The 144179-nt window shown below is 32.6% G+C and overlaps 2 protein-coding genes across 9 annotated transcripts in view; one reads left to right on the top strand and one right to left on the bottom strand.

The window, feature by feature from the left end:
• The window catches only part of LOC145296942 (brefeldin A-inhibited guanine nucleotide-exchange protein 1-like), a 259000-nt gene extending 201475 nt beyond the window's left edge, over positions 1 to 57525 (top strand). For 4 of the 7 annotated variants that reach the window (XM_080143154.1, XM_080143149.1, XM_080143148.1 and 1 more), the window contains 26 exons: positions 4152 to 4263; positions 10844 to 10878; positions 12187 to 12357; positions 15347 to 15594; positions 17602 to 17756; positions 19753 to 19881; positions 21607 to 21765; positions 24358 to 24532; positions 24931 to 25071; positions 26955 to 27124; positions 29769 to 29920; positions 32597 to 32635; positions 35676 to 35848; positions 37011 to 37171; positions 38978 to 39108; positions 39398 to 39527; positions 40281 to 40416; positions 41874 to 42012; positions 42461 to 42551; positions 43051 to 43192; positions 43510 to 43652; positions 44854 to 44877; positions 52021 to 52207; positions 54248 to 54386; positions 55150 to 55267; positions 56749 to 57525. In XM_080143154.1, coding sequence (XP_079999280.1) covers positions 4152 to 4263; positions 10844 to 10878; positions 12187 to 12357; positions 15347 to 15594; positions 17602 to 17756; positions 19753 to 19881; positions 21607 to 21765; positions 24358 to 24532; positions 24931 to 25071; positions 26955 to 27124; positions 29769 to 29920; positions 32597 to 32635; positions 35676 to 35848; positions 37011 to 37171; positions 38978 to 39108; positions 39398 to 39527; positions 40281 to 40416; positions 41874 to 42012; positions 42461 to 42551; positions 43051 to 43192; positions 43510 to 43652; positions 44854 to 44877; positions 52021 to 52207; positions 54248 to 54386; positions 55150 to 55267; positions 56749 to 56886 — 3538 coding nt within the window. In that variant the 3' untranslated portion in view covers positions 56887 to 57525. The remainder of the gene's footprint in view (positions 1 to 4151; positions 4264 to 10843; positions 10879 to 12186; positions 12358 to 15346; positions 15595 to 17601; positions 17757 to 19752; positions 19882 to 21606; positions 21766 to 24357; positions 24533 to 24930; positions 25072 to 26954; positions 27125 to 29768; positions 29921 to 32596; positions 32636 to 35675; positions 35849 to 37010; positions 37172 to 38977; positions 39109 to 39397; positions 39528 to 40280; positions 40417 to 41873; positions 42013 to 42460; positions 42552 to 43050; positions 43193 to 43509; positions 43653 to 44853; positions 44878 to 52020; positions 52208 to 54247; positions 54387 to 55149; positions 55268 to 56748) is intronic. The other 3 variants (XM_080143151.1, XM_080143150.1, XM_080143152.1) reach the window with 3 other exon arrangements.
• A 7674-nt stretch (positions 57526 to 65199) lies between these two features.
• Positions 65200 to 138665, bottom strand: LOC145296943 (eukaryotic translation initiation factor 2A-like). 2 transcript variants are annotated; one of them, XM_080143155.1, is made up of 18 exons: positions 138579 to 138665; positions 131498 to 131567; positions 126440 to 126514; positions 109170 to 109285; positions 107502 to 107601; positions 102801 to 102883; positions 98826 to 98917; positions 97786 to 97897; positions 95639 to 95749; positions 89480 to 89548; positions 89067 to 89168; positions 79838 to 80012; positions 78648 to 78805; positions 72159 to 72272; positions 69867 to 69928; positions 68603 to 68701; positions 67602 to 67667; positions 65200 to 65567 (listed from the first exon to the last, which is right to left on the bottom strand). In XM_080143155.1, the coding sequence occupies exons 1-18, from the start codon at positions 138604 to 138606 to the stop codon at positions 65505 to 65507; spliced, it is 1695 nt and encodes a 564-aa protein (XP_079999281.1). In that variant the 5' UTR covers positions 138607 to 138665; the 3' UTR covers positions 65200 to 65504. The 2 variants fall into 2 exon arrangements, with proteins under 2 accessions (XP_079999281.1, XP_079999282.1); XM_080143156.1 differs by having other exon boundaries at positions 138369 to 138615.
• Between the last annotated feature and the right edge of the window lie 5514 nt (positions 138666 to 144179).

Here is a 144179-nt window from a genome sequence, read left to right as displayed (position 1 = left end):
GAAACAAATGAAATGGCAGAAAGTTGAACTGGCCTTCAGCCAATGTTCATTTCTGCGCCTGCATGAACTCATTCACTTAGCAAGTCAACGTTTTGATTGACATTGATAAATTTGAATGCTTTTCACTCTCTCTCGCCTCATAGCATAGTGGTAAGATCTCAGCTCTGACCACAAACTTTTTTTCCCGCCTTAGCGTCATGGGTTTGAGCCTGCCTACTAACACTTTTTTTTTCCAAACAACTGGGCAATGCCGGGCACCCCCGCTAGTCTATTATATTAATCTCACTTGTCTGTTTATATATATGTATGTATGTTTGCCTAAAACTTTCGACAGAGGGCATGGATTTTCACAAGATCAATATCGTTTTGAAGCTCAAACCTTCGAACAATAAATATTGAAAAATTGACTAAAAACATTAATTCCTGCACCCTCAACTGGGCAGTTTTTTACAAGGAGGGGGGGGGGGGTCACTGTTTCTGCTGATACTGATATTTTTGAAAGTCATCCTCTCGTTTCAATTGACTAGCCTTAATTTAAACCTTTGCCACTTCTGGTTTGGGGATGAACGTAACGGCAAAGACGTCACGTTTTTAAAATTTTTTTTACGTTCTTTTCCGCCTTCTTGGTACAGGTTCAAGCCTGCCTACTATCACTTTTTTTATTTTTTTTGCTCAACACACACCTCCAAACACCCGGGCTAGTAGTATCATATAAGGTAATTTCGAATCCTCTGTCATTACTAATATGTCTCATGAAAGTGATATATATCGCTTGAAGTAGCCGAGTTGTCGTTGTTGGTACAATTTGGATTACTAATCTCACTTTACTGAACAAATGTTTGCGGTCAGAGCTGGTATTGCTTAGCGTGAGGCTTTCGGCGTAACTTGCGACATCTTCCCCAGGCGGTTCTACCAGTCAATATTTATGCCTTAATCAGCCAATCATATTCTTGTTAGAAGAAAAAACCCAGACAAACTCATTACATCAATTTGAAAAAGACTTGTTTAATGTTTTGATGAAGGATCGCAAGAATTTAACATAAATATGAATTTTCTATTCGTATTATTTGAATTCTCTGGATTACTGGTCTCATCTTGACTGTTATTTGCACAACATTTCGGTTGCCGTAACCTACACCCTTCTTCAGGTGTATCTTGTCGAATTCTAAAATCTTTTTGGTGAACTCGAATCCATATAGAATTTTGAACAGAACCCTTTGTTTAATCTACGGGGGTAGCATGCTCTCATTCTGTCAACTATCTGAGTAGAAGTCCTCAATAATTCGCAATTATATTTTGATTGTCACCCGCACTGAGGATTGAATTTTTAACCTCCAGGAATGTATATTTTTTTGTACAGCTGAATTTCACCAAGTACTCGATCTAATGTACTCGGGAAGTTACATCGATTTGAAACGTTGTGCAAATAATGGGCAAGTCCGAAGTATCAAAATAATACGAATAATCAATCCTCGTCTCCAAACTTCATAACCGAAATTTGAATTCTTTTAAAGTTTTTTTTTTTTCCTAAACCGTGTTAGCTAAATTGTTTCCCTTTGAAACCCTACTTTATTAACTGACAGTTATTTAAAAAAAAAAAAAATTTTGTAAAATGATACCCTCCCCCCATCTTCCCTTTCATTAACTTATCAAGAAATGAAAGTGGCTGCAGGGAGTTTTATTGCATAGTTAAAGGGTGAGCAAGTGCAAATGTGTTTATGCTTTGATGCTATTCTACTCTGATGATAAATGTGATGATTTCTGATTCTTGAGTCGTGGTGTGGATGCAAGTCAGCAAGAACGAAAGCCTTCAAGAGGCAACAGAAGTCTTGAAATGAAAAATAGTGAACCATGATTGTTTGAAAGTATCAATTTTCAACCTTAACGCGACCGACAAAGCGGGCGTGCCTTCCACTGGTTTAGATACTGAGTATTGCCGACACATTCATCCCAAGCAAAACCCAGCTAAAAAGCATCCCACGAGAGCAGCAGAAGCGAACTCCCTCATTACTCTTCTGACTCTGGTGCCCCCCTCCCCATCCCCCATGAGGAGGGGGAGATAATTCATCTCTTCTCAATTATAATCCGTGGTAGCGGCAGAGGAAACCACCCATTGTATCACAAGGGTTTCTATTTTTTGTTAAACGAACGTGAAAACTGATATGTCATTTAAATATTAAACTTGTCTTTTTTGAAAAGTTTTTTTTTTAATTCACCTTCACCCCCAAACAAGGCATATTGCTACTTGGACGTAAGGGGGCTACTAATTGGGACGATACCTAAGAAAAGTTAACAAGATGTTAGTTTACATTACATTTGAACTTCTGCGTGTCAGTACGGTAAAGGAAGCAGATAGCAGGAAGGGAATCTAAAGTCTAGTTGTTCAAGGGAAGAAACTATTAGAGTAGAAAGCTTTCTGGCATTTAGGGACCTCAACAATGAAGGGGTGAGATTTTGTTGCTAAGCGGATTTGTCGAGGATATTAACATCGAGGGGGCACAAGTGGAATGAGTTCATCAGAGCACATTCCATTAAAATAATTGTAAAACAGGCACAGGGATACAACATTGCAGTGATGGGACAGGGATTGGAGCTTAGTTGACAAAGTGAGGCCTATTAGGTTGGAGGCCCTTTTTTGGACCCTATTCAAGAGGGAGAGACTAGTGGTAGATGCACCTGCCCAGATGTGGCAACAATACTCTATGCATGGGCGAATGATGGCGTTGTAGAGGTACAGAATACTCTCAGGGGTGAGTAGTTTTCTAGCATGATAGAGAGAGCCCACTTTCCTAGCATCAGCCTGTTATATCTAAAAGTTTAGTAACTATTCTTATTGAATATTTTGTGTTAGCAAATGTAGTACTAGAATATCATGTCTGAGAAATGCACAAGATTCTAGGAATGTTACTAGTATTTTTTATATGACTTATGCATTTTGTATTTTTTATATGACTTATGCATTTTGTATTTTTTATGACTTATGCATTTTGTATTTTTTATGACTTATGACTTTTGTATTTTTTATGACTTATGCATTTTGTATTTTTTATATGACTTATGCATTTTGTATTTTTTATGACTTATGACTTATGCATTTTGTATTTTTTATGACTTATGACTTATGCATTTTGTATTTTTTATGACTTATGACTTATGCATTTTGTATTTTTTATGACTTATGACTTATGCATTTTGTATTTTTTATGACTTATGACTTATGCATTTTGTATTTTTTATGACTTATGATTTATGCATTTTGTATTTTTTATGACTTATGACTTATGCATTTTGTATTTTTTATGACTTATGACTTATGCATTTTGTATTTTTTATGACTTATGACTTATGCATTTTGTATTTTTTATGACTTATGACTTATGCATTTTGTATTTTTTATGACTTATGCATTTTGTATTTTTTATGACTTATGCATTTTGTATTTTTTATGACTTATGCATTTTGTATTTTTTATGACTTATGCATTTTGTATTTTTTATGACTTATGCATTTTGTATTTTTTATGACTTATGACTTATGTATTTTGTGGATTAGGGATTTAATTGCTTCTCTCTGCAACATAGTGATACACGGCCAGAGGGTGGGAAATCCCCAGACCCTAGTACTTTGATCAGATATAGAAGTGACTAAAGGTAAACAATCAACAGAACAGTTTTTTTTACATACATGCGCAGTTGCTAGTCTTTCATTCTTTTTATCGTCGCTCTTCTATGTGTATACCATAATCCTCTTGTTGTTGATTTTCTGTTTAAGGCAAATCTGTTCATGCATGGAAAACAAATTTGACGGCCCAGAAACTCTGTTTTGTATTCATATTAACTATCTTATAAAATCTGTTCTATGTAATTTCTTTCAGTCCATGCTGGAGAATTCAATATAGCAATGAACGTAACTGATTATCGCTTGGAATGTTGTATTCTTTTGTTTATTAATTTTTCAAAGAATAAATTTTAATTTTTTAGAAAATCAATATTGAAAATTAAAGTCTGAATCTCAGTTCTAAGTTAATTTTTTTTTTTAATTTATTTTAAAATTAATTTTTAAAAGAAATCTTCCATAATTCATGAATGTTTGCATTATTTTGTGTTTGATTGAAATACATGGTTTAAAATTTTGCTTTTTTTTTTTTAAAGGTTCCACAAGAAACCCAAGAAAGGTATTCACTATTTACAAGAACAGGGCATGTTAGGAACGACTCCTGAAGACATTGCAATATTTTTTCATACTGAAGAAAGACTAGATAAAGTAAGTGATAACATGTTATGCAACTAACATAAATATTGAGAAATCAATCAACAGCATTTAGGCATTTTTTTTTTTTTCAAATTTGGGAGAAAATAAAAAATTGCACTAAATTTGTTTGGATAAAATTTTCCTTTTAAAAACCTTGTGTGTACTATCTGCTCTGGCTTTGGTCAGTGCAATAAGATTTTTCTACACTGAGGTAATTTATATTTTTATCCCAATTCAGAGTGCCCCCTTTTGGTAGCCTGGTGCTACCAGATCAGGCTGTCTATTGGTTTCCTGAGACAAAATGCACCTCCATCGATTTTCTGTTTTTGTTTTCTATTCTCTTTTGTAAAACTTAATTATGTTCTGCAAAAACAAAAACAACAACCCCCTTCCCCCTCTCCTTTCCTTTTCCTTCCCTACTTACCAACCCCGCCCCCCCTTTTTTTTTTTTGCCCTGTTGGTAGGGCACTAGAATAAGCTGACTGCCCCCCCTGCAGAGAGTAAAAATCCCTCAATGGGGCAACCAGTTAGCCATGGGTTGCTACCCGTAATGCCTTAGGATGTGATCCTGGTGATTGAGCTAACCTAGACCTGGGTGCATAAAAGTCTAGGCACTGCAACACATTACTTCGGCCCTTACTTTGGCTAGACGGGCGGTCGGAGAGGTCCGATCCGACCAATCGGCCAGTCACGCCAAGCCCTAGCACTTACACCGAAAGTACCAACTACCACAACAAAGAACGAAACTTAAAGGTACTCCCATCTTTTTTTTTCTTCCCCCACTACGAAAAATAGGCAAAGCAAGTAAGTGCTAGAAGGCGGTGGCAAGGGTCAATCAATTGGAAAGACCAGAACTCAACACTCCATCTGAGCAAATGTATTTTTGAGGACATATTGAACAGAAAATATAGTGCTTGAGAACTCCTTGCCAAAAGAGTATATCCTCCACGTAGCCCCGACATGGTCAAGGCGAATGGGTTTCCCCCTTACTATTCCCCATTTTTGGACTCCGAGGTGGGTAGGAAGCGTGGTTGATGCAAAATAAATCCCAAAATCCATGGCTAATAAAAACAAATGCATCCCCCTCAAAACCCTTAAAAGAAACCATTCCTCTGACTCTGACCTCTCAAGCTCAGATGAAGAACAAAAATTCAAAACTAGAAAAACCGTTCCAACTATAGACGAAGGAAAGTTCCCATGATTCTTGGTTATTGAATTAATTGAAAATAAAAAAATTGGAAATTTATCACCTTTCTTAATAGAAAAAACATTATCAAGAAAAAGTAAACCAAAAATGATCAAAAAAACAAAAGATGGAAATCTACTAGTTGAGATAACCAATCTTAGAGATGCTCAATCTCTACTCAAAATGAAGAACTTTCATGAGTACAAATGCAAAGTTTTTCCCCATAAAACACTAAACACTTCGAAAGGAGTAATTCGAAGTTATGAACTATTGCTGGCAACTGAAGAAGAAATAAAAACCGAATTAGAAAAACAAGGAGTAATCAACCGCATAAACATAAAAAGAAACAATAAAATAATAACCACCAACACATATATATTAACATTTAACAAACCAACAATACCTGAGGAAATAAAAATTGGCTATTTAAATGTAAAAGTAGACCAATATATCCCAGCCCCATTAAGATGTTTCCATTGCCAAAAATATGGATATCATATCAAGAAGTCTGTAAAGGAATAAAAATATGTGGAAAATGCGGCAACAAAGAAAAATGCATAAATGAGGTGAAATGCACTAACTGCAAAGAAGATCACTCGGTCTTCTCTAAAATATGCAAAACATAAAAAAGAAAGAGAAATTATAGAAGTAAAGTACAAAAAAAACACAACCTTTCCAGAAACCAGAAAAATAGTTGAGACGTACATGAAAGACAACACATTTGCTGAGACAACAAAAAAGGCAACTAAACCATACCAACATAATGAAATACATGATCAATATAGGGAAATGATAAACAAACTGATTACATTAAATATTAAAGAATGGCCAGAATTTCAAAATAGTCTAAAAGAAAAATACTCAAATCTGGGAAACAAAATAGAAATAACAAATCCAAACAAAGAAAATAATATTCCATCCACAACAGAACCATTAAAAAAATTATCACAGAAACCAAGAAAACAACCACCAGAAATTAATAAAAACATAAGCAATGATAAAACAGCAAATAAAGAACGTTCCAGAAAAGAAGAAAACCAAACAATAGACACTCAAAATAGATTCCAAATTCTAGAAAAAATGGAAACTGAAAACACCCTTGATCCAAACACAAAAAAAGAAAAACCCCACGAAAACACTTCACCAAAGACACAAACTCCGACAAAAGATAAACCCTCTACTTCTTTAGATGGAAATAGAGGAAAACTAAACAACCTCATGGATAGAAATAAAACACAACAAATTATCCAATGGAATTGTCGTGGAATAAGATCTAATTATAATGAACTTCTTATACTTATCTCACTCTTCAACCCAGCCATTGTTTGCTTACAAGAAACCTTTCTACAAAACAATCACCATTTCAAAACACCAAACTATGAACAATACAACTATTTCCATAACACAGGCCTTCTTGCTAATGGAGGCATCTCAATTCTTGTAGGGAATAACATACCTCAAAGCAATTTCTCTGTCAAAACAAATCTCCAAGCAATTACAACTCAAGTCACATTACAAAAAACAATCACAATTTGCTCAATATACCTCCCTCCTCATGAACCAATAAATGAAAATGAACTAGAAAATTTAATAAAACAACTACCTTCACCATTCATTCTTCTAGGAGACTTTCACTGCCACAGTACGTTATGGGGATGCGAAGTCACAAACTCAAAAGGAAACAAAATTGAACAATTAATTAATAAAAATAACTTGCGCCTTCTCAATCAAAAAAATCCCACATACTTAAATCCAACAAACGGATCAACTACTGCCATTGATCTTACCATGCATGATCCATCAAGCTTCTTGGATTATACATGGAGCACTTACGAAGAACCCTGTGGAAGTGATCACTTCCCTATTATAATCAATTACAGTAACTCCATCCAAAACCACATACCCAGGTGGAACACAAACAAAGCCAACTGGGCCGAATTTAAAGAACTTTGTTCACTAAAATTAACAGAACATCAAATCCAAACAATAGAAGAATTCACGGAAGTACTCATAACAATAGCCAAAAAATGCATACCCAAAAATTCTCCTCCTGGAAAAAAAAAACAAACTCTGGTTTAATCCAGAATGTAAAATGGCCATTAGACAGAGAAAGGCAGCCTTAAGAAAATTTAAAAAACAACCTACAACAGACAATTTAATAAAATACAAACACCAAAGAGCTAAAACTCAAAAAACAATTAAAGAATGCAAAAGATCCTGCTGGCAACAATTCATCAACAAAATGAACATCACCACTAAATCCAAAACCGTCTGGTAAATGATTAGGAAAATAACTGGAAAATATAATCCGAATCCAATCAAACACCTTCTCACAAATAAACAAAAAGTAACTGATAAAAAAGTTATTGCTAACACACTAGCTAAAACCTTTGCTGGAAACTCATCATCAAAACACTACAATAGACAATTCCAAATACTTAAGAAACATGAAGAAAAGTACAAAATAAACTTTAATTCCAAAAACCAAGAGCCTTACAATGAAATCTTCTCAATGAACTAGAAACTGCCATAGAAAAATCCCATAACTCATCTGTAGGATCAGATGAAGTACACTACAGCTTCCTGAAAGAAATTCCACCAGAATCATTAAAACTCCTTCTCAAAATTTATAATAAAATATGGGAAACAAAAGATTTCCCAACTTCATGGAAAAATGCAACAATAATACTAATACCCAAACTGGGAAAAGATACATCAAACCCAGAAAACTACAGACCAATAGCTCTCACAAGCTGCCTATGCAAAACGTTCGAAAGAATGATTAACTACCGTCTTATATGGTATCTAGATGACAACAAAATAATTTCTGAAGTCCAGTGTGGATACCAAAAAAATCGAGGATGTATAGACCACATCACTAACCTCGAAAATTATATCAGAGAAGGTTTTATCAATAAGGAACACGTAACATCTGTTTTTTTCGATCTTGAGAAAGCATATGAAACTACCTGGAAACACGGTATCATAAAAGATCTCCACAACATCGGACTAAGAGGCAGATTACCTGAATTCATAAAAAAACTTCCTAACAGACAGATCTTTCCAAGTTCGCATAGACTCAACTTTATCAGACCCACAAAATCAAGGAGGAGTGCCCCAAGGCAGCATATTATCAACAGCTATCTTTAACATAAAAATCAATAACATAAAAGAACTCTCTCCTGATATACATAGCTCCTTATATGTAGATGACTGCTCAATCAGCTACAGATCTAAATACACTCACACTATTGAAGGAAAACTACAACATAACATAAATAAATTAATAAATGGGCAACTAAAAATGGTTTCAAATTCTCAAAAACTAAAACAAAATGTATCCATTTCTGTAACTAACGCAAACTCCACCCTGACCCAACCTTACAGATTGAAGGCGAAAAAATTCCATTCATAAACGAACACAAGCACCTGGGATCATTTTTGACAAAAAACTAAATTTCATTCCACACATCAATCACATCAAAACCAAATGTAATAAAGCATTACAACTCCTACAAGTCATTGCCCATACAGATTGGGGAGCTGACAAAAACACACTACTCAAACTATATAGAGCATTAATTAGATCCAAAATAGATTATGGTAGCTTCATATATTAATCCACCAGAAAGTCACATCTAAAAACCCTCAACACAATATTCCACTCCGGACTAAGACTAGCACTAGGAGCATTTCCAACCTCCCCTGCAGAAAGCCTGTATGCAGAAGCACATGAAACTCCTCCAATGCTCAGAAATCAAAACCTTGGTCTAAAATACTACACAAAACTTACAGCCAACCCCACAAACCCAGCACACAATAGGACTTTAAAACCAAACCGTAAACACCTTTTTGACCAAAAAGAAAATGCAATCAAAACCTTTGGACTTAGAATAAAATCGATTTCCAAAGAAGCAAGTCTACCCATAACTAAAATTCACGAAACTGTCCTACTCAAAACCCCTCCCTGGAAAATCGTATCCCCTAACATCGACCTAAATTTAAGTAAATATGAAAAGAAACATACTCATCCAATAACTTATGATGATCTTGATAAAATCAAAGAAAAGTATCCAGACCACACACGCATCTATACAGATGGGTCTAAACAAAATAACGCAACAGCCAGTGCAGCAATATTCAATAAATCAATCAAAAAAACAATCAAACCTCCCAAAAGAAACCTCAATCTTCAGTGCTGAAATACATGCTTTAATCCTAGCTCTCAAACTCGCCTCCAATAACAAAAAAAACAAATTTATAATCCTTTCAGACTTCCAATCTACTCTAAAAGCGATTAAAAATAAAAAGATGGACAACACCCTAATCGCAAAATTACTCCAAAAATTAACTGAACTAAATAGTAAAAAAGAAATCATTTTCTGCTGGATACCGAGCCTTTCCGGTATTAAAGGTAATGAATTAGCAAATTCTGCAGCAAAAAACGCCTTAAATCTTCCAATCGATGCAAATTGTAAAATTCCATACATAGATCTAAAAAAACATATCGACGCATATACAATAGAGAAATGGCAAATCTACTGGAATGAACACCCTAACAACAAACTTCACGAAATCATGCCAAAAATCAAAAAACAAGAACAAAATACGAAACTAAACAGAAAAGAAGTCAAACTAACAAAATAAAAATAAGCCATACTCGCTTAACCCACTCATATCTCCTAAAAAAAGAAAGCCAACCCATCTGTATACCTTGTCAAACACCACTCACAATCAAACACACATTAATTGAATGTACTGATTTTTTAACAGTAAAAAATCGATTCTACAAAGAAAACAATATTAAAGAGTTATTTGATAAAAACAATCCCCACACCATACTCTCATATCTTAAAAAAATTGGCCTTTATAAAAAATTTTAAAAAGAACCCTTTATACAACGGTCCTAGATATGACCTAAAACTATATCCGATGGTGAGGCCCCACCTTGCGGGCCTTGGGGAGTGTGGAGCCACCCTTTAATTGCCATTACTCCCAGGTCCACTCTGACCCGGAGTGGTAGTACCTGTTAGGGTCCCAACTATGGGTTAAATAGAATCCGACTTAAAAAACAAATATACTCCATTAAAAATCGTTCCTCAAAATAACTAGATTCGGCATTAAATAACCTGAAAAAGGTTGGTTATGCCGTAAAACAAAAACAACCAACCAACCTTTTGGTAGCTGGATGTGTCTCCACATTAAAACCCTTGTATTTAACACTGCCATTATAAGGAAGTAAATAGTACTTGCATATGAGTGCAAATGAAATAAATTATTTCCTAAAAACTACATTAATTAAATAAGATATTCCTCAAAAGACACCCTAAATACATTCATAATCATAGATTATCAATTTCAAAAAAGCTTGTTTAGTTAATACATTTTGTATTCCTCATTTTTCAGACGGCAATTGGAGATTTCCTTGGAGAAAATGAAAAGTAAATATCAAGTTATTTTTTTTTTAACGATACATTTTTTTTAACGATACATTTTTTTTTAACGATACATTTTTTTTAACGATACATTTTTTTTAACAATACATTTTTTTTAACGATACATTTTTTTGACGATACATTTTTTTGACGATACATTTTTTTAAGAAAACATTTTTTTTAAGAAAACATTTTTTTTAAACGATACATTTTTTTTAACGATACATTTTTTTTTAACGATGCATTTTTTTTTAACGATGCATTTTTTTTTAACGATACATTTTTTTTAACGATACATTTTTTTTAACGATACATTTTTTTTTAACGATACATTTTTTTTTAACGATACATTTTTTTTTAACGATACATTTTTTTTTAAACGATACATTTTTTTTAACGATACATTTTTTTTTAACGATACATTTTTTTTTTTTACGATACATTTTTTTTTAACGATACATTTTTTTTTTAACGATACATTTTTTTTTTAACGATACATTTTTTTTAACGATACATTTTTTTTTTAGCGATACATTTTTTTTTTTAGCGATACATTTTTTTTTTTAGCGATACATTTTTTTTTTTAGCGATACATTTTTTTTTTTAACGATACATTTTGTTTTTAACGATACATTATTTTTTAACTATATATTGTTTTTAACCAAATTATTTAACAACAAAAAATTTTAAAAGTAAAAATTAATGATGACAGTACTACTTCGTTTAGTCATTAAATTATTGATTGAACCAAATTGTTATGAAAACTATAATTAAATTTGTTAAGGTATTGTTTTAATTTCTTTTTTATAAAATTATTGGATTAAGTAGTTTCTGAAATTTCTGATCTTTTAATAAAATTAGGATTTGCTGAGAATTATAATTATATAATATTAAATAGTTATTTAAGTTATGTATTAATAGTTCAGCAGTCAGATCGTAAATTGCAATTACAAACTAAGATGTGCTCATTAATTCTGATTTTATTTATGTATTTAAAAAAAAAATTTTCCTTTTTTTTCTGCAATTTTCTCAAATATAAAATTCTCTTTATACATGACACAATTATTCTTTAGACAATAAAACTTGTATTTTTTTTAATCAGTTTTAATTTTATTTTTTAATCAGGTTTAATTTTATTTTTTAATTGGGTTTTAATTTTATTTTTTAATCAGTTTTAATTTTATTTTTTAATCAGTTTTAATTTTATTTTTTAATCAGGTTTTAATTTTATTTTTTAATCAGGTTTTAATTTTATTTTTTAATCAGGTTTTAATTTTATTTTTTAATCAGGTTTTAATTTTATTTTTTAATCAGGTTTAATAAAGAAGTGATGTACGCTTATGTTGATCAAATTGCCTTTCATTCGTTGGATATGGTTTCCGGATTACGCAAGTTTTTAGAAGGTTTCCGACTTCCAGGAGAAGCCCAGAAAATTGATCGTCTGATGGAGAAATTTGCTGCACGATTTTGTGAATGCAATGCTAGGTAAAAATATATTTCTTATATACTCAGTTTGTCTAGATGGACAACCATCTTTCTTTTCTTATGCTTGGTTCGCATTTTTTCAGGGGAAATAACGATGAATCAAAACCTATGGTTCAGATCTTTTTTTTTTTTTTTTCTTAATTCCTTCTAAGCTTAGGAAAAAAAAAAAAATGATGATGTGGGTCGGTATGTTTTTTGTCCACTGTTTTATATGCTTCGGGAACAAACATTTGTTACATTTTCTATGGCTGAAGTCAAACTCATTGCAGTGCATAGAAAAGTATAAAACAAAGTTCATGGTTCTACTCTAAAAATTCAACTACACAACAAACTTGAAATTCCATGATTATAAAAGATCTCTCATATTTCAATGTTTACTTGAAGTTTATTTTAATAAGTTTAAATTATAATTTCATAATGACATAATTTCTAACAGTCAAATTTAGGGAAGAAAATATTTAAAGTATTTAAAGGATGTCGGTTTAAATTTATTTCTGCGACAGTGTTATATACTGATGTGTATACATAATGATCTGCTGTATGGCCGCTATATGATGTGTGTTTATATGTGTCGGTTTGTATAACATCTATGTAACCATGTTTCTGTAAATGCGTCTCTTTTGATGTATATATGATTTCAAATGTATGTTATATACATGCATGTATATATATATATACATATATATATATATATATATATATATATACACACACACACACATGGCATAATCGCATTGACACACTGTGGTTCTTGTTAGATCACCGGTTAAGCAACATTGAGCTTGGTTGGTACCAGATGGGTAACCATTTTGGAATTCCATGCGCTGTATGTGCTCAGCATTTGTTTCCAGTCGTCCTGTACATACACTTCACTTGTCACTGGTATTTAACAATGTCGACTCAGGAGACGTGTGGTTGAAGATTGCGCACCTCCAACCACAAAAATTTCACATGGGTATCACCCCTTCGTGGACATCCATAGTCTGTCAAAGACTGAAAGAACCTGTTTATATATCCATGTATGTATGTTACCGGTGTGTATCATCTATCGCTTTTGTGTATGCGTTTGTATATACAGATTCAATTGGGCAGTTTGCAAAATAGGACAATAAATGTACTCGAGGCAATTCTTTTATTGACAAATAACATCTTTGTCTGCTTGGCACCAGACAAAAGGGGAAACCTACCTACTGGAATAGATCTTTTCTTCCTGGTGGTCATTTTTGATGTGAGTCCTGTAATTGAAATACATTTCCTCCAAAGAAAATGCCATAACACCAAGTTATAATTCATCCATCTTTATTTCTGTCTTTCCCATTGAGTTTTGCCGTATCCACTTTTTTTCTACATCTTCTTTAGTTGATCCAATAGATGCTTCCATGGACCGTAGAGACGAAATCTCTTTCAGGCCAACAATTTCAGTCTGAACTCAATCCCCATCCACTAGCCCACTTACTGGAAAACTCTTTGACTTGTTTGTTTTTTGCGAATATATGATAACTTGTTTCTTTTTTAAGTTACCAACCAGGTCACTCTTATTGTTTTGGTAAATTATTGTTTTTGTAACTAAAATTCCAAATCTATTGTATATATTAACTTATTTTATATATTAAATAAATATTTAACTGGCTTTACTAAATTCCAATCTTTTAATTGTAAATATTCAGTTTATTTATCTTCTAACACGTTCTTCTGCCATTGAAATAGTTCACATCTCAATAACAATATATCGCAATTCATCTTTTGTTTCTTTATTCCATTGGGTAATCTGGCACTACTCGGGGTCCACAGTATCCAACACCATGATTGCAAAATCAACACATTCTACGGATTCAATATCTTCTTGCAAATATCTTCCTATGCTAAGTTTTTCCTTTAAGCATAGGCTGCACCTTCACTTAAAATTTTTCGGTGTGTTGAACTTTCTTAAAAATGCACTTTTCAGCTCTTGAGCTGATATCAGTATATAGTATCTATTCTGTCCTCTGTCAGTAAAGGATAGATCCTTCTAGACTGAAGCAATTTAAATTTGTGTCCCAATTCATATTGTTCTTTTTTGAAAGCTGCATTTTTCTCCTCGTTTCGGAGTGGGTGGGTGAATAGATTGTCTCAGTTTTCTTCTGAATCTGCTTAGGACATGGTTTGTAATGTAATGAATAAGTTTGAAGCATGTCCAACTTTCAGTGGCTCTCGTCTTGGAGAGGCTCCATGTTTTGACAAGCTTCTGGGTTTGACCTTTACTCCTGCTCTGAAATGGAACACGTACATCAAATCTGTTGCCAGGGATGCTGGGAAAATGGTGGGATCCTTCTACCGCTCCAGAAGATCTCACTACTAATGCAATTCTCTATCTTTATAAAAGCCAAGTACGTCCAAGGATGGAGTACTGCTGCCACATCTGGGCAGGAGCTGCTAAAAACAGCCTATCCTACCTTGACAGAGTACAAAATAGACTTTGTGGTTTAGTGGAGGATGCCCTTTTCTCTTCCCTGCAACCTCTCTCCCACAGAAAAGACGTTGCGAGCCTGTCTTTGTTTTATCGTTATTTCCATGGCAGGTGCTTGTCTGAGCTCCAATCCCTTGTCCCGCCTCGCCAATCTTTCACGAGAAACACCCGTCTGGCTGAAACTACTGTCAATAATTTTCCCCACTCTTTATCTGTGCCTAAATCCAAATGTAGATTCCATGAGCAAAGCTTCTTTCTTAGAACTGCACGCCAGTAGAACTCTCTTTCTTTTCCGTTTGCCTATTTCCCACCTGACTACAACTTGGACGTCTTCAAGTCCAACATAAACAAACTCCTGACAAACCACCCCCTTAAGTAAGACACTCTATCAAAACCCCCAATACTAATGATTACTACAATACTATCTCATTGATTACTGTCCACGCAATAACCCTTATCCCTGAGTGGCCTTCGGGCCTTGATAAGTGGTGACCCCCCATGTAAAAAAAAAACCTGCCTAATTCATGTTTTGTCTTATTTCAGCTCTGAACTCTTTGCAAGTGCCGATACTGCCTACGTGTTAGCCTACTCTATCATTATGCTGACGACGGATCTGCACAGCTCTCAAGTCAAGCACAAAATAACAAAAGAACAATACATCAAAATGAATCGAGGAATTAACGACAGTAAAGACTTGCCGGAAGAATACCTATCATCAATCTACGATGAAATTGCTGGCAATGAAATTAAAATGAAAACTACCGGTTCGCACAAACCCGCTAAATCATCGAGTAAGTAAATTTTCTGCCATCCTTCAATATACAAGTCCGTTCTTTGCTCCCTTTTTTTCTTTTGTTGTTATTTATCTTCCAGCAAAATTTTCGGTCAATGCGTCTGCCAGCTTTTTTTCTGATGTTATTGCTTAGTCGTGTATGAACAGGATGATGTTTCCTTATATGCATATATCAGATGAAATAGCAAGATTGAAGACATTCAAATTAAATTTTTACCAAAATTGATCTTGTTTCTGTAATTTTGAGATGAGGCTGAAGAATTCATATTATTTGGATCATTTCAACTTATGGCATAACGGATAAAATACTTGGTAAAATTCAGTTGTCATTCACAATCTTCGGGATTGAAGGTCCAATCTTCAGTGTGGGTGTTAGTAAAAACAAATATGATTTAGGTGCCATCAGCTAGAATTGAAACCAAAACATTTAGCTTTCCAGCGTTATTTGCTACCATCTGAGCTGAGATATGTATATCAAAGCGTTACAAGTAACCCATGTAAATGCATATTTGCACATGCGTGGATCATACACTCGATTTGTTTGCCAAGTTCCAAATTTTCAATTTTGATCAGCTATTTTTCCTGTCTAAAAAAAACAAATCGAATTTGTTCCATAGGTCCAAATACCCCATATATCAAGTTTCAAATCTGTAGACTAAAAATTGACACTTTGGTAAAGACCATCTGCACATGCACAATCACTTACGTGTGTATGTATATATATATGTGTGCGTGTATATATATATATATATATATATATATATATATATATATATATAATGTGTGTATATATATATATATATATATATATATATAATGTGTGTATATATATATATATATATATATATATATATAATGTGTGTATATATATAATGTGTTTGTATATATATAATGTGTGTATATATATAATGTGTTTGTGTATATATATATATATATATATATTAATTTTATTTATACAAACATTTATGGCTACATATGTGCATACATGTTTCTGTAATCACCCACGTCGGGGGATTACGTCTTCAGGCCAAGAACCACCTTCAAAAGACTTTTGAAGGTGGTTCTTGGCCTGAAGACGTAATCCCCCGACGTGGGTGATTACAGAAGCATGTATGCACATATGTAGCCATAAATGTTTGTATAAATAAAATTAATATACCTGCTCTGTTCACTCATTGAGCACTATTTTGGTAGACACGTGTTGTTTCATTGGATTTACTTCTAGGAAACTAAACTCTACTGGCTATATATATATATATATATATATATAATGTGTGTATATATATAATGTGTTTGTGTATATATATATATATATATATATATATATATATATATATATATATATAATGTGTGTATATATATAATGTGTTTGTGTATATATATATATGTATGTGTGTGTGTATATATATATATATATAATGTGTGTGTATATATGTGTGTGTGTATATATATGTGTGTGTGTGTGTATATATATATATATGTGTGTGCATATATATGTGTGTGTGTGTATATATATGTGTATGTGTGTATATATATATGTGTGTGTGTGTGTGTGTAGATAGATAATACTTCTATCTAATAACAGTTATTAAAGTAGAGAGACTTGTTTTTAGTTATGCAAAAAAAATGTCTTAAAAGATATGTTACAGTTTATGAATTTTCAAATGAAATCCAATAAATATTGGCTGTGTTTGTGACTGGATGGAGTATGGGTATACATAGTATATTATACTTTTATAAAATAAAAAGTATAACTGGTCAATATACGGTTTTAGATACAAGAATCCAATAAACCCGTACTCCTTTACTGTATTCATTCCTAACAATACAGATAAACACTATCATTGTTGGTATTATTATTACTGTACAATATTGTTTGTATTATTATTACTGTACAATATTGTTTGTATTATTATTACTGTACAATATTGTTTGTATTATAAATACTATCATTGTTTGTATTATTATAAAATGTTGTCTAAGAAGAAATTGTTTCTTTTTGCAGAAGATTTAATCAGCGAGAAACAGCGACGTTTACTGTACAATATGGAGATGGAGACAATGGCCCAGACAGCGCGTGCTCTCATGGAGAGTGTCAGCCATGTACCATCCAGCTTTACCAGTGCTACCCACTTGGAACATGTTAGACCCATGTTTAAGGTACTTCTCCAAATCTCACCACGTTAGATGACGTCATCAATTTCAGATTCGACAGATGGTAGTTTTGTTATCTGTGCCTAATACTAAACGAAAATTCCATGAACAGAGCTGGTCTCCCAGTAGTGCATATCTGTGGAACACAATACTGTGGAGTTGCTTCTCAGCTGACTATAACATGGTTGTTTCCAAGTCTAACGTAAACAAGTTCTTGATGAGCCGTCCTCTAAAATAAATTAAGGCCTATCCAATTTCCACCATAACTGATTATCTCAGTGTTGTCTCATCCGACACCTATTAACCCATTAACCCTTATCCTTCAGTGGCTTCTGGGACTTGATAAATGGCAACTAACTAATAAAAAAAATGTTTTCATTTTTTTAATATTTTTTTTTTTAGTAATTTTATTTTTTTAATAATAAATCTCCACTTATCAAGGCCAAAAGCCACATGAGGATGTGGATTAATGAGATTATTGGATTGTCAGCTGAATGATTGATAAGATTCAAAATGATGAATAGAATTTGATTATTCATGTGAACGGTTTATGAAAAGTATTGGGTAATATTTGATGTTGTAGCCTGCGGAAAAGCAGTCTGATGGTAATACGTTCCAAAGATGGGAAGTTCTTAGAAAAAAACTTTGTTCATGGAAATTCCATTTGATGTTAGTCACATAGAGAAAGAAAATGTTCTTTGCAGTTGTGGTAGAAAGATGAGTTACTGCTATGAATGTCTTAGGAGGAACCAGAGATTTTGTCAAGTCCAGAAACTGTGCTTTGAGCAGCATCTCCCCAGATGTGGTAATAATTAGGTTATGTTAAGATATATACAAACATTATATAGGTAGAGGATTGCATCAGGAGTCGCATGCTTTCTGGAGTGATACAATTTAATAAATTTAAAAACAAAATTGAAGTTAAAACATATCAATTAATACTTTTAGTTTGAAAAAAAAAAAAACTGTTGTAGATGAAGATTCTTTTACTTTATAATAATAAAAAAAAATCTACTTTTTTTAGGTAATTACGTTTTCACACCCTGAAGAATTTGTTGGAAAAAACAATTTTTTAGAATTTAGAGATTTTAATTTCTCTTATGAATTTAACATTACATGAGCGCCCATTTTCACATTATTCTAGCATTTTAGGGAAGTTAATCAATTTATTTATTTTTTTTTTTTAATGAACTCTGTATTTTTGAAGGGGAGTCTACTTTTTTAGATGATTATATGTGGTTTTATGAGTTTTTTTTATTTGGAGGTGGGCTTGTCATTTTAACCCTCTAGGGCCTGAACATATTAATACTTATTAATGCATATTAATAAAAATTCTGAAATTTGAAATTATAGATTTTATTGGATCAAGAATCATGAATCTGAACAAAAAAGTGAATTTATTTAAAAACTTGAAAGTTATGAAATTTGCCATATCTCTCACCTTTGGCTCTAATCTTCCTGATTAGAATTGTGCCATATATATGGCACGGGCGGCCCTAGAGGGTTAACTCAACATTAGTAATAGCGTTAAGGGAGATTTTTTGAGGGGAAGTGTTTGCCACTCGAACTTAGGGTTATGGTTAAGGTAGGGTTAAGACGAGTATTTTTAAGGGGTTGACCACTTAGTGTAAATAAATAATTTTTGGTTTTTACTTTTCAATATGAAAACATCTCCCAGATAAAATTTTGCATGTAATTTATCTCCCATAGTTAAACAGTTTTTTGGCTAACTGTCCTAAAAAGCTAGAATGGCTCAAAAATAGGGGATCACGCTATATTAAATATCATGGTGGGAGGATGTTGGGCGGCTGATTGGTTAGATTGCGGAAAGGATTTTGAATTATATTAATGATTTCATAGGTGTCATTTTAGAAGAGTCAACTTTGTAATTATTAGCTCTGCTTTACTGTTTGTTTTTGTGTTTTTTATATTCTATGAATCAAATCTTTGTTTTTTACTTCCGTTTAGAACTGAATTTTGTTTCATCTGCTTGTTTTTGCAGATTGCTTGGACTCCATTTTTAGCTGCCTTCAGCGTTGGCCTTCAGGATTGTGATGATACTGAAGTTGCCTCCCTTTGTCTGGACGGCATTCGTTGTGCAATCAGAATCACATGCATATTCCACATGGAGGTTCGTCAAGATTTGCTTTTTTTTTCTTATTTTTACTGATTAATTACGCAAGTTTCTGTCTGTGTGTAAATTTGGCATCGTCCACTTTTTCAGTTTGGTTTTGTAATTTCCCCATTTCAGCAGATCACAAACTCTAACTCAAAACTCAACTTGTAAGTGCAGCTGGGTATCATATCCCAATACTGAAATATAAACATGAGTGCAATCCGATGGTGAACAATACATTAAAATGTTGTAAAACAAGCTAAAAACTATATGGTCCCCTGACTGATGCCTTGAATTTTAGGAGAAAAATAAAAATTAGGCCCAAATGGTGTTTTTTGCCCCTAAAACACCCTGTGGCTCAAGCCCCAGAGTTTTCCCAATATCAAATATTGTTTCCAGATGTATATCCATGTGGTCTTGTTTTTGGATAATTTTTAGCAAAATCTAATGGTTGGAAAAGATTCTGTGTCCTGAAAAGTGCTATTTTTAGACCTTTTGACTCCCTGGGGATGCAACCAGAATTTTCCCAGGGTCAAATATTACGTTTCCAGATGTATATCCATGTAATCTTGTTTTTGGATAATTTTCAGCAAAATCTAATGGTCGGAAAATATTCTATGTCCTGATAAGTGCTATTTTTGGCCATTTTGACAACTTTTGACCACCTTGTGACACAACCAGAATTTTTATCAAAAATCCAAGAATGTTACATTTCCTCCCTTGGGTAGTTGTAACTTCATGCAAAATTTCAGAAAAATGTAATGAGTTGTTATTAAGAATTTTGGGAAAAACGGACGAGGGTGAATTCTAAGGTCCAAATTTGACTAAATCGGTGGACCAATGAATGTTGAAATCCAAATGTCGAATCAGTTTAACTAAAATCAGATGACAACTTTGTAATTTGAAAATATGAAATATCTAATACAGCAACTGGACTATAACTATTGTGGTGCAGGCAACGAAAAGTGACCTTTGCATTTTGGTTAGAAACAAAGTGTAGTATCTGTTCTAATGCTACATTCAGCCTATTCTGTCTTCAATCAGTGAAGAAATCCTTCTAGACTGGAGCAATTTTAATTTTTGTTCCAATCCAGAGTGCATCTTTTAGAGAGCTAAATTTTACCCACATTAAAAAACTGACCTTGTGTCTAACTTTGCTCTCGTCGGGAAACAAGTAAATAAGCACAAATAAGCACTAAACAAAAAAAACATTTTGCTTGATCGACTGCATGACATTTTGTTGTGCTTGGATTTCTGCTCTAAATCTTGTTTATTGTCGTAATACAATAGCTGGAAAAGTTTTAATTTAACATGTGAAGGTCATTCCAAAAGTAAAGCCTACTTTTTTTATTTATTTTTTTTTCACTCAAAAAGTCGAAGGGCTACAAAGATAGGAGTGGTATCATTAAAACGAGCGACCTTGTGTGCTCAACAATTTATTTTTCTACATAGTTATAACCGTTCTCATTGCACTTTTGTAAGAAATTCGATGGTTCATCTCTGCTTCTGACACACATCCATGACATGGGTTGCTTTCTTAGAGTCTCACACTATCAATGTCTGCAACAGAGAGATGAAACTTTCAGGTTATGAATGCATAAGTTCAGTCATCATAACAATGCAATTTGCAATCCCTTTTTAATCCATTTGGGCAAAATAAAATAAATAGAAGGCATTACTTTTTGGACACCCGTCGTAAAATTGATTTAATTAAAATGTTTTGTGTTTTTATGTTTACAGTTGGAACGAGACGCTTACGTGCAAGCGTTAGCCCGTTTCACACTACTCACTGCTGCCTCTCCCATCACAGAAATGAAAACGAAAAATATTGACACCATCAAGACTCTCATCTCTGTGGCGCACACAGACGGTAATTATTTAGGAAAGTCTTGGTTGGAGGTAAGTCATCATCGGATCTTTTTGTATGTTTTTATGGCAATTTTTTTCAATGCTAAAACAATATTTTAATCTATTGCTTGTCAATCGAACACAATATGCATAGTTGGGTTATAGGGTTCATACCTTTCGTTTTATAAATGACCAAAATAGATCCAATAAGATTGATTCTATGATCATGATGATATATTCATTAGGTTGATAATGCATGCCCCTATTTTTCCTTGAAATAAAAGAATTTTTGTTTTAATGAGCAAAGATCAAATATAGAAATAATCTATGTATTAATAGCGTAGCACCTACTTTCCTACCTTTGTGCGTCATGGCGTTCCTTTCTAAATAAATAAGAGAATTTAAACATCAGCTGAGAACATCGCTTTTGTTACCTCTCTGTAATTAATTCATTTAAGCTTCACGTCAAAGCTGTTCCCTCTATGAACGATGGGTGTGTGACGTCGGACGTTGCATTTTAACAAAACGATAAGCCTTTCTTTTTCTCTTGTTTAAGCCAGATGGCAGAATGTTGAGAAATAAAATCCCTCCTCCCTCTCTCTTTCAGCATGAGTATTAGAAAGAGACTGAGAACTCCCTTTATATTATCGTTGTTAAATTCAATCGTCCGAATTTGCAGACGACAGTGTAAAAAAAAAAAAAAAATTTTTTTATTTTTTTCAATCAGTTATGGGTTGAAATTCGAAACCGAGACAAGAATGTTTTATTGATGAATAAAATAAGATATGATATTTTATTTAAAGAAGAAAATTTTCCACCCAAAAACTCTGAGAAAAAAAAAAAAAATGAAAAACAAACTTCTCATAAATAATAAATTTAAAAAAAAAAGCATCCACAGAATGCCAACATCAATATATTACATATTAAAGAGTCTGCTGTGGAATTTCTACAGGTCCCGCTGGTAAAAATAAATGTTTTGGAATTTCTTGAGATGGTTCGGACGACTATTCTCACTTTTGTTATGTTCATGTTTTGCCCATTTTAAATTCGAAGCCATTTAAGAAGCAATTTTTTTTTTTTTTTACTTTATGCACATTTCATTGAAGAGCAGAGACAACTCGTTTGTTTTTCTTACAATCCATTTTTTCTTTTGGACGGACTAATTTCTAAACATTCTGTTCAAGTGTAAAAATAAATTTGCCGTATTCACAAACGTTTTCAACCTCCATAAGTCGTTCTCAGGCAAGTGATGAAAAATATTATTTTTCATCACTCGCCTGAGACTTATGGAAGTTGAAAACGTTTGTGAATACGGCAAATTTCTTTCTACACTTGAACAGAATGTTTGGAAATTAGTTTGTCAAAAAGAAAAACTGGATTGTAAGAAAAACAAACAAGAGTTGTCTCCCCTCTTCAATGAAACATACATAAAAGGAGAAAATGCTGCCCAAATATAGTAAATTTTTTTTTTAACTTGGGGAAACTTTATCAAAGTTGTTTGTCAAATTCTTATCAGTAACATCATAACTCTTGTTTGGATTTTTTGAATAAAAAAAAAAATTGTATGAATATAAAATTTTTATGGAAAAAAAATGGAAACTTTCTTTGTGTTAACGTACAAATCTGTCTACAAAGAATTGTCCTTCAGATGACAAAAAGAATTTCTATTTAAAAAAAACAAAAAAACTAATGTATGTGCATCCTTGCTGATACTACTTCATTTGATTCGGTATTTATGGTGTTGCAAGTGTCTCTGACACAGGGGTGGACAATACCAGGCGTCTCACACTAGGTCTTTATGCAGCTCAGTGATAAGAGTTACCGTTAAGAACAAGTTTCTTCAACCAAGATATATACAAAGTATTGCTGCAAAATTCACAACTTGACAAAAAGTAAACAAAATACAAGGAAGTGCTGAAAAGCGTGGTGAAACCCTGGATGGATGAGATCGCCACCGAATGCTCATACATCTTCTAGCAGAATTCCGCTTCTGCAAATAAAGCCAAGCTCCTCACCACTGGTCCTTGCGCTTTTGGCCTCCTTCCTTACCCGACTGTAACTTCTTAACTATTTCTTTTGGGGCATGATAGGAGCCAGGATCAACAAGAATACTCACAACAGTTTCAACTGTTTGAAAGCTGTCATTGTGAAGGCATTTGCTGCTATAGATTAGGCTCTTGGTCATTAAAATGTATGACTTATTCCATGTGCCATCTAAAATGATCATATTTGCTGACATCAGTTACATTGAAAAATAATGTAGTATGTAACCGTTGCTAAATAAACTGTCAGTTTTTTGTATATACAACTTTTGTTTTTATTGTCGATTTTGTTCTGTTTTTTTTTTTTTGTCAAGTGTCATATTGTACTGGAATAATAGAAAGAAAGCTGATTTTAGCAGCATTATCTTTATTTTGCAGTAAAGAGATTATATATATGTTCAGTTTTTATAAAGTCAAAGATTCTAACCATTAGGTCATCAGTACAAACCACAACAAAAATAAATCTTAATGATTATATAAAAAATATCAGCAACTTTGATCCTGTCTTTTAATGCTATTAAATTTTTTTTTTTTTTAAATAGAATCTCCATTTATTTTTTTTTTCTTTTCCAAACTTATATTCCCTTCTTTTTTACCCTAGATTCTGCGGTGTATTTCTCAGTTGGAGTTAGCTCAGCTGATTGGAACTGGTGTGAAACCTCGGTATATTTCATCCGGGGAAAGCCGAGGCAGTGGCACCGGGGCTGGTGCTGGTGGGGCCAATGATAAGTCTCAGTATGGCAGTGGTCATCCGATTGATAACTTTGACCCCAACAGTAAGTACTTCTAAAACAAACCTTTTTTCTTTTTTTGTTATGGATCTGTAAGGGTCTGGGAGAAAGGTACAGTACCAGATGGGTAACAATTTAATAATAGAAAGTGCTGAATGTGGGAGAATGGAAAAACTTTCTTGCAAAAAAACTGAAGATTTCTTTAGCAAGTATTTCCGTACAACCTGCTCATCCAAATGTATTGACACGACAGAAACGATTCCTGGCGAGAAGTTATCTTCATATAGCCAACCTCTCATTTCATCTAATTTTTCTGGATTTTTTTTTGTTCAAACATTTGTTTTTATTTAAAACAAAAATACATATCTAATGCGTTATATCTCTTTTTTTTAAAAAGAATTGTTTTAAGCATTTTTTTCTCCGTCTTTTTTTGTTTCAAATAGGCATGATTTCTGGTGGTGCTCTTGACCAGAAGCGTCTGGCAAGTATCCAAGAAACAATGGGCGAGACAAGCTCTCAAAGTGTTGTGGTGGCAGTTGATAGAATATTCACGGGATCTGTCCGTCTGGATGGTGATGCGATTGGTATGACATTTTTTCTTGATAACAATCGTTTCAAAATGATTTTTAAAATTAAATAAGATGTAATCATTACTCTAATATATAAAGTCAGTCCCTTTCTCAATTTTCTTGAAATCAAGTTTTCTGGTTCATCTTTTCTTTTAGTGGATTGTTGCAATATGTTGTTAAAAAAAATGTAATTCGATTTAATTCATTCCAGAAAATACTTTGATTGGGTTGAATTATTTTCATAAAATAAATGTAATTCAATACGGAGTTATTTACTATTCTTTTGAAAAACAAGAATTTGTTATTATTAAGATTAAGTGATTGTTATTATTATTGAGTGATTGTTATTATTGAGTCATTGTTATTATTATTGAGTGATTGTTATTATTTTTGTTATTATTAAGTGATTGTTATTATTATTAAGTGATTGTTATTATTATTAAGTGATTGCTATTATTATTGAGTCATTGTTATTATTATTGAGTCATTGTTATTATTATTGAGTTATTGTTATTATTATTGAGTCATTGTTATTATTATTGAGTCATTGTTATTATTATTGAGTCATTGTTATTATTATTGAGTCATTGTTATTATTATTGAGTCATTGTTATTATTATTGAGTCATTGTTATTATTATTGAGTCATTGTTATTATTATTGAGTCATTGTTATTATTATTGAGTCATTGTTATTATTATTGAGTCATTGTTATTATTATTGAGTCATTGTTATTATTATTAAGTGATTGTTATTATTATTAAGTGATTGTTATTATTAAGTTATTTGTTATTATTATTAAGTTATTTACCTTTCTTTACAAAACAAGAATTTGCCATGATTTTTAAAAACCAAAACAAATTGGACTAGAATAAATCTAAGAGAGATAACTTGGAAAATTTTGACGCAATGACTATACATTTTGGTATTTACTAGTGTTGGGCCGATTAATCGGAATCGGGAATCGAAAAAATTGGAACTTTTTGTGGAATCTGTAAGAATATTGGAATCGTCCCATCCGTAGTATTTACTTTACTCAAAATAGATTAATAATTTTTTTTATTTGGTTTAGAAATCCTTTTGGTAAAATTTGTTTTCAAAATTATTATTTTTTCCCATACTATTATGTTGACACACTGAAAATATCTTGAAATTAAAGAATTATTTAAAAAAAATAATTAGTTAGTACTGTGTGTGTATAATGGTCGCTTGTTTAAATGGTACCACTCTCGTATTCGTAGTGCTTCAACTTTTTAAGTTAAAAAAATAGGAGGCCTCATTTTTTGAACGACTCTCAATATATATATATATATATATATATATATAAATAACAAGAACATGCTGCTAGTGGTGCACATGTTTGTACAATGTGTGCCAAGGAATGCCAGAGTTTAGCAGGGCTTAAAAGCCACATTTGTGCAGCCCATCACTGAATGTTTTTTTTGTTTCTACATACCTTTTTTTTATTTTTATTTTTTTTATTTTGCTATATCGAGTGATGGCAATGTTTAAAAGCGAATTTGCTTCCATCATATATAGGAATATAAAATTTCCTTGTGTTGCCAACATGAACATAGTTAGCATTGAGGTTAATGAAAGATATCTTTTTTTCTTTTTTTCATAAGGGTACTGTTGAAAAAATGCTTTTATTTTTCCTTGCTGGAAACATAAAAACAAAATTTGTTATACAAGAAAAAAAAAAAAATTCTAAACTTTACTAGTAGTGATATGTAAATACAGAAAATAAATAAAATCTAATTTTTATTTTTCTGTTGACAGCATGTGTGCAAAGACTAAAAATTTGCCAGTTTATATTTTTGTTTAATGATTGAATCTCACAAAACAATTGATTTCAAAACTGATCATAAAATATCGAATAAAATTGTTTTCTTTTTCCAGTTGAATTTGTGAAGGCCTTGTGTCAAGTGTCCCTTGATGAGCTGGCCAATCCCAGTCATCCACGAATGTTTAGTCTACAAAAGATTGTAGAGATCTCGTATTACAATATGGGGCGTATCAGATTGCAGTGGTCTCGAATATGGCAATATTTAGGTGACCATTTTAACAAAGTAAGTTTTTTTTTTAATATTTTTATCCCTCTCTCCTCTTTTGAAAATTTAGAAAATAATTGCTGGTCATGAATTACCACCGTTGACCGAGGGAAGAGTTTATCAGGCATGTGTATGCAGTGTGATGATGTTTAGAAGTGAAACTTTGCTAGTGAGGGTTGAGGACATGCATTGCATGAAAAGAAATGAAATAAGAGTGATACAATAGATACCTAATGTGATTCTTAAAGACAGGTTTAGATCTGATCCCAGATGAAATCTGGGCAGTATAGGGAGATGTGAAGAACAGTAGACTTTGATGGTATGGTCATGTTGAAAGAATAAAGAGTTTTTTGGGTTAGATGTAGAACAGTTGAAATAGCAGGTTCGGTTCACAGAGGAAAGTAAAAAAAAAAAGTGATAAAAATGGATTTGATGGAAAGAGGGATAAATAAAGACCTGGCAAGAGATGAGTTTCTTAGAAAGTTATCAGTCGGCATTATTGAATTAAAGTTTGTTTTACATGCTTGCATGTGTCGGACAGCTTTTTAAAAATTGACTTCCAAACTAATTTGGACATTGTTTTCATTTTATTTCTTATCTCATCCTCATCACTTCCTCCCTCCTCCTCATGTTTTCATTGGTGTTCGCCTGTCAACCGATTCTGCTACACAACTATTCTACATCTAATTCAAGAACTCTCATTCACTCTTTCAATGTGACCAAACCAGTGCAGCCTCCTGTTCTGCATGTGATCTTAAAATAAATTTGTGAATCTTTCATAATTAAACTATGAATTGAGTCTTATTAAAAACTAGCGGGGGTACCCGGCGATGCCCGGGTGTTTTGAGGTGTGTGTGATTTTGGGTAAATCAAACTAAACTAAAATAAAAATAAAAAGTTTTGGTAGGTGAGTATGAGGATCGAACCCGAACCCTTGAGGCAAAGTTGGAAATTAAAGTGTGAAAAAAAAAAGTGCTGCGCTAACCATTGGGCCATCGCGACATACAACGGAGACACGTTTGAATTTATTTAACTATTAAAAACAGGTATCCGCAATAAAAGTTAACTCTGCTGCTTCCATTTGACCTAATTAAGAAGGTCAAATAGAAGTCACGCAGTTAACTTTTGCTGCGAGGCGGGTGTTTGGGTTTATTTACCCAAATTTGACTGTTTTTTTTTTCCCCAACAGATTTTGGGGAGGGGGAAAGCAGCTCCCAATTGATCAAAGCTGATTGCTTCTGGATGTTTCCCGTAAGACAAACAAACGATGTTAAATGTAAAAATCGAAAAAAGCAAAAACAAAAAAGAAAACAGAAAAACGAACGTTAAAACCAAAAAAAAAAAACATGTGAAAAATGGCTTAAATAAGCCTGTTTTGATATTAAAATTTAAAAAATCGGTGGGTACCTGGGTGTTTTTGGGTGTGTGTGGTTGGTCGGGGGTGGGGGTGTTAATGAAAACCTAAGAAAAAAAACAGAAAAACGAACGTTACGTGAAAAATGGCTTAAATAACCCTGCTTCAATATTTAAATTTAAAAATTGAAAAAAAAGAAACAAGACATCTCACACCACGATTCGAACCCAAAACATTTAGATGATGACCCAACACTCTAACCAACTGAGCTAAGACGACGTACATGAAATTTAGTCAGTTTTTCAACTATTTAAACTAAATCAGGTCATCACGTCATCTGACGCATGCTTACGGTTTTTGTTGACCCCCCCCCCCCTCCCCTGTAGAAAATTGTTGATTTCAGGGTGAAAAAAGTGAACGTTTTTGGCCAATTTTTCGATATTTTTCGGGCGAAGGATGGAGCTTTAATATTATACCAAGTTTGTCAATTTTTGTTCTGTCTGTCGAAAGTTTTTAGCGGACACACAAACACACATGCATTTTCGCTTTTATATATATAGATAAGAAGTAAAAATATTTTGATGGCAAGATTTTATTGAGGATTATTTTATACATAACTAGCTGTCCTGACCACATGTTGCCCGGGAGTTTTTTTTCTGAATGTTTTTTTTATGATTTTGTATTTTTTTTTTTTTTTACAAGGTGATAACCACTTATCAAGGCCCGGAAGCCACTCGTGGATAAGGGTTTATTGCATGTACAGTATGTTAGTGTTGAGATTTGATAAAGCGTCTTACCTAAGGGGGCGTTTGGAAAGGCTGTTTGTTTTCTTGTATCAATTCTTTTAATGAATTTGAAAATTAAATTCAGTTATGGTATTGCTTATTTAATAAACTATTAATTGAATCAAATTGTTATAAAATTATTAATTTTATTAATAAATGTTCTAATCTCCATTTATAAAATGATTGGATGTAAACCTCCATAACTTTCAATCTTTTAATTAAATGAGGATTTGTCACTAAAAGTTTAAATGGCTTTTCTATTCAACATTTTAAATGCTTTGAAAGGTTGCAAAGTAATTCATTCTTTTTTTGTTCAACTATTAACAAAATATTGAAATGGCTGACTTGTTAATGAATAAACAGAAATGAATTTTTTTAATTTAATTTTGTGATTAAATTGTTTGAAATATGATTTTTAAAATTTTGTTTTATTCTATGCAGTTGCTTTTCTTTATTTAAATAAATAAGAGATTCTTAATGAAATATAATTTTTGTTTGATGAAATGTTTTTTCCTTCTCTCAGGTTGGTTGTAATCCAAATGAAGACATTTCATTTTTTGCTGTTGATTCCCTCCGGCAGTTGTCAATGAAATTCTTGGAAAAGGGAGAATTCTCCAATTTCCGATTTCAGAAAGACTTCCTGCGCCCATTTGAACATATCATGAAGAAAAATCGGTAAGTGGAATATTTTTGCACGCAAGAATAAATCTTCTAAATCAAAACATTTCTATCAAATTTTATTTCCTTTTTTTTTTTTTTTTTTTTTTTAAACAAAACTTCAACAGAAGTTTTAACTCCTTCCTTCATTCCCAATATTTAATTGCATGCTAGAAAAATTATTTTTTATGATGCATCGACCCTTTTGGGATTAAATATTTTTGCAAACAATACCTATTTGAAACACATCATTAGATATGATTTTTTGAACACTTTATGCATATAACTAGCCTTGCCTGGGCATTAAATACTCTTAAATATAATATTTTAATTTTTCCAGATTTTGTGTATTAATTTCAAAAGTAAAAAAAAAAAAAAGTATTATCATCTAGAATCCAAAACAAATTCAAAGCTGGTGACGTTACCACTGTACTAATGTGACACGCGTATAAACTGTTTAAAAATTAAAAATAAACTAAGATGAATGCTCAAAATGTTTAATGTTTTTTTTTTTTCAATTTTGACCCATTATTGAATGCTTAAAAACTATTTTCACCGGCTGAAGACCTATAAAAGAACGGCCCATAAAAAATCCAATCATTTGAGGCCCCTAGTGCCACTCTGCGACTTAGTTTCAGAGGAGATAGAGAAATATGAAAATATGGAGGCACTGATAGACCGACAGCCGTTTATATATTAGATTTGGTACACTTTTTATCTCAGATGAGTTGCTGTACAATTATGGAAGAAGGTTGATAAAGACAAAATTTTTACTTAATGCATCTAAACTGCTGTATCATTTAGACTTTATTTCCAGAAAAAAATTTTTTTTCATTTTAATGTTTTTTGAAAGTGTTTTAGATATTTTACTCCTGGAAGAGTTCGTGTTACATTGTGGGGTGGTGTTCATATAAATGTTGTCTGTGTCATGTTACTAAATGTCTGTTAGTGGCTTCTTCAATATCTGAACCCTAAGTTATCGTGTTACAATCTATTTATGTTCCATGATCATCTAAATCTGTTGCGTACACGTGTAGGTGTGTGTGTGTGAGATGTTTACATAAACACATACATGTATTTCGACATACCTCACCAATTTTCAACTGCATCCTTGGTCTTTTGGTCCACCTGGGAATTTCATCTGTTCTTAGATGGAAACTGGAACCTGTGGACGAATGCATTTCAACTCCAAGACGATGATTGATTCTATAGTTTTTTTTTTTTTATTACTTCCCAGGTGTCAATTGCAGAAAATTGGGAAGTGAATATCTTTGCTTGGGTGGTTGATTCTAGTCTCCATTCTGAGACATGTCAGCTCCCTCCTCGATGAGGTGTGACCTGTTAAACCGTCCGCTCTGTTTGACGTCCTTTTCCAACTCTATTTTCTCAGCTGACCAAAACACGTGACAGAAAGACGTGTACTTTCGATGCTGGTCAACTTTCTCCCTGTGTAACATGTCCAATTTACACCTCATCATGTTTTGACAACTTTTATCAAAACACAGCTTCACATCTCGTCTCTTGTTTACTTCCAATTAGATAGACAGATAAACAGATACAAAGCTATCTACAGGGTGGTCAAAAAGTCAGGTAACATGTTAAAGGTAGAAAAACAACGATGGATTGGTCGCCGTGGCCCAGTTGAATGGCCAGCCAGATCTCCAGATCTTACCCCTCCTGATTTCTGGCTTTGGGGCTATGTAAAGGATAGCATTTATGGCAAGAAGCCTGATACAATAGTGTCTTTAAAGTTATTTATTGAAGAGGAGATTGCGCGGATATCAGCTGACATGATTACACGTGTTACACAATCAGTGGTTAATCGCTTCCAGCGATTGATAGAGATAAATGGACGACAATTAACAAAATAAACATATTTCATGTTTGTTTCATTCTATATTTCAATGTATGGTACTTAAATATACGTGTATTGCTAATATCGTTTTTCTTTAAAATGTTACCTGACTTTTTGACCACCCTGTAGTTAGATGGATAACAGCTAATTTCTCTTCTGTTCCACAACAATATAACATTCTGCTCTTTTTTGATTCTGTGTAGGGTTTGCCCCTTGAAGATTTATTGAGGAATAAACAACACTGAGAGACTAAAATATGTTTTTCGGAATTATGATGAGGATTTGGATGCGATTTTCATAATATTTAGGCTGATATAACCTTTGTAAGGACCTGTGACATAATGGATGGTGCTAAATAATGAGTTCTAAGTGATAGTCTACTGGGGGTTGAAAATTTAATCCTCAGTCGGTGTTAAGAATACAATTTCACCGTATGATTGTATAATTATGATTTTTTTTTGTATGTATTACTATGTGACTAATACATTCTAATGTCCATGGTTTTTATTGATTGATTTATCATTTTTTATTGATTTGTTTTTTGTTTTTTTGATTGATTTGTTTTTCATTGCTTGATTTATGCCTTTTATTGATTGATTTACATTTTTTTATTGAGTTGTTTTTTGATTGATTTATAATTTTTTTATTGATTTATCATTTTTTATTGATTAATTTCTGTCAACTTGGTTGAAGCCATTGTTAACTGAAGATTAAAAATCTACAGGAAATGACTGTTGGCTTAGTACTATTCAACTATACGACATAGGAACGTGAGATTTCAGAGAAATTATTACATCTCTGTATTGCCGTAAGATTGTCATATTTATCTTTTTTTATAGATGTGGACAACACACTTCTCTAGCTGGTTATGTCCGTCGGTAGGTCCCACTCAAGCTTACTCTTAACATTGCCTTAAACTGTGACCTTGAAAATTGAGGAGATCAGTTAAGCTGCTGCTGCTTTTTGTTCTCTTAATTAACGAACTAGTAGGATATAATTTTAAAAACTTTTTTCTTCAGTTTAACCTTAACTCTAATCAAATTAATTTTTCTTTAACAAAAAATATTTTTTTATTGATCTTGAAGACTAAAAAAATATTTTACAGAGTTTAATTAAATTTAAACTTAATTTAACTAAATAAAATTAAATTAAACTAAATTTAATTTAAACTTAATTTTCTCAGTGAAATTACTGTCAAGTATTAATTTCAAGGTTTACTATTTTCATAAGATTTTTTTAATCCGATTTTTCAGCTTTTTAATTAGTCTGACTTTTTTGTTTAAAGGTGCCCCTGAGGGAACATATGTTACACACTTAAGGGGGTCATTTTCATATTGATCTCTATATGATGAATTTCTTATAAAATGCATTTACATCAATTATTTAATCGATTCAAGTTATAAAAAATACGTTTTCACTAGTCACATGTGATGCTATCCTGCCAGACTGGGGACGATTTGCTCAATTAGTTGAACACATGAAAAAAAAAAGTGGAATGATTTATTAAATTAGCTGCAATCTGCAAACTTTGTGGCATTCATATTCATGTTAATTTTTTTTTCAAATTGCATATTTTCTTTGTCATGTCATGTCTCTTAAATCTTTCTTTATGATGTCATGTCTCTTAAAATGATAAAATGTTTTTCTTTTTCAAACGCTGGTGCTACTAGTTCAGGTTGTCTGCAGATATCAGATTCCTGGCATAAATGCACCAAATATTGATGTTATTGTTTCTATCTTTTCCCTTTGCAAAACTCGATCATGTTATGCAAAGTTGAAAACAATTTTCGTCTACAAAACAACCAAACTAAACTCCATGAATAAATGTTTGGAGATATAAATAACTTGAAACATAACTTTTTTCTAAAAAATGACCTGAAAAATGACTGGATTCGGCATTGAATAATCTGAAAAGGGTTGATATACCATAAAATAAAACAATCGCAGTACTAAATGAATGTGTTGCAGGGTCTTCCTCTCACTCTGACAGTGGGAAAACTAATATTATGTATTATGATATCAAAAGCAATTTACGTAAAAATGAATCAAAGGAAATGTTAAAACCAAAACGAATGTGTGCTGTTGGTATTAACAACTTTTATAATCACTGTTACTGAAGAATAAGAGAACAACTGTGCAGATACAGCTGCTATGATGAAGAGAGAGAACCGCTATTAAGATGAGAGTAAAGCTGCTTACATGCGCAATCATATTGATTACATGATTAATCATGACCTGAATGAAACAGTTATCTTATTCCTTTGCTTAAAAGTGCTTTCATTTCAATTTTTTATATGCTTTATTTAAAAAAAAAAATAATACTTTTGCCACTCTTTCTCACATGAATAACATTAAAAGATGGTATAATCTTAATATTTCTTCTGTCTTTCCTCTTTTGTAAAATCCATTTCTAATTTCTGATTTAATTCTACGCCCACAATGTCTCTAAACTACATGGAATTGAAAGAAACAAAGAAAAAGTTGAATGGTTGGCTTGAATTGAAATAAACCCGTGTTTATATAAAATAAAATATGTATCAGGTGTGCTTGAAAGCCAAATTACGACGCAATATTACGAAAATAAATATTTTACTTGTTTAAAATTTATAATTTAGATATATTTCGGAAGCAAACTCCATCCTCAGTATTTTGTGTTTTTTTCTTCTCCTTTCTTGCCATGTTGACAAGTTGGAAAAAAAAAGTCAGTAGTAAAGATCCATGCCTTGTCTCTCAGCGGTTTTATTTTGAAATGTCGGGAACAGTGCGTTGGATACACGAGATTAACGTTAGGGGTGTGAGTTCCATTATAGAAGCATTGGTTTAATTTGAATAAAATAAAACACTTATCAGATGCACTTGAAAGCCAAATTACAACGCAATATTACAAAAATAAACAAGTAGTTTACTTGTTTGCCTGGCATTTCAAAATACAACTGCTGAGAGACAATGCTACTGACTTTTCTTTCTCCAAATTTACACCATGGCAAGAAAGGAGAAAAAAAAAAAAAGAAACAAACAATACTGAGGATGGAGTTTGCTTCCGAAATATTTTTAAATTATAAATTTCTAACAAGTAAAATATTTGTTTATTTTCATAATATTGCGTTGTGATTTGGCTTTCAACGCACCTCTTGCTATGATGATGTTAAACCAATGTTTATGTCTAACAGCGTGGTTGCCACTTGAATTTACCTCGGAAGCCATAATTGTTTGAAGTGATATAAGAAATAATTTCCAAATACATGGTAAACAAATTGATGGCGCTACACAGAGCCATCTGTTGAACAATGCTGTGATGAACTGCAAGCACTTGTGCCCCCACAACGTAAACACCCTCACAAACCCAACAGGCAGCTAAATCTCACCCCCACACAGTAGAGATCCTTAGATGTAAAAGATCTTTCTACTCCAGTAGTTTCTTCCCCAGAACCGCTAGACTCTGGAATTCCATTCAAGGTCTCTGCTTTCCCAACTGTACTGATGTCCAAAAGTTCAAGTGTAATGTGAACAGACATTTTGCTGCCCAAATCCCCACATGGTACCCCAGTAAATGTTACCCCTGATAGTAGCCCCCTACACCAAAATGGCAATGTGCCTTGTTTGGGGTGAAAATGTAATAAAAAATAAATAAAAAATCAGTAAAGTAGTCTGGTGGAATCAGAATTATCAAATTTCATCTCGTGCTTTACCTGCGGTAAAAGACATGTCAGACCATCAATTGCTAGAAAATTCGTGTCACACCTGTATAAAGTTTTGAGTAATTTTTTCATACTTCTCTATAGAAAGTCAGTTTAGCACAGTTCTCTTTCTTTATTTTTTTCCTTTTTTTTCTTTCCTCTTTTTCTTTCCTTTTTTATTAGAATATGATTTAATCTGACACCTGCTGACATTGTTATGGAACTTTTCTTTTTTGTGCAGGTCACCAACGATTCGTGACATGGTTGTCCGTTGTATTGCTCAGATGGTTAACTCACAAGCTGCCAATATCAAATCTGGTTGGAAAAATATTTTCAGCGTGTTCCATTTGGCTGCTTCTGACCATGATGAGGGCATTGTTGAGTTGGCATTTCAGACCACTGGCAAGATTATTAGTAAGTACTGCAAAACTGAGTAAAATTATCGACCAATTGTATAGTTGGCATCGCAATTGTTTCATAATGTGTTGATCTGATGCTGTCTCATATTTTATATTTGCTAAAAAAAAAATAACATCTATAGATATAAAAGTGAAAATGTGTGTATGTTATGTTTGTTTGTTTGCTAGTCTTTCTATTTAACAAAGTCAATTTTATTAAGTCACATTTTTTTTTTGCACAAAAATATTGAAGAGAAAAGTCTGAGAAATAATAGTTTTTATATAAAAAAACATTTTTCTCCCAAAATGAAAATTTGTTATTGTTGTATATGGAAATTGCCACAGACAAAGCATGAAGCCACTTGATGTAAGAAGCTAAAAAAAAAAATACTTCTATGTCAAAAACTAGCCAATGAAGTGTTAGATGGGATAGATTCACACCCAGAAAACAGCAATTCTTTCTCCTTTATCAGAAACATCACTCCTGGAATGTGGTGATTATGATTTGTGAATGAAAACTCTTGAATTGGAAGAAATGATTTTGGCGCTTCTACAGAATTGGAACAAAATTTTGTAGTTGATAAATGGAGTTTGCAGATCAAACAATGGTTTCAACTGATTTTTTTTTTCAATTCTAATAAGTTACAATGGTAGCTTCCAAATTATGCAGTCGAAATTACCCGAATATTACTGAATTATTAAACAAAAATTTAATTGTGTTAGCAGCTGAAAAATTGCTGCCATCTTGTTTAAATCAAAACAGAAAATTACCTCCCTTTTGAACTCTCCTGTGTCTTAAGATCACTTTCATTAAATTCTATTATTTTGTTTAAATAAATAGTTTCTATTTTATCGATTTTCGTAATTTTTTGGACATAATCATCTTAAAAATACGAGCAATATGTAAATACCATTGTTTTCATGTGAAATTCAGTTTTATATGATTTCCGAAATTTTGTTCCAATAGTATAGAAGAGTCATATTTTTTGCATGGAATTTGTTGGCCCTGAAATTGACCGTTGTGAGCCACATCTTTAGCTGACCACCATTCTTCGACGGATTCACATTTTTTGTTCATTAAAAAAGTTTTTACAATTTTTAATTAAAATGAATTTTCTGACACTGACAAAAAAAAAAAAAAAAGATTTATAAAATATTGATTGTGTATTTCTTTTCAGCCAGCATTTTTGAAAAACATTTTGCTGCAATCATCGATTCATTCCAAGACGCAGTGAAATGTCTCTCCGAGTTTGCATGTAATGCTGCCTTTCCCGACACGAGCATGGAAGCAATTCGTCTCATTCGTAACTGTGCCAAATATGTTGCTGAGAAACCCATTGTGAGTTCCTTTTTTTTTTTTTTTTTTAAATCCATTTTCTTAGTTTTCTTTGAAGATGTTTTATATTTCAAATTTTTTTAGATCAGGATTGATAAAAATACTACGACAAGGTAAAATAAATAATGGTAAGTGTTAGATTCTGATCCAGAAACAGTAGTTCTTCCCCCTTTTTCAGAAACATCAATAATCAAGAACATGCTAGTCATCTTGGGCATAATTTTGAAAAACATGAAGGGTTTGTATTACTATACACATAGATTTGAAAAAGTTGTCATATAACAAATGTTATCAAAGGCAAGATAAGTTACTTTTCTACCTAACTGTATAATGTTTTAGTGTTTTTATTTAATGTAACATGTTTATTCAGCCCGAAAAACATACAATGTTTACTAATGTATTGGAAAATTACAAATAGCACCCGACTCTGTTGAACACGGTAAGTTTGGGAAAATGAGTTAAAAAATAAAAAACTATACAAAATACTGTTAGACTCGCTCAATATATGTTACCATGACATAGGTGGGTTTCTAACAGTATTTTGTATAGTTTTTATTTTTAACTCATTTTCCCAAATTTACTGTGTTCAACAGTCGGGCACCATTTGTAATTTTTAAACACATCAGTAAACATTGTTTTTTGAGATGAATAAACATGTTGCATTAAATAAAAACACTAAAAGAATTATCCAGTTAGGTAGAAAAGTAACTTATCTTGCCTTTGATAACATTTATTTGTTATATATTTGTTTTTTTGACAACTTTTTCGAATTTATGTGTACAGTAAAACAAACCCAACATGAAATTTAATCTGAGCTATAAAATGCTACAAGGTGCCTTCAATAAGTTTCCAGACTTTTTTATGCAAGCATTTAAAATTGTCGTAGACTCTCGAACATTCAGTATGTTATTGTTATAGGAATATGAGGGCTACAGTGCATGAATAAAAACTCTTGAATTTGAAGAAATTATTTTTTTGCATCGAATTTGTTGGTTCTGAAATTGACTTTTGTGATCCACATTTTCAGTTGACCACCATTCTTCACCTGATTCACACTTTTTGTTCACTTAACAAAGGTTTTTACAATTTTTAATTAAAATGAATTTTCTTAGTTTTCTTTGAAGAAAATATATTTTATGTTTCTGAATTTTTGTGATAAGGATTAATTGTATTAATTGGACTAATGTTCTCATCTTGAGTGTTAATCTCGCAATGTTTCGGACGATGTAACAATAACACACAGGATGAGAACACTAGTCCGAATGATCCAAATAATACAAAATACATTTTAGTTTTTTTTTTTTTGATTTTTAGATGTTTTGTGAATCTTTTTTAACCTAGCCGATAACGTTTGGGTTCATTTTAATAAATTTGTTTTCTACAAAGAATGTTCGACTACCATTCGTCGATGGAGTAACAGTAAAATTTAGAATTGAAAATAACAAACATGATAGGTTTCGTGAAATGCAATAATTGATTTTAACAAATGCTATTCGTTATGGCCAAGCTCTAAAAACAACCAATAGCAGTAATCTCACTTTCAAATAGCATGCCTTTTCTAACGATTACTATGATAATGTCCTTTTGACCACTGTACACTCTTTAACTCTTATCCTCGAGTGGCCTCTGGGCCTTGATAAGTGGCGATTCCTTTGTAAAAAAAAAAAAAAAGGCGGCTAGCACGTGAAACCACTGCTTTTTAATGGAAATCTGTGCGTTTTAGAAATTGGGAAGAGCGAAATTCTGTCCTTTGGCTCAGTTGAGAAAAATGGTGGATGAGGGAAATTTATATTTATTTTGTATTTTCAGAGTTTCCGAGAGCATGGCAGTGAAGAGATGAATGTTCCAGAAGAAGACCGTGTCTGGGTGAAAGGGTGGTTCCCTGTCCTTTTTGAATTGTCCTGTGTTATAAACAGATGTAAACTCGATGTTCGGACCAGGTAAGAACACATAACAATTATGTCTCTTTTTTTTGTTTTTTCTAAAAGAATTTTAACTATGCATTAAATAAAAAAAAAAAGTTTTCTTTTTGAAGAGAAAACCTTTAAAAATGTTACATTGTTTACATATGAATGCTAAGTGATAAATATAGTGGCAATTCTACGAAAATGAAGACGTTAAAAACCCTTAAAAACTTGCGATTTGTATAGAACAGATTTTAAAATGATTTATGATTATCTCCCTTTGTTTAATTAGCATCTTCCTCCTTTGTCCAATTCTTTTTTTCAGAGGCTTAACTGTGATGTTTGAAATTATGAAAACGTATGGAGATACATTCCAACAACATTGGTGGAGGGATTTATTCCGTGTTGTGTTCCGTATATTTGACAATATGAAACTTCCCGAGCAGCAAAATGAAGTAAGATTTGTCAACGTGTTTTTTCTCTTTCTGTCTGTCCTACTAATATAAGGTCCTGAATATGACCTTAAACTATATCCGATGGTGAGGCCCCAGCTTGCAGGCTTTGGGGAGGGTGGAGCCACCCTTTAATTGCCATTGCTCCCAGGTCCACTCTAACTCGGAGTGGTAGTACCTGTTAGGGTCCCAACTATGGGTTAAATAGAAACCAACTTAAAAAAAATATTAAAGAAATTTTCTTCAAAATTACTGGATTCGGCATTAAATAACCTGGAAAGGGTTGATATGCTGTAAAAAAAAAAAAAAAAAAAAAAAAACCCAACCCCAACCCTTCTAATAGAATAAATTACTTCAGCCTTATTTTAGAATTTGTGTCTTTTGACACATCGATATTTGATTCTACCTAGCCACTTTTATCATTTTGCTTCTTTTTTTTAACATGTTCTTCACAATAGTCTCTTTTTTTTTTTTTCATTCGGTCTTTGTGCCAATTACAAATAGGAAACATGAAGTTGAATGGCCTTTCAATTGAACGTGTGTTTTGTGCCATTTATTGGACAAAACCTTTCTTTTTTTGTTGTTAATACTCTTTTCTGTTTCCATTTTTTTTATTTCTTTTTCTTTCATTACATGTTATCACATTTTTTTTGAGGGCCAATAAAATTCATTTTTATGAAGATTAAAAATAGTGAAAAAAAAAAAAAAATTCAATTGTTTAAAACCAGTCTTTCTCTCTTTTCTTTTGTATTGCAGAAAGCTGAGTGGATGACGACCACATGTAATCACGCGCTGTACGCTATTGTTGATGTTTTTACCCAGCATTACTCCGTCTTACACTACATCCTTCTCGATGAATTGTACAAACAACTGCATTGGTGTGTACAGCAGGGTGAGTGAGGGGGGAGCTCCACAATGGGCACTCCGATTGATTTTTCAGAATTAAAATCTTTTGAGATTTTCTGAAATTAATATACACTGCTATTAACATATTAATACTTATTTTTCCTTTGTCAAGTATGTGGCAGAAGAAAAATTATCACTCCCAGCTGGTGGAAAATAGGGAGCAATTTAAGGATGAGAAAGAGGGTATTATATCATTAAAGAGAGAGAGAGGGGGGTGCATGGGTAAAAATGAAGGTTTTCAGCGAACACACCCCCTTCATTAGGCATGTAATCTTTGTAAATTCTTTTCTAGTTCCATTTTTTTTTTTTTTTTATATTAACGTTCCTCTCCCAAGCAGCAACTGGTGCTACCAGATCAGGCTGCCCTGTGGCTTCCTGAGACGATTATATTATACAGAAAAGCAATATGGAAGACCTTTTTGAAAAGGTCAACTCAGCAAATATTCTAGCATACCTAAGGAAAGTAAATTTATATAAGAAAATTTAAGGAAATTTAAAGTCATCCAAATATACACATCCATGTATAAATACAACATTTAATTTCTTAGTTCAATTTTATAAAAAAAGGGAGGAAAGGCTGAAAAAGTCATTCCCCCCCCCTCCCAATAAAAAAAGTTAAAAAAAAAAAAAAAAAAGGACTCCGGCATTAAATGACCACATAGGTTGATATGCCGTAAAACCAATCAATCAATCAATCAATCAATCCCAAGCAGCAAGATTCTATGTTTCTGAATTTTTGAGATGAGGATTGATTATTCTTCAAACTATTGTTCTCATCTTGACCGTTCTTTTCGCAATGTTCTGATTGATGTGTCCTCTGATTTTTTTTTCCAAACTCTGGAATCTGCTGGGAATTTCGAATAGACTCTTTATTTAATCCACAGAGATAGTATGCTCTTGTTCTGTCAGCCATGACTGGGTAGAAGTACTAAGCAATTCGTAATTGTATTTTGAGTGTCTACCCAGTCATGGCTGACAGAATGAGAACATGCAACCCTCATAGATTAAATGGTTGTAATTCATTGAATGGTTAAAACTGTTTGGAGTTTTAAACGAATGTGTTTGTGTCCATCAGTTTTGATAATTACAAGCAAGAACTAACCTGGAGCTAACAAAGAATTTATGTTAACACTTATTTTATTCTTGACTGATAAAGGGGATAGGTTCCCCGAAAATTTTCACTCCATAAAAAAATAATATACTGATACTCGCTTCTAGATGTCCAACCTTTGGTCTGATAGTGACCAATGAACGAGGCAATGAGTTACAAATTTCTGTATTTTTATTTCTGTATTTTTTTTTTTTTTTGTAGGCCTGTTTTATTCACACACACACACACATTTCTGTAGTTAATTTTTAAATTTGAGCATTTAATTTTCTTTTTAAAAATGATTCTATAAACTGATTCGATAAACTATTTATTAAACATTTCTGTATTTTCAGACAATGAGCAATTGGCTCGTTCCGGTACAAACTGCTTAGAAAATCTGGTCATATCAAATGGCATGAAATTCTCTCCCGAGGTGTGGAGCAAAACCTGTACGTGTATGCTCGACATATTCCGGTGCACTATTCCACACAGGTAAAGTATGATATCAACACTCTTTTCTTACCCTCTCTATTTTTCTTCCAATTTATTTCTTTTTATCTTTTTGTTTGACTTTTTTCATTGCTACCTTTTCATTTTTCAAGCCCCCCCCCCCTCAGCAACATTTTTTGCCTTCCTTACATTTATTTTTAATCACCTCTTCCTATTCTTGTTTGTTTTTTCTTTTTTATCTTATTCCTAGTCATGTTTTGTTTCATCCTCCTCCTCCCTCGTCTGTTTTTAGCTTTTCCACCCTGTTTTCAGCCCAACCTCCTCCTCCTCCTCCCATTTTTAGCTTTTCCACCCTGTTTTTAGCCCAACCTCCTCCTCTTTCCTCTCAACTATTTTTCATTTCATATTCCTTATTTCATTAAAAAAAAAAATAACACAATAAATCTTTCTGCTTCGTGCTGTGAAACAACCTTTTTCTTTATTTTTTTAGTTTATTATCCTGGAAGCCGGAGAATTATGACAGTCCGGATTCTCAGCATTCATTAGCAATTGGAGAACATGAAGTCAAAGAGGAAAATATGGTAAAACTCTTCAAGATTTTCTTTTTAAATTTAATTTTGTGGATGATTCATTTTTTTTTCTTTTTCTTTGTTTTTTGTTTTTTTTCATTTTTTCTCCTTTTGTTTGAATTCTTAATCTTTTTAATTTTTAAATTCGAATATGGATTCCCATCCACACTTGTTTGTTATAAAAAGAAAATGTTCTGAATCTACAATTTAATTTAAGTCTCCTTAAATCAGCCTGAGAATGTTTCAGCTGGTGTTGCATGGCCCATGGAGGAGAGGAAACTTTTTGTAAGAATAAAGATAAATATGAACAGGATACCTTTTATACAGAAGGGAATCATTCTTAAATTTCAAGTTCCTAGGTCTAATAGCCTATAAGTAGTTTGTGGATGCACATATCTTAATAAAGATATGCATATACATGCAAATAAGCATATTTTTACACAATATCGCCTAAGTCTAATATATTTAAAAAATGTTTTTTTAATATTTTGTTTCTCTCTATTTTATTTAGGATTCCCGGTCGCTGTCGTCCATCCATTCATTTGATGGCAATCTTGAAGGAAATCATAAACTAAAGCGAGCTGATAGTGAACACAGTGTGAACAGCACCATTTCTCAGGATTCCAGTCGAGAACACAAAATACCAAAATCTAGTAAGAATCTTTTTTTTCTTTTTGTAATGCGTTGTATTTTAAGAGTGTTTAAGAGAGTAGTCTGAAAGCATTTCGATTCTATATAAGAATATTTGGATTAGTGGGTGTTATGAGGTGTGATACTATTAATGCCCCCAAACTATGTGTTAATGAATTTCCACAAGATCTCTTGTTTAAGCTGAGATTTGGAGGAGGGAAGGGTCTACCGTCTTCATCAAACAGCATAACTATCCTTGAAAACAATTTTCCCAGATGGGAAATAATTCTCGTCTGAGTTGAGTTTTCAAATTGTCAAAAAAATTTTTGTTTTTTTACAGAAGTTGCATGTGACCAGAAATTATTCCAGGGTCTGTTGATCAAATGTGTCGTGCAGTTAGAGTTGATCCAGACGATAGACAACATTGTGTTCTTTCCCACAACCAGTAAGAAGGAAGATGCAGAAAACTTGGCCGCTGCTCAGGTAAACAACATTAATGCCTTTTTTTTTTTTTTCATCTTAATTACAGTTGTTGTTTATTATTAGTTCAACTAATATTGCTGTATCTCTAGTCCGTTTGATTTGATACTAGATAATCTTGAGTCCCTCCCCATCTCTCGGAGATAACTTCACCGAAGGATGACTACAAGATCACGTTGTTACTGTGGAGAAAAGAGAGCCCTTACATGTGAAGTGGATTAGAAAAATGAAATGTTTGAAAAAGTGATTCACGTTGGAGGGATGTTGAAAATGATGTTGATGAAATCCAAATATGGTAAAAATGGCAAAATCTGATCAATGAAATTGATTGATCAATAAAATACTAAAATCTGTAATATTGATTTGAATAAATCCACTTAATCAGAATCTAAAAGAGTTTAGAAAGTCAAATTTAATAGAAACAAAATTGCCACAAAATTGAATTTCCATTTGCGACTAAAAATAGTATAGAGTCTTCAAACTGTGGAATTGAAATAAATTATTTGCTAAACAGCTGATCCATGTTTTCTATTTCACAATTTAAGTTAAGGGTTCTTGTTTATTTTCCGCTGTTATATACATGAATTCCCTTTTTGTAATTGTGAATTTTCCAGTGATAAGTTGGCTTATACAAGTGATAAGTCAACAATATACTGAATTTAGTTAGTATCCCTAGAAATATATATTAGTTAGTATCCCTAGAAATGTAAAAATATGTAAAGCTTTTTATACAATATATATATATATATATATATATATATACACACACACACATACTGAACTTTATTATAAAGTAGACAATACTGTGCAGAAGGTATGAATCTTAAAAATTTTATTCTCCTACCTCCGTTTTCTACCCACTTTTTTTTTTTTTTCTGCGTTAATAACAATAAGTTATTCAGACTGGAAAAATTGAATGAAGAATCTTTAAGAGTTAGGTTTGAATTTTTCTCAGATTTTTCTTGATTTTGATTGGCTGTTGAATTCAAATTTTGTTTCATTTGAAATTATTCTAAACGTATGAATGTGCTAAATGATATGAATTTTCTGGATATTCTAAACCGGGGATTTTATTTTTAAAAAATCACAGAATTCCTTGTAATTCATGAATGTTATATTTGTGTTCAATTCAAGTGTGTTGTTGCAGTTGTGGCTAATAAAAGTTTATCCGCCATTTTTTCTTATTATCTCTGATGATTTGTAGCCTGCTGATTGGTTGAACACGAATGTAAGTATTTGAGTCTTTTCATATCTTAATGTTGTTGGGAGTTTCTGTTATGATTTTCTAATTTTTGGATTCAATTTTGTTTTCTTTTTTAAATCTTGAACATCGTTGTTTCCTCCATGTCCGGTCTTCCTCTTACCTTTATCAATTCTTCATACTCTTTTCGCCTCAGATTTTCTTCCCATTCCAACTTATATTTATTTATTTCTCTCTTACTACCACCCATGCTCATTTTTCTATAGTTGGCATTTTAATCTCTTACTAAATTAATCTCGTTCCCCTCCTCTTACTTTCTCCCTATTTTTTCTCCTCAATCTCTTCTCCCCTTTAAACCTTTCATGCTCCCCTATTCTCCTCATTCAATACTCTTTTCTAATTTTGATCATTGTGGCTTGCAAGAATAGAAAGCATTGTATTTTTTTTTATTGAGCAACACGAACATCAGTTCTGAAGTTTCCAAAATCCACTTCGGATTGCATCCATTTTTTAAAAATTGGATTTTGCAGTTCATTTAATCTTAATTTGGTCCAAAGTTTTAAAAAATGTCAACGAGGCTCTATAATAAAGTTTGCCGTTTATTAAATCTGCAGCCAAAGAGAATCTGGTTCATTCTATTTCTAAACTTATTGCATGGCATGTGATTCGAGGGGACAATCACTCTGAAAAATGTAACATTTTATGTAAAATGTCAAATTCATTACATTTTATGTAAAATGTCAAATTCATTACATTTTATGTAAAATGTCACAGAAATCAACAATTTGCAAAATAGTTACAATATTTTATTTTTAATCAAGGGTAAAGATTTTTTTGTTATTAATCAAAAAAAAAAAAAAAGTGATTTACCCAAAGCATGATGATTTAAGGTATTAACAAGTATACGATGACCCTCCCACATACAAAAAAATGACATCCATACAATTATTAACATTTCCCATCCTTTTCGAAATCCAACCATAGTACAAACAAAAGTCATATGTTTGAATTGTCCATCAAATATCGGTTATGCATATCCAACAGTTTTTGGAATTTTACTGAATTTTTGAGATGAGGATTGATTATTAATATTAATTGCTTTCATCTTTGGTGTTATTTTCCTAATGTTTTGGTCACTTAAAATACAAATGTGAATTGTTAAAAAATAATGCCTTTTAAAATGATTGTCAGACTATTTTTGAACCGAAGCAGATCATCACAGTCCATATCAGTTGTATCTGAGTGTCCTTGCAATGCACAGGTGCAGATTTCGAACCTATCATTGAACAATGATGAAACAAAGATTGTTGGATATTCATGACTGAAACTTGGTGGACAAGTCAGTCATAGATAAAAGTTAATTTATACCAAAAATAATTGGGTTGCAGAAAAGATTGTGAATTTTATTATGGATGGCATTGGGGAGGTCAATGTATTTGGGGTTTTTTTTTTTTTTTTTTTTTTTTTTTTTTTTGTAAATGATATCAAATCGTTTGATTGAATGTCAAGTATTTTGGTTTAATTGTGCATCAAATTGAAGTTTTGTCTGCATGATTCTGCATTTGTCTTGTAGCATGAGTCATCAATTTAGTTGTCTGCATCATTTGAATTTAGGTTTTTGTGATGTAAAAATTGATCTTCATTTTTTTCTTCTCGTAAAACGATTCTGTTCATAACCTTCAATTTAACCCGACAGTAGTGAAGCTCTGATTTTTTAACGTTACCACTACACCTCGGCCGAATGATAATACCTATCCGTCCCATATGAGGGGGCGGGGGTTAAATAGAATTAATCATTTACAGAATATATACATCTACAAAATAAATCATAAGGCTGTCTGAAGATACTGGCTTGCTGGCCTAAAATGCACCATTGATGTTTTTTTTTCTTTCTCTTAGCAAAATTCAATCATGTTCTGCAAAGTCTAAAACAAAAACAATTTTCCTCTAAAAATAACCGATCCAAACCCCATGAAAAAATATTTGGAGATATGAAAAAAAACTAGAAGCATAAAACCTTTTCCAAAATATTCAACATTTAAATAACCTGAAAATGATATACAAGGGTCGTGCAATAAGTAATGCCCTTGCCCCACTTCCCATAGCAGTAGAGCAACGAAACTTGGCACAGTTATTAGTCTTTCTCTACATAGGAACCACCCAGAGTTATGCATTTCTCCCATTGTTTGATGCAGCTCTGGAGACTGGTTTTGTAGAACACCCCAGGTTGGTCCTCCAACCACGACGTGACTTCAGAAATCAAGGCTGCATCATCTGGGAAACGCTTTCCTTTCAAAAACAACTTCATGGCTGAGAAGAGGTGAAAGTCAGAGGTTGCAAGGTCAGGAGAGTAGGGAGGATGGGGAAAGAATTTCATAACCACACACCTGTGCTTCTGATCTGGCGACGTGCGAGTTGTGGACCAGAGCGTTGTCCTGCAGGAGGAAGGTACCTTTGCTGATCTTGCCCCGCCGCTTGATTTTGATAGCTTCCCTTAATTTCCTCAAAAGTGAAGCATAATAGGCTCCTGTAATTGTGGTACCCTTTGCCAGGAAATCTGTCATCACTACTCCATCCTGGTCCCAGAAGACTGTGAGCATGATCTTGCCAGCGGAGGGCTGCACTCTTGCCTTCTTTGGAGGTGGTGAGTCCAAGTGCTTCCACTGCATTGACTGGGCTTTGGTCTCTGGATCATAGTGATGGACCCAGGTTTCATCCTGTGTAATCAGTCTTTTGAAAAAATTTGACTCATCTTCTTGGCACATCTCCAAATTCATCCTCGAGCACTCTATGCGTTCTCACTTCTGAAATGGTGTAAGCAACCTGGGAATCCATCTGATAGACACCTTATGCATATGCAAATGGTCATGAATGATAGTTTCCACAGACCCTGTACTAATCTTGACATCTTGGGCTATTTGGCGAATAGTAATGCGCCGATCTTCCAAAATGGCAGCTTCAACTTGACGGACAGATGCCTCATCAATGGCAGAAGTGTGGGGGGGGTGACCAGGTCTGGGAGCTGTTTCCACAGACTTCCGGCCATGTTTGAATTCACGATGCCAGCGTTTTACAAGGTCATATGATGGGGCATTATCACCATAAGTTTCTTTCATTCATCAAAAGTCTCCTGTGGTGTGCATCCTTTCAAATACAAAAACCGGATCACTGCTCGACATTCAACAGGCTCCATTTCACAATTGACTCAGTTCAAATACCTGTAAAACAGAAACCACAATTAGTTCAGAGCTGTAATTTGCCATATAACCCATAGAGATATAAATCATTGCACATGCAAAATTTCAGCTAGATCAGACAACTGGAAGTGGATCAGAGGCATTACTTATTGCACGCCCCTCGTAGTGTAAAAATAAAATCAAACCAAGTTCCATAGATAAATATTTGAAGTTATAAAGAACTTGAAGTATTGGGTTTAGCATTAAATAATTTCAAAAGGGTTGATATGCTGTAAAATGAAACCAACCAATCGGCTGTAGGTGGCCTAATTAGTATTTAAATCTAGAATCAAATATTTTTTGGTGCAAAGGCTGTAATAAAAGTAAATGCCTCTAGATGTTTCGCTGTGTTTCTTACTCGCCTGACGTCAATCATTTAAAAAACAAAACTATTCATATTTTTTGTACCGAATGCCATGCAATCATTTCACTGACATTTCTTATTTTAAAATTGATTCCATTCCTAACGGTTTTCCTTTGCTAACATAATCTATTAAAAATCTTTATTTCTTTCTCTTTTGATGTTTGGACAATAAACTCCAGTTTTGTCTGCGTTTGTTGTTGCCTCGGCATTTCAGCCACTCCATACTTCAGCCTTCTTCAGATTTTGTTTTTCACTTACCAAAAAGCCACCCCAATTACGCAACTGTCACACATTTTATCTAACCTCCATAATTAATATTCAATCATTTTATTACGTCCGAGATTCCAATTTGATTATAATTCTTTGTGGTAGTTTTATGTTTTGTTTATTTATTACCATATTAATGACCAACCTTGTGTCTAACGCTGCCCTTGTGTGGGGAGGCAAGTAAATAAAGATCATTAACAACTCTTACATAAAAATTGTCCAAGGGAAATAACTCTTAATATACTCGGTCAACAGTGATGAAAATTGAAAATAGAGCATTAGATGTGCATGCCATCGTTGAGCAGTTGATGACTATTGGTTATAATAATCATAAAACTATTCTTTTTATACTGCCCTCCTCTCCTAATTAAGAAAGCTATTAAAAATTTTCTTTTTATAGTCATGAACTTTATTGTATAATCGTTTTAAAATTTAATATTTTGAAAAAACAAAAACAAACAAAACTTTCAAACATTTTAAATCTATATTTTCATTATTCAAACTATGATTCTCGATTGCTATGACGTCAATAGTATTGATAGCTTGAATAATACAAATCATCAATTCTCATCTTAAATGCTCTCGAATGACACGAAGCTTTTAAAGAGTGATTTTGCCATTTTTCTTTCTATAAAAAATGTCTTCTTGGATTTTTTTTTGCATATGGCAATTCATGAGAAGCATTTTTGCTTGCAATCTGCATGTTTGTATGGAATTATTTAACTTTTCAATTCATACAATATCAATGATGTTGGATTGATTGTACATGTTTTTAAAAGATTTTGGTGTTTGTTTTTTTTTTGTTTTTGTTTTTTTCAGCTCATTTCATGCTCATAATGTTTCTAACATTTTTTTATTCATTTAAATTTTCTTTTATGGCTTTTTTTTTTTTTTTAATATAAATATTCTCTTTCTAGATTGAAAATTGATTGTTTTATGTTTTGTTAATGAAAGTCATAAAATTGTATTTTGAATACATTGTTGTAAGGAATTTTTTTTTTTTTCTTTTTTTAAAACTTGCTTTAAGTATAGCAGGAGGAGGGGGAGCATCTTGAATTTTTTTTCTGCAATATAAAATAATCACTTCACATACAAGTCAAAGATATTTAGCTTCTCTCAAAACCGTTTATTTCTCTTTGTCAAACCAGTTAAGCACAGCACAATGATTTTATCAATTATAGGTACCTCCAAGGCACGCCACAGATTTAGCCCCCACTACATGTAACACAGTGTAAATTTAATTTAATATTATCATTCTAACTTTTGTATCATTTAAAAGAAGCTTTAAATAAACTGCTAATATTTTTTAAAATTTTTTACAGCATACAAAAATAATGAAAATGGGACACTAAAACCATGTTTACATTATCTATTCCTAAAAACAACGTTCCTATGTAGTGACGTTTTTGAAGCCGTAAACATATCCCTGTTTAAAAAATCCAGCAGAAATTAACTAATGGTTAGATTTTCATGAAATTTTGATACTTATTCACTTTTAAATTAACTTCCATATTAAAAGTAGGTTCCGTTAAATATATGAGAGAAATATTTTGTTTAGGTGTTCTACCTCCCTATATTTCAAGTTACGAAAACTAAACAAAATAAATTTAGGTCCATAAAAATTGCAACATTTTATAGAGTTGAAGTGTTTAAATAATTAAAAAGTATTTTATATATATATCTATAAAACCATTACAAAATTTACTTTGAAGTTGTAAACAAAAATGGACATAAGATCAATGTTACGTTTTTAAAAAAGTCATTTTTTTTTTCTCAATAATATATATTAGTTAAATTACAAGAAAAAAATACAGAATTCTAAAAAATAAATTTTAAAAAGATTTAAATAGAATAAAATTCCAATATTCCGCAATATGAAGGTTTAAACATAGATTTTTAGTCCCTCAACAAAAGAAGATTGGACCTGCAAATTCCCTCTTATCTGTTTGTTTGTTCACACTTTTCTCAATAACTACGCCTTGAAATTTTTTAAAATTTTGCACAAACATTAAGTATGATATGAGTAAAAAAGTAACAGAACGGATTTTCTGGGAAAACTCTGGTTGACCCCCTATGGGTTCTTTTCAGGTTAAAATGGCTAAAAGCGACACTCTTGTGCTTATTAAAAAAAAATTGATGCCTTGGATTTTTATAAAACTTTCTGAAAAGTTGTAACTAACTGATTTCTATATAATTTTGTTTGTCTATACTTCGTGATAATTCTTGGGTGTGCCCAGGGGCTCTTTTAGGGCTAATAAAAATACTCCATTTTTGGGACTATTTTACCATATTTGTCCATAATTTTCTGTCTATGTCTATTTAGCGGTTTTGCATGGTGCTGAACTCAAATTTAAAAATATGTTGAGGAATTTTGGGGCTAAATGGGTGGGGCGAAAATAGACTTAAATTAGCAAATTCAACTACAACTTAAAATTATTTTAATTGTTAATAGATGTTTGGTTTTGGGGGAGGGGATCGACTTGGGTTTGGTATCTATTTTCAAAAAAAATGTATGGAGGTCTCTAAGTATAGAGGGAGGGGGCAACTTGAATTCTTTTTTTCTACAATATAAAATAATCACTTCACATACAAGTCAAAAATATTTGGCTTATCTCAAAACATTTATTTCTCTTTGTCAAACCAGTTAAGCACAGCACAATGATTTTTATCAATTATGCTAAATACTGTTTGAGTAACTTTGTAGGATAACGAGATCGTTTTGTTTTTAAAATACAACTACATTCTGTCAAATGAACATTAGAATGAGTTGAGCTCTTTGATAGCGGAAATAAATTTCCACTTAGCTTAAAGCAATACTTTTATTATGTTTGCGGTAGTATGATAAAAATCTATGTAATCAAAGAAAGTACATATAGTGCTAAAATTTCTTTTACTGTCAGTAATGAGTTTGTTGGCGCAATGGATAAGGCACTTGACAGCTAATCATATTTTTTATATCATTGGCTATTTGAGTTTGAAATCTTGGCATGAATGTGCTTGTGACATCTAGCCACACTGAAGAGTTATAAACAACGAAACAGGTGCCTGTGAATAACTATATTTTATAGATGCATGAAACCTATGACAAAATGCGATCTGTAAATATATTTTTCAATAGATATGTATTTATACGTGAAGATTTGACTCAGTCATCTGATTTATCTATGGCGCTAACAAAATTCAGAATGGACATAACTCAAGTAAGTCTATATATCTACGTCTTGAGACATTTGGTACGACTAAATTTGTTGCTAATGAAATCTGTCTCCATTTTAATCACCTGATTTGTTTCCTGTTTTCTAGGCGAGTTGGAGTGAAGGTGGCAGTCCTTCCTATGATGGCAGTCATCAACAGAAAGAGGAACAAGGAATGTATCCTTTCCTCAACAATGACCAACTCTTTCTTCTTTCTGATTGTCTTTTGGAATCGCATAAATTTGCAAAAGCCTTCAATTCCAATCATGAACAGCGGAACATCTTGTGGAAAGCTGGTAAGTAACACAGAAAAACGTTTTGCTTTTAATATAAAATTAAAATATTTCATACTTCAACGATAATTCCATGCATTTTTATTGAATGGGAGTGCAAAGTTTTTGATGTCATTTTTGTTTGCAGGATGAAAGAGGCATTTCTCTGTTTAATAATTTTTTTAAATTTCAAGATTATTTTTTTTTATTTATTTATTTATTTTTTTTTTTTTTACACAGTGGTCACCACTTATCAAGGCCTGGAAGCCACTCAGGGATATTTTTAAGTTTTGTCTTGGATATGCAACAATTTTATATAATTTCCATTACTTTTATATAATTTCCATTACTTTTATATAAAACAGAAACTTCTATGCCAAATGAATGAAAATATCACCTTTTCAAATTATAGAAATTAAATATCAGCAATTCAAAAGGTGAAAATTTTGAAAATTAATTTTGAACTTTACAAGGTGAAAACTCCATTTTATATTCTGCATCTGTATTGCAAGTACCCTGGTTACAAATGGATGGATTAAATTGCAAAAATAACTTTATTCTTAACATACATATTGTGTTGTCTTCGTCAGTTTTTAATATTGCAACATTTTTCATTCTGGTTGTTAAGGTCAAAAGATCATGATTCTTTAAAATGAAAAGCTTTTAATCTGCTGTTTCTTTTTTCTTTTCTTTTTTTAAATATTGTTTCACACTTGGCACAATGTGTAACAATTTGTCATCTATATATTAATACAATAGCGTGTGTATTATTTTCTGTGTCACATTTACATCCAGGCATTTAATTGGTATGTACTTCCATTTATTGTAATAAATAATTTTACCAAGAATTTTTCGGTCCTGGATATGACCTAAAACTATATCCGATGGTGAGGCCCCACCTTGCGGGCTTTGGGGAGTGTGGAGCCACCCTTTAATTGCCATTGCTCCCAGGTCCACTCTGACCCGGAGTGGTAGTACCTGTTAGGGTCCCAACTATGGGTTAAATAGAATCTGACTTAAAAAAAAAAATATACTCCATTAAAAATCGTTCCTCAAAATAACTAAATTCGGCATTAAATAACCTGAAAAAGGTTGATATGCCGTAAAACAAAAACAACCAACCAAGAATTTTTCATAAGTTTTGGTTTCAGTTTTGATTATAGACACTAAAGTCATTTGATTTTTTATAAATAATTTTACTAAGAATTCCTCATAAGTTTTAGTTTCGGTTTCAGCTAATGGCACTCCAATAATCTATTTTTTTAAAATAATTTTATCAAGAATTCTTCATAAGTCTTGGTTTCAGTTTGATTTTAGCTGATGGCACATTAGTAATCAATTTTTTTTTTTTTTTTTTTTTAAATAATTTTATCAAGAATTCATAAGTTTTGGTTTTGGTTTCGATTATAGCTGAAAGTTTGGGATTCGATTTCGATTTTTATTTTTGAAATCGCAACTTTATAATATAATAAAAATCGATAGAACATTAACTCTATAATAATATATACAAAATCTGCAAGAATTAAAATATCATATTCAAGCATACTCTACAACCTGGCTATGCCGGATGTCCCTACTAGCTTCGATAAATACTTTTACAGTTTTAACAAAAGAGCTACACTACAATAATATCAGTGTCTCCATTTACACTGAACATCCACAGAATTCAAACATCAATACATTACATATGAAAGAGTCCCCTGTGGAATTTCCACAGGTCTCACTAGTACAAGTGAATGAAATAAGAATTAAATGCTGATCCAATTTCAATGTTGCTGTGTGTGTGTGTGTGTGTGTGTGTGTGTGTGTGTGTGTGTGTGTGTATGAACATTTCTGTTTTTGAAACAATTTTAACTAAAAAGTTTTTCTATCAATTTTGTCAAATATGTAAATGTTTCATCCATCGTTACAAAAACAAAGTAAATAAAACATTTTGTAAAAATCAAAATCTGATTTCAAACTTTTGTATGATGGACAGACAAGACATCTACTAGCGATGCTTAGGAACGTCTAAACGTGTGTTGTCGTTTGAATCCATTGTTATTATTTTGATGATCTTTTCAGGTTTCAAAGGAAAAGCGAAACCAAATCTGTTGAAGCAAGAAACACAGAGTCTTGCATGTTTGTTGCGGATTTTATTTAGAATGAATAAAGATGAAAATCGGGTCAACTCGAAAGAGGAAATCCAGAAAAAATTAATATGGTAAGAATTAACTCCCCTTTAAAAATCTTTATTCCTGAAATAAAAATGGTGACATTGGCTCGAATCATCAAATTGTTTTCTCCATTTTATATATTTGTATTTGGTAGAGGATTACATCAGGAAAGCGATACTTTCTGGAATGGTAAAATGACGTAACCATTTTTCCGGCAACATTGATAACAGATTTGATGTAAGTTTTCCACGTCAGATCAGGAATCAAAACAGGGAGCCTCTTTTAGACGAGAACCATTCATATCAATCGGGGTCAAGTATTTATGATGCAAAGATAAAAACTTGGTTTTAGATGAACCACTTCTTGCCCCGTCGCACCAGACAAGCTTGAAGAGATTTAGAGAGGTCTTGGTCGTTGTTGGCCTTTGACGTGTTGCCAAAGATTGTAGTATCATGTTGACAAATTAAATCTGTTGTTTAATTATTCCTGTTCGCAAAGAAATAAATTTAAGTTTATTTCAAAACAGAAACTGAAATGCCCGTTTGAATACGCCAAAGAACTTTCAATCGTTTTCATGGATCGTTTCATGTGATATTTAGTCGTTCAGTTTTATTTCTTTCTTTTTCCCTGCAGATAACTTTTTGATGTTGCCTCCTGAAAAGTACCAGTAAGGAAAGCGGGGAGGTGTTAGCGTCCCATCCTATTCAGCAATAAAATTTCACCATTTGCGGTCAATCCCTCCTGATATAAAATTCATTTTTCTATTATTTAACAATTTTGAAGACATTTTTTTTTTAACTCTTGTTTCAGTGTGTGCAAAGAAGCGCTTGAATATTTCTTATCCCTGCAGTCGGACAGTCATCGGGAATCCTGGAATAGTCTGCTCATTCTTTTACTCACGCGCCTCCTAAAGATGAACGAGGATCAGGTACGTCTGGTCAACAACCCCTCTTCCCTTCTCATCATTCCTTTCACGATTTTAAACATCAATCCTACATGGTGAGTGCCACATGTTGAAGAGTTAAATAAAAGTGAAACATTTTATAATTTAAAAATTAAATTGTTTATGAATACATCTAATGTAGCTAGCTCTAAATTCGATCTGTTGTTGTCAACCAATTTCTAATGAGAGCAGATCACAATGGACAGCTGAGGTTATTGGCAGTGATCCTTAGCTTGCAAGATTACTAGGACTGCATTTTACATAAAGCATTAGGCATTCTCATCTAAATAAACTAGCCTGGGTGTTTGGAGCAAAAAAAACCCCAAAAAGTGGTAGTAGGCAGGCTTGAACCTGTTCCGTGAAAGAGGAAAAGAACGTGAAAAAAAAGTGACATCTTTGCCGTTGCGCCCATCACTAAACCGGAAGTGGCTAGGCAATCGAAAAGAGGAGATGACTTTCGAAAATATTGGCGGAAAAAAACGACCCCTTCCTGTTGAAAAGTGCCCAACTGAGAGTGAAGGAATTAATGTTTTTAGCCAATTTTTTGATATTTGTTGGCCGAAGGGTCGAGCTTCAAAATGATACCAATCTCGTGAAAATCCGTCGCCTCTGTTGAAAGTTTTAGACAAACATACATACATACGTTTAAACAGACAAGTGAGATTTATATTATAAATGGTGCTAACACAGATGTAGTCCCATTTGCAGAATTAAAAAAAAAAAAAAAAAAAATACATCTGGCAATATTCTTCTCTCAGTCAAGAACAGATTTCATCGGTTTTTACATCAACCTCTAAACATCTTTCTTATTCTTTTGGGTTCTGTCGTAGTCATGGTAACAATATAGAAGCTAATTACATCTAGCTACAACCACTGTCTCCTTCTGTGTCTAAATTTGATTTAAAAAAAAAAACAAAAAAAAACTAGTTGATTAATTTATGATTTTTGGAATATAACATTTTCATTCTATGATGAGTACATAAACCATGAAGATTTTTCTGTATTTTAAAAAAATAAGTGCAATTCTAAAAATGTATTGAAAATATTTAATGAAAATAATTGGATTATTGATTGCATTCTGTAAAATGAAATGTTTGAATAAAAATAATTGTTTTTTTTTTTTTGTCTTTCAAATAATTTTTTTTTTTGTCTTTCAAATAATTTTTTATTTTGTCTTTCAAATAATTTTTTTTTTTGTCTTTCAAATAATTTTTTTTTTTTTGTCTTTCAAATAATTTTTTTTTTTGTCTTTCAAATAATTTTTTTTTTTTGTCTTTCAAATAATTTTTTTTTTTTTGTCTTTCAAATAATTTTTTTTTTTTGTCTTTCAAATAATTTTTTTTTTTTTTGTCTTTCAAATAATTTTTTTTTTTTGTCTTTCAAATTTTTTTTTTTTTTGTCTTTCAAGTAATTTTTTTTTTTTTTTTTCCCCCGTTATTTTCTGTTTTGTGATTTTGTCGTTTCAGTTCCGTGCTCATGCTTCGGTATATTATCCGTTCCTTTGCGATACGATGGTGTTTGATTTGAAGCCCGAGATGCGATCCATCTTGAGGAAATTCTTCACTCGTGCGGGTAAAACGTTTAAAGTGATACCAGACGAATGATGTTGGCGTCACTTGGACACTTGTGCTGACCACTTTTAGGGGACGATGACTACTATGATACTGGACAATTAGAATTTGATGACGTGAATAATGAAGAAAAATTGGCTCCTACTGTTACACACAGATAGGGCATGGGCACACACACACACACACACACACACACGTGAACTCAAAAGGCGTATGCACACACAACCAAACTGTTCCCTTCTTTCTCTGTCTCCCTTTTACACACACATGAAAATACAGACACACGGGTTTCTTTCTCTGCTTCCTGCCTCCTCTCTCTCTCCCCCCCCCCCTATCTCTCCTAAATTTTTACTCCTCTCTCTTATCCCTCTTTCTCTACTTGTTCTTTCCCTCCCTATCTTCGTTCTATCTCTCTAATGTTAAACTAAAAAAAGTAACCTACATGTGATATTCATTCCTTAATATTAATTACACATCAAAACAAAACAAAATGACAGCTTGTTTCCTTGAAAATTAAACTATTTTCCAAGATGCACACATCGTGTTTTTTTTTTTTTTTTCTTGTGTTCGATGGCTGGAAAAAAAATGGCCGTGGGATGGGGGGGGGGGAGAACATGTTAAAGTTTATTTCTTCTGATTATTCTAAGAATAAAAAAAAGATTTCGAATTGGACAACGTTTCATTATTTGTTTCACTTTTTTTTGTTCCTTAGAAATTTTTTTTCAAAGATAATGAAGAAAAAACTGTTTTTCTATCTTTAATTTCACTGTTAAAAAATTTTTTTTTTTGTTTTTTTGTATTTTAGTTTCTCCTTTTTCTTCCCTCTCCACTCTCTCTCTCTTTGTCCTTTTTTCTGCTCAGATCTTTGTTTTATTCTAACTTCTCTTTGATCAACTTCTTTCATTCTCCTTTCTTTTTTTTTTTTTTTTTTTTTTTTTTAAACTCTGTCTCTAATTTCCCTGGACCTTTTTCAAAAAAACATTTTTGCTCTGTGAGCAAACATTAAGCGAAAAAAAAAAAAAAAAAAAAAAAAAAATTGAAAGTAATTTTTACTTTCTTACAAGTTGCAACAAAACTTCAGATCCTTCCGGGTGTTTTTGCCATCCCATTTGGGGGTAAAACTTCAATATTAGAGAAAGAGAGAGGAGGCAACACTTAAGAATAAAACTTTTAAACTCATATGCTGATCTGTTTTATTAGTGATGTTATGAATTCAACATAATACCAAAGGATTGTTTAAAAAAAACTTTAGTTCATAACTGTTCATTATACAATGAATGTTGAGTTAAAAAAAATATTTCAACTCATTATTTCATGGGATTTAAATATGCAGCAAACAACAGGTAACAAAATACACAAATAAATACGATTATATTTTAAATATTTGGAAAACTATTATGATTTATTAGAACAATAGTGGGTACACTAGTCGAAGCGTAATAGAAATATCAATAAAAATATCGACGTAAAAATATGAAATGAACTATGCACTAATATTTTACGTGAAAAACAATGGCCAGTGTTAACAAACTGAAAACCGATTTGATCGTTCAAAAACATGCAAAACAAAGGTGGAATACAAGTGCGACACCATATTTTTTTCCTCGCACTTTTTGCTCCAGAGTTCTGTTGGATTACTTGTTTTGACAGATCGTTCGATTTCACCTGAATAAAAATTCATCAAAACTAAACCCCCTAACCTATTGCTAAAAATATTTTTCTTTGATGGAAATAAATTGCTTTTTTTCTAAGGTATTTTAAGCAAAATAGGAGATATTCTCAAAATAGGGACTAGCACCAGCAGGTGCAATGTAATAATAAACAAGCTGAACAGATGTAACCATCTATTAGTCATCCAGTAAACTAGTCTGGGATTATCAGGTTCTCTCTTATGAGTTTGTCTTCATTAAAAAAGGTGTTGAACTATCAATCACTGGAAAAATCGTTGTTGCACTTCTATTCATGTGAAGATTGATGCAAATAGTTGGCCGAAAAAAAATTAACAATTGTTTTTTAATTTATATAAAGTTTGATCTCTTAATTTGAGTAGCAAAACGAACAATATTTATCTTTTTTCTTTTCTGTAATTTCTTATGATGCGATAGCATTTGGATATTGACACAGATTGTTCATTCTTATGTTGTTAATTCATTTTTTGGGGTTTTTTATTTTTTTTTTAGGGGGTGAGGAGAGGGGGGTCAGGTCTTGGAAACCCTTAACAAAACAGACTTTGTTTTTATATTCATTAAAATATTTTTTTTCCTCCTTTTTTTCTTTATTTACTTTTTTTTTTTGATTTAGAAGTAAATTATGTCTTTATGTAAAAATTTTTTTTTTATTCTTTTCAATTTTAGTTTTTACTTCATATGTGAAACAATTTTAGCCAATTAAAATTTTTTTTTGGTGGTTCATATATAATTTGTTTGTGTGTGTGTGTGTGAGAGAGAGTTGTATAGAGTTGAAAATTTGTTGTAATATGGTAATATTGAAAAGGAGGGGAAAAGGGATTATTTTATCTTGACTGTATAAACTGGACTTATATTAAATAAAACACATTAATATTTGCTTGATATTTGTTCACTTTTTTTATCCCCCCCCCCCATATTTATTTACTTTGTATATATACTATCCTAGGTTCCCGGGTGTGTATGTTGAGGAATAAAACAAATAAAAGTGGTAATAGGCAGGCAGGTTGAACCCGTACCACGAAGGAGGAAAAGAATGGAAAAAAACCAAAAAAGTGACATCTTTATTATTGTGCCCATCGCCAAACCGGAAGTGACAAATGTTTAAATTAAGGCTAAGCAATCGAAAAGACGGGATGACTTTCGAAAATATCGGTGAAAAAAATACCCCCTCCCTTTTAGAAAAGTTCCCAGTTGAGGGGGGAAGGACTTAATGTTTTCAGCCAATTTTTCAATATTTATCGTCCTAACGGTTAGCTTCAAAACGATACCGATCCCATGAAAATCCATTGCCTCTGTCAAAAGTTTTAGGCAGACGTTCATACATTTAAACAAACAGTTGAGATTTATATTATAGACTAACGGAGAGTGCCCGGGTGTTTGTCGGTGTGTGTGTGTAGGAAAAAAAAGTTTTGGTAGGTAGGTAGGCTTGAACCCAAAGCCTTGCAGCGAAGGCAGAAAAGAAAGCATGACATCTTACCATGATGCTAAGAGGGCAGCGAAGTGAGAATCGTTGAAATTAAAAAAATGTCTGCTTTTCTATGTCAAACATCATGCTATAGAGGAATGAAATCACGCAGAGCCATTTAAGCTTTGTGCGTATTTGTTTGTTTCCTCAAGATGTTTGGGAAAACCAGCTTCCTACAACAAAGGGAGTGTCCAAATGATTAGCAATAGTCTGATATGACGGGTTTTCCCCACATTGATCAAAGCTCATTGCTTCTAGACGTCACTGCATGAAAGGCCGAGAACACACTTCACTTTAGATTTTTAGTTTCGCTTTTATACGGAAAAGCCAAACAAACAGGCAAGAGGAAGAAATAGCACGAAAACAATGTGTAAAAGTCGCTCAAATAAAAGATAGAAATGACCTCCTTTTGTAAATCGGAGATATTATAATCTAGGGAGTATATAAAAAGTTCTAAGCGATGGCTAAGGGTTAATGAGTTTCAAAGGAAACATGTAATAATTGTTGGTGGAAATTTGGTAAATGGGATTACTTAAGGGGATGACTCATCAAGAATTTGTTCACATTGGACTTGAAGACAACCATATTGTAGTCAGTGGAAAGCAAGAAAACGGAACAGAGTTCCACAAGCATGAAGTTTTAAGAAACTTTGTCCATGGAATCTACGTTTAGGTCTATGTACAGATAAAGAGTAGGGGAAATTATTGATAGTGGTTTCAGCTAGACGAGTGTTTTTCACGAAAGTCAGGCCGGGGGGGGGGGGGCATAGATTAGCGCTCACACGAGCACTTGCCATGAAAACTACATGAAACCCAGAGTGGAACTTCTGATGTACTTCAGGATTGTCGTTTTCAAAGCATCTTCTGGAGAGATAGATGAGCAGAACTGAGATTTGGATGTCCAGCGGCCACAAATATTGGCAGGCAAGCTGAGAGAAGACTGAGATGCATCTCTCAAGACCCCATTCAATCTGCTGAAACAAGTGCCCTAGCTGTATATAATGTTTTGATAGTTTATGCATAGTTTACTGGTTTGGGAGGTCCTCGCCAGTTCATCCTTTTTCTCAGTTCAAGAGTTGTTAATTCTGGCTATGCAATCTGATTCCAACAATGAATCTAAATCAAACTTGACAATCTCCATCAACATGTACAATCGCTCAAGTTTCGCCACTTGGTTTTAAAACCACGTTCATGCTCCGTGATCTTGGCAACAATCTGACGTGTGAGACACTGATCCACGAGCAGGTAGTCACAAAATTCTCGTTGCACTGCCTTTCCACTCATCATGTGTACGACAGCATTTTCACCCAAGACATTCACGAAGGTATGGAAGGTGCTAAGCAACAGTATCACATCCTTAATTGGACTACCATGTGTGACAGCGTTCACGATTTAGACTGCAAAGGTAATCTAGGGTGGACAAGATACAGGTTTTATCTCCTGGGTTCATGTCTATTATTGGAAGAAATTGTACCAAAGATTTTCCTGGATATTTATACAGGGTGACCCAAAATAAACGGGCTCCATATACACTTTGTGATATCTCCATTATTTATTCGCCGATTGCCCTTATTTTACAGGACATGGCAGAATCAACGACCGTGAGTACACCAAGACCCCAGTGGGAGCTGGGGCAAAGAATACACTGTGTTAAATTTTGCTACAAGACAGGCTCGTTTAAGAAAACCCAGGACAGTTTCATGCGTCAGTTCGAATGTGAAAAAGCTCCATCCAAAAGCAGAATTCAGAACTGGGTGGACCACTTCGAGAAGTATGGGACCGTGGAGAATACAGACGCTACAGGCCCTTACAGCCTCAGACAAGAAGCAGAGGAGGGATATGGCAGTCAAGATGCTTGAGAAGATTGAGGAGACACCAAGTTCCTTAACCTCCTTTGGACCTCAGATGAAGCCCACTTCCATCTTGATGGAAAGGCGAACTCCAAGACAAATGTCTTCTGGGGTCCTCCAGACCCAATGAAGTAGCCACCAAGCCCCTGCACTCTCCTAAGTGCACGGTGTGGGCTGCAATCTCGGCCAGAGGCATTATCGGACCAATCTTCATCGAAGAATCTGGCGCAGCAGTGACAGACACCAAGGAGTGGTATGTGGAGGTCCTAAAAACCTTCAAGAGTGAGCTCCAGACCATCTACCCGTCGCTCATGAGCAAGTTCTCACACCTCAAACCTGTCCCAAGATTGGCTGAAAGAGAACTTTGGAGGGCGAGTGATCAGTCTCAAGACTGATTTTGAGTGGGCACCCAATAGCCCGGACCTAAGCCCGCCAGATTTTTTTCTTTGGGGCTATCTTAAAAGGACAGAGTCTATGCAGGGGAAACCCAGAACCATCACGGAACTCAAAGAAGTCATCAGGGAGGAGATGAGAGCCATTACCAATTCGGTTTGTAAGAATGTCATGGACAACTTCGTGCTGCGCCTCAAGAAATGCACGGAGCTAAATGGAGGCCATCTAGAATGGAGAAAAAAAAGGCCAAAGACCCTAGTGTTTTGATGTGATGTTTTGAATATAATAAACTAGCTATGACCAAAGTTTCATTTCATTCGGACAAAACACTAAGAAATGGGGCCCGTTTTTTTTTGGGGGGGGGGGGGAGTCACCCTGTATTCTTTATGCAGCAGGTGCATCAAGCTTTAACAACTGTTTATTTTGTGGAAACGAAAAGATGTTCCCTAAAGATGTCCACTTTATGATCACAAATATCAGATGTGTATGGGACCGAAATTCTAAGCAACAGTTGACATGCTTTGAAAAGTGATAATCGATGTCAATCTTTGACATTTCGAAAGTTTCAAGTAGTCCGTTTTTTGTCATGGTATACCAAAACTGACTTGCTTCCCTGGTGTGATGGCTGCGATCGAATGCCCATGTCACTGCCTAACACATATGGATTAAATGAACAAGCTGTGTTCATTTCAAACCTTTATATCTCTGAATAGCTGGTTTTGGGCATACTGCTTGAACGACTGTTTGTCCAATGCCAGCAGCCTTTCTGGGCGTGTCCTTCCCAACAAACAAACGTTGCAACAAGAACCGCAACCTTGCTAGGATAAAATCTAATGCAGCTGCTAGTTTCAATTTGGCGGTTGTTGGATATCTTCCATTGGTGTCCCTGTTGTCTTGATATCAGTTTTGCTGCGGTTTGGAGAATTGCTAATTTCTGTGATTCCTCATCATCCTTCTGACGTGAATGGTAGCATTCTGTCACTGTGGCCTTCAGTCACGAATATTGAGTTCCCATATCGACCTTTTTTTTTTTTTTTTTTTTTTTTAAACAAAGGAATCACTCCAGTAAGGGTTTTCTTTGCGATATTGATTTTCTGTATGCCATGGATTTACTAGCACACAAGTATTCTCCCAGTTTAGTAACAAGGTTTGATATTGTTAGCAGGTCTTTCTAATAGGAACTCATAAACACTCTCGAATGCCTCATCCTTTGGTTTTTCCACTTTTTTGTCGTTTTGCTCAACACATACCCGCAAACACCCAGGCTAGCATATCCATATGTGATTAAAGTTGCTGGAAAAGTGGATGGATCATTCTATCGCCCCAGAAAATACCCGATTCGACCGTCTCCCAATGTAAGATGAAGGACAGAGATATACGTGTTATACAAGGTGGTAAAAGGCGACAGGAAAAGACCTGTAATGAAATGTTGGTTGTTTTATTAATGAAAAAAAAAAAAAAAAAAAAGTTATTCCTTTCTTGTTTCTTGCAATGGAGTCTACAATGTGTTGGGTCCCTACATATTAACGATTGTGTGACTATAGCATGTTCACAATCATTATGAGCGTCATCTACATTCACAGAAATTAAAAAAAAAAAAATAGTGCGTTCCTTCTAATACCAAATTTCTGATGAAGCATGAGTGACCTTTTCTTCCATTTCGCAGTTGAACATCCACCTGATTATCGTACGTTTACAATTGCTTAAAGTTTGCGCTCACTGCAAGATCCACTCTCTCCAAAAATCTATTCTTGCCAGATACCGCCATTGGTTCAGTCATGCAGTTTAATGACACCCAGGTGACTTCATCCATGAAGTCATAAACCTAGCTTCAGGCTAGAAGAAACGTGGCGGTGAACAACTCAAAACCTGGCTCAAGATGCTAAACCATTTTGAAGCCTCATCTTTACAGAATCCATCGTTAGAACCGCGAATGACTTTCACTCATAATGGTAGCAGTTTTGGATCACCATTCCTTTTATCGTTGATGAGCAATTAAAAAAAAAAAAAAAAAAATATACAGCACAATCACGTTGACATACTGGTTCTCGCCAGATCGCCAAATGCGTGACCATTTCAGAAGGCGAGGTACTGGATGTACCATGAAGTAAAATACCAGGTTGAGAAACTGGTGCGGTTTATCTTTCTCTCAGGGGTAGATGGGACTCTCTTAAGCCGTGGTAGGCAACCCATCTAGTGATGGCGTCACGATAAAAAATACCCTTGATGCCTGATTAGCCAGTGTTCAGGACGTGGTGAACTTGTTGGAAAAAGCTGGCCCAATCGACCCAAGTGAACTATGAATATGACTGTTTACAACAAAGCCATTGTAGATCAGATGTGTTTGAGGTTCGGTCATCATTTGCAATCCTCTCATAATATTCTTCATCATTCAACTGACAATCTATCAATCTCATTACTTCTAGAATGGCTTTTACCCTTGATGAGCAATTTAAAAAAAGACAAAAAAAGTGCTTGTGTAGATTAGCAATGTTTGAAACCAACACATTTCAGGTGAAAACATTACATACTTACGTGTCATGTTGAAATTAGTATAAATTCCAAAAATTACAGAAAAATGATCTAGAAGATGTGCTAGATGATATTTTTTAACAAAATTATCATCCACGATTATGTATTGACGTGTTGTGGTTAAAAATGGTGGACTCTTATTTAAGTGAAGGGAGATAAGTCAGTTTATCATACTGAATTGGTCGCACAACTCTTCCACATTAAAACACACGATAAAACTCAATTCGATAAATTCTATTTTTACTTGATCATTTTTTTATAAATTTTAGAATTTATACTAATTTTGATATGATGGGTAAGTATATAATGTTTTCACCTGAGATGTGTTGGTTTAAAAGATCATCAATTTACACAAGCATGAAAAAACAGATCAATTATCATGGGTCAAAGGAATGTCAAGTAAAAAATGACAAAATTCATTTTGGTTAAAGAAAAGTTTTATGCAAACATTTTCAACATAAGAATAACATGTTGAATGATCTTGGTCCAAATCAGTGCTTAGTGGATTGGGCCAGAGCTTGAAAGAAAGAAAATGAGTCAGAAGTCGCTGTTGGAGTATGGATGACTTTTTGGCAGCAAATTTGACAGCGTAACTATTATTTCCAGGGTAAAAAGAGTTTCGGAATTGTGAAGCAGGGTGGGTAGGGGTGAAGGCTTAAACCTTATAAACTCTTTTCTTTTCTGGCTGACAAGCACTGAGGACAATAAATAACAGTTTTGATCATCAGCTGACTTCAAGGTCTTTGATTAACTTCACAATTTCATCATATTTGGAAATTTTATCCAACTGCAAAGAAAAAAATAAAAATAAAAGGTTTCTATTTAAAAAGTAAAAAAATAAAATAAAAGGTTTCTATTTAAAAAGTAAAAAAAGGTTTCTATTTAAAAAGTAAAAAAAAAATATAAATAAATAAAATAAAAGGTTTCCATCGCCAAATAATTTTTTACTTTAAAGTATTATATATGTATATAATATGAAGCATTTTATTGAAATAAAAGAAAAAAGTCTAATAATTTCTTCCTCCGAGCCGCAAGACTGGAATTCTCTCCTGGTCTCCTGTTTCCCTGACTGTACTGATATGCAGAAGTTCAAGTGTAATGTGAACAGACATCTTGCTGCTCAACTCCCTATACAGTGTCCCTGTAGATATGATTCCAAATAGTACTATGCTTTGTTTTCCCATCATTGCTAACACATGAGCGCGGACGTTTACGAAAGTTTCAATAACTCGATGGATCATTTTGGGTGGAATTGCAGCAAATTCAGAACGAATAGACAGTTTTAATTCTTTAAGCAATTAAGGGCATTGGCTGGATACTTTTGATTTCAAATATCCCCACAAAAAAAAAAAAATCACAGGGGTTTAGATCAAGTGATCTTGTAGGCCAAACAATATTACTAAGCAAAGAAATCAAATGATTCAGAAATATTTCCTTTAGAATTCTTATAGCACGTCTAAAAGTATGCGATATTGCACCATCCTGTTGAAGCAATACATTATTTCTATACTCCAGTTCATTCAGTTTGGCTCTCAGAAGCAACTATCACTTTACCATCGTCATCTCCGAAAAAGTATTGGCCCCAAATGTAAAATATGTGTAAAAAAAAAAAAAATGCATAAATACAAAATGTGTAATAAAAAAATAAAAAAAAATAAAAATGCATAAATACAAAATGTGTAAAAAAAAAATGCATAAATACAAAATGTGTGTAAAAAAAAAAAAGCATAAATACAAAATATGTGTAAAAAAAAAGAAAAAAAAATGAATTTTGATCCAATTAAAATAAAATGGCATTCTACATTATTTAAGATCAGAGATGCGCCACTGTATAACTTATGCTCTCTACTGATCCAAGTTATAAAAACAGGACCATTGCCAGCACCGTCAAAATGCATTGCTGGATTGCCATGAATAGCAGGTTGATAAAAACAAAGTTTCTGGCCACGGTTATGGTCTTTGGTGTGGTTTCAAATGAGAGCCACATCATATACATACATTATATTATATATATATTAAAAAAAAAAAAATGTTTTTTAGTCCTTCACTGAGAAATGATTTTGCCAGTAAGTCAATTTCCTCGAATTGCTGAATCAAATTGCTTTTATGAATTCCCAATAGTTCTAATGTTATTTTAGGGATCATCAGTTGTTTACCATGAAACACTGTTTCGATGATCTACCAGTCAGTCACTCTAGTCTTTCCATTCCATCTCTCTTTTTTCAGTATATGTATTCTTGTCTCTTTCTTTCACTTGTGGTAAATCTATCCTGTCTCTCTCTCTTTCCTGATTAATAATAATAAATTCTATATTTTTATATTAAAATGGTTGACCATTCCTTTTTCCAAAACATACAATTTCTAGCAAAATTCAATACACCTGTCAATCGAAGTTGTTTTGATATTGTCAATGCTTTTTTTTTTTTTTAAGAGTTTATAGTATGATATCCCAAATCAGTCCAGATAATTCTCTGGAGAGAATTAATGAGAAAAAAAAATAAAATAAAATAACAAACTGTCAAATCAACCAACAGAATTAATTCCTTCATGAATGGAATGTGACTATCATGTAGATTGTAGTGTCTTGCAAGAATAAAGGTCTTTCAGACAAATCAAATTATACTATCTTTCTCTAAAAGTTACATGACTACCATGCTCTACTTATGTATTCAGAATTGAAGTAAATACTAAAAATATGTCTACAAAAACAAAAATTTTCACCGATTCTAAACATCAAAAGCAATAAATTGGCTCTGACTGACACTCTAATCCCAACGTATATCATAAATTTAATGGTACATTTTTCTCGTATCACACTTACCTGACTGTTGTCAAGTTTCTTTCCATTTTTTAACATTTCCTTCAATTTATTGATCTGCGTCAATTTCTAAAATAAGAAAAAAAATGGAAGAAGGTTTAAAAAAATTGAATAACAGAAAAAAACAAAGTAAAAAACGTATAAAATTGGTTTAGAGACACGATTTTGAAATAGTTAGGCTAACCCTTTCCCAGGTTTTCCTGAAATCTTTCTTATTTTGATTATAGTTTGAGGGAGAGGGAGGGAACCAACATATCTTGGTGTTACATGTTGGAGTCTAGGGGTATTATGCAACATATATTAAAAAATAAAAATAAAATAAAACTAAAGAGTTTAAAATAAAAATTATTTATTGAACATAAAAACAAAGAAACAAAAATATTTATAAATGGTCTAAGGGAGATAAGCAAGTTCTTAATTAAATCTAAAATAGATTAATTAATTTAATCTAAGGGAGATAAGCAAGTTATAGTTTACGTTTAGAAGAAAAGACCGAGTTATTGCGAATTAATAATATCAAAGAGAAGGTCAGAAAATCTTTATGATTACCATTCCTTTCAAGCGGATTTGGCTCGCAGGAAATATTGGCCAGAGTTAATCTAGTCAGCATCTGACAACCTGGAGCAGCATAACGACTCAAACTGACTAACTAGTCAACGTTATCAGCGTTCTTTTATAATTTTGAACGATAAATTTCAAAAATGGAACATTAAAACTTTTAATGTTTTTAATAGTAACTAGCAGGACCTGTGGAAATTCCACAGCAGACTCTTTCATGTGTAATCTATTGATGTTGGCATTCTGTGGATATTCAGTGTAAATGGAGATGCACTGATATTATTGTAGCTCTTTTGTTAAAACTGCGAAAGTATTTATCTAAGCCCCAAAAATTTTCATTAAATGTTGAAGTGAAATTACTGAAATTAAATAAGAAATATTCAAAATAAACATGATTAAAAGATTTTAGGTTTGATTTACAAAAGAAAGAAAAGTTTTGTTCTTGCCTTTTTCAGAGTTTTCTTCCGTTTCTCTTTGTCTTGTTCCCCTGCTTCAGGCTCAGGTGCAGCCATTGGGGCAAGGCCAGGAATGTTGAAATTCTGAGCCTGAAAGTAAAAACAAACCCAGCATAAAAACAAATAAAAGTAAAAAGCTTCGATTGAATATATTTAAAATATGTACATGAGTCATCAAGTCTAGTGGGTTACATGGTATGATTAATGGTGTTAATGTTACAAGAATCAAAATAATAAAAATGTCAATATGGCAGTGAAAGAAATATCTTGCCTGTTTGGGTCAAAGTAATGCGTTCAGAATCAAAAAATTATATTTAAATTTTATGTGAGATTTGTATTCGGATGTATGGAAATACTAGGAACGATCCAAAAGTAATAGATACTATTTTTTTTAAATTTTATTTCACCCGAATGGCTCAAAGGGGATTTTAAATTGCATTGTTATGATGACTGAACTTACACATTCATGACCTTAAAGGTTCATCTCTCTGCTGCAGATATTGACAGTGTAAGAATCAAAAAAGCAAGCTCTGCTATGGACGTGCGCCAGAAGTGCATTGAGAATGGTGGTGACTATGTAGAAAAATAAATTCTGGAACACAAAAGTATGTCAGAAGCGATGTCAGATAAAAACTTAGCTTCCATATAAAAATGTTCACTTACTAAACTTGATTTCCTGTTTAGTTAAAAATGATCAGATTAGCGTAAAAGAAAATATGTAAAAGTTTTGTATGTATTTTTATTTTTTTTTTAAATATCTTTTACAAAACTAATAATACTTGATTGTCTTTTTGCATAAAATAAAATGTTATTGTTTCACTATTGTGAATCAGTTTTTAATACAACAAATATATGCGATGCAAATAACTAATGCTAAAAATTTCAGAAATTAACGACAAGAGTTCCTCTGATGTCGCAAAGTTTAAAAATAATTACTTTAGCAACATCTTACATGAAATTTGCATGCATGATATTTGTTATTCCTTTTTATTTGGAAAAAATAATTTATTCTATTTTCCTTTAAAAAAAATCAATAAATATTTCATAAAGTAATAATTTTTTTATAAAAAAGGTTCACAATATTTTTACCTATTTTCTTTTATGCCAATTTTATTACTTTTTTTTTTTTTTAAACTGCAACAGGAAGTCTGGTTCAGTAAGTGAAATATTTTTTATATCAATGCTAAGTTTTTATCTGACACCACTTCCGGCCTGAAACTATAAACCCAGACGATAAATAATCAACTTTTTATACCTGTTGTTGTGATTTCTGGTTTCCTTTCTTCTTCTGATTTTTGCCAGCAGTAGCACTTGGGTCTAGAAAATTACAAAAAAATTTACAATTATTAAAAAACTAGCATGGATACCGGGCATTGCCCCGATGAACATCAAGTTTGGTTTGGACAGAGCTGCTATACTAAGAATATTGAGCACTTTCATCATTACTCCCACAACAGTTTCAAAACTAAAAGAACAGAATCGTCAAAAAACCTCCCCACCAGATATTTCGGCAGAAGAGATACAAAGAGAAGTAGCTATTCTCTGGAGAGTGAACATTTTTTGTTGCACATGCGTTGGACAGTCAATGTAACCTCCGACCTTCTTCAGGTGTATCTTGTCGAACTCAGGAATGTTTCTGTTAAACTTAGAAATTTGGACGGAATTTTGAGCGAAACCATTTATTTACTCCATGGGAGATAGCGTGCTCTTGTTCCATAAGCCATAACTGGAAAGGTCCTAAGAAATTCGCAATTGTATTTTTCGGTCGCCCACACTGAGGATTGACCCTTCAACTTTTAGGAAATATCACTTTTTATAATTGATTTTTCCAAGTACTTTAACCACTGCGCCACAGATCCTTGCAGACAATACTAGTACGAATATTAGGAGCCTTAAACCTATTTTTATTTCTAGTTGTAAATATCACTAATTATTACGATATATTGATGTATATCTATACATGTTTTTTTACTATCACTATCACCGTGCAGGGACTTGATAGCCAATACTTTTTCCTTTGAGAGGTTTGGTTTTCGAGGCTTTGAATTCTCGAGTGCTTGTCTCACTTTCCACCTTAGTTCATCTTTATTCAAGACTGTCTCTTCTTATTGGAGCTATCATATCTAAGTATGGAATCTGCTTTATGGCTGTGACAAAGTTGAGACCTTTGTTTAGCACAGATTCCTCAGAGGGAGTTAACTGACATTTACTTTAGTTGACAATGGCTCTTATTGGTTAATGGTGGACCTGGAGTCTTACGTCCTTAACTTTTAGATTTTCCAATTTCTTTATTTAGCGACACTTCACTTCCTTAAATTCTTTCTTATAGGATATGTCCAGGTATTCTTGCGTGTGGGTTTTGTCATCAGTCGGAGATATACTTTCCAGGAATGAGGTAAGGTTGTCTGAAATTTCGGTCTGTAATTGATGTTTCTTCCATCGACTGTTGTAGATTCTGTCTCCGACGAGCTCATGCCCTACTCGTTTTGCGATCCTTTGTGCCCGTCTGGAGCTGACGGGTTGTTTCAACGTTAAGCCTAGTGGTAATAGCTTAAGATCACTTAGAGTAATTGGAAAAATGTATTGTTTCTTTTTTTAATTTATTTTTTTATTAGCGATTTTGTTGCATTTAATTGGTTCGCTTAAAAATCAGCCTTGTGCCTAATTTGCTTGGTGGGGGAGCAAATAAATACCACCTAAACAGTGACAGAGTTACTTGCCCTTAGTTTATTTGCACCGCCCCCCCCCCTCCTCACCACTTCGGTAAGCAAAACAGAATCGCTAATAAAAAAATAAAAAACCTATAGATCTTACAAGAAGGTATATATAAAAAAAAAACAATTCCCTGAATGTCTTATTCTTTTAATTCAGACAATCTAGACTCATTAAAATTTATTTTGAATATATCTTAGTAAAGACTTCCTGAGTTAGCACTCATTATAAACATCAAATTAAACTAAAAAATAAAATTAAACAGCGTAATGCCATCTACAATTTATGTTTTAATTAGCAAACTGGTGTTAACAGAACAGACTTCGAATTTAGGCTCAAGTATGCCAGTTTATAAATAATGATAAAACAATATCGATAATATAAAACCACACGCACACATTTCATATCACAAACACAAACATTTTGAATTCTAATGGTTGTTTCATTAAAAAAAAAAAAAAAAAATATTAATAAAATCTGCTTTCGTGTCACAAACGCAAGAAAATTTTTAAATATTTGACAGGTTGTCATAGCTCGGTGGTCAAACATCAACCTGCCGATTGGGCAGTTACAAGTTCGATCCTTGTTAAAAGTTTAGTCACACTGACGACTCAGAAACACATGCTCATGAATAACTTTTATGTACGTAAAAGATATTTACTAAATATTCAAATATTTAATAAATAAAATCAATAATAAATTACCCTCAAAAATCTTTTGGTAAGTGTCTGAAAACTATACGCCACACACAACGTAAGCTTTCAGAGTGAAAGTGGTTACAGTGAAACTGCTGAGAAACTGTCTTTCTTGAAAAAAAAATGGAATAAAAACCTACCAAGTCCCGGGATCTTCTTCATGTTTGAAGGCGGTTCATAGTTATGCAATTTAGTGGAAGTCGAGGAAACCTGGTTGCGTGCGTGTGGAGGCTTATAGGTGGCAGCAGGTTTGGCTGAAAAACAAATATGAAAAAAATATAAGATACTGTTCAATTTAAAAAACAACAATAAAATGTTTATGATGTATCTACCTGTCACAGAACGAAAATGTTGTATTCCAAAAATCACGTAAATGGATCAAGTAATTTGTTTTATATAGCAAATCATTTTTAACAATTTTTATAGTAAATTATAGCCATTAAAAGGCTGATTTCGCTCTTGGTAGTTCAGATCAGCATAATCAGGTTGACACACCGGTTCTCATTAGATCACTAAAGTTAAGCAATGTTGAGCCTGGTCAGTACCAGATGGGTGACCATTTGGGAATAGCAGGCACTCTATGTGGGACGTCGTTGACACCTCCCCTGCAAGATATACGAAAACCTAACATTGTCCCTGACAGGGATGTACATGCAATTAGGAACCGTTTGTGAATTTCACACTCCCATGAAACTTCCTCTTTCAGAGGTAGTCTGTTCAACCTGCCTGGTACTTTGAATAGAGTTGTCTCCCCCTTATTTTTTTTTTTTTTTTACATGGGCATCACCACATTATCAAGGCCAAGAGGCCACTCAAGGATAAGGGTTAAAGAGTGTACAGTAGAAATTGGACAATATAATAATCATTAGTAATGAAAATTTGGTAAATTTGATAACTTATATGGAACGGCTCATCAAGAACTTATTTACGTTAGACTTGAAGACAACCATATTGTAGTCAGCCGGAAAGCAGGAAAACGGAAGACAATTCCACAGGTGTGTAGTTCTAAGAAAGAAGCTTTGTTCATGGAATCTATGTTTAGGTTTAGGTACAGATAAAGAGTGGGGGGAATTATTGATAGTGTTTACAGCTAGACGAGTGTTTCTTGTGAAAGTTTGGCGAGGGGGGACCATAGATTGAAGCTCAGACGAACACTTTCCATAAAAATAACGATACATCAGAGACAAACTTGGAACATCTCTTCTGTGAGATAGAGGTTGCAAGGAAGAGAAAAGGACATCTCCTACGAGGCTACGAAGTCTATTTTGAACTCTATCAAGGCAGGACAAGTCCTTTCTAGCAGCTCCTGCCCAGATGTGGCAACAGTATTCCATCCTTGGACGTACCTGGCTCTTATATAGATAGAGAATAGCATCAGCAGTGAGATATCTACCGGATCGATAGAAAGATCCCACCATTTTTCCAGCGGCTTTGGCAACAGATTTGATGTACGTGTTCCATTTAAGATCAGGAGTAATGGTCAAGCCAAGAAGCTTGTCAAAACTTGAGGCCTCCTGAAGACGAGAGCCATTCATTTCAATTGATGCCAGATGTGGATCAGAATATTGATGATGTAAAGAGAGAAGCTTGGTTTTAGATGCATTAAAAGTAACCAGCCACCCCTTACCCCATTGTACTACGTGCTCAAGATCAGAGGAGAGAGAATTGGAGAGAACTTGGTCGTTTACTGTCTTAGATGTGCTACCATAAATGGTAGTCGTGAGCATAAATATCTACAAATGATGTAAGGATGTGATTTGGAAGATCATTAATGTAGATCAGAAAAAGAGTTGGGCCCAGGATGGACCCCTGAGGGACACCGGCATTAATACTGTGAGCTTCTGATTTTTGCCCCTCAACTACTACTCTTATGAACCTATCAGAAAGAAATGATTTAATAATTGAGAAGACATTTCCAGCAATACCATAGCTAGAGATCTCATGAAGTAAACCTTTATGCCATACCCTATCAAAGGCCTTAGATATGTCAAGAGCAATTGCCCTAGAAAGGTTGCCTCCGTCGAGAGATTTGCTAATCCTATGAGATATAACTGTAAGCACATCTGCTGTAGATCTAGCAGAACGGAAACCATATTGAGTGTCACTAAGGAGGTTATTTTTGTTGAGATGGTTGATTACTTCTGTATTTAACACAGATTCTAGCAACTTACTCATGACGCACAGGAGACTTATTGGCCTGTACTGAGAGGGGGATGAGCGATCACCTGAATTCTTAAATACAGGGCATACTGATGAAATTTTCCAGGGAGATGGGAAACTATTCTCCTTAAGACAACGTTTAAACAGTTTTGTAAGTATGGGCGCTAGTTCAGGTTGAAGTTTTTTGAGTACTATAATTGGAATACCGTCAGGGCCAGTTGCTTTACTGGAATCAAGGTTTTTGATTAGCTTGGCAACTTCATGTACAGATATACGTATATCACATAGCGTATTTTCTGATACAGGAGGAAATATTGGGGGTTGGCGGCCTTGATCGCAAAGGGTAGAATTAGCTGCAAAGTTTTTGACAAAGAGTTTGGCTTTGTCTGATGCTGACGAGATTACCTCAGGTCCATTGATAATAGTTGGGATGGAGCACACGCTTCTGTTCAAGATTCTGTTTGCTATTTGCCAAAACTGGTGGGAACCAAGCCGCTGCTCAGCTACTTTGGACTTAACAGATTGAGCATACAACTCTCTTGCATTCTTTATTACTTTCTTACAATGGTTGCTTGCAGTCCTGAAAGCGGCTTTAGTTTTCATACATCTATTACGTTGGAAACAGTGGAAAAAGTGATTTCTGTGCGCAATGGCAGCAGCACATTCTGGAGAGAACCATGGCTGGCTGTTAGGTTTTTGCTGAAACTTTTTCGAGGGTATGAAACGGTCAATACCTACAATTAACCATTCAGTCAGGTCTAATACTATAGAGGACACATCCTTTTTAAACATGAAATGCAGAGGTAGATCAGATATAAATGTACGGAAGCTATCCCAGTCAGCCTTAGTGTATCGATATACTGTACGATGGAGAGGTACGTCTGGAGACTTATTACATTTCATTTTTATCTTAATTAATACAACAGAGTGGTCGGAAGATCCAAGAGGCGACAGAACAGAAACTGAACATAGTTCAGGGCAAGTTGTGAGAAAAAGATCTAGTAGGCTCGCATACTGGCCGTCATTGTCGGGCACACGGGTGGGTTCCTGAACAATCTGAGTGAGGTCATAGGCAATGGAGAAATCATGACAGAACCTCCCCTCATCATCGGTCTTGTTAGAGTGGGTCAACCATTCGACGTTGTGAACATTGAAGTCACCACATACGTGAATGTTAGATGAAGGATAAGCAGATAGGACTTGGTCAATTTTCTCAGATATGCTTTGAAAGATAGTAACTCCGCTGTTATGGGGGCGATAGAGAGTAAATATAAATGCCGTAGTGTGAGCTAAAGCAACCCGGAAGCACATATAGGGTAAGTTAGGATCTTCCCTGGAGATTTCCCTACCACATGGAAAGTTATCCCTAATATAGGCACATATTCCATGCCCATGGCGATCTTGGGGGTCAGATTTAGAAGTTAAGTTAGAGTATCCTTTAATTGCGAACTCTTCTAGGGAAATAGCCTGTCCAATGCCAGTTTCACTTAAAAAATAAAAGGTCTGGTTTAGTCTCCTGTAATTGGGTTTCAACCTCTGGAAGGTTAGAACGTAGACCCCTGATGTTGGAGAAGGAGACATGGTAGTAGGGGTCTACGTTGGAAGTTGGAGAACCGGGTTTAATCGTGTATTTTTTCTTGAAACTTGTCGTGATGAATTTTTGGAATTTGTGGACTAGGTCATCAGATTTACTTAGAGCAGGACAGAGAGGGGAAACTAACCAAAAGATGTCTTGCTAAATCATGAAATTTGATTTTCTTAGTTTACAAAGCTACTTTATCAATTGACATGATTTTTGGAATTTGACATTTTTGTTATGTAACAGATATGTACATATTAAAGATTTTTCTGTATTTTTTTGTAAATTAGGTTGACCCATGACTTGCACCCAAAAAAAAAAGAAAGTAATTTGTTAAATATGTTATTACTAAATTTTATAACACGTCTTAAAAAGGGTTCATAATAATTTTTTTTAATTTAACGTATGCAAGAGATCAATGTTCAGAATAAAAACATTAAAATATTTAATAAATAAAATTATAATATATATATATATATATATATATATATATATATATATATTCAAGCATATCTGATTGAACACGACAGAGTTATTCTTTTTTCCAATTTTTTTGGATATCTTTTCAATTCACCGACTGGTCTTTTTTTTTCAGCTGGCATGTTGTATATTATGGCGCCCAAAAGTTGTTGTTCAGCCATATTCGTCCCAAGCGCTTTCTATCGGTTCAACCAATCAACGTCAAGAGAAATTGTTGTTCTTGGCATTTTTTTTGGTACTTGTACAGTTTAGTCAAGACATTAAAAAATGAAAATATCAAAAAAAAGTTTAAATTGTACGTATCCGTTATGGAATGAAGTTCTCCGAAAAAAAAATTTCAATTTCATCAAGTAGTTTTTTACAGTAAAAAAACAATTTGTTATGGGACCGAGCAAAAGGTTTGATTTTTAGGAAGAAAAGCTAGTATTAAAGATGGGGAGGGAGTGTTGGCGCTTTAACTGGAGTTATCTGCCCGTGGTGTTTCCAAACTACAAACAAAATCTTTTAAAAATCCAAGATGCCTGCCTTCAATGCGCTCTCATAAAAACGTGTTTTTCCACTGTAAAAAAACAAACAAAAAAACTACTCGATCAAATTAAGTGAATACGTACAATATAACCTTTTTTTTTTTTTTTTTTAAATATATTTTCATTTTTTAATGTCTTGATTAAACTGCACAAGTACCTTTTTTTTTTTTTTTGAAGCTTGGTGTATTTATAGTTATTTTTGAATTGGTTATATAATATGGCCGAACAACAACTTTTGGGTACCATAATATATAATATGCCAGCCAGTGTTCAATCAGATGTACTTGAATAATGACTTGTTGCCAAAATACACACACACACACACACACACACACACACACATATATATTTCTGTGGAAATATACTTTATTCACTTATATTTCCCTTTTTATATATACCCATCCTTATTTAAGAAGCTCAATGTAATTACAGAGCATATAATGAATGAATTGGTACATTGATTGTTGCTATTTCTTCTGATGAGTTAAGGGCAAAATAGATTCACTGATTGATATAATAATTAAGTGAATGGTTTTGTGCTACGAAACAGACACTGTCAAGAATTGTGAATGTCAACTGAAATAATGGAATAAATTGTAAGATGGTCAACATCATGAAACTTGGAATATAAACTTTTGTCATTTATTCACTACATAAATTTCTATAAAGTTTACCCATTTATTCGTGTAGAAACAAAATTGGGAATGTTAGAATGGTATACGAAAGGAAAATAACATTTCTTAAAATTTTTTTTTAGAATAATGACAAATTGTGGGAAGCTGTGCAAAGCGAATGGTTAGCATCTCTTCTTTGCAGTGTTCCACTTTGGTTGAGAGCATGTCTAAAAGGATTGATCTTTTAAAGAAATCAAAAGGGGATGCAATTCCATACCAAGCATTTATTAAAGTAAATGTCTTGTTCTGTATTATTAGTCTCGTTTAAGTTTCCTTATTCAATTGTTCAATATAACTTTTAGTGCAATAAAATGTATGAAATTTGTTTGGCCCATTTTTTTTTTGCCCATGAGTGTATATATATGAAAATCGAACAATATCTATGTGTATAGATATGAATTGGCAACATGATGGGATCAAGTGGCCTTTGTTCTCATTTATTTGTCTCCCCACGAGGGCAGGTTTTAATTCAGAAAATTCAGCATATAACTTTTGAAATATTAAAGATTTGAAAGATATTTTGGTAGCTTATCTTCTTCTATCAGTGTGCAAAATTTAAATTTTTTATGATTAATATTGTTGAAGTAATTAAAAAATTATGATCTGTAATAAAGTGAGAAACACAGTTTACACACACACATATATATATGACTACTTCATTTAATCACATAAATTAATATATGAAAGTATAAATTTATGCATAAACTTTAAGTATTTACTTCAACAGTGCTCAATACGTAGGTAGAGCTAGTAAGTTATAAAATATATATGGCAATAAAGCTACACAGAATATTCCAAGTTTCATCTATGCTAAGATTCATCAGGCTTATGCGAGGAGTTGTGGTTGTCTTGCGTTTTTATATACACACATTCTATTGAGTTTTTAGTTAGCCAATCAGCTTTCTAGTTTCCACCAGGAAGCTGATTGGCTAAATTAGAAGTTAATAGAATTTAAACCAACGTGTTCAGGAAATGACGTCATGTACAGGAAGTCCCGAGTGACACATTTAAGATAATCTACACCGGTTCATGATAATAACAACTACTGTGCAGATCAAATGTGTTAACAAGACTTAAAACATCTACTACAAGAAAACAGTCAGAGATGTTTGAATTATAGTCAAAAAATTTAATTCTTGATCATAAGTTACAGCCAGAGATCTCTCACAAAACAAAGAATGGAAGATTGCTGAAATATTTATAACGAACCTTCTTTTTGGTCTTTCGATGATACTTTTTTATAGCTCACGGGCTTTTCCGGATATTTTCCATCCATATCAGGCAACCACAAGCATTCCCATAATTCCTGGCCGGAGGGTGTGTCTTCATGGGAAAGAACCTTTCCAGAATAATGCCATAATTTGTATCTAAAATTTAAAACATGGAAATTTTTTTTTTAAAATGAAAAAAAAAAAAAAAAAAAAAAAAAAAAAAAATAATGCCATAATTTGTATCTAAAATTTAAAACATGAAAAAAAAAAATAATGCCATAATTTGTATCTAAAATTTAAAACAGGAAAAAAAAAAAAAAAAATGGCATCATTGAGCAGATTAGGCATGCCAAACTCAGGGTCCTCCTCCTTCAAGGGTCATGTGAGTCTTGTTTTATGAGGGCTGCATAGGACTAATTAAAGTTGTTTATTAACAATTATTGAATATTTAGAAAAAAACAAAACAAAAAAAAAACAAAAACAATTTGCAAACAAATAATTTAACTGCATTCATGAACGAAAAAAAGAAAGAAAAAAAGAATCTTAAATGGCAACAAATAAATTTAGATAAAATGTGATTTTCAAATATATTGAAAATATACATTCTTGTCCAGAATTCCCCATATTAAAAAACAAAAATCTGTAGGATGTAAGTATCCATGGCAAAACAAAAATATCATATTCCAAAAATCACATAAATTAAATTAATCAAGTAGTTTTATTTTTAAAAAGAAAATCATTTTTAATCAATTAATGGGAATTTGTAGACATTACAACAAAAATCTAGCAAATTTTGAATGATTGTTGTTTCTTAAAATTTTTTTTTTTTTCAAAATGGTGGGTGAGAAAGTTACTCACTGGATACTCAAAATTTGATTTTCTTATTTAAAAGTAAAACTAATTTACCAATTCATGTGATTTTTGGAATATGATATTTTTATTGTCACAAGTACGTACATCATACAGATTTATAAAATTGTTTTTTAATCGAGAAAGAATTCTCTGCAATAATCAGAAAATGTTCTGAATTATTCAAGTTAAATTATAAAGATCGCGATTTTTGGCAGTTAAATAATGAAATACATTATCTTTAATGCAGCCAGTGCGCGTGTGCTTCCAAAGCGCCACGTGTTTGATATACATGTTTTAAGATTCTGTTAAAGACTTCTTAAAGCAGGTGATGCTTACCCGTTACCAACTCTGAGTCGAGGTGCCATTGTGGATGTGATAAAATGTTCACCATCTGGACACCAGCTGAAATAAGTCGTGTCCATTGCCTTTGTGGTGCTGATCAGCTTTTTCTCTTTAACATCCCAAAATTCTAAATTTCCTTGCAGGTTTCCAAAGCCAGCCAAGCACAAGAGTGAAGAGAGAGGATCAAGGAGAAATGACTAAATGAATGATGGAGGAGTAGAATTAGAAAGGAGTAAAGAAAAAAAAAAAATTTTTTTTTTATCTATAATGTAAATCTCATCCGTCTGATAAAATGTATGTATGTATGTATGTCTGCCTAAGCCGTGACGAAGGCAACCTTTCTAGGAGAAGCAAATCTCTGATTTAAAAAACCATAAAGCGGAAGACCATTACCCGCTTTAAGCTGGTCTGCAGTTTAATTTGTTGCTGGCTATCTTGCTCTTGCTTGTTGTTGGATCTCAACATTTTGAACCGAGAGAGAGACTTAGCTGTCGTACAAAGCTAAGACTCTGTAACATCATATTTGTATAGATACTCCCTCAGGCATTTATGCTCATGGATTTTAAATGTCTGAGGGAGTGGCACTCGTCTGACAAGACGTTGCAATCATCATGTCTGCCTAAAACTTTCGACAGATGCGACGGATTTTCACGAGATAGGTATCGTTTTGAAGATCAACCCTTAGGACAACAAATATCGAAAAATTGGCTAAAAACATTAATTCCTTTACCCTCAACTGGGCACTTTTCTACAAGGATGGGTCGCTTTTTCGCCGATATTTTTGAAAGTCATTTTCTCTTTTCGATTGACTAGCCTTAATTTAAACCGTTGCCACTTCTGGTTTGATGAGGGATGCAATGGCAAAGACATCGCATTTTTTTTTTCACATTCTTTTCCTCCTTTGTGGACCTGCCTGGCTGCTGCAACATTTTTTTTTTTTTTTTTTTTTTTGCTCAACACACACCTCCAAACACTCGGGCACCCAGGTTAGTTTTATATAAAAAAGGTTCTATCAATTTAAGTAACCTGAAATAATTAAAATACTTTGAAGAATGATAAAAAGACAAGAATTGAGCCTTTTCTTGGTCTATGAGATATCAACCCTTTAAGAATTATTTAATTCCAAATACAGTCATTTTGGTAAAAGGTTTTAGGCTTCACCGTATAAATTTCTGTACATTTCATTTCAAGTAATAATTTTTAATTATTAACATCCACATTTATCTCCCTTTGATATCGTTTATGGTTTTCACGCGCGTGTGTGTGTGTGTGTGTGTTCAGTACTCCGTCCACTGTTCTTCCCATAAGTTCTGTATACGGACAATATTGTTATTGCAGATCTTTTAAATTGTGAATTAGTATTAAGAACAATGATCTTAGGGAGTTAAAGGAGAAAATGTTTCTCATTTACACAGTTGGCTTCAATCTGCTGCAAAAATTTCTGCAGGACTGTCTGCCACAAGGAGACTAATAGTTGACTGCTTATATTTGCATAGAAGAGGAATTGCATTATCGCCACCATATTCCAGACAGGTTACGTTTTTTTCTTTTGTGTGTTTAACAGCATATCCACCCTTGTTGGGTTATTTTATGCTAAATCGTGATTTAGAGTCATATTTTTTTTTATTTATAAACAAAAATATGTGAATAAATATATTTATAGTTGAAATATAGTTTGCATTAAAATTTAATTAAATTCGTAAACGTTTTAGTACAAAAATAAAAAAAGTAAATGCATAAAATGTATTAAAATGCGAGTAAATTTGCAATAAAAAAAAATTTAATATGAATTTGCGTTATGTGTGTAAATTTGTGATGATAAATATTTGCTACTACTGTGTAAATTTGTGTGAAAGTGTTATATTTGTGTAAAAATATTTAAAATAAATTTGCATTACGTGTGTTAAATTTGTATTAGTAAATATTTATTACTAAGGTGTAGTTGCGTTTGTGTTGATTTGTATATAAAGTAAAATTTTATTTAATTATACTTATGTATATTAAAAGTGCAAAGGATTAGTTTAGAAATACTAATCCGTATCGATTTGTATTAATTTTTCTTGCTTATTCACATGTATATGAAAATCTATATTTTTGTATATATACCAATTTCTTTAAGGTAATCGATCATGTGTTTGACTTTTATGTTTTTGAAAAGTTCTTTTATATTGCTGTCTTTGTAATATTTTCGTCTTATAGGAAAAAAATCAATGCATTCAGTAAGAAAATGTTTTGCTGTCAGCAGAACCTGACATGCAATACACATTGGCTGGTCTTTTCCTTTAAGTAAATATGATTGGGTTAGGTATGTGTGACCTAAACGCAATCTCGTTAATACAACCTCTTCCTTTCTATTTTTCCTGGAATATTGTTACCAGTTACCAATTGTTGGTTTAATGGCATATAGTTTATTGTTAGTGTAACTATTCCAATAAATTTGCCATTGTTTTTTAATACATTCATTTATATATTTTTTTAAATCCGTATATGGGACTTTAAAGTTTTCATCTTGATTTTCATTTAGAGAATCCTTTACTGCTGTGTCTACCAATTCGTTTTCTCTGATACCAATGTGGCTAGGTATCCAGCAGAGCTCAATTTCTTTTGTTTTTAAAAATTCGCTTATTCTAGCCTGCAATTTTACTAACAACGGGTTGTTAGACTTTTGTGCTTGTATTGCTATTATAGCTGATAGCAAGTCAGAGAAAATTATATATTTTGTTTCGTTATCCCTGGAGATGAAATCAAGTGCTAAATCTATTGCACAAACCTCTGCATTAAAGATGGAGGTTTCTTTCAAGAGATGCTTTATTTTTTAATTTTTTATTATATACAGCTGCGCTGCCTGTTGCATCTACCTGTTTTGAGTCGTCCGTAAAGATGTATGCATGTTTAGGATAATTGTATTTGATTTGTTCAAATTCTTCTTGATAAACAAGAGCGTGAGTTTTTCCTTTACAGTGTTTGCTAACTTTTGGTACTATGATGTTCCAAAGAGGTATTTTTTAAGTAAATGTTTTGTGAATTTTTGTTCTCGGGATCTCTGCTTCTTCAATAATGAGTTCCATTCGTAGACCAAATGTTTTAATAGCTTTTTCTTTTTTAAATAAATGTTTATACTTGGGATAAAACGTGCAGTCGTGCGCAGGATTGTCGGGATCTGCCTTCAATTTTGTATAATATAGCAGTGCTGACTTGTTATATCTGAGGTTGGGTGGAGGCTCATTTGCTTCGGCATACAAACTTTCTACTGGAGATGTTCTGAAAGCTCCCAGTGCAAGTCTCAGTCCTGTATGGTAAATGGGATTTAAAATTTTAACATAGGATTTTCTTGCTGCTTGGTATATACAGCTGCCATAGTCAATTTTAGATCGAATTAGGAATCTGTACAGGTTTAACAAGGTCTGCCTGTCAGCTCCCCAGTTTGTATGAGCCACAACATGCAGAAGTTGCAGTGCTTTATTACATTTTTTTTAACATAGTTTATGTTGGGGAATAAAACTTAGTTTTTCATCAAAAATCATTCCTAAAAACTTGTATTCATCAACAAAGGGGATATCTTCTCCATCGAGTTGTAATTTGGGATCATTGTGTAATTTGTGTTGATTACAAAAATGATTGCATTTGGTTTTATTTTTTGAAAATTTAAAACCATTTTTTTTTTTTTTGCCCATTTATTCATTCTGCTTATGCTGTGTTGCAATTTTCTTTCAATAGTATGGATGTGCTTAGAACGATAGCTTATAGAGTAATCATCCACGTACAATGTTCTATTTATGTCAGGAGTAAGTTCCTTTACGATGTTGTTGATTTTTATATAAAATAGGGTTGTTGATAATATACTACCCTGTGGCACACCTTCTTCCTGCTTATTTATATCACTTAGAGTAGACCCTATGCGTACCCTGAAGGGTCTGTTCGTTAAAAAATTTTGAATAAATTCGGGAAGTCTACCTTTAAGTCCAAAGTCGAATAGATCTTTCATAATTCCGAATTTCCAGGAAGTATCATAAGCTTTTCTAGATCGAAAAAGACAGTTGTGGCGTGTTCCCCTCTTATGAAGGCTTCTCTGACATAGCATTCTAAGTTGACCAAATAGTCAAGACATCCACGATTTTTACGATAACCACACTGTGCATTGGTTATTAGTTTGTTTGTTTATAAATACCAAATTAGGCGATGATTTACCATTCGCTCTAATGTTTTGCATATACAACTTATAGTGAAATTGGTCAATAATTTCCAGGATGTGAAGAATCTTTTCCTGGTTTTGGTATTGGAATAATCGTTGTATGTTTCCAAGATTCTGGGAACTTCTTTTTAATCCAGATGTCATTGTAGATTTTTAGTAAAAGTTCCAATGAAGTTTTTGGAAGTATTTTCAAAAAACTATAGTCGACCTCATCTGGTCCTACGGCTGTGTTGTGTGATTTGTTTATGGAATTTTCCAATTCTCTTATTGAACCAGGTTTATTATATTCTTCAAAGTTTTTGGAACTGAAGTTAAGCTTGTACTTTTCGATATTTTTTTTGATGGTTTGGAATTCTTTGTTATAGTTTTTTGAAGAAGAATTCTCTGAAAATGTTTTTGCTAATTTGTTCGCTATAGCCTTTGTTTCTGTTATTTTGGTATTTTCAGTAAAAAGTAATTGGTATCGGATTATGTTTTCCAGAAATGTTTTTAACCATTTCCCAAACTGTCTTTGGTTTAGTGGAAACATTGATCTTGCTGACATATTCTTGCCAGCATTCTTTTTTGGCTTTCTTTATTATTCTGCGTGATTTTGCTCTATGCAATTTGTATTCAATTAAGTTGCTTGTTGTTTATTCTTTATTAAATTTTCTTAGTGCTGCTTTTCGTAGATTTATTGATTCTTTACATTCTTTGTTAAACCATAGTCTATTCCTTTTTCCTGAAGTAGTGTTTTTGGGAATGCACTCTTCTCCTATTAATGTTTGTGTAAATGTTTCGATTGTATCGATGTTGTTTTCTGTCAATTGTTCTGAGTAGAGATTCTTGAATTTTTCCCAGTTGGCTTTGTTAAGTTTCCATCTTGGTGGACGTTGAAATATTTTTTCATGGCTTTTGAGAATGATTGGGTAGTGATCACTACCACAGGCATCATCGAATACGCTCCAAGAAAAATCCAGATAAGTGGACGGGTCACATATAGTTAAATCAAGCAAACTAAGCGATCCATTTGTTGGATTGATGTGAGTGGCTTCATTTTGGTTGAACAAGCATAGATTATTTTTATTTATTAGATTTTCAATTTTCTTTCCCTTTCTATCCGTTTCCTTGCATCCCCATAAGGTGTTGTGACTAGGAAAATAAAGGTTTGGGTATTTGCTCTATTAAGTTCTCCAATTCATTTTCATCTATTTGGTTCATGTGGTGGTATGTATAAAGAACAAATGCTTATCGGTTTGTGTAAAGTTGCTCTTATGGCAACTGCTTGCAAATTTGTTTTTAATTCAATTTGGCTCTGGGGTATGTTATTTTTAATGAATACTGATACACCACCAGAGGCTCTAAGTCTTATATTATGAATGTAGTTATATTGTTGATAGTGTTTGATATACAAATTGTCCTCATTCTTAAAGGAAGGTTTCTTGGAGACAAATAACCAAAGGATTAAATTTGGTTTGCAACAATAAAATTTCATTGTAATTTGCCTTCAATCCACGACAATTCCATTGGATTAATTCATGATGATTTTTTTTTGGTTTGAGAAGTAACTTCAGTTTCCATGTCTTCTAATTGCGTAAATCTATTTGTAGTAGTTGCAGTGGCTTCTGTTTGTGGTAATTTCTTTATATTATTTTGTTTGTTTTTCAAGTGTGTTTTTGTCATCATGGGGAAGATGTATTGGTGACCTGTGTGGTCTTTCTTTTAACTGATTTTGTTTTTCCTTAGTTTCGTCTTTTTCAGCATTTGCACGACGTACTGGTGATTTTTGTGGTCTTTCTTTGTTTTCTTGGATGTTCTGATTTTGGTTGAGAATTTGTTTTATTGGTAACATTAGTTGATGATTTAATGGGATGATTAATTTTTGATGATATGTTTGGTTTGATTTCATTTATAAATTTGGGCCAGTCGTTTGGTCCCAATTGTAACAATTTGTTTATTAGTATTTCGTAGTTGGAGGCTTGGTCAGTGATGTTGGATGATATACAACTTGAGGTGACTTGAGAGTACGTCTTTTCCTTCATGTATCCATCTACTATTTTCCTGGTTTCGAGAAAGGAGATGTTTTTGGTATGTTTTATTGACACTACTTCCTGCATGCCCTAGCATAAGCGGGATAGTTTTCTCCACAATTTGCACATTTGCAATCAAGATTGCAGTCATTGACAGTGTGGTCTGGATCTTTCTGGCCACATCTACCACACACTGCTCGTCCCCTACATGCATCCTCATGGTGCCCAAACTTCTGGCATTTAAAGCACCGAAGTGGGTTTGGTATAAAGGGTTCAACTTTTTCAACATGCATAATGTAAGTGTTCATAAGTATAGTCTGATTCTCTTTTTTTAATGTAATTCTTTTAACGTTTATTACTCTTTGGTTTTTAATTCTTTTCTTATCTCTTCAGTAGTGCACATTGATAGGTCTTTCGATTTTACTACACCTTTGGATGTATTCAGATTCTTGTGTGGACAAGTTTTGATATTTATGTTGTGGAAAGTTTTCAATCCTAGGAGAAAAGTGGCATGTTTTTCTCTTTCCACTTCCACCAGTAGGGTTTTATTTTTTAAAGTTTTTATATTTTTTGGGGTAATATATGTTGATATAATTTTATGTATAATAAATGGTGATAAGTCAGTTATTTTGGTTTCTTCGGTGGATTCCAATACAATAAATTTTGAGGTTGTTTGATGTAGTTCATTATCTGAACTATCCGAGTCGACGTGTTGGCGCTTGGAGTTTTTATAATTTGCCATATATATATATATATATATATAATTTTAAATTCATTGTTTATGCTCCCCACCCAACTCGGAGTCCAATATTGGGGCATATCAAAGGGGAAACCTATTCGCCTTGTCATGCCAGGGCTACATAAACATTATATATGTTCCAAATGGGAGCCATGAGCACCCATAATTCTTTAGTTACACAATCCAAGTCATTTGTGGTAACTTCCGGCACTATACAGCCATGTCATGACTTTAACCATTTGGCACATTTGACCCTAGCCACCGAAATATGTATACAGTTTATAGTGGTATAGGGTAGAACTGTATTTGTTACGGTTTAGAGGAAATTGATAGAAAAGTAGACGTGTAAGGGCTTGACGTAACTAGCCGATTGATCGGATCGGGCCCTTCCGACCGCTCCTCTAGCCTTGTACGAGGCCAAAGTCGAGTGTTGCAACTGATATCTTTAATTTCCCTAGATATCAGTTGCTCAGCCACCAGGATCCTTTTCCAAGTTATTACGGGTCGCCACCCACGGCCAACAGGTGGCCTCTTTGAGAGGCTTTTACTCTCTGCAGGGGGACAGTCAGTGTAATCTAATGTCCCACTGACGGGGTTGGGAAGTAGGGAAGGAAAAAAAAAAAAAAAAAAAAAGGGGGATGGGAAGGGGGCTGTTGTTTTTGTTTTTACAGAACACAATTAAGTTTTACAAAAAAGAATAGAAAACAAAACCAGAAGTTTAATGTATCTGCATTTCGTCTCAGGAAGCCACTAGACAGCCTGATCTGGTAGCACCAGTGGTCACAGTTTAACGTCGTGCCCGGGACATAGACAGGTTAAGTAAACCGTCAAAAGGTGTTGAAACGCTTAACAAATGAGATTGCATCATCCGAAAATTGACAAACAATATCATTTGATTATTAGATTTTTTTTTTTTTTTTTAATCAAATTGTTAGGTGAAAGTATAGAATACTTAAGCCCCTTTCTCCTCATGTTAAGAATGGTTTTCTAAAAAATAACATCATTATTTCAGCATGGTCCATAAACTGGACAAGTAGCTTTTTTGTATTGAAATTATCAAATGATTACCGTTTTACATAATGTTTAATTATTTGCATTTTTTTAAACATTGAGCATCGTTTTTGGTAATTCATTCAGCTTTTCATGGCAGAATATTCCAATGATAATGTGGACCTTTTTCAGCAGAAGTACCCATTTCTGATCTACACTGACTTCAGCATAATGATCGTGCCATGATTAGGTGGATGTGCAGCTAGGAACTGAAATAAAAGATGCCATCAATTGCGTTTCATTAAAAACTTGTTATGGCTGAGACTATGGATGCTTTGCGTGATTGTTGTCTCAGGTTAGGGTCAAATGTAGCATCTGCTGCATCTTCATAACTGTTGTCGGGGACCCACCCTCTGAATGGATTCAACCACCGTCCATATATACCAAAACTCTTACCGATCCCAGGTAGGTCTCTAGTTCAGGAGTTAACCTTGCTTGCTCGGTGGAACGCAAAACATTTTCATTCTGTAACCTTTTTATTTTTTATTTGTCTTTTATTAATAGATGTCTTGACTTACACTGTTGTTCTGTTTTTATTGTGGCTAATGTAGAGCCATAACAATAACACACCTTGATATCGCAGGCACTAGGGTGCACGGTAAACCATAAGTAATTTGGCTGATGTCAAGAAAGGCCTGCATAAGAAGCAATCTGATTGATGCCAATTTTTTGGCATGGAGAGCAGACGTGAGACGTTGCCCACTCTGGTGCGCAGGATACATGCAGCACTTTATGTACCAAACCTAGATGAAGACTACAAAAAAGAGGGAATAACTGTTATAACTATATATAACAGGGGAAATAACTATCATTGAAGAAAAAGGATTTGGGAAGGAAAATACCTGGATTGTGTGTAAAACGAGGGTAAAACCTAGAGATATTGTAAAATTACAGAAAACAAAGAAAATTTGTGAACTCTGAAAGAAAGATAATCCAAAAATTATTTTTATAAAAATAAAATGTAAAAATCTATTCTCACAGAACAAGGATGAAATTTTTTTTTTTCAAAGATAACTTGATTCTAAAACATTCAATATAATATAAAGATTGATAAGTTAAAAAAGCTAGGGTTAGTATAACAAAGGAGATAATTAATTGCTTTTTTTTTTCCCCCTGAAAAATATGAGGAAGAAAAAACTTTTTTCAAGAAAAACTGACTTACTAATTTGAATAATTGTCCTTGACTTGTGAGAATATATTTTTAGCAAATAAAATGCATAAAGAAAAGGATATTGTTTCCTTGCGGATTGTAGTAGGCTGCGTTTCGAGGTCCAGTTCCAAAATCAAAAATCGGATCACATTTCAGGTTATAAATGGTGGCTTTTGCAGGCATGACTGAACAGGAAAAGTCAAGGAATTTCGGTATTGTTTCATTATTATCTTTTACATCAACTCTTTGTGGATTATTCACTGACAAATAGTTTCCATGTCAATATGCTGTCATATATAATGTCAACTGGCAAATAGTGTCCATGTCAATATGATGTCATATATAATGTCCAGTGATGTCAAATTGCCCAAATTATGTCAAGTGACATTATAATGTTTATATGCTGTAAAATTGTTTTGCTTGAAAAGAAAAAAAAAGTGTAATTTAAATTTTTTCCAAAGAGAAAAAATAAAAATAGTTCAAATCCAAAGGATACATCCGTATACCACACAGAACTGCTGACTGTTGGGGTGCCATTCCACATGATAAACTGGACCATCTTTAGCTGCACAAAAGAAAACATTATACAGACTTTACAATAAAAATCAAAAAGTATTCTGAAAGTTTGAGAACTTTTTTTTTTTTTTTTATTATATAGGCGTCACCACTTATCAAGGCCGATAGGCCACTCAAGGATAAGGGTTAAAGAGTGTAGAGTAGTCAAAAGGACAATATAGTAATCGATAGTAATGGAAGTTCAGTAAATTTGTTAACTTAAGTGGAACGGCTCATCAGAAACTTGTTCACGTTGGACTTGAAGACAACCATATTATAGACAGCTGGAAAGCAGGAAAACGGAAGACAATTCCACAGGCGTGCAGTTCTAAGAAAGAAGCTTTGATCATGGAATCTATGTTTAGGTTTAGGTGCAGATAAAGAGTGGGGAAAATTATTGATAATGTTTTCAGCTAGTCTAGTGTTTCTTGTGAAAGTTTGAACACTTTCCATGAAAATAACGATAAAGCAGAGACAAACTCGCAACATCTCTTCTGTGAGATAGAGGTTGCAGCGAAGAGAAAAGGACATCTCCCACCAGGCCACGAAGTCTATTTTGAACTCTATCAAGGCAGGACAAGTTTTTTCTAGCAGCTCTTGCCCAGATGTGGCAACAGTACTCCATCCTTGGACGTATCTGGCTCTTATATAGATAGAGAATTGCATCAGCAGTGAGATATCTACTGGATCGATAGAAGGATCCCGCCATTTTTCCAGCAGCCTTGGCAACAGATTTGATGTACGTATTCCATTTAAGATCAGGAGTAAAGGTCAAGCCCAGAAGCCTGTCAAAACTTGAGGCCTCCCCAAGACGAGAGCCATTCATTTTAATTGATGCCAGATGGGGATCAGAACGTTGATGATGTAAAGATAGAAGCTTGGTTTTAGATGCATTAAAAGTAACCAGCCACTCCTTTCCCCATTGTACAACGTGATCAAGATCAGAGGAGAAAGAATCGGAGAGAACTTGGTTGTTTACTGTCTTAGATGTGCTACCATAGATGGTAGTGTCGTCAGCAAAAATGTCTACGAATGATGTAAGGATGTGATTTGGATCATTAATGTAGATCAGGAAAAGGGTTGGGCCCAGGATGCTTGTACTTAGTTTTTCACTGTCTGTCATTTTATATAAAAATTAACTGCAACAAAAAACTTCTATAAAATTTGTTGTTTTTTTTACCAATAAATTTTATTAAGAAAGCTAAATCTACTGCACGCCATCTTTATTTTTCTGATCGAGTAAATAAATTCTTCATACAAATCATCTCAAATTTCTTTATAAGAATGCACATAAATGAACTTGCAACAAAATTCTATTAAGAAGACAACATCTTTTTATGGTTCATAGGTTTATTGATATTACTAGCAGGACCTGTTAACCGGCGTTGTCCAGTGGAAGCATGACATAGATCCAGAAGAGAATCATTAAATGATCCCTGCCTCGAAAACAAATTAAACTTCGATTGTTGTTGGTGGCCACTACCATCCCTGGAAAATAACGAACGTGGCCGAAATGAAATAATTTCACTATCGGGCATTGTTTTCTAGCGGTAGCTGGTGGAAGTCAATGCCTGTGATTGTCACTATTGTTAGTTACTAGTGATTAGTGCTGGTTTGGGGCAAAAACCTGCAGATACTAGTGAATTCTAGAAAAGCATTTAAGGGAAAAACATTATTACATACTTATTTGTCCTGCTTAAATAGCTTAAAAAAATTACAAAAAAATGGTCCTTTAGAAAAATAATGAGTAAAAACAGAAGTTTTCGAAGTTAGGGATTCTCACTGTATATTTACTCTTTAGAGTGATTGAAATCAGAATGGGTTTTCTAAATAATACCATAATAATTTCAGCATGGAAACATACACATGTGAGCAGAAAAAATTTGTCCAACCAATTTTATTGCACTAAAATCTATATTGAACAAAGAACAATTGAATAAGGAAACTAAAACGAGACTAATAACACGGAACAAGACATTTACTAAATGCTTAGGATGGAATCACATTCCCTTTTGATTTCTTTAAAAGATCAATCCTTTTAGACATGCTCTCAACCAAAATGAAACACTGAAGAGGAGATGCTATTCCATTCGCTTTGCACAGCTTCCCACAATTTGCCATTGTTCGAAATGGTTCTTCCATCCAATGTACGAGATGTTATGGACCAAATATTCTTGATTAGGTTTAAATCGGGGCTTTGACCTGGCCAAAATATCACATCCATTGAATTATCAGAAAACCATTTTTTTGTGACTTTAGCAGTGTGTGCAGGGGCAGTATCTTGTTGAAAAATAATGTTTCTGGGATATTCCCAGCTTCTGGATACTTAGTAACAGTTTTGTTTCTAACATTCGAATATATTCCTTTGCATTGATTGACTTCTCACATCTAATAAGTTCCCTAACTCCTACTGCAGTAAAAGTTCCCCATACCATTATCTCTTCATCTCCTTGTTTAGCTGTCGTTTTTATGCAATTTGGCGAAAATCTTTCTCCAGTTCTTCAATTGCATCATTCGGGAGTATCAATAACAAGAAAAAATCTTGATTTATTTGACCAGAAAACATTCCTAAACCAGTCTGTATCTTTCTTGCCATAATACGAGAAAAATCTCTATCATTGATGTTCTTCTTAGATAAAAATGGCTTCTTTGCACACCTTTTAGAAGAAAATCCCATTTCTTTCATTCATCTAGATATTGTATATCTAGAAAGAGAATTTCCAGCCCCTGTTTTGAATTCTTTGCTATGGTCAACATAAGTTTTCTTTCAATCCTTCAAAACAGTTAATTTAAGCCTGTGGTCGATGCTCTAGGGCGACCAGATCCAGATTTCCCTTTTCACAAGTATTCGAATTCAAACCTTTTGACCAATTCGCTTCACACTACAGAAAGAGATATTTTCACATTTTCTTTTCTTAAAATATCAAAAATCTGCTTGTAAGTCATTTTGGACTACCTTAATCCAACAATTTAGTTTTTTATATCCTCGCCAAGATGCAGTTGTACTTATTTAGGATTAATTTTTCCACTTATTATTATATGCTACAATAATAATAACGATCTGCAAAATAGAAATTTTCAGTTAAAGTTAACAAAAATTCATGGAAAAATATTGAAAAATCGATTTCTTCCTTCTTTCACTCTTGGCGCATTTTTTTTTTTGCTCATGAGTGTACGTGCATAAAAAACAAAACAAAGATAACATCTTTGAAGTCTAGATAATCGGTCAGAAAAAGAAAATTAAATAAAATACACAATTTCAAATTAACAAATGGTAAATCAAGAATATATGATAATAGTTTTGTAAAAAATAGATCTTATACTTAATCATTTTTTATTTTTGCATGTTTTTTAATTTTTTAAAATTATTTCAACAAAACGCATCAGTGTTTTTACTTAAGATGCAATTTTTGGATATCCAACTATAATGCACAAGCACCATATTTAAAATGTTTGATTTTATGAGATTGCATTTCTAATTAATTGTATAATTATCAGAATTACATTTACACAAAAATACGTAAAGTCTAATAATTAGATTTATAAAACGTATGCTTTTTGTTTCTTTTATTTTCATTAAAAGTTGAAATGCAATTATTGCTTACGATAAAAGTTGTCCACATATACCAATATTTGGAGTGTTGAAAAACAAAATTTTCACGTGAGGTTAGATTGAGAAAAAAAAGGGACTTTTCATTAAAGGTTGAGTGGACATGTACAGGACATTGCGTCAAAAATAATAAATCTTTAGTGACACGCAACGAATAAGCTAATATTTCTGAACCGCAAAGTAAAATGGTACTTGTACAGTTTAGCCAAGACATTAAAAAATGAAAATATCGAAAAAAGTTTGAATTGTATGTATCTGTTATGGAACGAAGTTCTCCGAAAAAAAATTTCACTTAATTTCATCAAGTAATTTTTTTTTACAACGAAAAAAAAAACAAACAATTTGTTATGATACCAAGCAAAATATTCGATTTTTAGGAAGAAAAGCTAGTATTAAAGATAAGGAGGGGTGTCAGCGCTTTAACTGGAGTTATCTCTCTTTGGCATTTCTAAAATTCAAACAAAATTTTTTTTTTTTAATTCAAGATGGCTGCCTTCAACGTGCTCTCATAAAAACGTGTTTTTCCGCGGTAAAAAAAAAAAAAAAAAAAAAAAAAAAAAAAACTACTTGATGAAATTAAGTGAAATTTTTTTTCGGAGAACTTCGTTCCATAACGGATACATACAATTTAAACTTTTTTTTTCGATATTTTCATTTTTCAATGTCTTGACTAAACTGTACAAGTACCAGAAAAACGGACATATTTGGTACAAAGCTCACTTTGCCACCACCTCAGCTTATGAAAGAAAACAACAAAACAAACGGGGTGACGAAGTCTGTTTGCCAACCTCTAACTAAAGGGAAGTAATCAATTTTCAATGAGTTATTCCCCTTATGTTGACACATACTTGAAAGAATTTATAATTGGAGAGTTCTAACAGTTTCCAGCTTCCCTCCAAGAACAGATGAATTCAATGTAGACCAGAAGATCAAAGACGCAGTTGAAAAAAAATATGTCGAATACATGTATGAGGCACACACACACATAAAACATTTAGATGATCATGAAACAAACTCAAATAGGTCACAAAGATAACAGGTTCAGATAGTGAAGAGTCAACAGATAGAGAATAGTGACACGTACACGCACTCAAACACCCAAATCCCACAACGTAACACACCAAAAAAAAAAAAAAAATCAAAGAAAAAGATGGAAGAGGAAGATAGGCAATCGAATTGTAAGAAGTCAACATCTAACGTTATTGTAATACAAATACGACTACTTTTCTTGTTTCTCAAAGACATTTCATTTTAGTTTGTTGGGCTCATTAATGCCAAAGCAAAATACTTATTGTAGACATTTTATTAAACACAAGTTGCCATTCTTGTAAAAGCAGGGTCTTGAATATAGTCATGTTGCAATATTTTTGGGTCATAATGGGGGTATGATCCTGCACAGTCGGAAGATTCTATTTATAAACGATGCTGCTAGGAACTGACGAATCAAATTAATTCATGTTCCGCTACCAACCAATCAGAAACAAGAATTGCTCAATAAAAATTAAACCATTTTCTACAGCAACTTCGCATATGTTTTCTTTGTATCAACACGGGAAGAATCTTTTGCTCTGTGGCTTCCAACTCAAGAACTGTCTACTGAGAACCACTCACCTCCAGAACTTGTATAAAACGTCTAACGATCGGAAACTGTTCTGAAACTAAACATGGCTTACAATTCTAGAAGTCATTCTCATAATAGAAAAATATAGTTGTTGCAAGCAAAGAAAAATGGCAGCATCATCAATCCATTCAGCATCAGTTGAGCACAATGATCTTCTTGTGTTAAGATGCAAAGCTATCACTGAGGAATTTGAAGAGATTCAGAATATTTTATAAAATGGTTCTGGCATCGGATTTATCACCCATGGTTACAATTAGAATCAACCAAATCTTTGTGGTCGTACCTTTCTTATTATGCCAAAAATATTGCAACATTGGGAAACAGCTTTCTCAGAACTGATAGTTTTGTAATTATTATCAAACTGGAAGACACCCTTCATCTCCCCTTTCTTCTTACCATAGAAACAATTGTCAGTTAAATATTGTTTAAGTAAAATGGACATTACAATTCTATTTATGATATAAACTTGTGGAGACTCACCCATGCACAAGAGATGAACTCTTGAACTGTAGAAACAGACAGAAAGGTAAGACGCTTGGTGTGGCCTGTATACTTTGTAGTACAACATCTTGGCAATACGTGCCACAACTGTTGCTCTTTGAATATTACATTTTGATTCAATATAATTTACTTTTTCTATCCGTGCCCATGTTTTCTTTAGTGACTCATCCATCACAACCGATATGTTATTCAATTTTGAAACAATTCATTTTAAAAATCGGTAAAATCTATACTTTTGGCACTCAGTGACACAATTACTTTTTTCTTTTTCATCTTTGGTAATTTTTTTTTTTTATGCGTATGGAAGGTGATGCCATATATAAAAATGAAAATAGCAGCATATTATTATGAAATGTGTCAAGACTCACCTCTTGGCACGAGACATCCTTCTCCCTTCACGCTCAAATAATGCAAACCAGTTTCACCATAATATGATGATGCTGAGGTCTCTGTGGAAGTGATGACCAACAGACCATTACCTACAGAAAAGAAATAAAAATAAAATATAAATGAATAAATGAGTTTTTTTTTTTTTCTTCATGTATCCCAACAATATTGCTTGTGATTTTTTTTTTTTACTTGGGAGTCACCACTTATCAAGGCCCAAAGGCCACTCGAGGATAAGTGTTAATGAATGTACGGTGGTAGTGTAGTAATCGTTAATGGTGTAAATTGAGTAGAATTTGATTATTTATGGGGACAGCTCAACAAGAACTTGTTTACATTGGATTTGAAGACTACCATGTTGTATTCAACTGGGAAGCAGGACAGTGAAACAGTGTTCCACAGATGAGCAGTTCTGGGAAAGAAGCTTTGCGTATTTGCGTTGAGGCACAGAGATTGGGGAAAATCATTTATAGTGGTTATAGAGGGTCGAGTGCTTTTTTTTGTGAAAATTTAGCAAGTGTGGGGAACCATAGACTGGAGCTCAGTCGAGCACTTGCCATGAAAATAACGATAGAACAAAGACTCCCAACGTCTCTTCTGTGAAAAAGAGGTTGCAGGGAAGAGAAAAGGGCATCACCTACTAGGTTTTGAACTCTATCAAGGCTGGATAGGGCGCGCCAAGCAGCTGCTGCCCAGATGTGGCTCTTATACAAATAGAGGATTGAATCGGCAGTGAGATACCGACTGGAGCGGTAGAGTGATCTAACCATTTTTCCAGTGATATTGGCAACAGATTTGATGTATGTGTTCCCATTCAGATCAGGAGTGAAGGTCAGTCCCAGAAGCTTGTCAAGATATGGTGCTCCCATGATGATCAGACCGTGTAGTGCCCATTCAACAATATCACCGCTGTCTCAAAAACTGTGCCGTGGATTTTTTCTCCTCCATCTTCTTTTGCTTATCACTTGTGCAAGCAATGTCAGTTTAACTTGAGGACTTTTAATCATTTATTTCTTGCATATAGATGGAAAAAAAAAAAAATATAAAATGATAAAATTACAAACGAATAATGCCAAACATTAATATGAACTGTTTAAAAAAATAGTTATGCAAATAAGCTATAATTTTCTCTTTCTTACCCAGTTCTGTACACTTGGGAGAAGGGAGGGGGAGAAGAAAATAGTATCACAATGCCATCAAAACAGGTTACTGCTATTTAAATCAATATTACAATGTATATTGATTAAATACAGGTTGTGTGTATACCAAATTTTATCAAAATATATTAAAAACTTAATATATTAAAATATATTAAAAACTAAAAATGTTAACAAAAAAATGTCATAAGACATACAACACAGTTTATAGGACACTCTAAAGTTTCTGTTAATCTTTGCCAGGGATGCTGGGAAAATGGTGGGATCCTTCTACCGCTCCAGAAGATATCTCATTACTGATGCAATTCTCTATCTGTATAAAAGCCAAGTATGTCCAAGGATGGAGTACTGCTGCCACATCTGGGCAGGAGCTGCTAAAAACAGTCTCTCCTGCCTTGACAGAGTACAAAATAGACTTTGTGGTTTGGTGAGGGATGCCCTTTTCTCTTCCCTGCAGCCTCTCTCCCACAGAAGAGACGTTGGGAGTCTGTCTTTGTTTATCATTATTTCCATGGCAAGTGCTCGTCTGAGCTCCAATCTCTCGTCCCCCCTCGCCAATCTTTCACGAGAAACACTCGTCTGGCTGAAACTACTGTCAATAACTTTCCCCACTCTTTATCTGTGCCTAAATGCAAACGTAGATTCCATGAGCAGAGCTTCTTTCTCAAAAGTGCACGATTGTGGAACTCTCTTCCGTTCGCCTGTTTCCCACCTAACTACAACTTGGATGTCTTCAAATCCAACATAAACAAATTCCTGACAAACCACCCCCTTAAGTAAGACACTATCAAATCTCCAATACTAATGATTACTACAATACTATCTCATTGATTACTGTACACACAATAACCCTTATCCCTGAATGGCCTCCCGGCCTTGATAAGTGGTGAGCCCCATGTAAAAAAAAAAAAAAAACAACTTTCTGTTGGTTATTCATTGCAAAGTTCTAAAATACAATTAAATAAACTTACCAGACTTATTCCAGTGAAGAGATGTTTTATCTGCCTTGAAGAAACTTTTATTGGCAACTGGACATCCATTAAGGTTGGGGTATTTAAAAACACGTACATTCGATGGTTGTCCCTGAAAGAAGTAAAAATTATAAAAAAATTTCCAGTTTTAAAACATTTATTTTATATCTTCAAATATTTATTCATGGTGTTTGGTTTGGTTAATTTGTGGAGGAAAATTGTTGTTTTTGTTTTTAGCTTTGCAGAACATGATTGAGTTTTGCAAACAAAAAAAAGTAATAACATCAATGTTTGGTGCAATTAAGTCAGGAAGTCGATATCTTCAGACAGACTGATCTGATAGCAGGAGATAAAATTATTAGGCGTAAAAAGCTTTAACGACTTTTAATCTCATTTAATCAGTAATGCAAGTGGTAAATGGTACAAAAAGCTAAACTGAGATGAATTTGGGAATTGAGGGGATAAACCTATACATCCAAAATCGAACGAAACGACAGCAAAAATTAAATGTAAAGCTCTAGCGATTTGGCAGAAATGAATCTTAGAAAAAAATTTTAATTGTCTTTCTTTTAATTCAAAGAATAGACAGAATTTTGTTTTTTTCTGATTTACAAAAAAAAAAAAAAAAAAAAAAAAAAAAAAAAGTCAAGGTCTAACATCCTTGTTTAACTTTTAGGTTTAGGCACAGATAAAGAGTGGGGGAAATTATTGATAGTGTTTTCAGCTAGACGAGTGTTTCTCATATTTGGCAAGGGGGGAAACCATAGATTGGAGCTCAGACGAGCACTTGCCATGAAAATAAAAATAAAGCAGAGACAGGCTTGCACCGTCTCTTCTGTTTTTTTCAAGTCAGAATTATTTTCAAATGGCTGCTACCTATATAAAAAAAAAAAAAATTGGGGGAATAATTCTATAAAGCTGCATATTTTCAAAAAAAAAAAAAAAAAAAAAAAAAAAAAAAAAAAAAAAAACTACCAGAAAATGCTGGGTTCATACAACTTACATTTATTGTGATTAAAATATTGATAAAAAATACTTACTTTACTTCCAGCTATGCAATATGCAACGTGATTGTTATTGGACAAACTGTATTGCGAGAGTTTGTCGGCATGGATACGAGCAAGGGGTGTCTCTGAAAAAAGGACAAACAAAAACAAATAAAAATAAAAAAAATTACATATCAAAGCAAAAATTGCATTTCATTAAAGAAATATTTTTATCAGGGTTGCACAATTGAAAACTTCCCATACAACAGAAAAAATTTGGATATTTTCAAAATTTCATTTATTACAATCCAATGAATCAGTATAACGTCCATTTTACATGCTGGTATGTGTTGGCCAGCTTTTCAAAATTGACTTTTAAACTAATCCATCTCTGGCCAAGTCTTTATCCTTTTTTCTCTCTAACCTATCCTTATTACTACTTTATATCTTTTCCTTGGACATACCTCACTAACGGACCCTGCTACCTCAATTGTTCTACAAGAACTTTCATCCATTTTTTTTCAACGTGACCATACCAAGAAAGTGTCTTGCTCTGCACACATCTTATGTCCAAATTTAATCTGGAGGTCATCAGTTGTCTTTAAGATGCATATTAATATATCATTGTATAATTCTCATATAATATTCCTCTTCATGCAACACATATAACCAACTCTCACTGGCCAAATATCATTCCCATACATCATTACACTACAGATACACATGCCTGGTAGACTTGTTCTTTGGTCAACAGCGGTAATGCTCAGCTGGTTAGTAATGGAAAAAATTCCCTAAACTAACTCTTGCAATCAGATAAGCACCAGTTTCTTCCTCTGTTCCAATTGTTTCAAAACTTCTAAATATTCTTTCTCCATATTGGAGTAGCAATACACATGAAAAAAATGAAATAGCTTCAAATATTTCAAAACTGGTGTATATATATATATATATATATATATATATATATATATATATATAGAAAGAGCTTGATGAACTAAGAAGGAATCTTTTTAAATTTTTTAAATCCAATTAAAATTAAGGAAGTTATGACTATTTTTGTGCTTCACACATTTGGATATTTTTCCCACTTTAAGATCATATGCGTTTTGTCACATTTTTTACACTACTTTTTCAGTAAAAATGTTATATCTTTGTTAAAACAGAAGATTAAGCAATGAAATTTACCATATAAGTATATTTTTGTGCTAGGAATTAGAATATGCTACTGAAAATCTCCAGAAACTATAGATTTCCAAATAATCTGCAGTAAATGCACATAAATATGCTGCAGTTCCTTAAAAATGCCATGTATTCATTAAAAGAAAAGTTAAAAGAACTCAAAGCTGAATTGTAATGCATTTTATGTACAGATAATTGAAATCGAAATCTAGGAATGTTTAAAAATGAATATATTGCAATATTTCTTTGGTATTATTGTAGATTAATACCTTCCCCATCCCATCTGCCTACCTCTCCAAAATTTACGATTTTACCTTTGTAGGCAATTACATGAGAATACCTTAAAAAACTTTAATGAAAGATAAACAAGTATTATTTTAGAATTTAATGTAAAATAATTCCCCATTTTGAGCCATTCTAGCGTTTTAGGGCAGTTAACCATTTTTTTTCTATCGAAGTTAAATCCTGTGCGCCTTTTTTTTTTTTTTTTTCTAAAGACAATTATGCATGGTTTTAAGAGGGTCTTTGTGCAATTATGAGAGGGTGGGGAGGTTGCCACTCTGACTTTGGGTTAATGATAGTGCTAAGGAAAATTATGTGTGAACATCCTGAAGATTTGATAGAAACAAAACAAAAACAATTTTAGAATTTAGAGTGGGGGTTAGTTTCACATAAATTTAATGTAAAATAATTCACCATTTTGAGACCATTCTAGCGTTTTAAGACAGTTGATTAATTTATTTTTTTATGGGTGATAAATGGTGCACTTTTCTTTAAGGAAGGATTCTTTTCTTTTTTTTTTTAGGTACTTATATGTAGCTTACCAAGGAACTTTGTTTGGTGAGGAGCTTGCCACTTAGACTTAGCGCTAAAGAAGGTTTTAAGAGGAAGAGGCTTGTCACTCGTACCTAGGGTTAGAGGTAGGATTAAGAGGGGGGTTTTTTTTTTTTTTTTTTTAAAGGCGTTTGACCCCCATATTTACGGTGAGTGGGTCATAATTATTGGCTTTGGAAAATGTTATGCCTTAGATTTTGGACATCAAATTACTTTTAAATATAAAATTTATTTTTGTTTGTCGTAATTCTTAAGGGTGTGAAACTTAACAAGAATTACGACAAAGAGACAAAAATAAATTTCATTTAAAACAAGTGACGTCACTAACAGAAAACGTAACGTTTGGAAAACTTAAGTATTTTTGCCCACTTATTTAAATATCAGAAAACATTTTTGCTAAAGCTAACAAATCGTTCACAAATTTTTGATAAATTTGTTTTTATTTTCAATTACATTTCTTGTCAGAGTGACACATTATTTCGTTAAACTTTCCAGCTTAAGGCGTTTTTTTTTTTTTCTCTACCTGGACTTCAGGCCAAGATCACAGTGTAGTATTCTGGTGCTATACTTCGCCTTTTCTGTCCTCTGTCAGTGAAGGAGAAATCATTCATGACCGAGACAATTTTTATGTTCGTTTCTATCCAGATTGACCCTTTTTGGGAAGCTGGAATTGCCTCACATTAACTGACCTTGTGTCTAACTGTCCTCGTGGAGAGGCAAGTAAATAGGAACTTAACTAAAAACTGAGCACCTTCTACAAATAATTAAATATTGATTTTGTATTTTTATTTATATATATATATATATATATATATATATATATATATATATATATATATATATATATATATATATATAATTGGGTAGATTAATGTCCATTCGATTATAATCCGCTGAAAAAAATGTTAAAAAAAAGACTAAAAAAATATATTGGGAGTGTATGTGGGGGGGGGGCGTTACTGCTCGCATATGTGAAGCAAAAAAAATCATTTCACTTTTTTTCTTTTTTTAAACAAAACACTGTTTAATTCACCGTTAAAAACTAATGTAATGGATAGAAGTGCATACATTACATATTTGTTTTTCAACTATATTTTTAAAATTTGACCAAAAATAACGCCGGATTGCTTTAAAATTATATATTCTGATAACCGAATAGCTCTAGTTAAGCTAATTATGTTCTGATAACATGAGCTCCAACTAAATATGTAAGAACATTTTTTTTATATTCATATTTTAATTTTTTTTAAATTTGTTCTGGAATAAAAAACAAAACAAAAAAAGTTTACGGCAAAGTAATTAATATCAGCGATATTAAAGCTGCTGCTGCTTCTACAGATCGTTTTTAGATACTTTTTAAAAATAGAACGATTTTTTCCAGGTATCATGATTTTAAATTGCTCGGTAACACAAGAGAAAGCCGGTTACATTTTTATTTTTAACGAATAAATGTAGTAAAAAGATTGATTTATTTAAAAGTGGGTGTCCAAAGAATTTTTTTTTTTCAAAATTTTCCATACTCGTCATGTTGAAGTCTTTTTTATCACAACAAAAAAAAAAAAAATGAGCTGTCAAAAGAATTTTGGACAACCGAATCTATTAAAAGTGATATTTCTTCTTGTTAATTTCCAAATTTCATGACTAAATTCTTAAGAGAAACACGGTACGACCATTTACAAATCGGGGGGGGGGGGTCATTACAAAATTTTACTGAAAATGCTGTTTTATGATGTTAACATTTTTATCACTTTATTTGCTTAAAATTCTTAAAATATATAATGTACATTATTATTTATTAATTTATTTGAAAGTATATTCATTTTCGAACAAAACGGTTGTATTTTGAGGACATAAGATGCTTTGGTTTTTAAAATATGAGGATTTTAGCAGAACCCCCTTGAAATTCGTAATTATCCAAAGCGTTTTATCGTCCATGTGTATTGCTAATTTGAGTCCTTATGTACTTCAAAATTGCTCACAAAGTTATGAATAAATAAAATATTAAATAAAACATACCAAAACTGCCATTCTCGTAAAATTCCACGTCGTTGTTGTGCAAACGGGTCATAATTTTATCATCAGGGCTCCATTGCGGTTTCCTGCAAAATATTAAGAATTCATATTCGTGTGATACATCTATTTCGCGTAATATAATTGTGATACTGACAATGTTAACCCCTCCCCAAGTGTTGTGAAGAAAAAAAGAAAAGGTATAAAGAAAAAAAAAAAAGGAAATAAGTTTGTCGTGTGAACAAAAGTATGATGTAGTGGCTCGAAATGTTATTCAATAAAAATCATAAAATTTAATTTACTCAATTAAAAAAAACTTGATCAATTTCTATGATTTTTGGAATATGACATTTTCATTCGATGATGGCCACATACATCATAAAGATTTTTCTTTATTTTTTAATATTAAGAATCCAAAAATGCATATTAAAATGGAAAATGCTTTATTAAACCGCGCTATTTTTAAGTAGTATTTCCAAGTTAAAGTTTTATATCTTTTTTTATTAAATTGTTAGGTGAAAGTACAGGATAGTTACAAAATACCTCCTCTCCCCATGTTAAGAATGGCTTTCTAAATAATATTATTTCAGCACAGTTCAATAAGTGTACAGTACCTAAATTCTTAAGAATCCAAAAATGCTTATAAAAATGGAAAACGCCTTACCATGTTAAGAATAGCTTTCTAAATAATAACATTATTATTTCAGCATGGTTCAATAAGTGCACAAGTACCTAAATTCTTAAGAATCCAAAAATGCTTATAAAAATGGAAAACGCGTTACCATGTTAAGAATAGCTTTCTAAATAATAACATTATTATTTCAGCATGGTTCAATAAGTGCACAAGTACCTAAATTCTTAAGAATCCAAAAATGCTTATAAAAATGGAAAACGCCTTACCATGTTAAGAATAGCTTTCTAAATAACATTATTATTTCAGCGTGGTTCAATAAGTGCACAAGTACCTAAATTCTTAAGAATCCAAAAATGCTTATAAAAATGGAAAACGCCTTACCATGTTAAGAATAGCTTTCTAAATAACATTATTATTTCAGCATGGTTCAATAAGTGCACAAGTACCTAAATTCTTAAGAATCCAAAAATGCTTATAAAAATGGAAAACGCCTTACCATGTTAAGAATAGCTTTCTAAATAACATTATTATTTCAGTATGGTTCAATAAGTGCACAAGTACCTAAATTCTTAAGAATCCAAAAATGCTTATAAAAATGGAAAACGCCTTACCATGTTAAGAATAGCTTTCTAAATAACATTATTATTTCAGTATGGTTCAATAAGTGCACAAGTACCTAAATTCTTAAGAATCCAAAAATGCTTATAAAAATGGAAAACGCCTTACCATGTTAAGAATAGCTTTCTAAATAATAACATTATTATTTCAGTATGGTTCAATAAGTGCACAAGTACCTAAATTCTTAAGAATCCAAAAATGCTTATAAAAATGGAAAACGCCTTACCATGTTAAGAATAGCTTTCTAAATAACATTATTATTTCAGCATGGTTCAATAAGTGCACAAGTACCTAAATTCTTAAGAATCCAAAAATGCTTATAAAAATGGAAAACGCCTTACCATGTTAAGAATAGCTTTCTAAATAACATTATTATTTCAGTATGGTTCAATAAGTGCACAAGTACCTAAATTCTTAAGAATCCAAAAATGCTTATAAAAATGGAAAACGCCTTACCATGTTAAGAATAGCTTTCTAAATAACATTATTATTTCAGCATGGTTCAATAAGTGCACAAGTACCTAAATTCTTAAGAATCCAAAAATGCTTATAAAAATGGAAAACGCCTTACCATGTTAAGAATAGCTTTCTAAATAACATTATTATTTCAGTATGGTTCAATAAGTGCACAAGTACCTAAATTCTTAAGAATCCAAAAATGCTTATAAAAATGGAAAACGCCTTACCATGTTAAGAATAGCTTTCTAAATAACATTATTATTTCAGCGTGGTTCAATAAGTGCACAAGTACCTAAATTCTTAAGAATCCAAAAATGCTTATAAAAATGGAAAACGCCTTACCATGTTAAGAATAGCTTTCTAAATAACATTATTATTTCAGCGTGGTTCAATAAGTGCACAAGTACCTAAATTCTTAAGAATCCAAAAATGCTTATAAAAATGGAAAACGCCTTACCATGTTAAGAATAGCTTTCTAAATAACATTATTATTTCAGCATGGTTCAATAAGTGCACAAGTACCTAAATTCTTAAGAATCCAAAAATGCTTATAAAAATGGAAAACGCCTTACCATGTTAAGAATAGCTTTCTAAATAACATTATTATTTCAGTATGGTTCAATAAGTGCACAAGTACCTAAATTCTTAAGAATCCAAAAATGCTTATAAAAATGGAAAACGCCTTACCATGTTAAGAATAGCTTTCTAAATAACATTATTATTTCAGCATGGTTCAATAAGTGCACAAGTACCTAAATTCTTAAGAATCCAAAAATGCTTATAAAAATGGAAAACGCCTTACCATGTTAAGAATAGCTTTCTAAATAACATTATTATTTCAGTATGGTTCAATAAGTGCACAAGTACCTAAATTCTTAAGAATCCAAAAATGCTTATAAAAATGGAAAACGCCTTACCATGTTAAGAATAGCTTTCTAAATAATAACATTATTATTTCAGTATGGTTCAATAAGTGCACAAGTACCTAAATTCTTAAGAATCCAAAAATGCTTATAAAAATGGAAAACGCCTTACCATGTTAAGAATAGCTTTCTAAATAACATTATTATTTCAGCATGGTTCAATAAGTGCACAAGTACCTAAATTCTTAAGAATCCAAAAATGCTTATAAAAATGGAAAACGCCTTACCATGTTAAGAATAGCTTTCTAAATAACATTATTATTTCAGTATGGTTCAATAAGTGCACAAGTACCTAAATTCTTAAGAATCCAAAAATGCTTATAAAAATGGAAAACGCCTTACCATGTTAAGAATAGCTTTCTAAATAATAACATTATTATTTCAGTATGGTTCAATAAGTGCACAAGTACCTAAATTCTTAAGAATCCAAAAATGCTTATAAAAATGGAAAACGCCTTACCATGTTAAGAATAGCTTTCTAAATAACATTATTATTTTAGCGTGGTTCAATAAGTGCACAAGTACCTAAATTCTTAAGAATCCAAAAATGCTTATAAAAATGGAAAACGCCTTACCATGTTAAGAATAGCTTTCTGAATAACATTATTATTTCAGTATGGTTCAATAAGTGCACAAGTACCTAAATTCTTAAGAATCCAAAAATGCTTATAAAAATGGAAAACGCCTTACCATGTTAAGAATAGCTTTCTAAATAACATTATTATTTCAGCATGGTTCAATAAGTGCACAAGTACCTAAATTCTTAAGAATCCAAAAATGCTTATAAAAATGGAAAACGCCTTACCATGTTAAGAATAGCTTTCTAAATAACATTATTATTTCAGCGTGGTTCAATAAGTGCACAAGTACCTAAATTCTTAAGAATCCAAAAATGCTTATAAAAATGGAAAACGCCTTACCATGTTAAGAATAGCTTTCTAAATAACATTATTATTTCAGTATGGTTCAATAAGTGCACAAGTACCTAAATTCTTAAGAATCCAAAAATGCTTATAAAAATGGAAAACGCCTTACCATGTTAAGAATAGCTTTCTAAATAACATTATTATTTCAGCATGGTTCAATAAGTGCACAAGTACCTAAATTTTTAAGAATCCAAAAATGCTTATAAAAATGGAAAACGCCTTACCATGTTAAGAATAGCTTTCTAAATAACATTATTATTTCAGTATGGTTCAATAAGTGCACAAGTACCTAAATTCTTAAGAATCCAGAAATGTTTATAAAAATGGAAAACGCCTTACCATGTTAAGAATAGCTTTCTAAATAACATTATTATTTCAGTATGGTTCAATAAGTGCACAAGTACCTAAATTCTTAAGAATCCAAAAATGCTTATAAAAATGGAAAACGCCTTACCATGTTAAGAATAGCTTTCTAAATAACATTATTATTTCAGCATGGTTCAATAAGTGCACAAGTACCTAAATTCTTAAGAATCCAAAAATGCTTATAAAAATGGAAAACGCCTTACCATGTTAAGAATAGCTTTCTAAATAACATTATTATTTCAGTATGGTTCAATAAGTGCACAAGTACCTAAATTCTTAAGAATCCAAAAATGCTTATAAAAATGGAAAACGCCTTACCATGTTAAGAATAGCTTTCTAAATAACATTATTATTTCAGCGTGGTTCAATAAGTGCACAAGTACCTAAATTCTTAAGAATCCAAAAATGCTTATAAAAATGGAAAACGCCTTACCATGTTAAGAATAGCTTTCTAAATAACATTATTATTTCAGCGTGGTTCAATAAGTGCACAAGTACCTAAATTCTTAAGAATCCAAAAATGTTTATAAAAATGGAAAACGCCTTACCATGTTAAGAATAGCTTTCTAAATAACATTATTATTTCAGCATGGTTCAATAAGTGCACAAGTACCTAAATTCTTAAGAATCCAAAAATGCTTATAAAAATGGAAAACGCCTTACCATGTTAAGAATAGCTTTCTAAATAATAACATTATTATTTCAGCGTGGTTCAATAAGTGCGCAAGTACCTAAATTCTTAAGAATCCAAAAATGCTTATAAAAATGGAAAACGCCTTACCATTCTCCCATTCTTTTGTGATTAAATCCTTTAATTAATTCACCTGTTGTCATGTTCCATACGATCAGATTTGGCTTATCTTTGTCAGCTTTTGTTTGGGCTGCAGAAAGAGAAAGAAACAAATGAGAGACCACATAAATATCATAAATCATAGCAAAACAATTGAAGACCGTCTAACTACAATATTTTTAATCAACTTTCATGCTGTGATTTAAGTGCAATATATGTAAATCAGTTTAGTTTTAGGTCATCCACCTAGGCATAACCACCTCCGAAATTTTAAAATCCTTTGCGTGAATACCTAAAAATTGGTAAAAATCAATTTTTGTTTTTAACTCTTATTCACTTCAAACAAGTCATATTGTCACTATTTGGGACCATATCGACAGGGAATACTATGTAGGGAGTTGAACAGCGAGATGGCTGTTCACATTATACTTGAGCTTCTGCATGTCAATGCAGTCAGGAAAGCAGGAAACAAGGAGGGAATTCCCAAATCTAGCATTCTGAGGGAAGAAACTATTAGAGTAGAAGGCTTTCTAGAATCTAGGGATCTCAACAGTGAAGGGGTGGGTTTTTGCTACTTATTGGATTTGTCGGGAGTATTTATGTGCAGGGGGCACAAGTGCTACGAGTTTGTCAGAGCACGTTCCATTAAAATGCAAATTTTTTATCAAGAAAATTGGAAACATTCATCCAGGTGGAGTCAAATATTGTTGCTGTGGTAACCGACTTGACTCCTTCATAATCTCAAGCCATTCATTGCAGTTTTAGTCTTTTTTTTTGCTTGCCTTATTGCAGAAAAATTACAACAAATTTAAAAGACTGGTGGCTGCTCTGACGATTGTTGGCCATTGCAAACTTTTGCTTCAAACAAATCTTAGTTTGTTTGAAGCAAAAGTTTTACGACTGGATGTGCTTCCTAACACCAACCCCGTCAAAGGTTGGCGTGTTATGAGGCCAAAGTTCTCAGCTAACCAGGCCATTTTGCTTGTCTATTTTCAAGAATATCATCATCAGCACAATCATGTTGGATCTAATAAAAAAACATGGTAACCAATGTGATCATGTGATAATCTTAAGCTATTCATCGCAGTTTTGTTTTTATATAAAAAAAAAAAATTAAAAAAAAAAAAATAACTATGAGATGAGAAGAACAGATTTTGTTTTAAGAAATTCTTTTATTTTCAATTAGCCTGGGTGCCCGGTGTTTGGAGGGGTGTGTTGAGCAGGAAAAAAAAAAAAAAAAAAAAAAAAAAAAAAAAAAAAAAAAAGGTAGTAGGCAGGCAGGCTCGAACCTGTACCGCAAAGGAGGAAAAAAATGCGAAAAATAGAAAAAAATTGACATCTTTGCCATTGCGTCTATCACCAAACTGGAATTGGCGAAGGTTTAAATTAAGGCTAATCAATCAAAAAGAGGGGATGACTTTCGAAAATATCGGCAAAAAAAAACCAAAAAAAAACGACCCCTCCCTCTAGAAAAGTGCCCAGTTGAGAGTGAAGGAATTAATGTTTTTAGCCAATTTTTCGATATTTGTCGTCCAAAGAGTCGACCTTCAAAACGATACCAATCTCGTAAAAATCCGTTGCCTCTGTCCAAAGTTTTAGGTACACATATATACATACATACATTTAAACAGACAGGTGAGATTTATAGAGTATACTTACAAGCAACATCTATGGACACTAGATACGTTCCGAGTGGAGAGAAGGAGATCCCAGCTGTTTTGGAACGTTCAATTGTTTGAATTTTCTTATACTTGGAAGTTTCCACAATGTGAATTCTGGAAAAAAAAAAAAAAAAATTCCAAAAATTTATTTTTAACTAAAATTGCTAAGTAGGTACTACTTTTACAACTGTCGACCCTTTTTTATATGTATTTGCCAAATCAAGATGTCTGGAAAAAATATTTAATGTTTCAATATCTTCAAATATTTATTCATAGCATTTGCATGCTGTAGATTTATGTTTGTAGCATTGGATGCATTAGGTGTGCAGATCTTAACATTATTTGTGGTGGTGGTGGATGATTCATGAAGTACACATTTTCCAAATGGTTCAAGATGACCATGAACAGCTGTATAGTTTGAATAAAACAAAAGATGTGCTGGATGTATTTTTAACAAAAACATTATCCACTATTATGTTCCGAGATTTCTTGTTTTAAAATGATAGACATTTAATTCAAGAAAGAGAAGTCAGTTTGTCATACTGAATTGGTTGCAGAACTGTTCACAATAAAAATATTCAATAAAACTCTATAATTCGATAAATTCATTTTTACTTGTAATTATTTTTCTACTGGATCATTTTTCATAATTTTTGGAATTTATACTAATTTAGACATGGCATGTAAGTATATTATGTTTTAATCTGAAATTTAAAAGATCCTTAATCAACACAAACACCGAAAATTCTATTAGAAGTTAGAGGTTGGGAGTATGTGGCAGGAAGTCGGAAATAAGATGTGGCAAAGAAGAGAAAAAGTCTGTAAGCTGACTGTGTTTGGACATTTTTCAAAACTCCATCTTTATTTATCCCTTCAAGGATTAGGTTGGTTGATTGGTTGTTTTTGTTTTACGGCATGTCAACCTTTTTCAGGTTATTTAATGCCGAATCTAGTTATTTTGAGGAACGATTTTTAATGGAGTATATTTTTTTTTTTTTTTATTTACGTCAGATTCTATTTAACCCATTGGGACCCTAACAGGTACTACCACTCCACATAATTCTGTAAAAGAATAAATCGAAGAACATAAGCAGAATTGAAGAACAATGTTGTTGGCACTTTTTTATTTTATTTTGAAACTGAATCCATAGTTGAATCTACAAGGAAAGAGGAAGACACAAAAAACTTCAGCTGCTACATCATCACTATGACCACCTTTAAAAAATAGACATCACTATGTAATGAGCCACCTACTACTATGTATCAAGGAGACCAACAGCTGTTTCTGTTGAGAAAAATAAAAATGAACAATCTATGATGATCAAAGAAATCTCCCATGCTATGCTTGATTTGTGTCTCAAGCACATCCTTGAAATCCAATGGTGGGATGGTGCATGATATCAAGTTGTAGTGGAAACGGTTTTAGAGAACAGAAGAGATCATTCTTCACTTGATTATGAAAACAATTTAAATGAGACAATCTGGTTGGAGGTTTACAAGATTGCCAAAAAAATTGGAATGTTAGGAAGATTTCCATCATTCAACTAATTATAAGAGCAACCGGGCTCATGAAAAAGAATTTCAAAAACTACCTGGCAAATATACTCAGTGAACCAAGTGCAAGAGAAGTACAAACAATTGCACTTAAAAGAGATGGTTAGAATCTTAGGGTTTCTCGGTTGGAATGTGTGAGATAGTGGATGAATGTCTGCCATCCAGTAGGATGACCCATCCCTAGTTAGAATAAAATAAGAAAATTAAAAAATAAGGCTAAAGAATGCAGTAGCCAATACATTGTGGCAATAAAACTAAAAGAAAATTAGTTTGAATTAGTGAAAATAATTTTTCAAGTGATTTTCCAAACACCTACAGGCTTTTTCTCTTTTTCGTCACATCTTACTCCCAACTTCCTGCCACATATTTCTAACTTCTAATAGAATTTTCTGTGCTTGCGTAGATTGTTAATCTTTTAAACCTATGTATTGCTAGTGAAAACATAACATACTTACGTGTTGTCTAAATTAGTACAAATTCCAAAAATTATGAAAAATGATCCAAAAGAAAAATAATTTCAAATAAAAAAAAAAAGAAAACTTATTGAATTAAGCTTTATCATGTTTACAAGTGGAAGAGCTGTGCGACCAATTCAGTATGACAAACTGACTTATCTCCCTTGAATTAAATTATGGGTCTGCCATTTGAAAACAAAAAATCCCAGAACATAATTGTGGATGATTTTTTGTTAAAAAATACATCTAGCACATCTGCTTTATTCAAACCATACATCGTCATTTCGGGTTTGTATTACAGTACACATACATTCGAAAAAGTTGTCAAAAAACAAATACATAACAAATAAATGTTATCAAAGGCAAGATAAGTTACTTTTCTACCAAACTGGATATATTTTTCGTTTTTTTATTCAATGTAACATATTTATTCAGCTCGAAAACCATACAGTGTTTACCGATGTATTGGAACATTCAAGATGGCGTCTGATTCTCTCTTTAACACGGTAAGTTTGGGAAAAGATGTTATAAATAAAAAACCGGATAAAATACTGTTAAAAACTCGCTCAATATATGTTACCGTGACATAGGTTGACATATATTCGGCGGGTTTTTAATAGTATTTTGTATAGTTTTTTATTTATAACACCTTTTTCCAAACTTACGGTGTTAAAGAGAGTGTGAAACGCCATCTTGAATTTTCGAATACATTGGTAAACACTATGTTTTTCGAGCTGAATAAATATGTTACATTGAATAAAAACACAAAAAATATATCCAGTTTGGCAGAAAAGTAACTTATCTTGCCTTTGATAACATTTATTTGTTATATATTTGTTTTTTGACAACTTTTTCGAATCTATGTGTACAGTAATACAAACCCGTCATTTCTAACAATTTGGAAAATGTGTGCTTCATCTGGAAACCATGATAAATAACGTGTTGAGATATGCACACCTAATGCATAAAAAAATAAATTAAAATAAATAAATTAAAAAATATGTAAATAAAATTTTGTTTATATTTTTAAAAACGATCAATGACATTTTTATAAAACTGAACATGATTTAAAAAATATTTTTTAAATAAAATACTATGCATTGAAAAAAATAAAAAAATAAAAAAAAAAGATATAATAGATATGTTTTGAAGTGTCCAGAAACATTTTCTCATGGCCTTGAACTATTTATGATAAAGCAAAAAAAAAAGCTCAGATCATAAACGTGGTTCCGTTTTCATTTTGTATTCATGTAGCAACGTTCACAATTTGAACAGAACATTGAAAACCCACAAACATAGGCTAAAACAATATATATATATATATATTTGGTAAAACAGGTAATTAGTAAAAACTTGAAGAGAGTGCTCAATACTATTGCAGAGCAAATATGTTTTTTATTTTTTTATTACCGTTTTATCTGTTTGGTTACATATGTTTCAGATGTTGGATCATATTTACGATCCGACAGCTTTGTCAGGCCTCGCAGAAGTGGTTGTTAGTCATTGGGGGGGGGGGGGGGGAAAGAAAAGAGGAAGGAAAGGGAAGGGAGGAGAGGCGGGTGTTGACAATATTTCAGTTTTGAAGGATCAAGATACATTCGATTGTATTGTGTGTGTGGGGGTAGCAGATTCAGGTAGGCATGGGTGGAGATATATGGATATAGTGAGGGGGAGGTGGAGAGAGGATGATAAAGAGAAGAGTGATATAATAGGTTGAAAATATTCAAAAGATTAGAATCATTGAATTTCAACAAGGATCGTTGATAGTGCTCAATCAAAGAGAGCAAATTTATAATTTTTTTATTTTCTTCATGTAAATATAGTCATATCTTGCTACGATATTGCACACTGTTTCTGTCATTATTTATCTCGTCAGGCAAGAAAAAATTTTGAAAATTATTTCTTCACAGGAAAAAAATATTTTACCATGTCTAACATAGTATGGTTTAACATTCTTACGTAAGAACGTTTAACCATGCTATATGTTAGACATGGTAAAATAGTTTTCTCCTCTAAAATTAAAAAAAAAGGTTTAAGAACTTTTTAAATTTTCTTACTTTTAAAATTTTTTTCTTGCCTGATAAGATCAATAATGATCAAAACAGTTTGTACATCATAGCAAGATATGACTATATTTACATAAAGAAAATAAAAAAAATTATATAATAATTTTTTTATCTTGATAAATTTTGTTTTGTTGAAGATTAACTTTTTGATAACATACACACACACATATATATATATATATATATATATATATATATATATATATATATATAGTGTATATTTAGGCAGCATGTTCTCCTTTAAGCATATGTTGTTAAACAGCACAGCATTTTCTTGTTTGACAATTTTCCGTTTTATTTTTTCCAGTTTTCGAATAATCCTTTTTGTGTTATATGTAAAATGGTGTAAAAGTGTTCCGTAGTCTGCGAGCGCTTTCGGCGTTTCCGCCATCGTCTGGCTGGTTATATAAAAAGTCGTTTTAAAATTACGTCGAATGATAAGGTCATGTTTTAAAATTACATCGTACTATAAAGGAAAGGGATAATAATCCGTCACCCATAAATATATTTTACTGTAACCAGTTACATAAAAACTATCACATAGACGAAAGGGTCTTAAAAGACATAATTCGACGATATGTATCTCCCAGCAGCGGTAGAGGGTTGAAGTTCATTATCTATTATAAAAAACGGAAAACGACTAATCTCGTAATTAATAACAATATTTCGCAAGCGGACAAAGTGTTGGAAAAGAACAATGTAATTTATCAATTTAATTGCCCAATAGGAGAGTGTATCTCTAACTGTTCCTCTTACATTGGTCATACTACCAACACGTTGTCCCGTAGACTAACACTTCATCTTTCCGATACTAGCTCTATCGCGCAACATTTAAAAAAACATGGCTGCTAGCATTCTCAATTTAGAAACATCATGATAGAAAATACCAAAATTTTACAAACAGACTCTAACGTTAGGAGACTGAAGGTGTTGGAGGCATTGTATATAAAAGTGAGACAACCCAAAATAAACAATATAAATTATGAATCCAGCAAAAAATATTTTAAAATGCCTCTGTTAATGTATATATAAAAAATATATATATAAAAAAATGTATATATATAAAAAAAAACAAAAAAAAACTGTCCAAGAAATTTGTATATAAATAGCCCACATAAACCAAAAACGATCTTATAGTACGATGTAATTTTAAAACACGACCTTATCATTCGACGTAATTTTAAAACGACTTTTTATATAACCAGCCAGACGATGGCGGAAACGCCGAAAGCGCTCGCAGACTACGGAACACTTTTACACCATTTTACATATAACACAAGAAGGATTATTCGAAAACTGGAAAAAATAAAACGGAAAATTGTCAAACAAGAAAATGCTGTGCTGTTTAACAACATATATATATATATATATATCAGGGCTCTATGGATAAATTTATCTTAAGTTGACTTTTGACAACTAAATATTTTTGTTTACTAGTCAAAAAGAAAAGTTACTAGCCAAATCCACGTGATTTTTGGAATATGACATCTTCGTTCCGTGACAAGTACATACATCAAAGATTTTTCAGTATTTTTTTTTTAAATAAGTGTAATTCTAAATATGCATAGAATTTTATAAGATTGGAACGTATAAACATTTATATTTCTCCACATATTTTTTAAACAGCCTTTGTCAAAAAAGAAAAGAAAAAAAGTATATTGTCCTATTAACCCTTTTATTGTTTAAATAATTTGACTTTGTTCTATTTATTAAAAAAAGTCAAAAAAGTTTTTCACTCAGTAATGAGCTTTGAAAGATTGTCGTTAAAAAAAAAAAAAAAAAAAAAAAAAAAAAATGCCAAAAAGATAAGCATTTTATTATTTCTAGTCGCCACTTGGAAAATGCGACTCGCAATGTAAAGCCCTGTATATACACAGACTAGGTTGGTTGGTTGGTTGGTTTTGCTTTAGGGCATATCAACCCTTTTCAGATCATTTAATGCCGAATCCAGTGATTTTGAAGAAAAAACTTTTTAATAGAGTATATTTGTTTTTTTTCAAGTTGGTTTCTATTTAACCCATAGTTGGGACACCCTAACAGGTACTACCACTCTGGATCAGAGTAGATCTGGGAGCAATGGCAATTAAAGGATGGCTCCACACTCCACAAAGCCTGCAAGCTAAGGCCTAACCATCGGATATAGTTTAAGGTCATATCCAGGACCACACAGAGTAGGGGCACACAAATATTCCTTAATCCAAAGTGGCTAAAATATCTACACTCATTAAAATACCATGATCAGAGATTCATTAATTCAGAAACCATTTTATTTCTAAGTAACACTTCCAGATAACAAATTTCATAGATTTTTAGCTAAGAGCAAAATAGGGTTTGTTTTTTTTCACTTAGATCCCATTCCCACTTGGAGATCTACCCATTTGTTTTCAGTTATAAACAAACCGGAAAACAATGAGTGGCCTATTTATTTAGAAAGGGTTGGGAGGATCTTCCTAACCAAATTTTTATTTTTTTTTTTCCCCACTTCCCATCTCATCCCAATGAAATCCTTATAATATATATATAATATATATATATATTTGCGACCACTTTATAAATAACTATGCGTGTGCCACGAATTTCAGTGCTGACATGCTTACGATCTTGAGTAAGTTGCACTCCCCCCCTTATCATTTAAAAATTCTAGAGACTTTTTAAGTCTTTGAGACCTTCTCTTTGCAAGCAAAAAGAAAATCTTTTAGGACTTGATATAGTCTCTATGTAATTTTCCCCTCCCCGTTTATTTTTCATTTTTTTTTTTCCTCTCCCCACCATATTCATGAATTTTTTTTTTTTAAATTGTATTTTCCTCGATTTAGCTCTGTTGAGCGAGAAACAAAACCTGGTTAGCTAACCTTTATTTCATTTTTTAAATTATGTTGATTGGTCTGTATTATCATTATTAAATTCTGTACACCCTGAAAATTTTATATATATATATCTCAACAATAAAAATTTCCAATCAATTTGAGGATACCTTGAAGTAAATGTGGTATTGTGGTGACAGATGATTCTAGTTAAGAGTAGGATAGACATTTTTATTATTTTTGACCAAGGATGATAACCAACACCCATTTTCCCCCCACACTTTTGATGGCCTTATGCCTAATGCGTTGTAAATGAATTTTTGTATTTCGGCAAATAAATAATGCAAAGTGCACTGTTCTGAAGCTACACTTCATCTTCTCTGTCGTCATTCAGTAAAGGAAAAATCCTTATAGACTCCAAATCAAAGTGCATTTGAATTTTCACCAGCTTAAAAACTGACCCATTGTGGCGAGGCAAATAAAGAAGAACAATGTCAGAGAACAAGGAAATTCAAAATGGTAGCCATTCCCATAAAATCATTAAATGGAGTTTGGTCGTGTGGAGTGGTTGAATGAATTTTCTAGAATATATTTTTTTTTTTTTTACCATAACCAAATTGGGGTAATACTGAATCAGAATATGCTATATCGTTAAATATATCTTTGGTAAGTTCTGGGTTTTAGCAGAACATGCAAACCTACAGCTTTACTTTATAGAATAAATAAACGCTTTTTCTCACATATTTCATCAACTATCTGTTTATAGAAAAAAAAAAAAAACTTTTATAGTAGATATTAAAAACATACGCACAGGAAATTTATGACTGAGTTTATCAAAAATTTAAAAGGTTCGGAATAGTTAATAAATAAAATTTATTACAATTTGTACAGGAAAACCAAAAAGAAACTAGAACTTGAAAAACAAATGGATAGTTCTTAATTTAACCATAAATTTACCAACTTTTTTTGGGGGGGAGGTGAGAGGGGGGGGGGTAATTAGCATCGTTACATGGCCATAAAATCAAATGATATTTCTTCTCTAAAACCTAAACATCAATCAAGTTGAAGAACTGCACAAACAAGAAATAAATCATTTTTCATCATAAAAAATCCAGGTCATCTAAATCTTCCAAAATACAAAATTAAAAAAAAAACTCTTTCTTATTAAAAAAAAGACAAAAAAATATATAATCACTAGGGCTGTGACAACAGCATATTCTTTTCATTGTTTTGACTCTTGAGTATATATCCGTTAATATCTTATATGTTTTTGTATAGACAGATGTGGTTCTCGATTGATTACGTGTGTCTAACTGTGTCAGATATATGCCCGAGAGTCAAAAGAATGAAAAGAATATTCTGTTGTCACAGCCCTAATAATCATTCCAAATGTGACATTCTCATAAAAATAGAATAAATTTTTGTTAAAATTGAATGGTTTTACAACAAAAAGTTTAAAAAGGTTAACAATTCTAAGGAACAGGGTAAGAATTTTATGAAATCAAATAATATTTTTTTGTTTTCTGCAACGACCCGTGCCATGGTGGATTCAGTTGTAAAAATAACACTTTTCTGGAGGTTGAAGGTTCAAATCTTGAGTGCAGGCGATATTCAAAATACAATTGTAAATTGTAAATTATTTAAGATTTCTATCCAGTCATGGCTTACAGAATGACAGTATGCTATCCGCATGGATTAAATAAAGGGTTCTGTTTGAAATTCTGTGCATATAGACCCCTCCCCTCCCAGTTTGACAGATAGACCCCCTCCGACAGAAAGATTTTCAAGTTCGACAAGATACACCTAAAGAAAGTTGGAGGTTACATCAACCGAAACGTTGTGCAAAAAATACTCAGTATCAGAACAAATAAAATCTATAATAATAATATAATAATCAGAATAATCTAAATGATAAACAATGTTTTGTTTATTAGAGTTTAACACAACTGTTTACGCATTCTTAAAATTTAAAGAAAAAAAGAAATGATTTGATCTGATAAATATAATAAACGTAAATTTGCTTTCGTATTTGTTTACCATTTATGATGACCTTCAAATTTGTTTACCAGTTATGATGACCTTCAAATCATTTGCAAAGTCATTCGATGCTTCTCATTTAAAAAACTTTAAAAAAAAAAAAAGAAAGAAAAAATGCTTTTCCCAAAATATCAAGATGAAAATAAATAAAACTGGAACATTTACTACACTAGTATCTTTGTAGCAACCTTACATTATTTTGTCCCTTTCTATATATATTAGCATTACAAGTTGATTTTTTCTTTTTAGATAATTGTTATTTTATCAACTTGCTTGAAAAGAGCTATGTAAAAGATGCTTAAAACCGTTTGAATTATGCAAATACCATCAGGAGTTCAAAAGTTATGAGAATTTTAAGTGCCAAAATTTAGGCTTTTCCGTGGACATTTTTCTTTAGAAAAAGTGGGCTAAATTACGGACTTCAACATTTCAAGAAATTTAGTAATTTTGTCACCATTTATTTATTTTTCAAGCTAATCTCATGAAACTTGGCACTCTTATGTAAAATTGTGTGCTATTTCTAATTATACAGTCAAGTCTGATGTATCTCTTTACCATAAGCCATGAATTATAAATTAACATGTACAAATTTCAATTTTTTTTAAAGTGGCACATGGTATTATACAGTGGGTGTCTATTCATGAACAAAACTAAGTGTTAAATGGTATTTAAATATAGCTTTATTGAGAGTAGGAGTTTACTTGCCTCCCCGCTAAAGGAGAGCTTAATCTGGAGTGTAGCCATTGAATGCCTAAAGAACATTCATGGCTGATATTTACTACTCCCCTCAAAGAAAAGAAAAAAAGTTGAGTAGATATGAATTAATCTCAGAAATAAATCGAAGAAAATTTTTCATATAGATTTTGGATTTCTGTAAAAGATGGAAATTCCCATAGTCGACCAGAACTTATGCATTTTGGGACTAGTCCAATTTTCAATTTTGTAAATCCTCTCTCTCTGGCCCAAAATATGTCCCTATTTTCTTTGATGCAACCATAAATCGTACTCTACATGAATCTTCGATGTAGTTTTCACAGTACCAGGATACCAGGAATCCTGATAAGCAACAACTATATATTCACCAGTTGATAGTAATTTTCGTCATTTCTATTCTGTTGTTTTACTGAAAATTCAACTGTGTAAACAAAGAAATAAAACAGTAACTTTTTATCTTGTTTCAACCTTAACATTTACAATGATTACTTTTATAGGGTATGCTGAAAACGAATATCACATTTAAATTTTCTGCAAATAAGTAGTTTTCCGGATATTAAGCAATGTCATTTCTCATGTTATCACTGGTGGCCATCCTGGTATGCGTGAGTGCAACCCCAAGAAACTATGTGCAAACGCACATACCAAAATGGCTACCAGCAATAACATAAGAAATGACATTGCTTAATATCCAGAAAGCTACTTTTTTGCAGAAAATTTAAATGCGACATTCGTTTTCAGCATACCCGAAAATGTTGAGGTGGAAACAAGGTAAGAATTTACAAAATGCATCACAACGAAATTCTTTATCAAATCGCCTAATTATTATCATTGTTGTTATTTAGATATCCTCAGTTAAAAAAAAATCGGTTTTGTTTTACTGATTCAAAAAAAAAAAAAAAAATGGTCTTGACAAGGAGTTACAATAAAAAAAATTATACAAAATACTATTAGAAACCCACCCAATAAATGTCACGAGGACATTTATTGGTTGGATTTCTAAAAGTACTTTGTATATTTTTATGTCATTGTCGAGATTTGGAAGACATGAGATATCACGTGGCTATTTTTCTGGTGCTTGTGTAACGCTCAACACAAATTATCGAAATAAACAAACATTTTACAAAATACACTAAAAGCTTATCCAACTAGATAGAAGATTAACTTATCTTGCCTTTGGTAATATTTATTTGGGTACTTATGCACTTATGTTACCATGCTATTTTTTCGAATATTATTTTCAAGTTAAATTCAAGTTTCACAATCTCCTTTTTTTTTTTTTTAATTTTATCGAAAACACTTACGAAGCTTTAAAAATCTCATTTTTTTTTTCATCTAAAACACTAAACGCAAGGCCTTCATTATCCACAACAATAACAGACTAATACTACAAGAAATTCCCACTCATAATTTAAATGTAACATAAAAATAATAACTTCAATTTCTAATGCAATTAAGAATTTATTCAACACCAAATAACACCAATATATCTACTATTGTATAAAAAGAACTTTGTGTGTGTATGCGTGTAAGAGTTTGTTCCCTATGAACTTGAAAAATAGGTGAGCCAACTTTTATGAAATTCCACACAAAAGTACTTTTATGTACCTGGCAGTGTTCTTAGATAGGTTTTGTATCAGAATGTCTTCAATTAGTATTGATAATCAAAATAATACGATGAAAGAAGGAACAATCGATTTTGATCAAAGTTAACACCTTACACAGGCTAACATCACAAGTGCATGTGAGAAGTTTTATTACCACACAAGCCGAAAGGTCCAACATAAAATCAACAGTAGATTCTTTGATATGACAGGGGCGTGTTCAGTATGTTTCTGCTTAAAGAATCAATTGCATCATGATATTTGACTTTTTAATTTTAAACTTAAATTCAAGCTATTATCACATACAGGCCAGGCATAGAATCAGCAGTAGGTTCTCTGATATGACAAGGGCACGTTTCAAATGAATGTTTCTGTTTAGAGCTCAACTGGACCATGATACTTCACTTTATATTTTAAACTTTAATTCAAGTCATTATATATAAAATATAATTTTATAAAATCAACAGGTTTTCTACTAGACACAGCCAAAAAAGAGGAAGAAAAACCAAGTTGTTGGTTTTTTTTTTTAATCTATTAAAATCCATTATTCTTGATCAACTTCTTTTTTCCAGAAAAATAAAAGTCTGAATTTTATCATATAAAAAAAACAGAATAATATATAACTTTTTCTACTATTTTTAATAGAATTAAAAAATTTTAATATATTTTGTCCAGTTTCAGCTGATTATTTTAAAGCATATTTGTAATCACAAATAAAGAAGGAGGGGGGTCGTAGGCAAAAAAAACTGTATATATATTATATATATATATATATTGATTATGAAAAACCGTTATAAAGTTCATTCTTCATAATTGGTGAAAATTTTGTATTGATTGCATAATTACTTGATTTTTGGAAGATTTTTAAAGAGAAACTCTGTCAAAAAATACTTACTCTCTCCTTTCATTTTGGCTGTGCCTATTTTCTACAGTGCAATATAGACTACAATGTATTGTGGACCAATCCACTGCAGGAAAGCATGTGAAGCTTCCTCTCGGTGCACTGTGATGGGTCCCCAACTAGAGCAGGTAATCAATCGATTTGATTGAAAAATGGTTGATTTCACCGATTTTGATGATAAGGACAACGCTTCCCTCTCTAGCATTAACAAAATAAAATGTCTTGTGTCTAATGTTTTATATCGGTGAACAACAAAAATCACAAAATCTTGTGTTTACAACATAAACAAGATCTCAAGTACAACAATCCCACTAATGCACTAGTCAGACGCAGTAAAACTTTTATCCACAATTTTCACTGTACCAACTGCACCCTCCTCATCACTGAATTTTTTTCTCCCCTGCCACAAATGCATCAAAAGTTTTGTAATCTTTCCCTCAGCATCATCTATCACAAACCTTAGACTCGGATCTTATTCCTTAAGCAAACAATGCAATATATCTCGCCACTGCATAAACTTTGATTCTCAAAACGCTATTTTAATTGCATTTCACTCAGATTCCACTTTTTTCCTATTTTTGTTTATTTTTTTTCCTATTTTTGTTTAACATCTTTATTGCACGTGCTGCATAATTCTCTTTATTTTTTTTTTCAAAAAAGCCTGTTGTTGTAGTCTGTTTTTCCTATGTTTTTGCTGTTATTTCAATAAATTTAAAATCTTCACTTTTTTTTCTGAAGACATTCATTGATCTTAACAAAACCGGTCAAATAGTTGTTTGTGATTATTTATTCTCGTGGTTAATTCATTTTTCCTTTTATCTCATACACGCACACATTTTATATATATATATATATATATATATATATATATATATATCCCCAAAACAGGATAAGAACATTGATACTATTGTTAATTCATGTAAATAAAATGATTCAGCGATACGGGAAATTAATTGACTTACTGAAAAAATAATTTTCCAATGAAGGACAATTTTTTTTTTTATATATAGTTTTAAAGAAACTTCCAAGACTATACACACACATATCTATCTATACTCCTATAAATTCGTTTTTCTTTTGTGTGCATTGATATCCATATTAAAATCCCTCTTTTCTATTTATTTAAAAAAAAAAATACAATTTTCTTATATATGGGTTGTGGAATTGCATTCACTAGCAAAAGATCCTGCTAATTTGCATATTCTTTTAAACATTCAATTTAATTAATTCCCTATTAGTTGCTTCGGTTTTCTAATGTGATGATCATCTTTAGTTAACCATTATGTGTAATTATATTCATGCAGATATTCTACATGATTTATACTTGCATAATATTTGCGTAAAAAGCTTATAGTAAACACAAAATTGTTTCCATATATATTTATGTATACGTATATATTTTTGTTTAACAAATTTTGCCTACCAAACTCCTCCTACAGTTTTTGGTCTACAAACATGAAATTTCATATATAAGGTATTTGAATCCATGCAAAACTTTATATTTGGGTTTTAGCTTGGAAAAATCGGTGCAAAAGTGTGAAAATTAAAAAAATGAAATTTGCCAGGTGAAGGTCGAACGCCGGCATTACGAATGCATACGTAGTAGCTATTGGTTCATGTTTTAATTTTTAGCCTGGCAGTAAAGTTTTCATAGCCCAGTCATTGACAGCAGAGGCAAAATAAATCAGGAGCTGAACGTTTTGGTTTTGATTCTCGGTGGTGGCGCAAGAGTCTTTTTTTTTTTTTTTTAACACTTTTTAAATCATTACTATATATTGCATCCAATCTATCTATCTATATATAAAAGTGCAAATGTCTGTCTGTCTTTTCTCTATGGTAGTTAAAGAAGACTATTATACAGCAAGGCATTACTTTACATATTCACACTTTTTAATATATACATATGCACATAACCTTATGAACAGTACATAGGGCCCGAGCAAGTATATAATATTTTCGCAAAATCAAGACAACCAAATATAAAATGAGAACATATGTTGTATTTCCTTATGCGTTAGAATTGTTTCGCAACCATTTGAACAAATTCAAATATTGTTACGTTATGCTGTAGTTCTTTAGTTTTTAACCTATGTCATCTATTCAATCTGTTAAATAGAGTTTCAAGTTCTTGACAAATGTATATAAGACAATTGTTTCACAAAAAAACACTTGATGTAAGTTTATAAAAAAAGGAATGACAATTTATTTTCTGTTCAATTCGTTCTAAATGTGCTATGAAGAGAGAGAGAGAGAGAGAGAGAGAGAGAGAGAGAGAGAGAGAGAGAGAGAGAGAGAGAGAGAGAAATGGATCATGGTGGAGTGTTGTGGGTGACAGAAAATGACAACTGGTCATTTTGGTGCCTGTCCTCTCTCTAACTGCTCTAACTGACTTCTTCCTTAGCTGGCATTTGTTTTTATTTACAAAAACTTTAGATAGGAATTTCGTTTTTCCATGCAGCATTCCATTGCCCTTATTAAATTTGTCCGAGGCCAAATTTAAATATGACTGTTTTCAAAACTTGTCAATTGAACAATGTTGATTTCAAAGCTTCTGCAATTGTTATGACTTTTGATGACATTTCTTGGTTTGAAGATTTCCACAATATTTGCGTGTGTGCATTCAGCTCCATATGCAGGTGTGCACAACCAGCAATAATTCCAGCGTTGCCCAGAATACTATTCAACAATATATCATTTAAAAATATTCCAAAATAGCTACTCTTCAGACGGTGAAATACATTTCCTTATAATAAAATGACTGCAGAAATTCCCCTCTAGACCAAAGTATCGTCTATTTGCAACAACAGATGCCACATACAAATTGATTACATCTAGGTTATTAGCCACAATCCTATGTAGCTTTCGACCACCATTGCAGACACATTCAGTCGTGGTAATAAATTACTACATTGCATCTGATGAGCAACACCATCACTATCGCAACATTTTTGCAACATTTCCATTTTTTTTTTATACTTGGGAGTTACCACTTATCAAGTCTCAAATACCACTCAAGGATAAAGGTTAATGAATATAAGGTGGTAGTGTAGTAATCTTTAATAGTGTACATTGAGTAGAATTTAATTATTTATAGGGACGGTGTAATGGGATGATATATTTTCCCCCATTCGATATGAATGAATTAAGATTTATTACACAAAAGATAATATTAATTATCCAAATAATAACATTAAAAATAAAATATAAAATAATTATTAATATAATTAATAATCATAACAAAATAACAATATTTAAAATATTATATAATAATAAAATAATTAATTAAAAGGGGAAAACAATAAAATATTATATAAAACATTATAAAAAGTATTACTTAAGAATTTGAAAATAAAACGTTCAAATTAGCATCCCTGGAGACTTCCAAAAGATAAAACAAAAAATTATTCTTTTTTGTTCTTTCTGGAACCGTGTTTAATGATCGCTATAAATAGCGGAATGTTCGTATATTTTAACTCAGTTATAACATGGCGTTGGGACGCAAAGGTTAGGCGATCAATCTTACCACTCAGACCGAAAGAAACTCAAGAAAACTTGAGTCATTAAAATAACCGATGAACCAAACAAGTTACAGAGAAGAAATCTCTTTTCACATCAAACTGGTAAATACAGATTTTTCTGGATTATATTTGACCAAGAGTATGTATGTCTAAAAGATCAAAAAACAAACATTACTTAAAAACCTTTTCAACTATCAAGGGAAATAACCAGAAAACAGAGTTATCTCCCTTAACACTATAGATTATAAACACCTTATCGAAATTCATTTTTTTTTTTACTATTTTTAATGTTGCATTTCTTTCTTTGTTAATAAAAATTTGTTTTACTTTTCAAAATATCCTTTTTTACTCTTATTTTTTTATTTAATTTATGTTTTGTGGTTTTTCGATACCGCTAGACTGAAGGAAATCGTAACAACGGCTAAACAAGAACTTGTTTACATTGGATTTGAAGACTACCATGTTGTATTCAACCGGGAAGCAGACCAGCGGAACAGTGTTTTCCAGGCAGGCAGTTCTGAGAAAGAAGCTTTGTTTATGAAATTTGCATTTAGATTTAGGCACAGTCAGAGAGTGGGGGAAATCGCATATAGTGGTTGTAACTAGTCGAGTTTTTTTATTTTTTTATTTTAATGAAATTTGGCAAGAGGAAACTTGTTTGTTACAGGCTTACATTTTATATGTAAAGTGATGGAAGTTAGGGTCTTCAGTGTATACATTGTATTATGCTAAGAAACTGCAACCCAATAGCAAGAAAAATATGAAAACGTTTAATAAATCTGCAGAGCAAAGAATACAAAGATGAAATTGTGGATCAATTTAAATTGAAAAAAGACTGATTTGGTCATCGGTCAAAAGGATGATGATGCAATGATCTGACCTGATGTCTTGCCCATAATATAGCCAGAGATAGAACACAGTGGAAGTCAACTAGAAAGGAGTTCCTCCAACAAGAGTGAGAAACTCCTGGATTTTGATTTAGAAATGCAAAAGTAAATGGTTTGTTTAAAGAACAAACAATAGAGAACAAAAAAAAAAGAAAAAAAAAAAGAAAAAAAAAAAGAATAAAAAGAATAAAAAAGAAAGAACAAAAAAAAAAAGAAAGAAAGAACAAAAAAAAAAAAAAAAAAGAGATGCTGATTTAATTTCAATATTTAGTTTCATTTGTGAAACTTTGTCAAGAATAGCATTTATTAAACAGAGTCAAGACAAATATAAAGCTGAAAGTAGTAAGGAGAGAAAGAGTAATTCAAAGATAAGGTGGATAAAATAAAAGATAATGTTGGGGAGGAGGAGTTGGGTTGATGGCTAGATGTTGGATGCACGATTAACAATAATTGGTTGGTATTAGAGTTTCCATTTTTCTGGTGAGTAGATAGGTAGAGAAGGGAGAAAGAGTAAGAAAAAATATTATAATGGATAGTCGGATAGTTTGAGATATGCAGGATGCTAGAAATGTATTCTTAAAATGTAGTCGGAAATTTTAGGCAATAAAGGGAGAAAAGAAGTAAAAGAAACGTTACGGAGAATGAAAAAAAAAAAAAAGTACAAGAGGGTGGAAGTTTTTTTTTTATGAATCGATGTTTGTTAAGATGGATATCAAATTGTATCTTACTTTTCAGCATCACTCCAAGCAAAGTATTTCCCGTTTAGCGAGAAGGCAATCGCTCTGCACACAGGTCTCGAATCACTGAAATTGGAAAGAAATACAAAAACATTGATTTTCGAAATGACGATTGACTATTTGTTTTACCGTAACTCATCCTGGTGATTATTTTCACGTTTAAACCGATGTAACCTCTGACCTTCTTCAGGTGCATCTTTTTAATCTAGGAAACTTGAGAGTTGAACTCTGGAACTGGTACAGAATTTCAAACTAAACTGTTTATTTAATTCTTTGTTCCATCAGCCATGACAAACTAGAAGAGTCATTTTTTTTTTATTATATCCGTACCTAGTGACACATGTAATGAGAATTTGCACATAGACCTATCGCAGAATGGATGATAGTGTTGCTTAAGAATCGGTTCTAAATGACAGACTTTTGGAGGTTGAAGGTTCAGTCTTTACTAGAGGTGATACTAAAGTAAATTACAAATTACTGAACGCTTCTACCTGGCTGATAGAATGAAAACAATCTACCTATATATATATATATATATAAATAAAGGTTTCTGTCTAAAATTCTGTATGGATTCAGGAGTTTGAAAAAAAATGAACCTGAAGAAGGTCAAAGGTTACATCAACTAAAATGTTTCGGAAAATTAATACTGAAGATGAGATTAGTAGTCTGAATAAATCCAAACAATACAAATAAAATCTTTGATACTTTGGACGACTGATCTCATCTTCAGCGTCATTTTCACAACGTTTTAATCAATGTAACCTCCGACCTCCTTCAAGTGTATCTTGTTGAACTCTGGGATTTTGAACAGAACCCTTTATTTACTGCACAGGAGTAGCATGCTCTCGTTCTGTCAGCCATGACTCAATAGTCCATCCATAGCCTTTGAGCCCCTGGAGGGGGCATAGGCCATCTACAAGTTTTGTAGATGTTTTTGTAACGAGGAGTTCTTTTTACAGGGTGAGGGTGCTGGCCCCACACCCAAGATTCCTAGAAGGTATATACAACGCCTAGCCTTCCCAAATGGTCACCCATCTCATACTGGCCAAGCTCAACGTTACTTAACTTCGGTGATCTGGTGAGAACCGGTGTTGTCAACATGATTGTGACATACATATGACTGAATAGTAGTCCTAAGTAATTCACAATCATATTTTTCGGTTGACCCCACTGAAGATTGAACCTTGAACCTTCAAGAGAATATCACTTTTATAATTGATTTTTTCCAAGTATTCTAACCACTTGCGCAAGGGATTGAGATTCCCAAGTTTGACAAAAACATTTCAAAGTTTGACAAAATACACCTGAAGAAGGTCGGAGATTACATCGATCGAAACGTTGTGAAAATGACACTCAAGATGAGAACAGTAATCTGAAGAATCCAAAAAATATAAATAACAAATCCTCATCTCAAAAATTTAGAAACGTTAAATTTTCAACATTCACTTATTCACATATTTTGGACCATCGTCCTTAAATTTGTTTTTTTTGTTCCCAACGTTTCGGTAGTGTTACTCTTCACCCATTTTCATAGCCGCTAACCGTCTGTACATTTTCAAACTGAAAAGGCTATTTGACATGGTCTGGCAAAATAAGGACTCCCTCTTCTCTGTTACTTTGTCCGTTGGTCAATAAAAATCACTTTGAACAATGCTTAGAAATAATTAATAACTAAAGACAACTATTTCATTTGTTAAAAGAAAAATAAACGTTTTACATATGTCAGAAAATTAAGGTTTTTTTGGGGATTGTAAAATTTTGGCATAATTTAATTTGTAATCAAATCATATTTTTTTTTTTAAATAGGATCTTTAAAAATTTTGTTTTATTTTACGCTTTTGCATTTTTTTCAATAAATATTTGATTGATAATAAATATAAAAAAATGTAATCTATATATATAAAAGCCAAAATGTTTGTGTGTGTGTGTGCGTTTTCGTGTGTGTCCAAGAAAGGCGTTTTTCCGAGAAGTGATCGGTCGGCTCACAACTTTTAAAAACTTTTTATATCACATCGAAATCATAATATCTACGAGTTAACAGTGGGGGTCGCCTGTCTATTTAATTTGCCCGACTTTCAAAAGTTAAATATTCAACATTTTTTGATCGCCGCATGTGTGGATTTCAAGTGTTTGGACCCAAAATTGTCGGAGGAGTTTGGTAGAGTTCTCAAAGGTCAAATCGTTTAACTTTGACCCCTTAACAGCCAAAGTTCTGGCCGAAAACCAATCAAAGATTTTTCCAAATCTCACTACCCTGTATATCAAATTTCGGGTCTGTAGACTGAAAATTGACAGAGTTATTGCATAGGGAAATGTACACAGACACACAAACAGACACGTTCACTTTTATAGATATATACAGGGTGAGTCACAGGAAAACAAAACTGAATATTTCAACAACTCTACTTTCCTCACTCCCTATTCTTTACTCAAGGAAAGCAAATAGCATTCTAAAAACATCCGGTTCCCGTGACTCACCCTGTGTATATATATCAGGGCCATTCCAAAAGTAAAGCCTCCTGTTTTTTTTTTTTTACTCAAAATGTTGAAGAGCTTCGAAGACAGGAATGATACCTTTAAAATGAGCAACCTCTTGTGCGCCAGAATTTATTTTCCTACAATACTATTCTCAATGCACTTTTGCCAGGAATTCAATAATTTGCATTTCTGCTTCTGGCACATGCCTGTGACAGGGGTTTTGCTTTCGTCCCACAGCGTTAATGTCTGCAATAGAGAGTTGAAACTTTCAGATCATGAATGCACGAGTTCAGTTATTATAATAATGCAATTTGAAATCCCCTTTTGGTCCATTTGGGAAGAATAAAAAAAAATAGAGGCTATTACTCTTGGAACGTCCCTCGTATACACACGCAAACACATGCACACACGTACAAGACTGTGTAATGTATATCTTTGACAGAGTTCTCTAAAATGAACAGCAATGTAGATTTCGGCAAGGAAAAAAGAATCTGGATGACCATTATTACCGGAAAAGGCAGTCAACCAGGTTTGTCAAAAACTCTTGCCACGCCTAAAGAAAATGCACAAGAAGAACAAATTTGGAAACCAGGTTCCTCCAACAACAGTTTGGCAGGTTTTGAGGAAACGTCAATGACAATCTGCAAAGAAGATGGATTCATCAATTTTTCATCTACAAACTTAAAACTTGATATATAAGGGATTTGGATCCATGGAAGAAATTTGATTTGGTTTTTAGCTAGAAAAAAAAAAAAAAAAAAAACTGCTAAAAGGTTAAAAATAAAAAATTGATTTATTTATGACAAAAAATTAAAAACAAGTCAATTAATAAACAATAATCCTATATCTGACGACAGTTTACTTAAAACTAGAGATGCCATGTACGTTTTAAAATGCTCTATAGGAGAATGTGGCTCCAAAAATAACTCGTACATCGGCATGACTAACCAGTATATCTCACCAACAAACATACCACCTGTCTTCCTTGAATAGCTCAATTTACCAACACCTCACAGCACGTGACACCCTCAAAACCGAATTTAGGGATATACTAATTAAAAACACCGCCATTTTAGCTATCTCATACTGATCTACACCTCCCAATTATTGAAGCCCTACTAATCCATATGACGACAAAAAAAAAAAACAACCATCAATCAGGCTCAATATGAAGGGGAAGGCATGCTTAAATGCTTTTAAGTATTTTAAAAGATTTTAATTGTCTTTTCATTAAACTCACTGATGCAATTTTTTTTATTTTTTCATCACTCGCCTGACGACGACTTATAGAAGTTGAAAACGTTTGCAAATGCACTAAATTTCTTTTAACATTTGAACACTAGACCGCCAAAAAGAAAAAATGGATTGCAAGAGAAACAAAAAGGAATTATCCCTGCTCTTCAATTAAACTTATATATAAGTTTAATTCCAGTAATACATTGTTTAAACTCTATTCTGTTGTTCTGTTTTCTTTGTGGCTTATTGCATGCTGATATCAATGGTTGGCACGGCCTTGGATCGATATATATATATATATATATATATATATATATATATGTGTGTGTGTGTGTGTGTGTGTGTGTGTGTGTGTGTGTGTGTATGGTAACCTGGGGCAGTTCCATACCCTCTCAGCTGAAAAGCTGTTCAGTTAAAGGAAAGTAATTCAATATTGGGTACAATATAATAATCAATAGAGAAATGGCTTTATAATAATACAAAATCTGTATAAATTAAAATTATACAAACATTATTAGCTACTTATGTGCATACATGTGTCTGTAGTGATCACTAGTTGGAAATCCTACGTCATCAGGTTAGCAGATTGAAAGTCATTCTAATAGGCCCAGTCCAAGAACACATGTTTATATAAGAAAAAGTTTTTTTAATCTAATTTTTACCAGAGGGAAAACAGGGAGGAACAACTAAAGCACTACAAATGGAAGAGGGTGAGGAGAAAAGGAAGGGGTAAAAATATGTGGAGATGGAGAGAGGGAGGTCAGTGGCCAGTGAACTCAGTCCAATGTAGGGACAAGAGTTTAAGGTTGGTATATCTGTTTCACTTTTTATTACTTGCTGGTCAAATGGTCAAGTCATTTATTGGTGTCTAGCTTTCACTGTGATAATCATCAAAGAAGCAAGTGTCCACATGTTTGTGCCTTATGTGGCTGTACTAAAAACAACAATAATGAGCTTAACTTCAGGTTGGATCTGAAAGAGATATGCCATGAAGATTGATTGAGCTTTTATACCAAACCCGAGTCACATGTTTACAGGTCATGTGATGGGGGTGGGGAATGGATAAAAACGGAGTGAGAAATGGAAGAGAGAAAGAAAGAAATGAAGTCAACAAGCAGTTTGTTTAACCACTACCAGGAAGCAACTGTTGCAAAAACGAATTTATTTTTTGGGTAAAGGAAAAAAATCGGCAACTGAAGAGCTCATAACATTTAGTGGCAGAAACAATATGCCAACATTTTTTTTTAATTTCCGCGAGATAACTTTGCATGTTAGAAATGAAAAATATATATATATATATAAATTTAAAAAAAAAAAAAAAAGAATATAACTTACCCACGGAATGATTCTGTCTGTGCAGCAGATAGGTTTCCTTTCATTAGCCATACTCCTTGGGAGCCACGAACTTTAAAAAACAAAACAAGTTTTAAACAGTTAATTTTTTTTATTATTAGATATATTAAAGTACCTGCTCTGTCAAAAATTATATATATATATATATATATATATATATATTTATTTTTTTTATTTTAACAAATTAACAAAATATTTATGTTGCTGTCTATTATATAAAGGAAAGTTATAATTCTGTGAGTATGTCTGGTTAAAAATCAGAAACTTCACAAGATACACTTACAATCCTTATATCATCAAATCAGTGCAACCATAAATTGGTTATGTCAATGAGTATTTATCTATTTGAGACCACTGGGAAGCAAATTGATACAAATTTTTCATTTTTACCGATGGTAAAAAAAAACAAAAAAACTCCATTTGCCTTTTTTTTTTTCCTTCTATATTTGAGAGAGGGAGATGCAGTCTGAGGGATAGGTAACTAAAGTGGCATTTAAACAGGGTGGGTTAAGCTGTTCACCACATCCAGTGTCAAGAGGATACATCAATACTGATTGACATACTTAAGTCATTCTCAATTCAAGCAATGACCACCAAAAAAGCAGGGGCGAGCAACCAGTTCCCATGTCTGTCTTCACTATTCTGTTCAGTGTCTTCAGTTGACTGCCTTTACAATTCCAGCAGATGCGATTGGGGTCTACCAACTTGATGACAAATTCCAGCATTTCCACAGTATTCGGGTGAGCGCCATGTTTTTTGGTGTGTTTCACTAAACTACCGCCAGGTGGGACTTTTCAGTTTCATTTCAATTATTAAATTTGTTGTTGACTCTTCAATTTTACTTTAATTCAAAAAATATTTCATTAAAATTATTTGTTCGAAAAAAAAAAAAAAACTATTTAAAAAAAATTGAATGTTGCTTTAATTACAAAATTGTTTTATTGAAATCATATTTTCTTACACAGACTTTTCAATAATTTTTTTTACAATTATATATCGATACATTTTTATCCAATAAACATTTTGGTTTTCAAATATTTTTGTGTTCGGAAAAACAATCTTGTTTGTTATTTATTTAACCAAGAAGAAATTGGAGTTATCGCACTCTAACAATGGCGCTCTCCCGAATACTGCAAAAGTGCCCAAATTACTTTTCAGGTCATCGCATAATGTGACCAATCGGATTTTTATGTTTGTCAATTGTTTCATGACTGTGCATGCGCGAATCGTTCACATTATGTTAAGTAGGTTTGAAAACATCTTTTAAAGATCATGTCAAGCTGACCTGATGGTTATCATACTTGACTTACTGCCTATAGGTTTTGGTTTCAATCTCAGCTCAAATATTTTTTTACTTACAAGAAGTGAACTGTTTAGAAAACACATAATACTCGCATACATGTTTCAGTTTCTTTCCGTTTTTTTTTTTGTTTTTTTACTTCATTTTTACATTTAATACCTACAGTATTTCTGTTTATAATAAGAATTCTGCATGAAAATATAATATTTATGCATATTTTACGACCAGGCAACGCCAGGCAACCTGCTAATAATTTTATAAAATCAACGGTAGATTCTCTCCCGTGCAATTTAGACTACAAGCTATTGTGAACTAAGTCCTTGCGGGGGAAGCATGTGAAGCTTCTTCCTGTTACACTTTGGAGTGAAGGGGGGGGGGACTAACCAGGCAGGCAATCAATCATTTGATTAAAAAAAATGGGCGATTTCACCGATTTCGATGACAGTAAATGTATGCAACATTTATGGACATTTATTCTATCCTCATTCAATCCTGGACAACATTGGGTCTCCCTACTAGTATTGAGAAACACGCACTTTAAATATATAAACATAAGCATAGTTATTCAAATTATTGCAAATCACTCATTATTAAGTGACTTTTCCAGAATATTTAATAAAAGTTATAAGTCTTTTAAGTTACCGTATATATTGATTCTGGGCAAAGTAGTCGCCTTGTTTAACGTAAACAAGTGACGGGTTTATATATAATTTAATTGGAATTCATTTCGAGATGCGTATTATTTATTAATTTTATTTATTGCGGACTATTATCCTCATCTTTTTAGTTGCTATTTCACAACGTTTCGGCCAACTATTCCTCTGGCCTTTGTCAGGTGTTAACCGCGACGGGATAGGAACTCTGAATCTCCTGACTAGATCCAAAGCAATTACTGCCTTCCATAGTTGTTGTCATCTCATCACATTTTAGCCAGAGGAATATTTGGCCGAAATGTTCTGAAACAAGACCTAAAAGATGAGGATGATAATCCGCAATAAATAAATGAATAAATAATACAAAATACTCATCTCAATAATGAATTCCAATTAATTAAATAATATATACCATTCGGTACAGATCCGACCATGGAAGATCAGATAATAAATAAACGTGGATTTATAAGACCAAAAAATCCAACATTGATCACCCTATTATTTAGAAATCCATTCTTAACATGGGAGAGGAGGGTGTTTTGTAACTATTCTGTACTTTCACCTAACAATTTAACAAAAGATACTGTAAAATTTTAATTTAACTTGAAAATAGTATTAAAATAGCATAAGTATCAATCCGTTTTATGACTAATAATGATTATCCAAATTAAATGGACGTCAAAAAGTAACAGTTACCCCCCCCCAAATCCTACTTCATTAAAATGGGCATTTTGTAATATTAATTTCTATTTTTTAGCGAGTGTTGAGACTCGCCAGATGACCGTCTCATATCAGCCATTTTGTTCTCGTTCTAACTTAAACACTTGATAGCACTCGTGTTTCGAAATAAATAAGCGCTTTAAAATAAGTTAAACCGCAGAATACTTATCCAGTTAGGTAAGTTACAGAACGAACATATCATATTCCAGAAATCACACAATTTCACAAGTAGATTTTTTTTTAGTTCAAGAAAATAAAATTTTACGACTAAGTGAGTCGTAATGTTTTCATCAATCATGATTTAATCCGATGAAATAAGGGAAAACAATTAAAATCGAAGTGTCGAAGTAAAAAAAAAATCAGCCTTATGTTTAATACAGTTCGCTAAAATCGTGAAAAAAAAAAAAAAAAAAAAAATCGTGGAAAAAAAAAAAAAAAAAAAATCGTGGAAAAAAAAAAAACACGATCGATTTATGTAATTTTTGGAATATGACATGAGGTTACTTACTAACATCGTTTTCGGTTAATGCCGAAATTCTTCCCCCCACCCCCCAAAAAAAAACTTTTCAAAGATGCTGAAAACAAATATAATATTTAAAAGTGGTGCAGAGAAATAATTTTCATGATATGAAGAAATTACTTTTTCCAAAAAGTGGGCATCACTTTCCTATATAAATTTAACATAAAATGAGCACCTATTTTCTGGCTACCTAAGGATAATTTTTTGTTTTTTTTTTTTGGGCTGCCTGAAAGCTTTTTTTTTTTTTTTTTTTAATTTTTTTTGTAACTTTTTACTTATTTTCCACCTTAACAAATCAACTTTAAAATGAATGTCTTCGGGTATGCTGAAAACGAATATAGCTTTTAAAATTGTCTCAAACAAGTGGCTTCCCGAATATTAAGCAATGTAATTTCTTATGTTATCAGTGGTGACCATTCCTGTACGCGCATAGTTTTTTTTTTTTTTTTTTGACGACATTGTAAAAGTTTTTTTGGAGCTGAAAAGAATCTTGACATTGACCGTGTTTTCTTTACTTTTAATTGCCGACACAAGTGCCAATGTAAATAACCACCAATAATTGTTATATATTTTTTTTTTTTTTTTTTTTACCAATTTTTCGTTTTGTTGTTTATATTACAAAAAAGGGTTTGTATTACTGTACACACAGATTCGAAAAAGTTGTCAAAAAAAAAAAAATGTTATGAAAGGCAAGTTACTTTTCTTTGGGTACTCATGCAGAGAATGATCCGTGCTAAGATAATAACGTTATTATTTAAAAAGCCATTCTTAACATGAGGAGGGGAGAGTGTTTTGTACCTGTTCTGTACTTTAACCTTACAATTGAATAAAAAAAAACATAAAACTTTAATTAAACGTGGAAATACGATTTTAAAAAAAATATAGCGTAGAACACTCTCTGCATTTGCACCGTTTTTCGTGTCTTATTTAATGTAACATGTTTATTCAGCTCGAAAAACATACAGTGTTTACAGATGTATTGGAAAATTTAAAATGGCGCCCAACTCTCTCTTCCACACGGTAAGTTTGGGAAAAGGAGTTAAAAATAAAAAAAAATATGCCAAATACTATTATAAACCCATCGAATATATGTCAGCCTATGTTACGGTAACAGGTGTGTCAAAAACTTTGTCAAAAATATTTAATAATTCGACCCTTTATCTTTCCAAGCTTATAACTACTCGAAAAATGTAATTCAAACCCTAATTTTTTTTTTTCAATTAAAGGAGCAAGGACCAAGGTTTCATTAAAAAACAACAAAAAAAAAAAATTGATTTAAAAAAAAAAAAAAAAAAAAAAAGATTTTAAACTTCGGACATTACAGGTAAATTTCTAAAATAACTTTTTTTTGTTTTAAATTTGAATATATTATTTATTGATCTTTTATCTTCAATTTGTGATATATAAAACTGGTGAGTAAATTATTTACTTTTTAATAGTCATTTCAAAATGGGGGGGGGCATGAATAAAAACAAAAAAACGTTTGTCTAAAATATTATATTCGGTTTATTGGAAAGAGCATAAAGTTTCACATTGACCCTGAAAATATCGTAAAAATACAATCAATAGAAAAATTGATAGATTTTTTAAGTTTAAAAATTGTAAAATACTGAACTTGTAAAATTCAATTAATTTCACTGTTTTTAAAAAATAAAAAAAATATATTTCTATTGCTTTTAAAACAACTTAATAGTTTATTTTGGAAGTATAATCCATAAAGAAAATAAACAACCCACTTTTAAAAGAGAAATTACGAGATTTTTATATTTTATTAGCAGTTTCGGGATAACCTTTACGGATGGTCCCGACGTCCGCCTCGTTCTGAGTTCGGGGAGAGGCCGTCTGACGTAGGCGGTATTGAGACAGAAAATTACCCCTTCAATAAAGTGCCCAGTTGTTAACTTAAGGAGAAAAAAACCCGTTCCAATAATTAGAATTTTTATTTTTTTTATTTTAAACAGTTCAAATAATTAGAATTTTAAAAAATAAACAGTTCAAATAATTGGAATTTTACAAAATAAACAGTTCAAACAATTAGAATTTAAAAAAAAAAAACAGTCCACATGATTAGAATAGTTCCACGTGGTTAGTTAACCCTGTAAAATTCTGTGATTTGTTTCACAATATTTATAAAAGCATCTGTCTGGGACATATCGCATATTTTAGGGTTAGGGTAATTTTCTGCTTTGACACCGCCTACGTCAGACGGCCTCTCCCCGAACGAGGCGGACGTCGGGACCATCTCCGTAAAGGATAACCCAATTTCGTGTTAGGGGTGTCAAAAATTCCTACAAAGATTCTGATACACCTACGGTAACATATTAAGCGAGTTTCTAACATTATTTTGTCTAGTTTTTTATTTATAACTCCTTTTACCAAACTTACCGTGTCCGGACGCCATTTTTAATTTTCCAATACATCGGTAAACACTATTTTTTTCGAGCTGAATAAACATGTTACATTAAATAAAAACACTAGAAAATTATCCAGTTAGGGAGAAAAGTAACTTATCTTGCTTTTGATAACATTTATTGGCACTTTTTACCGAGTGTGGACCCAAGCAAAAAGACTTTCGCAATCGTAAGTCTGTGGCCAAAAAAAAAGGCCAAAAAAAAGTCAAATACACATTGAACACATTGACTTCAACAGCGATTTTTTTTTTATCCAAAAAGTGAAAGAAATGTGAAATGAAATTTTTACAAATCAAATTTTATTTTAAACAATATTCGTCACAACAGAAAATAAGCTTTTAATTTATAGCTTTAGCAGTATTTGGCGAGTTCCGAGAGATAAAATCGCTGTTGAGGTCAATGTGTTCAATGTGTATTTGACTTTTTTTTTGGCCGCAGACTTATTTTGCTTGGGTCCACACTCAGTAAACAGTTTTTGAAAGTATTTGCATCCAAAAGTTTTATAAAAAAGATTTAAACATGAAATTTTTACAAGTCAAATTTTATTTTAAACAAGCGGAGTCAAAATCTTTCGTCCACTCAAAGAGTTGTGTGAGCATTTTTCGAAATGTGAAATAAACTTTTTAAAAGTGATAGAAATGTGAAATGAAATGTTTATAAGTTTAAAAGTCAAATGTAGTTTCAAAAGTGAAAGAATTGTGAAATGAAATTTATAAGAAATGTGAAATGAAATTTTTAAAAGTCAAATTTGGAGTCTTGAAAAAAGTTCCGAGAGATAAAATCGCTGTTGAGGTCAATGTGTTCAATGTGTATTTGACTTTTTTTGGCCTTTTTTTTTGGCCACAGACTTACGATTGCGTAAGTCTTTTTGCTTGGGTCCACACTCGGTAAAAAGTGCCCATTTATTTGTTATATATTTGTTTTTTGCCAACTATTTCGAATCTATGTGTACAGTACAGTAATACAACCCCCGCCCCCCAAAAAAACCTACAAAATGTCCAATTGTTTAATTATAAGCAAAAATTTCTTTAAATAAAATAAATCCACATGAAAACACGTAATTTCAATTTTTGATTATTGTTTGGGGGTAGTTTTTTCCCCCATGTGGTAAAAATACAAAGTACCTATTAACTTATTTTACGAAGAAAATAAAGAATTAAATGCTGCCAGGTCAAAGATAGAGAAACAAGTATTTTAGTTTTCAAACTATGACATTTTTTTCTAGTTAAAATTATTTGGTTTAACTCACTTCAATTATGACGAAAAGGAAAAAAGTCGTTTCACGTGGAATTTGGTCGCAATTTCTGCGAGAATGGAAAACCACAGGTGTTCTTAAAATCATCACGAAACATTGCAACAAATATTTTTTATATAACCCCAAGCATGCAAAGTTTAAAATACATTAAATACGCCGAGTGAAAATACAGGAGAAATGCAATTTTCTTAAGATTTAACTTACAAGCTAACGTGGGTATGGGAGTCGCCATCTTGGATTCTGCGATACGAGAGCCAGACTATAAATGTTTGAAGCCAAAATTTTCAGGGAAAAAGGCCAAAAAAGGCCAAATTGAAACATGAAACCACACTTTTAGAAATAAAAAAGGCCAAATAGGACATTTTCTGTGTTAATGCTATATAAAGAAAACAATGGTTATATGTTGATTGAGCTATATTGAAGATGTTAGCTTTCAATATTTGTGTTTTTAAAATTAATTTTGTATTGTTTTCATAGCAGTGAAGTAAAGACATTCCCTATGAAATTGAAGTCATAGACTTTTCATATATGCTTTGGGGGGGGGGGATTAATTTTTTTTTAGATAAATACATTTGTGCTTAGGAGCAATAATAATACATTCTACAGTTTACATATTTTTTAAAGCGTAATAGAGAACTTTAAAAAATATTTGAAAGTTTTATTCTTAAATAATTGCTGATATATTTGTAGGCAGATGAAATTGTAAGACGCGTAGAAGTAAATTCTCGCGGCTGGAAATTTTGAATATACTTTCTTCCTGAATTGTTCAATCAGAAGCCACCTTTCATTCACGTAACCGAGTTTATAAAAGGTTAAACCGACGACACACTCTCTCTTTTTTTCCCCCCTCGGATCTTGGATTGACAACAACTACAGGTGGAACGGACTTGTCCTCAACTTCTCTCTTGGGACTCAGCAAAACTCACCTGGTTTTCGGGCCCAAAGTTCGACTAAGAGAGAGAAACCAGCCACCAGCAAAGACGAACGCACTCTTTTACTTCCCTTGTCTTCCAGCATCGATGATTTCACCAGAAATAACTGCTGATTGATTGACACCACAAGGGAACTGACAGAAATCCACAAAGTGTGGAAATTATTTCCATTATCTTTGTTTGTTTCTTTCTTTATTCCTTTTGCTCTTTCTTTCCTTCCTTCCTGCCCCTTCCCTAGGTTTCATGCCTTTTTCCTTTTTTTTACGCCATGTGACTGCCTCATGCCCGTTGATTGGAAGGGACGTTTTTTGCGTCAAATTGGAGCACGTGCAGGGCCTTTGAATTAATATCATCAATTGAGAAAAGGTCATGATCGAGAGGACAAGAAAGATGTATTGCATGCATTCCTTTAAGGTCTCGGAGAAAAAAGGATACCCGAAGAATTGCTAAAGGCGCTGTACAACTCTGTCTTAACAGGACATTAAAATTGTTGAGAAGAACAAGGTAGAGAGGCGTGAATTCAATTATCGAGAAAAAGAGTCAATTGAGGATTAACAAGAAAATTCGTCTCAAGAAAAATTTCAAAGAAATTTGAAAAAACTAAAATATTCTGCCTTCATGGAATTTTAACCTTTGTGAAAAAAGGAACACGGAATGAGCCTACAAGAAAAGGGCTGATAACTAATAGAATAAGGACTCTGAATATTTAAAAAGAAAGAACTTTTATATTGTTTCCATTCGGATAAAAGCACCTAGAAGCTTCCAGTAAGTGCGAATCCCCTTTCTCTGTCTGTCTGTCTGTCTGTCTGTCTGTCTGTCTGTCTCTCTCTCTCTCTCTCTCTCTGTCTCTCTCTCTCTCTATCTTATTTTCATTTAATAATATTATTGGAATTCTTTCCCCTTTTCCTTTTACCTATTTGTGAATAATTGGATTATTTTGGACTATCTTCCAATTACACAATTCCCTTGGATTTTACTTGTGCGATGGAGATTTAACTAACTTTCTTGGATTTGCATTTTTGGATTTTACCGTTATTGGATACTTTACCTTTCACCAAATTATCCATTCACGTGTAATCACCTTTTTCTTCACCATATTTCCTATGCTTCACTTTTTTTTTTATCAAGTAAGATCTTTGACTTACTTGCAGTTTCATCAAATACTTTTGCAAGCAAAATCCGATCTTGCATTTTGCTAAATCCTACCCTCCGATGAGAAGGAAAGTATTTCTTCAAAACTCCGCAGATTAAGGACTATCCACTTATCAAGTGTTTCCTTTTCAAATTAAATATGTTTGCAACTCTTTTTCAAAGTGTTTTTTAACATATTTTATTAACTGTTTGCTCTTATTATAAGCTCTATCTCCTATTTGGTTTTATCGAGCTTTTACATCTGGCTGAGATTACTTTATAAATATTAATTCTTTAATGTTTATAATATATTTTAGTTTTACGATCTTGGATTATTTTGGTAAATTTAATTGTAATTTTTATTTAATATATATATATATATACGTTTTATTTTTTATTACCGTATCTTTCTGTTAAGTTACATTATTGTTTCAGCTACTTGGCTGTTTTTTTGGCCGTCTGTAGCATCCTCAGACTTTTAGCGAACATTTCTGTAAAAGTTTGAGGAAGCTACAGACGGCCAAAAAAACGGCCAAGTAGCTGAAACAATAATGTAACTTAACAGAAAGATACGGTAATAAAAAATAAAACGCATATCTGCTCTATAACGGTATTGAGCAGTGTCTTCAGTTTTTATTAATTACCATTTCCACTATATATATATATATATATATATATATATATATATATATATATGTGTGTGTGTGTGTGTGTGTGTGTGTGTGAGTGTATTTTATTTTTTTATTACCGTTTTATCTGTTTGGCTACATATGTTTCAGATGTTGGACCATGTTCACGATCCAACAGCCTCATCAGGCCTCTATTCTATAACTAACAATCACTTCTGTGAGGCCTGACGAGGCTGTTGGATCTTAAACATGGTCCAACATCTGAAACATATGTAGCCAAACAGATAAAACGGTAATAAAAAAAATAATACGCATATTTGCTCTGCAATAGTATTGAGCACTCTCTTCAAGTTTTTACTAATTACCAGTTTTACCATATATATATATATATATATATATATATATATATATATATATATATATATATATATATATATATATATAAATTCCTCTTTCTTGTCCTTCATACTCTTCCTTCAACATTTACTACTACAAGAAACCTTGTAACCAGATGGACATTTTTTGGCAGTCCTATGAGGTCACAACTTTTCTTTTCTAACATTATATTCAATAAATTAGATTTCTCTTTTCTCCTTTTTTTTTTTTTGTTATTTCTTCCTTAATTGTTTCAGTGTTTTACTTGTTATAGGTAACTTGTATTTAGCTACAAAGAATTACCTTCCACGGGAAGAAATGTTTATTAGGAAGTCTCATTTGAACATTTCAAAAACAACTTTATTTGTTATCTTCATTAGTAGCTTTGGTACAAGAGAGAAACGGGTTAGTAGGTGGAGCTGTTCTTGTGTAAAGATAGATTTAATATCATGCCGGCTGGTTGTTTAGTTCTGTTTACATATGTTTGCAGCTAATAGTCATCGAGCCGGAGGAACCTGATTAAAGGAGAAAGAAAGAGCAAAGACTTAAGTGTGTTCGCGGGTTGTTGTGTGTGTGTGTGTGTGTGTGTGTGTGTGTGTGTGTGTGTGTGTGTGTGTGTGTGTGTGTGTGTGTTCTTTAGCAGGATAAAGAGTGTTTGTTTGGGTACCACACATGGAAATAAATGGTACTTAGAACAGAGCCATTGTTAGCTTGTTGTACTCATGTGCGGCTGGGGGTCGAAGATCCCCCTGGCGATGTGTGCTGCTGGACAGAGCAGCACGAAAGAGGAAGAGGGTTTCAGATTTCACCTTTTATATACTCTGTCACGTGATAGAGAGCTGGCTTGTTATTGGACAAGCCAGGGAGGACATGGATTTCAAATCTTGAAGTCATAAGAAGTGGCTCCTGCCTATGATTGTAGCGAGTGTTGGCTGCTACAAGTGGATAAAAATTTCTTCAAAAGAAACCGATCGGAATTCACGAGGGAACCCCATGCTTGACTCCGCACAGCCAAACATTGTAACCTTTTACTGGTCTGAATAAATCCTTCCCTTGTTTCATTTATAAAAGAGGTGTAGCAGTCGAAACTTGCTACAATCACAGGCAGGAGCTAATCATTATTAACTAAAAAGGTTTTGTTTCTTTATTCGGTGCTTTATATTTAACAATTACTGATTTAATCAAGGTGTGCCTACAAGCATTCCCTAAAGTACTCTAATCTAAATCCTACTCCTTAAAAATAAGAGTAATCTTTTTAGGCAATTACGTCTTGGGGAAAAAATATAATTTCAGAATTTAGAGTTGAAGATTAGTTTTTTATATAAATCTAATGCACATTTGTAATCCAATGGTCTATCCAAATATAATTTTTAGAGTATATAACTCGATTTCTTTTAGCTAAATGAGATAAATTGTGTGTGCTTGTGTGCTTTTTTTTTTGGGGGGGGGGGGGGGTGATTAAAAAAATTTATTAGCTTTATCATTAACCCTAAGTCTATGTAGCAATAGTTCCCTCTAAATCCCTCCCTTAATTTATCATAACCCTCAAGTTCAAGTGCTACCCCCCTCCCCACCCCCCAAATGGAATACTTTACATCTATGAAGTAGAATGATTAGATATCATTCAAACGCTATCGGTCAAAAAGTGAGGGATCATATTATGTTAAACTTGTATGCTAAACTGATCCCTCAATCTAAATTCTAAAATAACTGGGGGGGGGGTCACCTCAAATTTTTCAGAGTGTTCATCCTAGGGTTAGGGTGATTAATTAGAATTAAAAAAAAAAAAATTATAGCCTTATTTCCGAATCTAAAAACGATTCTTTTAAAAAAAAATTTCTTGACAATAAAAAAAAAAATGAAACGAAGACAATGTATTTATTTATTAGGAGATTGTTTATTTATAGTATAAGACCAAGGGTCACATGATCACAAGTTAGAAATCCCATTCCAAAATTTAGTACAGACCCTCAAAGTTTAATGCAATTGTTTTAAACAGTAAGTTATGGTAAACAAAGTAAATATTGTAGAGTTCACTTCCTTATTAAATCTTTTAAAATGTTCAAAGTTCTTTTTGTACCTATTTGCTAAACTTCTATATGAGCCTCTGAAAGAGATCTTCGTTAATGTTATGAGATTTACAATCCTGGAACAAGTTTTACTTTTTATTTTGCTGATATGCTCTGACTTTGCTCGTTGTCTCTGAAATAATGTTTTATTGCACTTTTTCAGTTTTGGCACAAGTTAAAAATGTGATGAAAATCTCACAATGAGTTTATCAAATTCTTTGATAAAATGTATAAAAAAGGAAAACAATTAAGAATTTTGTCAAATTACAAAAGCAATTATATCTACATTTAAAAGTACTCCTCAAAAAGAATGAGATACTACGTTTTTTTTTGTTTTTTTTTAGGAGATTATGCATGAATACATCCATCCATAGCCCTTGAGCCCCTGGAGGGGCATAGGCCATCTACAACTTTTTGTAGATGTTTTTGTAGCGAGGAGTTCTTTTTTCCAGAGTGTTGCGGACCAGGATATAATAATCCTAACACGCTACAAAAGAAAATAATGAAATGAATGGAAAGAACAAAACAAAACTCAATTGCTGAATAAAATAAACATGTCGTTCATTTTATGTCCAAAATAAAGGGTTTAGGTGGAACACGTGTTCATTCGGTCGTTGATGACTACGCACGTGGAAAAAAAGGAATGAAGTAGAGGAACGAGAAATGGCA

Source organism: Euprymna scolopes, chromosome 17 (assembly GCF_053919585.1).
Source record: "Euprymna scolopes isolate OS-2025 chromosome 17, ASM5391958v1, whole genome shotgun sequence".
Lineage (NCBI taxonomy): Eukaryota > Metazoa > Mollusca > Cephalopoda > Sepiida > Sepiolidae > Euprymna > Euprymna scolopes.
Note: the sequence above shows the minus strand (reverse complement) of the source record. Positions and strands in the feature narration are given on the sequence as shown.

What these genes read in the sequence shown, in the direction of transcription:
- LOC145296943 (XM_080143155.1), bottom strand. Translation starts at nt 138,606, where the DNA reads ATGGCGACTCCCATACCCACGTTAGCTT. An exon ending in AGGATGTCTCGTGCCAAGAG is followed by an intron (nt 89,549 to 95,638) that starts GTGAGTCTTGAC and finishes TCTTTTGTGCAG; the next exon opens with CTAAAGATGGTCCAGTTTAT. An exon ending in GAAGAAGATCCCGGGACTTG is followed by an intron (nt 69,929 to 72,158) that starts GTAGGTTTTTAT and finishes GTAATTTTCTAG; the next exon opens with ACCCAAGTGCTACTGCTGGC.